Source organism: Solenopsis invicta, chromosome 13 (genome assembly GCF_016802725.1).
Source record: "Solenopsis invicta isolate M01_SB chromosome 13, UNIL_Sinv_3.0, whole genome shotgun sequence".
In the NCBI taxonomy this organism is placed as follows: domain Eukaryota; kingdom Metazoa; phylum Arthropoda; class Insecta; order Hymenoptera; family Formicidae; genus Solenopsis; species Solenopsis invicta.
The window spans coordinates 12,515,310-12,659,488 of NC_052676.1; the positions used below are offsets into that span (position 1 = coordinate 12,515,310).

General features: G+C 36.9%; 2 protein-coding genes across 2 annotated transcripts; one reads left to right on the plus strand and one right to left on the minus strand.

Moving 5' to 3' along the window:
• Window positions 1–2,497: 2,497 nt before the first annotated feature.
• LOC105205874 (estradiol 17-beta-dehydrogenase 11) lies at window positions 2,498–117,599 on the plus strand. Its single transcript, XM_039456552.1, has 8 exons — window positions 2,498–2,769; window positions 69,386–69,634; window positions 97,131–97,255; window positions 101,697–101,807; window positions 101,924–102,085; window positions 105,833–105,915; window positions 114,447–114,563; window positions 117,333–117,599. The coding sequence occupies exons 2-8, from the start codon at window positions 69,394–69,396 to the stop codon at window positions 117,478–117,480; spliced, it is 987 nt and encodes a 328-aa protein (XP_039312486.1). The 5' UTR covers window positions 2,498–2,769; window positions 69,386–69,393; the 3' UTR covers window positions 117,481–117,599.
• A 15,518-nt stretch (window positions 117,600–133,117) lies between these two features.
• LOC120359340 lies at window positions 133,118–134,074 on the minus strand. Its single transcript, XM_039456480.1, has one exon. The coding sequence runs from the start codon at window positions 134,072–134,074 to the stop codon at window positions 133,118–133,120; it is 957 nt and encodes a 318-aa protein (XP_039312414.1).
• Between the last annotated feature and the right edge of the window lie 10,105 nt (window positions 134,075–144,179).

Genomic DNA, 144,179 nt, shown 5'->3' on the forward strand with positions numbered 1-144,179 from the left:
AACAAAAATTTCCGTCCTTCTTTTGTATCCTATGTATATATTAGACACGCTGTTATAAGATGTCGTGTAAAACTTTTCACGGCAATAATATAGTATATCGCCCTTATATTTCTCTTTCCTCTTCATGCATCAAGTCAATTGTTAACGACCCAGTTTGGCAGCGTCATCCTTTCACCAGTTAGCAAGTGGGGAAATGTTTCCACCTTCAATTTACCTACATTTCTCCCAACGGCTGAGAAGACACCGTAGAATTCCGCACATGCGTTCTACTGAAATTCACTTTGATAATCATTCAATTCATTCTGCATATAATGTATGTATCTTCAATAAAAAATTATATATAATATTAAATATTTTAAATAAAAGTAAAGTATGTATATATATTAAAAAGCCAATATAAATTGTATTGGAGTATAATTTGAAAGTAAGACACTTATCATTATTTGGCAATGAAAAACAAAGATATTTACTAATATGCATTTTCGCACAGTTCAAGGCTTTAGTCAAACAACTTTCTATGGAAGAGCTTAGTAACCATGCAATATTTGCTGACATATATTTATAGTCTCTGATTTTACGCAATATACGCATGTCACTTAATGACAAAACTGTTTGGTCGACAAAAACTTTATGTAATGTCCTTAGAGGGTACTAAAATATTAATGTATTATAGTAACATAATTTTAGTTAATGCAACAAAAGTAAATTTAAATGATTAAAAGAATCAAATTATGTAAAAATACATATACATATGTTTTAAAAATTATCGTTGTTAACTTTTGATAGAATAACATATAATACTTAAAATTTGTTTTATCAATTACATGCTGTTTTAAATATAAATTTTTATATTTATTTTTTTAAACTATGCAATTGCTCTGTTATTGTTGAATATTTTCTTTTAAATTTAGTAAATAAAAAATTATTTAATTAGCAGTTCTCATTGTTGGTAATTTATTTCGTGCTTAATTATAATGTTTTGGTTTAAAAGTAAACATTTATCATTTTATATGTTATACGTTCATTATTTTTTAAATAAGGTTTCAAACAAATTTTTCAAATACAAGTTATTTTTTTAAAGATTTAAAAGTATAAATTAATGAATTAAATAATTTTTTTTTTAAAAACTTTTATATTAGAAATATCTTGTTTTTTCATTTAAATTTAAAAATAACACACAAATAACACACAAATAACACAATATAAGTGAAAATGACATTTTATTAAACATTACTCAATTTGTTATGAAATACTTTATTCAATTATAATAAATGTTCCATTTAAAAAGATAAAATTGCTAATAAAAATGTTTATAAACAAATAATTTTAAATTATACTCGCGTTGTTAATTATTATAAGAATTGTAATCTGTATGTATATATTTAATTATTATTTTGGTTATTCTAGTTTAGTTATTTTATGTATGTATAATATAACCAAACACACTGCATAAAAAATATTACATTAATAATATAAATATACGTATGATTTAATAATATAACTTTCTTAAAAATATTGGTGAGAAATGTACGCGTAAAGTGTTGTTGTGTTTTAATTGACTAAAATTACAGAAAAACAATATAAGTTTTCAATTACTATATTTTGTACTTCCAGTAATAAGATGTATAACAATTCAAAGTACAATTTAAAGAATTTGTTACAAAGTAAATTTTGCAACGTGCACTTGCCGTTATCGTGTACATAGTAATCACAGGCTATGTACCGGAACGAAGTTTCACCGCATTCATTTTAGCTACTTTCTTGCATTATCTGTATTGCGATATAAAGCGAGTATATATCTATGCAGTTAGTAGAGAATGAAGAAAATATTAAGAATGTAACAGAAAAAGTTTTTTTTAATCTTTTTCTTTCTCTCTTTCTCTTTAAAAATAGGTCTCTTAATGACTGTCATTGTTATAATTATAAGGAATGTACATAAGGTATTCTGGAAATTTAAAAAGAACTTAAAAAAGATACATTATAGTACTTATGCCATATATATATATATATATATACACACAGAAAATATCTGTTTTGAGAATGTTTTCGTAATGTTAAATGTTGAAATAAGATTGTATAGCGTTAAACATTTTGCATAATTTCATACAAAAATGTATTTTCGTTATTTAATTATAATTTTCATTGAATTGAGAGGAAAAAGGTTTGGATAAAAAATATTAAGTTACTTTTTATACAATACTTTTTTCTTCTACTTTCTTCTAACATAATTTTTTTTAAATCACGAATTAAAATTTATAGTACTATCGGAAATTAATTTTTATATAGGCGATATGTATTTTATAAAAAATTATATAATGTTCATTCAAAGAAATAACCGCAACATCAAATTTATTAGATTATTAGGTTCTTTCTCTTTCTTTCCTTATCAAAAATCTTACGTTCTCGCAATATAGACTCTCTCTAGTTATTTTCTTGTCACCAGATCCTGACGGATCGTCTTGCACTGTAGCTAAGACTTCGCGATCTGACGTTTCCTCACTGCGCTCGGTAATTCGGGCGCACTGGAAGCCGCAGTCAACTTTTGCCGGTCACCTAGCGAACATTACAAAGCATAGAGCCTCTTTATAAAAGATAGCGTAAGAGAAAAATAACTAAAACAAATACGGTGAAATTTCCATACAAAACGTCTATTTTTTGCATCCTCGGTGCTTCTTTGATAAAACTGTTACAACTGTGATTTCTGCAAAACTGCGCAAATTTCTGGGAGATATCGAATATTGAATGTTCAAACGTTCCATCAAACAAAAGGTAATTGATTAAATTATAAATATTTTAAAAAATACTATAAATATATATATTTTTAAGTTTATTTAAAAAATATATAAGCAAAAAGTTAAGAAAATATATTTAAAATATATAAATAAATTTATGAAATAAATATATAAATAAAACATAATATTTAGATAATTGCTACATAATTGTTACTATTATTATTTCGGCACAATTTTATTCGTTCATTGAATTTTTATTGCAAAAGTTTATAAATATACATTGAAATACATTTTAGTAGCATTCACAAAAAGAAGAGAGTTTAAAGCAGAATAAAATAAAAACTAAATCAAAGATATAACATATTATATACATATAAATTAAAGTGTATTTTTTAATACTATATATAAATTTTTAATTAAATAAATTACGTGATTTATAAATAAAAATTTAATGTTTTTTGCTCTGATGGATTACTAGAAGATTTGGATGAAAGGTACAACTTTCCATCGTGTTAGCTGGCTTTCACCAGTCAACAGTTATCGTTGAATTTAAGACGCTATGACTTGGTAATCCTTGAATACATTTTCATAAATTATGGTATATATGAAAATTGGAATAACAGGACACGTTAAAATTTAAATAAAATAAATTGTAAAATATAAACATGTAAATTATATTAATAACGCACATCTTGGGTTTGTAACCCATTATTTGTATGTTAAGGAGCATTACTTGAGAAATACTGTTAATAATAACCATTGTGTCTATAAAGATGGAGAAGATATACCAATTAAAACCCAAAAGTGTATAAAACAAAAGTTTAAAAAAATTTATTTAAAAATTAATTCAAAAATGAATGTGAAAGTAATGCAATTAGCTATAAAATGTGTCATTATAAAAAAGACCTATAAAGCCTTATTTATAAAATATTATTTACAAATAAGACTGTTTAAAAATAAATATATTATCAGCAATTACCTCAAAATTTAATACAACAAAAAATTATCCTATTCAAAAGTGTATGCAACAAAAGTTTAACACATTCAATTATATGTAGAAACAGCTTAATGAATTCAAAAATATTTAAGAAAACTATAACGTTTCCACTGTCTTTTAATAAAAATTCTGAGTCACTATAAAACTAACTATAAGACTAACTAAAAATAAAACAAAATTTTAGTACGCACGATTCGTATTAATTACTATAAATATATTTATAATAACCCGAGTAGAAATTTAATCCGATATGCTAGATTTACTTTACGGCAGATCAAGTTCAAATTCAGATAGTATATATTAAATTTGTCATACCAAATTTTATATTATTTATAATTATTTGAGTCTTTTCCATATGTAGGACAAAAGTAAAAAAAAATGCATAACTTTTATAAAGTATAAAGAAGTTGAATTTTATAAAAATATAAATATAAATAAAAGAAGCAGGCCAAAAAACGCAAATGTAACACATAAAATTATTACGTATTTATTGTGGTAAAAGTGACATAAATGTAAATATAATGTAAACCCAATAAGCAGAAACATTAAATAAACGTTTTGAAACATTGATTTTATATGGCTCATCAATGTTCTCACATAATATTGTGTAAATGTTTTTGAAACATTATCTAATAATATATTGTCAAATGTTTAAAAACCGTTTTAATAATAATATTATTCTCAATTATTTTGTAAATGTTGCTTTACAGTCAAGTTATATAACCACAATCAATAAAATAGATTAATTGCTTGATATAATCGGATAAACTGTGCTGTGTCATAGTAACATGTGTTCCTTTAAATGGATTTCAATTGCCGAATAATTAATCAACAAAATGGTTAAAGTGATTGATAATGATTTAATCCGTTAGTGAAAAGCCATTTCTTTTCTTAAGCAAATAAGTAAATAAATCAAGTGTAAATCAATGATTTCAAAGAACAGCAGTACGAAATCATCAAATTAAGCTTTACAATGTAAACGTATTGTTGTTCTCTGAATTCCTTGAGAAAGACGGACAAATTTCTTAATGAACCACAATAGAGTGCCACGCAAGTATTTCTTTTAATAAATTTCAATCACTAATCTTACACTCGATCTTTTTATTCATTCGAGATACACACATAATAGAAATATTTCATTTCTATTGTAATAACCCAAGCAGGAAAAAAATATTAAACAAATGTTTTTAAAAGCATTGAAAAAATGTTTTGTAAAACGTTAAAATAATGAGTATAGTTCCCCCTTTTCATTAAAAAAACGTTTATTTTAACTTTAAAAGAATTCGAATTATTCTAATTCGTTATTCCAAATGATTATGTAAAATAAATAAAAACTAAAACGATTCTTAAATAGATTTTAAAATAAATAATAATTGAAAAGTAAATAGTTCAAATATTAAATAAACATAACTTTATAGATAAAAAATAAATATAAAAATGAATATTAAATAAATATTAAATAAACATTTACAAAATGTTTACTGAAATAATTTTCTTACATGAATATTTCATGAAAAACAAATATTTATAAAATATAAAATAAATGTTAGAAAAATATTTACTAAAAACCTTTTACCAAATGAATAATTAATGACAAATAAATGTTTACATAATAAGAAATAAACGTTTAAAAAGTGTTAACTGAAATTATTTTGTCAAATGAATGATTAATGAAGACTAAATATTGAAAAAATATTACATAAAAGTTATATATATATATATATATATATATATACATATATATTGTGTATATATATATATATATATATATATATATTGTGTGTATATATATATATATATATATATATATATATATATATATGATACTTTATTCCTTGCAGAGTACACTGCGGACCTCCGCTCCGCTTACAAAATTTAAACATTTTATTCCTTGCATCCTATACAACACATGAGAGAGAGAGAGAAAGATCACTCATCCATCCATATATCCATACTCATTCTCCGGACCTCCGTTTCCGCCGCATTTTCCTCTCTTTCTTCCACACTCTCATTCACACCCAACCACCCTCCTCCCTCCCTCATCTCCTCTAATCTCCTCATCCAAATCTCTCCCTCCTCGTCCTCTCCCAAGATCTCCTCCACCATCTCCTGCCATCCCTTTTCAACCCCCCAATTTGTGCATTCCTCCCATACGTGCTCCCAAGTTTCCATTCCCCCTCCACATATCCTACACTTCCTTTCCTCGTCCCCATCCCAATATCTATTCCCCATCATTCCGTCTCCCAGCCTAAACTTCGCCACTCTCCCATCTTTGCTCCTTCCATCCCTTTTTTAGGTATTTTGGCAGCCCCTTACCTTTCACTCTACTATACCATATGTTAAATCTAGAGCCCCTAATTTTCTCCCATCTTTCCTCTTCCTACCACCTACTCTCTCTTGTCACTACTTCTTCCCCCCTCAGCTCTCCTCCCTCTATCATCTTTTCTATCTCAATTAGGCTCCAGCTCTTCTCCTCATAAAAATCTCTCCTTTCCTCTTCTCATTTACCCATCACTTTTCCTACCTTCGCCCTGTCTCTCATTTCCTCCAAACACAACCTCGCCAGCTCTCCTCCCCTTCCTTCTCCAAGTTTCTTTTCATAGCTCCATGCCCTCAACCCTGCCCTCCCCCTTAACTTTTCCCTCTGCATTTCCTCCCTCACCATGTACCCCGGCGTGTACCTCCCAACCCCCACAATCCACTTCAAGAACCTGTCCTGTATCCTCTCTACCTTCTCTCTTTCTTTCCAGCCCCATATCTCTACTTCATATCCCATTACCGTCCAAACCAATCTATCAAACAACCATATCCTTCTCGACGAATCTTATTCAAACTTCCTCTTTCCTATCCCCCACACTTCTCTCATCACCACTGCTCCCTTGTTAACTCTCTCCTCTATATGTTCTTTCTGACCCCCATTTGCTATCATTACATAGGTATTTGTATTTTCTCACCTTTTCTATCTCTCTTCCTTTTCATTTCCATACCATCTTTTTCTGTCTCCCGCCCCCCTTTTTACACCTCATTATTTTCGTCTTCTCTACATTGACCTCTAATCCCTTCCGTTCTATATAACTTTCCAGTGCCTTAATCATTCCTTTCATCCTTGTCTCCTCTTCTGCAACCACTGCCACATCATCTGCGTACGCTAACGAGTATACTTTCCTTTCCTTTATCCTCACTCCCCCTCTCTCTTTAACTCCTCTTCTAAATCCGCCAGCAACAGCGTAAAGAAGCATGGGCTTAGGGGGCACCCCTGTCTTACCCCTCGCCACGTTCAAAAGTTTTCCCCTAACTTATCCCCCACCCTCACTCTACTACATAAAGGTTACATTATATATGTATAAATATTTAATGAAATCATTTTCTGTAATGTATAATTAATGGCGCATAAATGTTTACATAATAATAAATATACGTTAGAAAAACGTTTTCTAAAATCGTTTTCTGAAATAAATATTTAATGCAAACTAAATATTGAAAAAATGTTAAATAAACGTTATGTAAATATTTAATCAAATCATTTTCTGTAATGTATAATTATTGGCTCATAAATCTTTACATAATGTTAAATACACGTTAGAAAAACGTTTTCTAAAATTGTTTTCTCAAATGACTACTTAATGAAGACTAAATATTTAAAAAATATTAAATAAACGTTATATAAATATTTAATGAAATCATTTTTTGTAATGTATAACACCGGTCGACACAATTTTTGGATCTGGCTTCTGCATGTAAAATTTTCTTCTGTTATAAATAAAGGAAAAAATAATTTTTTTGATCAAAGTTTGCTTTTGTAGAAACTAGAGCAATTTTTCGAATTTTTAAAAAGAATAACTGATTTTTATATTTTTTTAATAATTTTATTTTTAATTACGATTAACAAAGTTTTTACTGAACATCAAAATCTTTTTAATTAAAAAATTGTGATAAACAACAGTATATAAATGTAAAATAACAAAAAATCAAATTCAAAAATGGATATTTTTAGTAATTCTCTTATGTTTGTATGGGCTTTCTCGTATTAAACCCCAAATGTAATCTCCCATCATATTCTCGTTGTACTGCCCTTGGTAACGTCGTTCCAAGTCCATCACATCTTGGTGAAAACGTTTTCCTTGCTCTTCTGAGTAGGCACCCATATTGTCTTTAAATTGATCCAGGTGAGAATGTAGCATATGAAGTTTAAGGGACATTCTGCAGCCCATAATTTTAAAGCTTTGAAGCATAGTTTCAATCAACTCTTCATAATTGTCAGCTCTGTTGTTACCAAGAAAACCATTAACTACTGCTTTAAGACTCTTCCAGGCTTGTTTTTCATGAGCATTGAGGAATTCTGTAAAATCATCACTGCTCATTATTTGTTTTATTTGTGGTCCGACAAAAATACCCGCTTTTACTTTAGCTTCAGATAATTTGGGAAAAAATCCATTCAAATATTCAAAAGCTTCAGAATTTAGATCTAGAGCTTTCACAAATTGCTTTATTAGGCCCAATTTTATATGTAACGGCGGCATCAATATATTCTTAGGCTCTACAATTTGTTCCGAATTGACATTATGTTTTCCTATTTGAAATTCGACTCGATCAGGCCATATACGCCGTTGGTAATGTAATGAATCTGCTCTGCTATCCCATAAGCAAAGATGACAAGGGTATTTAGTATTCTCACCTTGCATTCCCATCAGAAAACCAACCATCTTAAAATCGCTATATTACTGGCCAATTGTATTCTGTAAATTTTAACTTTTCCAGTACCATTTTTACACTATCATAACTCTCCTTAAGCATTGCAGAATATGCTACGGGAAGACTAGGGAATTGATTTCCGTTGTGAAGAAGTACTGCCTTTAAGCTTCTTGAAAAGCTATCAATAAAAAGCCGCCAGTCAGAAGGTATGCATGGTATTCCGATTTCCTTGAATAAATCAGTCACGCTATTACAGTAACAAATTTCGGCTTTTTGGTGAAAAAACATGAAAAAATTGTATGACGCTCTTTTTGATCAGTTATTTTCACATCATCTTCAAGCAAATTCCACTGTTTCAATCGTGAACCTAAAATCTCTGCTTTATTTTTGGATAAGCTTAAGTCTCGTACTAAATCATTGAATTCTGTTGAGCTGATGAAATGTGGTACAAAACTCTGCGACTTTATCATGTATTCACTACCATTGGTGTTAGTAAGCGACGTAAGGGAGACCGAGGCTAAATGCCCCATACTTTAGAATTTTGAAGCTACAACTTCTCAGACAATTAATTGTTATGATTGTCTATGCAGACGTGGTAGAGGCAATCTTCCTCTATATGTTAATGCCTAATATAATCCTGTTGATCATACGTTTTATTTTGTATTAATCAAAATATAAACGTGCAACAACGTGGCCATCTTGGCCATACCAGGGTCAGTTGGCTACTGGCGCGGGCCAAAAAAGCTTCGTATAAAATGCACATAACCAGCACGTAATCTGCACCTTAAACAAATTTTGATAAAGTACAAATGTTTGCAATAAATAAGCTTACCCGTAGTTGTTCTACTTTAAAAGAAAGAGCAAAGATATATGTATTTTCGATAGCCAGAATGTAACGATTTTTATTTTTTGGGTACATTAACGTAAATTGAATTTTATGGTTAGGATATAGTTAGGTTAGATTAGGTTAACATTTCATTACGTACATATATTTACAAATTAGTATAATTACTTTGATAAATAAAGTTGTATTTTATTAAAATACACAATACATTGTTTTAACGGAACGTTTTTTCTATATAAAATAATGTAATGTGCTAGGCTGTCTGGCTACTATGTCGATCTGTATGTTTACAAGTGATTGAACAAATAAATCGGGTACCATATATTTTTTTTACAAGAGAATGTTAAGATATTAATAAAAACATAAGAAACAGAAATAGTACTATGCATATAAAAAAATACGTATATTTGTCAAATCATAAAATATAATTATTGGTAACATACTTTCTCGTCATGGAAGGATCCATGTATTAAACAAAAAGAGGTATAATTATATCATTAAAGATGCACACGCAAAGTGTAGAACAAAAATAAACAATTCATATATCACAATAACCATATCATGGTCGTAACAATCACATATACTCGTATGTATTTTCACATTTTATAGAAAATGTGATTCTATATTTCACATTTTCTATTATCAGAACACTTTGTGCATAAAATATTGCGCATTAAATTTTGCACAAGTTTCGTGTGCCCAGTTTAAACATAATAAACATTTAAAAAATATTTAAAAAATAGTGTCTGCTGCTTGGGAAGTAACATGTATTTTAACATTTTATCAATATATTTTAAATATTGTTAAATGTTTAAATATGTTTAATTTACCATTTATTTACTAATCAAACGTTGTTTACAATTGCAATGAAATATTTCTAACAATTTTAAATAGATTTTAGAATATATCCTATTCTTACATAAGAAAATATTAATATAACATTATTGAAATATTATTTTGCTAATTGAAACAAATATTGCTTTTACATTAAAAAAATAATAATGCAACATTATATACAATGATACATAACACTCATGTCATAGAATCTTTAAAATGTACGTCAAAATTCGTTCATTGCGTACAATGTTACGAACTACATATTCTGAAACATTACATGTTATTAAATGTCGTTCTAGTAACGTTGTTGAAATGTAATTTTGTTTACTGGAAAAAGAGTTTAATATTATTAAAATTTATTCTAAGTATTGATACTCACAAGGCAGGTTTGCCAACCCAGAAATTCAAAAGTTTTGAAATTGGTATATCGTACATATAGACAAGTTCATTCATAACACAAAAATATTTTTTGTTTGTGTCCAATTTTAGTTTAAGGGGGTGAAACACCCCTTTGAAGAAAATCAGTTTTTTTCTTTTGAAGCAAAATTATAAGAGATATAAAAAAATGTTCTAAATGAAAATTGAATAGCTCGATGAGTACTTTATAATAGCAAAAAAATTTTTTTTTATATTTTTTTTATACTTTCTCTCTATTATTTACCTATTTTTTCCAAAACTTTTATTTCTTTTTATAAGCAAAATAAAGCTTATTTTATTACAAATTCAACGGTATATGTAGGAAAATTACTCGAGGAAAAACTCTAAACTGCGGTTGTTATAGTAAAAACTGCTTTATTTCGCTCTACTCGCTTAACACGTGTACACTCGCTTAAAGTTCTCGCAAGAGTAAGAGTTGCGCCACGTGTCCGCGCGTGTTGTTGTTTCAGCCGACGATGCGTCGCCGACGCACCTACTTTCCGTTGGTTAGACGGACGGGTCGGCGTCCGCCGCCTATTGGCTCCTACTCGTCCAATAGTTGCGCGCCTCTTTTGCACGGGCCCATCGTTTGGCGCCAATTCGAATTGTCGGGTCGGAGAATTTCTTACATTCGGCCGTCCTGAAGTTCTGGCCTGTCCTCAGGCACGTCTATAGTTTTCCAATCCCTTCCTGTCATTGCGGCTTCACCCCTGGCTCTGCTCCCTGTAAGTTTCAAAGAATGGCTGCGACCATACGACGGTTTTCGCTCATTCTCGTGCGATGTCTGATTTCCGGCTACAACCGTACTAACGACATCCATTTCCCTCGGCAACAACCGCAGGAGCGGGATAGTGAGTCGTTGTTTAACAACAATCGACCCCTGGCTACAATCGAAAAAGAGCACAGCGAGTCGTCGTCCCATGGCAACTGATTTTCTCCCGGCTACAACCGTGAGAATGACATCCATTCCCTCGGCAACAACCGCAGGAACGGAATAGCGAATCGTTGTTTTACAACAATCGACCGCCGGCTACAACCGTAAGAATGACACAGCGAGTCATCGTCCCATGACAACTGACTCTCTCTCCCGGCTACAACCGTGAGAATGGCATTATTTCCTCCGGCAGCAACCGCGAGGACGGGATGGCGGGTCACTGGTTTACAACAGTTGACCCCCGTAAGCTCCTTCGGCTCTACTGGTCACCAGCCGCGTCCGACACAGGGTCGTTATCCGCCCGAGTGTCCTGGACTGTGATCCACGGTTTGATGTTGTCGGCCGCCGCGACTGTCCGTCTCCGTCGACCTCCCTCCCGTAGATCCTCGACCTCGTACCGATCGTTAGGCAGCACTTTTCGAACCCGGAAAGGACCCTTGAACTTCGGGTGCAGCTTCTTGCTGCTCTCAGTGGCGGGATCGGTCGTAATCCGCACCAGCACCAGCTCGCCATCGGTGTATCTCACCGCAGCACGGCGAGACCGGTCATATCGTTCCTTCTGCTCCAGTTGTTTTGCGTCGATATGTTCCTTGATACCGGCACTCAACTCCTGCAGATCCAGCTGATGCACCACATCTTGGATCTCCGCCAGTAAACGCGCTTCAGTTACGCTCCTCGCCTCACACCCAATGAGCGCCTTCGTCGGGGTAGCGTTAATACTCTTATTGTGCAGCGTAATTAACGCACTCTGCACCTGCTTCACAGCCGAGTCCCACTCGTTGGAATCCAATCCTGCCGTGGTAGTGGCCAACGCCTGCGTGATAGTCTTGTTGTATCGTTCGCATTGCCCGTTAGCTCTAGGGGCAGCGACAGCGTTCAACACATGCTTGATGCCGTAGGTAAGGCAAAACGTCCAGAACGTCTGGGACGTGAACGCAGTTCCCCTGTCACTGACGATCCTGGCCGGGGCTCCGAACAGGTACATCAAATTTGTGAGAGCCTTCACGACGTAGGACGTCTTTTGACTCTTTACCGCTTCGACGATAACGAATTTGGTGAACGCATCAACAATCACCAGTAAGAATTTGTTACCTTTCCGGCTGGTTTCGAAGGGCCCTACGTGGTCGATGTGCACCGTGTGGAATGGCACTGGCACCTTTTCAATGATGTTTAGCTTGCACTGCTTTTTACCAGCTGAGTGCTTATAATAAGCGCAGTGCAAACAAGCACCCACATACTTGGTGACGAATCGTCTCATCCCAGCGAACCAATAATTTCGCTGGATACGCTCCAATGTCTTCTCCACTCCCAAGTGACCAACGTCATCGTGGCACAGCCTGCAAATCTGCATCCGGGCGTCTCGCGGCACCACCCAGGCTTTGCTGTTACCACCTAGACGTCGATAAACCTTACCGTCCTTAATTAAGTACTCATCGAAGTAGTGTTTGATTTCGGGCGTCGGCGTTCCGCCCAACAGGATCGTCCGAATCCGCACCAGTTGCTCATCCTGCAGTTGGGCTGCGAGGACCCAATCGCCTTCGGTGATATCAACTTGGGCGACCTCCAATGCCATTGGAACAGGGTTCCGGCTGAGCGCGTCTGCATGCGCCATTTTAGACCCTGCGCGGTACTCAACCTCGAAGGTATATTCCTGCATCTCCAGCCACCATCGTCCAATGCGGGGTAGCAAGTCTCGTTTTGCGAACGTTGCACGCAGCGCGTTGCAATCTGTCACAACCTTGAAGGGTATCCCCAGGACATATACCCTGAAATGTCGCAGCGCCAGCACAACGGCCATCGTCTCCAGCTCGTAGGAATGGTAGCACCGTTGGTCGGCCGTCGTCTGTTTGCTAAAGTACGCCACTACTTTCATCTGGCCCTCGACTTCCTGCAGACAGTCCTCCAACAGAACAGCACCTACCCCAATCGCGCTCGCGTCGGTATGTAATTCCGTCGACCGGCTTGGATCGAAGATGGTTAGCACCGGTCGAGTCGTGAGCCTGTCCTTGATGGTGGTAAACGCCTCGTTTTGAGCCTTTCCCCACGACCACGGCTCATTCTTCTTAGTGAGTCTCGTGATTGGTTCGACGATCGTTGCAAAATTCGCAATGAATCGTCGGAAGTAGCTTGCCAATCCCAGGAACTGTCGCACTTATTTGACGGACCGTGGAGCCTCCATACTCCTTACAGCTTCGATTTTGTGACGTCCTGGTTGGACTCCCTGCTCGCTAATTTCTCTGCCTAGGTACTCAATGGATTCTTTAAAGAATGAGCACTTTTCCAACCTTAGAGTTAAGTGATGCTTGCGGAACGCATCTAGCACTTGGCGCAACCGGCTCATACCTTCTTCTATCGTTCTTGATGGTATGATAATGTCATCTAAATACGGAAAAGCCATTGAGTTCCTAAGATCGCCCAACACCTGGTCCATCAACCGTTGGAAGACCGCGGGTGCGTTCGTCAGTCCAAATGGCATGCGTAGGAACTCATAGTGACCCTCGGGTGTCACGAAAGCCGTCTTTTCGATTGAATCGGATGCCATCGGTACCTGATAGTATCCCAACGCTAGGTCAAGTCCGGTAAAATACCGATTTCCGCCAAGCTTATCCATCCGATCGTCAATCAGCGGCATCGGGTACTTGTCCTTGACCGTCATTGCATTGAGCTTACGGAAGTCGACGCACATACGATGTTCACCGTTACTTTTTTTCACAAGCACCACGGGACTTGCATATGGCGAACTAGACTTACGGATAATATTGTATACTAACAACTCGTCTATCATACTCCTAAGCACTCGCTTCTCCGATTCGGGTAGCCGATATGGGCGATAAACCACAGGGACGTCGGTTGTACAGCGCAAACTCATCGACGCAGCGTTAGTTTTCCCTAAGTCTTTCATTGAGGATGCAACACAGTCGCCGTACTCCCGAATCAAGTCGATACATCGCTGTTTAGAATCTTCGGGTATCGTCCCGACGCGTATATTAACTTCCGATTCCGCATTTAGAAAGTTAACGTCGATGATGTTCTCGGGATCATTATCGGGCGCCGGTAGTTGCTTCAATGATAACGCGCTACCACGTTTAATCATCACAATGTGTTCCTGTCCGATGAAATCGCGACCAACGATAACATCGTAGACCAAGCATTCGTCCGGTACAAGGATTGCGTTCACTTGCGCTCGCGCGTTCATTATTCGAATCTCGCAGAGGGTCGATCGATCACTTGTCGTAACCTGTCCGGCAAACCCTCGTAACACCACGCTTGGTACGAGTGACACCGTCATGTCATACCTCTCCGCAATCGAGGTTCGTATTAAAGTGCAACTACTGCCGGTATCGATTAAGCCTCTGATTCTTTGGCCGTTGACAAACATCGTACGCTCATATGGATTCGATGCGGATTCCATACTTTTGACCGCGTTCACGTCTTTTCCTTGCGGACACATGGCCGTAATATGCCCTTTGCGCGTGCACTTTTCACACTCAGCTCGCGGCTCGCAGCATTTCCTAGCGAAATGACCCGTTTTTCCGCAATTAAAGCACTTTGTCTGTTTTCGGTTCTCATCGTTGTCCGTCGGATTTGCCGATGTGGCAGTCTCGTCGTTCGCGGTCTGCGATTGGCTGTGCCGTGACTGCTTCGGCTGTCGGTTCTTCCCGTCGCGTCCGTGGCTCGATGTAAACGGTGCCTTCCTTTGTTCGGTTTTTACCGGCAAATCGCCAAGAGCCGTCATATGCGCGTATAATCTACTCGCGGTATCTATTTGTACGGAACGTACCGCCCTTGCAACATTCGGGTCTTTTATCCCGCCGATCACGGCGTCGATAATGTATTCGTCCGGTATGACTATGTTTAGTTTGCGCAACTTATTTAATTTCGTGAAACAATAGTCGCCTAACGATTGACCCGGTGCAGTTTCGTACATCGCGGCGTCTCTGAATAACTTGCTAAATGGAACGGACTTACGAAATTGTTGTATCAACTCGTTCTTTGTTTCCGCCCACGTGACAGCTAACCGAGGCCGCGTGTCGTACCATTGCCGGGCATGGCCTTTCAGTCTGCTTGGTATCAATCTCGTTATGGCGCGATCATCCCAGCCGTATTGTATGGACAGCTCGTCCACGTGCTGGATCCACTTCTCGATGGTCATGTCGTCCTTTGCCGGGTCAAATGGGGGAATCATCAGCTCATCTCCCCGATGGATGCACGAACCGTGTCCGTGCGACGATCGTCGATCCAGACTGTTCACTATCCGCTCGAGTCTCTCGAAACGCTCGAGCCTTTTCCTTTTCTTGTCCGACGACGACGAGGACGACGAAGAAGACGAGGAAGACGAATGTCGCCTTTTCCCTCTCGACGTCTTCTTTTTCGAATCGCGGTGGCACGACTTGTGACGTCCCATCGTCCACGCTTCGATTTTCGTCAACTGTAGAATTTCCTAGCGGTGTTAGGCACGCGACAATCCCACTTCTGATATGTAGGAAAATTACTCGAGGAAAAACTCTAAACTGCGGTTGTTATAGTAAAAACTGCTTTATTTCGCTCTACTCGCTTAACACGTGTACACTCGCTTAAAGTTCTCGCAAGAGTAAGAGTTGCGTCACGTGTCCGCGCGTGTTGTTGTTACAGCCGACGATGCGTCGCCGACGCACCTACTTTCCGTTGGTTAGACGGACGGGTCTGCGTCCGCCGCCTATTGGCTCCTACTCGTCCAATAGTTGCGCGCCTCCTTTGCTCGGGCCCATCGTTTGGCGCCAATTCGAATTGTCGGGTCGGAGAATTTCTTACATATATGAGGATAAAGTTATGATGCGACACTTCCATTTTCCAAAAATAATTAAAAACCACCCCATAACGCATGGTGCGCGCAACTGTCCATGTACTATGTAAGCACAGAACATATATAAAGAGAAGCGAAAGCCCCGTGTTAAATGAAGGAATCAAAGTTGATCGCCGCGCTCCAAGTGGCTAGGCATAGTAACTAGTGCTCTATATGCTATTCGTATAAAAGATGTGAGTTTTTAAATTCATCGATTGATCAATCGCATTAAGCGCAAATGCAATTTTACAGTTCAAAGTTGCATTTGTGCATAATGCGATTGATCAATTGATAAATTAAAAATCTCGCCTACATTAATAATTTTAAAATTATATATTTCTCAGCTATCAACACAACTTGAATTCATTTTTACTAATATTTTCACAAAGCCTAAAAATAGATTTCAATAAATTGTATTGATTTAAACATTGACAAATTATGCTTACAACAGTAACAAATAAATATATATAGAACAAAATAAATTTCTATGTTGTAGATTAGGTATCGCTGAAAATAAAATAGACAATAGATATATGTAATAACTATTAATATTTATTAAAATCTGACAGAGTACAAAGTAACATCGTCAATATATATTTGACTAAATATACTTATTAATAATTATAATTACTGACAATAAAAAAAGAAACATTTTTTATAAAACAATATTAAAAACTGAAAATGTTGTTTTTTTGATATGCATCAAACTTATAATCTAAATAATTTGAAATATTAATTTAAAAAATTAAAAATATATAATACTGTATAAAATGTATAATAAAAAAATAAAATTTGCTTTGGCCCCGTTTTATACAATTAATTCTTAAAATATTTTTTCTCTTTTAACGCTGAGAATATTTCTTACAACTAAATTATAATATTTATAAAAAAATATGTATCATTGAGCATTCAATATAAAAATAAAAAAAGACAAATACAACACTGTATAAAATGTATAACGAAAAAATAAAATTTGTTTTGGCCCAATGTTTTATACAGTTGAGTCTTAAAATTTTTTTTCTCTTTCAACGCTGAGAATATTTCTTACAACTAAATTATAATATTTATAAAAAAATATTTATCATTGAGCATTCAACATAAAAATAAAAAAAGACAAATACAACACTGTATAAAATGTATGATAAAAAAATAAAATTTGCTTTGGCCTCGTATAATTAAGTCTTAAAATATTTTCTTTCTTTTAATGCTGAGAATATTTCTTACAAATTATAATATTTATCAAGAATATTTATCATTGAGCATTTAACATATGCATTTAACCAAAAGCCTTTTAATTTAATTAAAACAACATAGTATCCAATAGTAAATCAATTATAATAAATCAAAATCAGAAATCCGGACAAAGAATACAAGAAATATGAAAATATTAAATTTGAAAATATGTTATGTTTTTTGAAATTTAATTATTTTTTTGTAATGTCCAGAACTTAGTGCCTGTGATTGTTTATGATCTTTAATGTATTTAAATATTAAGAACGTAATAGTTTTATCAATAATTAAGATATCACAACGATGGATATTACAGAAATTACTACTATAATTTGAAAGAAATATCTCTTTAAAAGTCGATTCTAAACAAGATATATTTTCATCCAAAAAATGGTATAATCTATTATGTAGATTTTCGACTAATGTAAGTACCCGATCGCTTGCATACGTTAAAGAGTCATTTTCTCCATCATGTTCTTTAAAAGTTGTAAATAAATGATGTTGACATTGTGTCGAAAACAAATCATCTCGACAATTAGTACAATGTTTGTCTGGCAAATGCAATTTTTTAATAAGATAACCTGATACATATGAAAGGGCAAAACAGTCTTGAACATTCATTTCGTCAAAATTTTTCCATTCTAAAGTTCGTATTTCAACGTTCTTGAATAGTTCAGTTTCTTCTAGTGGTATATTTTGAGAGTCACTATTTAAATAACATCGAAAATTCTCTAAATTTTTAGCATTATCTTCCTCGCAATTTGCAAATTTGGGTACTGGTGCAACCATATCGTTTAGTACTGTTGTTTTTAAAGCGGCAATAAATTGATGGCAGGTGGGATTGGTATTTGATATACCATGTTGTCGTATCATACAAAAAAGGTTTTCAAGTGGATCCTGATTAAGATTTCGTAAATTTAAATATTCAAAACCAAAATTTTCAAGTTGTTTCCATAAATATATTACACTACGAATTGTAATAACCATTGTAATAACCCCCTTTTACGAATTGATATTGCGTTGTAACATCTTTTTCAGTCTTAATGTCTATTAATTTCCAATCAGCTATTTTAGGCAATAATTTGCTCCACAATTCCAAATGAGGTGAGTTGCTTTTCAAAACGCATTTATATTGTTTACCTTCTTTCGCATGTTTGGTCCAACCATTTAACGAATCAAAAAGATTGTCAATTAATTCAGCAAATTCTGCTGTTTCTAATGATTCAACAAGTAATGCTCCACTGGAAGTAAAGGCTTCAATAAACGAAGCGATAGAATGACTCAATTGTCTTGCAGCGATATTAACTTTCATTTTTATAAAACTATCTTGAAATTTGAAATGTCCTGAATTTAATTTGTAAAGTGTCTTAAATTTTTTTGTTTGATCTAAATTAAAAACTTGCTGTATGTATTGAAATTTTGCTGTCTTATTAGACCTAAATCTAATTTTACATCTTAGTAAAGCATTTCAAATACATTTCAATAAATGAGGAACATCAAAAATTGTTACTATTGTCACATTATTGATTACAAATGTGTAAGAAGTTGGAGCAACGGTATTTTCAGCACACAACTCCGAAATTGCTTTTTTCTGAGTAGAACCCTGGTCACAAATAGTCGCTTTCACTATCACGCCAATTTCTTGAAGTTGTAAAATAGCATTTTTTATTATTGACTTCAGATTAAAAGTAGAAATTGTACCAACAATAAAATAATAAGCGACTACTTGCTTTTAGGATTTTCTCAATCCTCTTATCATTAATACCAATGCATGATTTGCTGATTTATTACACCGTCCTAATTCGCCTAAATCTTGAAAACCGATAATAATTTGTTTGTAACGACCCGTCTTTTTCCGCGCACGGGGCGGTGCGTGAGTGCGGACGGACCAGGACGCGGAGGGAGGTCGCCAAGAGAACTAGACTTGGTTGCTTTAGGTGTTGAATATAATAGTACGTTTATTTCGCGTTGGTTATATACAAGGGGAGTGGCTTGGCCACGACGCGCGGACGGACGGATGGCGGTGACGCTCGGACGGACGCAACAAAACTTAAAGACTACGCGCGGACGGACGGCCGAGATAACGGAACGCGCGGACGGAACGAACGGTATTTACAATGGTTGTTTTGCCGCGGTATCTGAATCGCGCTATTGTCGCGGCTGAGTTCGCGGAATTCCGGCCTCGAGTTTTCCGAGAACTCGAAGCCGGTGTTGACGCGCGCAGACCGTGGCCTTGCTGAAGGCCGTGGCCACGGCCGTAAGTGACGCGCGCTCGGTGCGAATGTACGCGGATCGGGGATTCCCGTCGCGAGCGGTTAATACCGCGATGTTCGGCGGTGGTGATCGACTCACGCCAAGAGCCCTTGGTAGAGGCGCGGAACTCCACACCCCAGGTCGTGAGTCGATACCGTAGTGAGGACGGCGGATCGGGAATTGCCGACCAGGATCTCCTGGTGGAGCCCAAGATGTACTTGAGCCCGTTTCTATCGGCGGTATCGGGAGTAGCGGAAGGCTCTTGCCAAGACTGCTTGGCGGAAGCTAAGGCTCTTAACTCCCAAGTGAGCGCTAGGATGGGCTTCTTCTGGATCGGAGAGTGGACGGAGAAGAAGACCGCTCGACTCTCGGAGCGGCGGCGCTTATATACCCGAATCTCGAGAGCAGGGACGGTGCGGGGGTACGGAACGGTACGGAGTCGGTGGGGGTCTCCCCGCTGCTCGAGATCGGTCCGGCGGTCGCCACTCCGGTCGAGCGCGTGCGCGCGGAGATCTGTCACGCAGATCTCACGTGCGGATGCGTCAACGCGCGCTACGCCGGTGTCGGAGTATATTTTCGGCGCTATGCGCCAGGTTTCTGCCGTCCGGCGGTTGTTCGGCCGGCCAGCCCGGAACGATGGACGGTCCGAGGGGGGAGCGGAAAGGCGGTTTGTTACATGTTTATGAGGAAGGTAATGGAAACTTTTATCTAATGATATCTCATCAAAAACTAAAGAACAATATCGGTCCAGTACGTCCATATCATTGATTTTATTTTTAAGTTGTTGCAGCAATTGTTTGTTCATGCCTGTATTAAAAGGAACTTTTGAAAGTACTGTTTTTAAAGTCCGAGGTGACGGCAACTGGAAGAAGTTGGATATATATTATACTTATAAGTACGCGGACTTCGCTTATAAATAGATAACGCAAAAACTTTATCTTCGTCAATCCATTTTTTTCCTGTTGAAGCGCGGTCTATGTTTCGCAACTGCAAATCTATAAAATTTTGAGTTACAGTATTCAACTGATTTTCCATACATTGGAAAACGTTGTCTTTATTCAGCTTTTTCAGTTTCTTTATAGTGTCTTTTTGATTATAAAGTGACTTCTTAACTTTCGATAATTTGTTGATTGTTCTACGATGTATTTTGTACATTCTACGTTTAGTTGGTGTCATTGCTTTCAAAGATACTCCTGCTTCTGTTAAGAAACCAGTTTTTCTTTGTTTCTTTAACAAAATCTCATTACATTCAGTTAAATTATCAGTAATTACTGTATCATTATCATCACTATTATCGTCGCGTTGACAATTTGCATTTTCACAGATGCAGTCTTGTTCATGAGTGTACAAATGATTATTTAAACTGTCGTCGTTAACGCTTTCAGTGTGAGTATTTAAATTTTGTTCTGTATTTAAGTAAGAAAAAACATCTTTAGAGACAACTTGTACTTGTTATCAATTTTACTTGAAATATTATCAACTGTACCTTGATTAACAATAGATGTATTGTTAGTCAAGCTACTGCTGATAATATTTAAATCATTGGAGACAGTAATTAAATTTGTTGAGTTTAATTGTTCACTCTAATTAACAGTTTTGTTTTGGGAAGATATTGAAATTTCTGAAAGTAAATTAGAGTCACTTTGTAATCATGAAGGAACTGCAAAAGGATTCAATGCGTGTTTTGTAAAATTTACAAAATCTTCTTTTTGAAAATGATCTTCACAAACATATTTATTTCGGCAATTTTCAGTTAACTTGATGCAACAAATCTTTTTCCATTTTATATTTACGGCTGATTTAGTGGGAAATCTATAAAAATGTTTATTTTGTACTCTTTCCAAATTATTTTTGCACCAATAGTACCCATTATTGCAATTAGGAAACTGACACGAAAATTTCTTATGAGGGGGCATGATAACAACATAAGCTACTAACAATAATGCTTAATAACCGGCATTCTAAAGATTTAAGAAAGTAATTCAAATTCTGGAAGGTATTCAACAGAAGTGTAAAATTTAATATAACATTATACAACCCCTTCTCGGCTATATGTGAGCTGAAGTAAAATAAATATATACGAGGTGTGTTCAAAAAGTATCGCGAATTTTGTGTTTTTTCAAAAATTATTTATTTATTCATGAATATCTATTTTGTCCCCTTCAAAGTAATCCCCATGAGATATTATACACTTGTGCCAACGGTTTTTCCAATCTTCGAAGCACTTCAAAAAATCATTTTTTTTTATCTTGTTCAGCTCCTCCTTCGATGCCGTCTTTATCTCGTCAAGCGTAGCGTAACGTCGTCCTTTCATGGGCCTCTTCAGTTTAGGGAACAAGAAAAAGTCACAGGGGGCCAGATCTGGGGAATACGGTGGCTGCGGCATCATTAGTGTGTTGTTTTTGGCCAAAAAGTCGCGCACAAGCAACGATGTGTGAGCAGGGGCGTTATCGTGGTGCAAAAGCCAATTTTTGTTCTTCCACAAATCCGGGCGTTTCTGGCGGATTGCTTCGCGCAAATTGCGCATAACTTGCAGGTAATATTCCTTATTGACCGTTCTACCCTGTGGCAAGAACTCATGATGCACCACGCCCCTGCAATCGAAGAAAACTGTCAGCAAAACTTTCACATTCGACCGAACTTGGCGCGCTTTTTTCGGTCTTGGTTCGTGCGGCAGCTTCCATTGAGATGATTGAGCTTTGGTTTCCACGTCATAACCATAAACCCACGATTCGTCACCAGTTATGACCCTCTGGAGCAAATTTGGGTCGTCGCGGACAGAGTCCAACATCTCATTAGCAATGTTCATGCGATGCTGTTTTTGGTCGCAATTGAGCAATTTTGGTACGAATTTCGCGGCGACCCGTCTCATGCCCAAATCATTGATAAAAATCGAATGGCACGAGCCAATCGATATGTTTAGGTCCTCAGCAACTTCTCTAACGGTGATTCGACGATTGGCCAATACCATTTTCTCCACTTCATTAATTTTTTCGTCTGTTGTTGAAGTGCTCGGGCGTCCGGCACGCTCTTCGTTGTTCACATCTTCTCGGCCTTCTGAGAACATTTTGTACCACCGATAAACGTTGCTTCGGTCCAAGGTAGCTTCTCCGTATGCCACAGTCAACATTCGGAATGCATCCGCGCACTTAATTTCGTTTTTCACACAAAATTTGATACAGGTTCTTTGATCCATTTTTTTGAATAGGTAAAAATCAAAGACGATCCAAAACACGTGCAAGCAATGCAGCTGTCAACAATTAAGTGAACATTCAAAATGGCCGAGCTTGTCGGCATAAGTGAGAGACATGAGTACCAACATAACGCCACAAAAAGATCGAAATTCGAATATACGTAACCCGCGAAAATTCAAAATTCGCGATACTTTTTGAACACACCTCGTATATATATATATATATATATATATAACATAACACAAAATTATTACTACTATTTCTACTATTGAATGACTCGTATGTATGCAAGAAATCGGGACATACCTTATACACTAATATATACATATATACATATATACTATATGTTGCATATATCTCTCTTATTTATTTACGCATATCACAGCATTGCATAAATAGTTGACAGACCCGTCCATGGAATAAACCATTCAACACGTACAAATAATCTTGTGCAACTCCTGAAAAAATGTAAAAGCCGTTACAATTTACAATAGAATAAAAATGATAAGATGAGAATAGAAATACATTTGAATAATTATAAGCACTACTGCTCAATTACTAATATGGTAAATATTTAATAAGAAAAGTAATAAATACAGTTGTAAATATAACTGTATTAATAAGAGTTAACCTCCACGACCTAACCTCCAAGATATATACACACATTCCCAACGGTACACAATATTATAGAATATTATACAATATTTATAACGTACGAATATTCTCTCTTCTACATAATAATTACAAATTCATACTTACAAAAGTATATCTGTAATCATGATGAATTATGATGAATTGTATGTACTGTTTGGTCCGGCTTTAGTAATACAATTTTATCTTGAATGATTTGGCTTCCTACAGAGCTCAGCCAGAAGGTCAGTCCAAAGTTTTTTCACTTCGAATAGGAAAAAAAAAACTCGGATAATCAAAGTCTTAATTGTGTAAAATATGTATTTCAAAATATTTCAAACGAAAAATTGCATTAACAATACTAACCACGTACTTTCTACACTTTGCGACTGTTTGCGACTGCATTCAAAATGGCGACTAAAAAAATAGCGTAGTGGAAATAGCCGCGTAGTGGGAATAGTCCCACCGCTGCATGACGTCATGCGCGCGCATGCATTTATCCCCGTTTTTGCTTTCATATAACTGTTTCCACTTTTCATATGTAGGTTTCACTCCCTTGTATGTAAGTACCCCCTTCGATTTTGACGAGCGTTTAATATAATACGTTGTAGTACAGATCAAAATAAGGGACACGTATTTTTAAATACGTGCTTAATCTCACTTTTAAGGGATAAAACACCCTTCTGAAAAAAGTCAGTTATTTGTCTTTTGAAACGTGTATCGTCGAAACTATAACAGATAGAAAAAAATGTTTTTAAAAATTTTCAAATAGTTTAATGTCAGAATTAAAGCTTATTTTTAAACAAATTCAACCAAATATAACAAAGTGTCTTACCAATGTAGCATTTTTGAAAAATAATAACAAACTTCTTGTATGCACGCTATACGTACCTATTTGGGCATTTGATTTTTCGGATTCGTCTCATACGTATCGCTAATCACATATTACGCGAAAGAGCGTTAAAGACAAAGCAATATACTACAATAAATATTAAAATAAAAGTTTTTTAATAATAATAATAATAGTAATAATAATTGAAATAATAAAATAATAACGAGGTTTTTGAACTCGATTGCTAAAATCAGTCAAATATTGTTGGCGATGTCAAAATAGGATTTGGAATGAGCAAAAAATAATTTTGTGAATTATTTTACTTGCACATAATATTTTTAAGTTTACTGAATTTTCGGGTTGCTCAATATTCGTCAATAAAATACATTGACCATTGCAATCAACTGTTTTACAATCAAAATTAAATAAACAATATTTTGCAAAAATAATAATTTATCTATTCATAACTTGTTTTTAATTGTACAAAGTATTAGGTACATACTTTGACCTCAACAATAATATTTGACTGATTTTAGCAGTCGAGTTAAAAAAACTCGTTACTATTTTATTATTTCAATTATTATTACTATTATTATTTTTATTAAAAAACGCTTATTTCAATATTCATTGTACTATACTGATTTGTCTTTAACGCTCTTTCGCGTAATATGCGATTAGCAATGCGTATGAGGCGAAACTGTTCCAGCGCGGAAAAATTGAGCGCCCAAACAAGTACGTATAACGTGTATACATAAGGAGTTTGTTATTATTTTTCAAGAATAGTACACCGGAACAATACTTTGTTATACATGGTTGGATTCGTATAAAAATGAGCTTTAACTCTGTCATTAAAATATTTAAAAATTTTAAAAAACAAATGTAAAATGGTGAGAAAAATATAAAAAATAATTTTAAAAAGTATGTTGTAGTTATTGTTGTAAAGTACTCTTCGAGCCATTCAACTTTACTTCAGAACATTTTTCTCTATCTGTTATAGTTTCGACAATACACGCTTCGAAAGAAAAAAACAGACTTTTTTCAAAGGGGTATTTTACAATTTAGAAATGAGATTAATCACGTATAAGAAAATACGTGTCCCTTATTTTGATCTGTACTACAATATATTAAAATTGAAGAGGGACACTTCCATAGTACACGGACGGGTGCGCCTATCATGCGTTAAGGGTTGATTTTCAATTATTTTTGGAAAATCAAAGTGTCGCAACTTTATAATTTTCATTTACTTATTGTATTTATTTTTTGCAATTTTATGAATTGACACATCATACAATTAATTTATTATTATTATTGTATTTATTTATTTATCTAATTTTTATTCCGGTATATGTTCACGTATATGGATTTTTAATTCTTTTAGATTTTAGTAATTTGCAAAAATGATTGAGACGTCATTCCTAAAATTAAATACACAAAATTAAATCATAAATTATAAAAATAACACCGTTATTTTAGAAACGTTATGTAAAATTGTTACAATAATCTGATTAGCTTGTATACAAATTTATAATAATGAAAGAGGCCAATAAACAAGCAAAAAATTCAGAATGTTTGTATAAAGTGTAGTTTGTATTTAATAATAACTTTTTGTCGCAAACGTTTCAACTCTACGGAGTCTTCTTCAGTGTGTATATGACTTTTACATTAAAATGCTAACGCTTTTTTCGATGCGGCCTAAAATTTAAATATGATACAACAGTTAAAGTCTATGGTTTAATTTCGTTAATTGCTTTGTTATTTCCCAATCCGCGAAAACAAGTCCAGAAGTACGGTGACCATTCGCATCTCGTCATATGACTCATGCAATTTATTGGAATCTCGACCATTGAGATTTTATAACAATTCTATCGACAAATTTTTCGCAGTGATCTATTGACGTTGGCTGCCAAGGCCTTCTCCTTATTACACTTTCTAATAATAATAATAAAATAGTTATCACCAAAAAAATACACGTTAGAGAATGGGGAGGTTTGCATACATTTTTCATAGTAACGTGAATATTTGGATATATTAAAAGTAGCGTTTTTATAAGTATAATGTTGTATGATATTGTTACGTTCAGCGTCCTCAAGTGAGTCTCAACGTTAATTTATGTTACGAGAGACTATGGAGAGGCTTAGAGTAAGACGGAACGAACCGTTGGTCTCGAACACACATGTTACAGGGCGTGTACGTTGAATCGAACGTACCAAGTGAGCTCAATTTAAAGGTCAGTGTCACAACGACCCTATGAAGCTTATTCGAACTCGCACGTTTATCTGGTCCTTATTTTATGTAAACGAATCAAATCGCTTTTACACGAGATCGGACCTAATGCTACCTTTTTTAAGAGCAAAAAATCGGAGGTTTGAGAGTCAAATAAAGGTGAAATATTTGATTAAATTTATACATTTATTTAATAATAAAAATTGTACTTAGACATGAAGTTAAGTTAACATTTAAATTTACTTAGTATTATAATAAAGAAAATTATAACTTAATAGAACTTAAAGTAGTACATATGTATTTAATCGTTGTATAAGTGAGTTTATGAACGTGTGTATACATGTGTGAAGAGAGTGGGGGATTCCGTGGGGGGTTTGGTGGCAAGAGAGAAATAAGCTAGAATATGGGGAGCTTGAATTTTAAAAGCATAACATTAAACGAATTAAATTCTACTTTCCCTCGATGAAAATTTGGTAAGATGGAATCAAAGAGGTCTGCTATTTCTCCTAATACATTTAAATTGGAAGATTGTTAACTAAATTTTTAGCTTCTTTGCGGGTAGGTAGAGGAAATGAAGGTGCTGGTTCGGAAGGAAAATCAAGGGGAGGGGAGTAAGGATCTTCAGACGGTTTTCGGATCGGGGAATCGGGATTTTGGTAGAAGAAGTCAAGAGGCAAAGGTGTTAGAGGGAAAATGGTAGGAAAAGGGGTCGGTTCCTAAGAACGCTCAAAGGGCCTTTCAGGGGAGTCAAAATAGGGAATTTCACATGAGGAAAGTGACCTTGGAAATGGTTCAAGACTGGAACGTGGGTGCGATATAGTGAAGTACAAATGGGAGAGAAAAGGAGGAGAAATAGGTTGTTCAAGAGTGCATTCGGAAGTAATCTTAAAAATCGATCGTTATCATAAAAGATTGTCAATAAATATCTCTAGCATAAGGTAACTCCGGTATTTACGGAAAAATATCACCTCAGCCAGGCTTCGAACTTGGAACTTCCCAAATCTCCAGTACGAGTGTCTTAGCCAACTCGACCACTGAGGTAGTGATAATATTTCTTGCAATAACTGACTATGAGTTAGAACGCATGTGATGGCAGCGTGATTCCAAATTAGAAAGATATTACATCGGTTAAATATTTTTCTACTTTTCTGTAAAACTGATATTTTCCGAGATATTTAGGTGTCTCGATCTTTTTGGGACACCCTGTATATTTATAGAAAAAAAAATATATATATAATGTGTGCGTGCGTGCGTGCGTGTGTGTGCGTGTGCGTGTGTGTGTTTGTGTGTGTATGTATGTATGTACGTATTGTGGCAGTGTTTTTTCGTACCTGACACAAGTTTTGGTCGCCCGCTCATGGCGCGTCTCAGGAACGCGGTATTTACTTCTCTCAAATACTTATTAGCGGACGGAATTGAGCGCCAGGCACGAGAGAGCGTGCCACTCTTTTTGGCTCATTAATTTCGCGACTCTACATTAACGTACTAACCGTGAGCGGTGACGACACGACCATCCGGCAGCTCCCCGCTAAGTCGGTAGAGGCGCGGGGGTGAGTCGGTGCGGGCAGGTGGTGATCGGGGGAGCAAGGGAGAATCGTAAAATAACGAGGCAAGAATTAACAAAGAGAATAATAACGTATATTTGGAGTTTTCGGGTTAGTAAACTACAAAGCCTCGCATGCGGTTTACCAGCGTGCGGAATGCGGTACAGATTCGCGGAATGTTACGCGAAGCGACTCAGTAATCGGACGACATCGTACGGCAATCACAGGCGTAACGATTTAGTCGCTTCGGCAAGGCAGTCGCCGCGGGAGAAGGTGCACACATCAAGGCGGAATTCCGCGAAGCGAGTCATGCACACGCTAGCCGAAAGATCTCGCGTTTTCTCTCACCGCTACTACCGTAACCAAGCTACGTTTAACCCGCGAAATCCGACAAAACTCATACACGTACAATTACATAAACTTACGACACAACGACGGCTTTGCTGTGGCGATACAGGCGCGAATACCAAAACTAAAGAAACTGCATTAATACGGCGAGATCGAGCGAGTAACGTCGCGGCTGTAACAACGACTACGCTTACGATATTACACGCAGATACGAGTGGACTCTACTTAATCCTGTCAGTCGCGACGTCACTCGTCCTCGATCGCGAAATCGGTGACTTTACAATACGTGAGTTACGCTCGTCTCACCCTTCGGCGCGGCACGGAACCTCTTTCTGTGTCCTCTCGTTACTGGGCCTCTGGTGTTCGGCTCTCCGGCTCAGGACACGCTCACAGCACAAGTGAGCATCGATTCTCGATCCTGCGGAAGGCCCGCGGTGTCGCGCCCCACTTATCGCCGCTTCCACATTGGCTGTTATCAGGCGGCTAGATCCTGGCGGTGTGCGCATTATTCTATCGTTCTGCGCTTCTGACATAGATAATGCGCGAAACCCAAATTCGGCAGGTGATTCTCGGCTTCCCCGGGAACTGATATCGGCCTGCTTTATCTCCGGTGGCGGGTGGCCGCCGCTTCAGGCTCGTGATGCCTCCTCTGCACTGTTCTCGATCTCGCCTCGTTCTTGTTTTTGCCAGCTTCGCACAACTTCCGCCTGCGAAATCGTAATTTTGGCGTTCTTGAAAAATTAACTTTTGACAGACAAGATTTTTGTTCAGCAACAAACGAAAGGGACAGTGTGAGCGGTACAACCTGCGAGCCCCCGCGTCTCGGGGTGCTCCGTAAATTCCTCGGCGATGTTCCTGGATCCTTGCTTCCTTCCCGGTGCCTCCGGGTGGACGAGACGTTTTACCAGTACAAAATGATTTTCCGCAGTCACCATCTCTTTCCTCGACGGACTTACCGCTCACTTGAAATTAACAGCGGACGCAGGGACAGCACAGAGACGAACACACAGACTTATACGATCACGCCAACGGAATCGCGCCTGCTCCCGAGCTGGAAGGACGCAGCATCCGTGTCGCGCTTCGCGGTCAGGCCATACGGTCCTTTCGATGGACAACAAACGCAAGTTGCACCGTCACAGTATGTATGTATAGGGTATCTCAGACCGTTGCACAGTGGGCTGGGAGACAAGAAAAGTGGCCAAAAACCAACATTTTATTTTGTATATTTACAAAAAATAGAATGTCTGTATCTAGACAAGTTAAAGTAATTATGATTGAAATTTTACGTCATTACAATCAAGTGGTTTTTATTGGCAGTCAATTAAACATAGAAAATAGAACGGAATTAACAGTTATTTAATTATACGATAAATTGTAATAATTGTCAAAATATTATTAATAATAAACAAACTTTTGTTAGTCTTGCTCGTAAATGAGATACATAGATTATAAATATCACTCAGAAACAAAAAACTGGTGTATATTGTAGGACAAGTAAGTTTTTTGCGTAAAAAATATTGTGTTTTATAACAATGTATGTATTGCCGATTCGTCATTCCGCGACATTCCCCTACATATTTAGAAAAATAAAAAGTGGATGTGTTGCTTATGATCTGTACTTTAGCCCAGACATTTAACTTTTTGCAACTTTCTCGTTCGTTAAAAATACATCAATCACTACGTTTATGTCTACGGGACGGGAAATCCTCTACATATCAAAATTGCGCCGCCGCCGCCGCTTACGCATATATCTCCTGGCCTTCATGCCAAATTAAATTTTGCTTTTTTTGTCTTGTGCTTTTTATAATTGTCTCAATTCTCTCCATTGTTTCTGCCAAATATACATGGTTTGTATAAAAAGTAATAAGCTATTTTTAACTCATTTGTAAAAGTGTTCGAAAACTTCTTTTCTTGACGATTGTTTATTAACTGCCAAAAGACATAGCTTTCGGACAATTTTACAAATTTGTTAACGTGATTTATAATGTTGTCATTAAAATATCTTTATTTAAAAATGGTACATAAAAATTGTTAGCGTCTCAGCGTGTTGCCTCACATTAAAATTCAATTTAATTATAATTTATGAAATCCTGTAATTTTGGATTCAAACGGATTTAACAAGTGAATGCTGGCGCCACCGCTAAGTGGCCGCGAGGAATCTTCTCGTGAGTCGGCTGCGGTTACAGGCGTTATATAATAAGTCTCATTATTTTTTATATAGACCATGTATATTTGCTCAGTTTCTGTCGCTTATGCACACAGCCTACTGTTCTATACAGACACCCTCTGACTGGCTTATTCAGTCAATAGCTGGTTGTTCTGTACAATAATTAAATAGTTTATTCTTTAATATTTATGTAGTGCAGTAAAAATAACAACGGTAACGTTTACAAAAAGAGAAATTTATCAACAAATGTGTAGTACTGGCATTACTGATACGTTTTCAGCCGTACATTACATTTTATCAAAACTAGAGGTACGCCCGGAAGATGTTTGCAATACCGAATGGAATCACTTAAAATCAGCTGTATCGACTCTTAGAACGAAATATAATAATGAATATGCTTCTGAATATGCTTACAGAATTAAGACAAAATTCGTTAAAAAAATATTCTAGTTGGCTGGATTCTTAATTTCATGTTCCAAAAATTACAATCATTAAATATAATATTACTGCATCTTTGAATTCAAGTCCAGGTCGTCCTTCTCTTTCATTTAGTAGTAAGTCAACTCAATCAAAACGGCGAGAGGTTGGAATAGTTAGTACTAGCATCAATCATGATTGACAAACTTTAATTACAGTATGCCGTTATGCAGCCAGGCGTTCTGGCGATAAAGATTTATATGCAATACTTGGAAAAATATCAGATAGTTCAAAAAAACTAAAAAAAATCAGAAAGATACTGGACTTTGTAGGTATATCAGAAAGTCTAATTGTACCAAAGACGTCGCAAAATGCTTTGGACTTTATATTACATTATAGATTACTTTATATCGAAGAACGTTTATACGAATATGCGTTTAGAGTCAAAAGAATGTGGAGCTGATATTTGGCCTCCCTATGATGCCATTAGAGCAGTAAAGGCAGAATGTAGACCGCCGTGATTTTATTTAAGGAAACTGAAGCTAAAGTTCCTTTACAATCATTTTTAAATCTCACTGCAGAAAGAATTGTACAAATGCAGAAAAAAGTCATTATACTCGTATGCAAAAAATTAATGATACAGTCGCAGTCATCGACGCTGTGTTCATAGGGTTTTGATGGGAGTTCTGGCCATTCAATTTACAAGCAGGGTTATTAATTTTTACTAATGACAATGCAGATGTATGCGATAGCGATGGCAATATATTTGTTACAACTCTCATTCCACTGCAATTGCTTACGACTGATTCCAGTGAGGTAGTTTTATGGTTTAATCGAACATCTCAATCAGTAAGATTTTGTCGACCAATTAAACTGCAGAATGTTAAAAAAATCGGAAGCTGTTATTAAAACGCAAAAGCATAATATTGATGAACAAATTGACAAATTAGAGATATTCGAAGTTTTAATAGATAATGTTTACCGTACAAATTCATTATTCTTTATTCTTTACTCTAATAGATAGGAATGTCATAAACATTATTACTGGTGGCACAAAGTCCACGCAAATATGTTCAATTTGCCAAGCAAAACCTCGACAATTCAATGATTTGGCAAATAAGTCAAAAGATACATTTTTCCCAGATTATAAATCTCTATTATTTGGAATAAGACCCACTACATGCATGGATACGTATATTTGAATGCTGTCTTCATATTTCAAGATTAATGTAAAAGTGTGGCAAATTAGAGGTGATAAATGCAAGATTGAATTTGTTGAGTGAAAATGTCAATTTCAAACAATTCTTTTCGAAAAGTTAGGACTGGTAGTTGATAAACTTAAACCTGGGTGTTTCGTAAATACCAATGATGGAAATACCGCACGTCAAGCATTTAAAAATTTTGATTTATTAGCGGAATGTTTTGGACTTAATTCCAAATTACTAAGGAATTTTAAAACAATTTTAACTGCCTTGTCAACTTCTCGTTGATCCATCCATTAAGCTTCGATAAATATTGTTCTCATACTGCTGAAATTTATGTTGCGAATTATCCTTGGTACCCAATACCTGCGACACAAAATACTCATTCACGGTGCGATAAGAACGAGCTTGCTCCTGTAGGAGTGCTTGGTGAGAAAGCAAGTGAAGCTCACAATAAATACTATAAGCAGTACCGAGAATTTCGTAGTTAAAAAAAAGCTGTATAGCAAATCTTGAAGATGTATTTTTACAGATTAATGGATATCCGATCCAATAATATCAACTATAAGACTTAACACACGTCTTCGCCAAAAAGAAAAACTGACAATTTCGAAAGAAGTACAAAATTTACTTGTCATCCCCTCCGTTAAAGTAAAGGTGCAATGCTGGTGATTAACATGGTAGATATATCGAACGCTTCAGAGAATATTGATAAAGATGATGACGATATGCATAACTCTGATTTTCCAAAAACGTTTAAGCGCCTACGTGAAGTAGAGTTGACGGAAGACGAAATAGATTTTGAATCATAAAAATAACTATTAATAATTATGGAACTAAAAAATTATAAAAAAATATGAAAATCAAAACAAAAAAATAAAGACAAAAATAAAATAAAAGAAATAAAAAGAAAAAATAACAAAAAAATAACTACAACTTCGTAGGCTAATCACAGGCGCATTTAATATTTAATTAACATTTAAATTAATTTTTCTGTCATTTTTAAATTCAATTTTTTTTGGACTATTAACGAATGTGATTTCCAAAAGTAATTTTGGCCATTTTTTTGGGTTTCCCAGCCCACTCGCCATTTTGAATATTAAATTTTTGGTGTCAGATTTGTTATAAATGATTTCAGAAACTCTTAACTAGCAAGTTACAAAAAAGTCCAAATTTGCTTAAAACGTTGAAAGTTACGTTTGCCACATTAATTTGCATATTCGAAATTTGGCATGTCAAATTTTATATTTTTAATGTTGCATACGTAATTAGAGACCTCAAATACCTAAATAACAAGTTTCAAGCAAATCCAGCCAATTTTGATAATTTTGTTCACTATTTTATATCTGCAATTTTGAATTTTAATTTTTTGACATCAAATTCAAAATCAGCGACAAATACAAAAACCCACCTATACTAAATTTTACGCAAATTAATAAACATTTTGAATTTTAGCCACTTTTTTGGGACTCCCAGCACACTGTGCAGTGTGTGTGAAGCTGGCGTATCATTTCGTGCAAATTCACGAAATGTTCAGAGTTCTGGCTTGATTTACAATAGTTCTATAATTCCTGATAGATAAAACAAATAGTTGTAACCTTTAAAGCGAAAAAAATATATAGGAAAAAGTGAGACGACAGGTTCATGCAGCGTCTCAGTTTGTACTGCGTCATTTTCAGACCCAATTCTTCTAGGATTTTAAAAGATCTATAGTTCTAGATAAGTTCTAGAAAGAGTTCTAGCGTTTAAAATGATTTATTTAATTTTTTTTTAAATAATCGTAAAAAACAATAATTTTATAATATTATATAATAGAGTTCCGTGTACAAAAAATATTTTTCCTTCAGTTCTAAACGTATCTAAGCGGCTTCCGAAAAGTTCCGATCAATTCCCTTATTTAATAATTAATAAAAAATTATTAACTTCCGCCAAAGACGTATTTTATCATATATGGGTGAGACGCTGGTCTATTTTGTGTACAAAAAATATTTTTCCTTCAGTTCTAAACGTATCTAAGCGGCTTCCGAAAAGTTCCGATCAATTCCCTTATTTAATAATTAATAAAAAATTATTAACTTCCGCCAAAAACGTATTTTATCATATATGGGTGAGACGCTGGTCTATTTTCGAGAGTTCTGTGTACAAAAAAATATTTTTTCTCTAGTTCTGAACTTATCTAAGCGGATTCCGAAAAGTTCCGATCAATTCCGTTATTTAATAATTAATAAAAAATTATTAACTTCCGCGAAAAACGTATATTCTCACATATGGATGAGACGCTGGTCTTTATTCGAGAGTTCCGTGTACAAAAAAGTTATTTTTCCTTTAGTTCTGAACGTATCTAAACGCCTTCCGAAGAGTTTTGATCAATTCCGTTATTAATTAGTTAGTAATAAATTAATACCTTGCGCAAAAGACGTATATTGGTGAGATGCAATACTACTAATACAATTCATTAATCCATTGTTTTAAAAAATAACTTTTCCTCATTCTTAGCATTACCCGGAACCAACAGCGTAGACGTGACGAGATTCTGATTCCTTTTTTTGGTTTTTCTCTTTTTTCTTTATTTGTTTATATTGTTATTTTTTAATTTCTTTTTCTCATTTTTTATCTTTTTATTTTTTAGTTTTTTATTTGTTATATATATTTTATATATTTATTTGTTACATGCGTATATATGTATATTTTATAAGTTTTTATGTGAATATGCAAAATCATATATTATGTTATTTTAGTTTATATTTTCCTGTTGGGCATATAAGAGGACATGTGATACGACGTTAAAGTTTCTATGGGAAACTGCTATTCTTTTCGATTTCAAATCATTGTATTCGTACCAGGAATCATTTGTGTATAATAAAGCGGTGTAGTGACGCATGTTAGCAAAGTAATTTACCACACTTCTAATAATATATTTCTTGTTTCCTAATGTAATACTTTTTGCAATGTTTTCTAAAGTATTATATGCTTTAGGTTCTAGTTTTATATTTTTTATATAGTTATTATCGCTCAAAATGTCTATCATTATTTGTGGTCCGTACTCTTTATTTGTTTCGCACTGATTATCACAGTTTGGACAGATTTCTTTCATTTTTCTTGAATCATTTATTGCTTCTTGTACGTACTGCAATCCTTTATGTAATAGTGTGTCTACATTAATACTTACAGTTGTAAATTTTCGGGTTGTGTTGTAATTGCACAAAGTACACATTTTGTTTCTACGTAGACTGGTTAATAAATTGAATAAATGTTCCCCTAGATGTGCAGCGTTACACATTGTGTCTAACGAATGAAATCGTCTTATATATTGTGCTTTTTCAAAAAGCGACGAGGTGATGAGGCAAGATGCTCTTTCAGTATATTCAGTTCTTTTTATTTTTCCCCGACTTGCAATTTTTATCGCTAATTGTAAGAAGCAGTCGTCGATATTTTGCACAGTATGTTTGTATTCGACGTTCATGCCCATCATATGTACGGTGATATGAAGGAGAGCATCGAAAGCGCATGTATTTTGTGCCATTATGGTTTCTCTTTTTAATTTCACGGGTTGACATAGATTTCCATTTTGTATGACAGGAAGAGCACTTTGTGTTATTCTATACTGTCCCATTCAGGAAAATTGTCCAAATAAGATTTTTTCTTAATATGACCAGATCTTTTGACAGCTTTTGTTGTCAATCCCATCCAGTCTTCTTTAAAGTTTAGAGAACATTGAATATCACTGGAAGAAGAGTAGGATGAATCTGATCTTCTGGATTCCACTTTGTCACGTGAATCATCAATATTTATTATATCACGCGAATGATCAATATTTACTGTATCATTAGTATTTGTTGTATCACGTGAGTCATCAACATTAGTGACAGTAATATCTGAAGTTGTATATGATCTTTTTTTCATTTACAAAGATACTTATATCGAGAAGCGAGTCCAAAAGATCAAAACTATTTTTTTCGTTTTGTCTTGGTGATGTTTTTTTAATGTCCTGCTCTGTAGCATTTGTAGCATAATCGAAACGTAATTTGCTATCGAGATAATCTAAATGATTACGAACAAATTTATCCATCCTCATTAGAATACATCCTTTAAAAAGCCTAGTTTTTTATTCAGCAAAAAGCGATTCTACAGCTGTGGACGTTGCTATTTCTGTACCACTTTTAAAATATGGCCGCATAATACCTGTCCATAATGGTAAACTTTGAATTCAATTTTTTATTTTTTTTTTTGCATCTGCCGGATTATAAAAAGTATTAATCACGTTTCCATTCTGTGACTTTAATGCCAAATCATTAGCTTTAGCATATATATCGTTACTCCACTTCTGCCATAATGACGGTGTTTTTTCAATATCGAAATCATTTGTTGCCTCGTATTTTATATCAAATTCTTTAATGTATTCACCTTTAATGAAATTATTTGCGATTTGCAAGCATTTATCAGCTGGAACTGCCTCATTATCCAATTTCTTCACTTAAGGCTACGACTAATAATGACATTAAAAGGGAATATAACTGATCTAAGGATTGCATTTTCTTTGCCTAAGAGATATATCTAAAATAGAATTGACGTACTTTAATCGTTAAATGTTGTAAGCACTCCCAATTACTTACTATTTTTATAACGTGACTAACATCTAATTTTAAATATAAGGCAGGTAGGACTAAATCTTTGTTTTTTATTACGTCGTAACAACATTGTAAATAATGTTTAAGATCAGCGCAATCTGCAAAAGCACGCATTAAGGCTACTAATGTTGCTTGACTGTAATCAGTTACCGTTACGGATGGCACTGTAGCACCCACTCTACGAATTTCAAGTAAAAAATATGTTAATAATGCTGCATCTTGCTTTGCTAATATCATTTGAAAAATTGGAATGCCACGTTTATTTTCAGGTACAATCACGCATTGGTATAAAAAGAGATGCGCAGATTTAGTTCCATCGGGTAATGTTAAATGTTTTGCTATGCTTCCAGTGGTATCTATAGTAAAGTAAGCATCAGAACAACGATTAATTGCTTTATGCATTGTCATTTGCTCTTTAGACCAATACATAACGTAAAAAGGATCTAAACTTGTATTATGTATGGAATACGGGCCGTTTCGTCTATTTAAAAATTTGCAAATTTTTAATTGCATCATAATGATGCGTACCTAAACGACCATCAATTTCGTTCTGCTTAGCTTTCTGCAAGACGCGTGGAGAATATAAAATTGGCGGATTTTTATCTCCAAATTTCATAATTCTATTTGCCTTTTCAGTACGCCAAATTGTTGCTTGCTTTTTCGTATCTACCAAATGGCCAGCAATTTTTTGACAAAAGAAACTTTTTAGGTGTCTTTTTTTGGTATGAATAATTTGATTGTTAAATCCAGATAAATTACAATCGATTATTGCATCTTGTCCATCACATGATTTTTTGTGCATTTTGCCTTGTAATGTAGATTTGCATTCTTTGCATATAGCACTGAATCGCACAAAACATTTGGTGTTCAAGCTCGGGAATACAATGTCATTTTTGAATGTAAATAGGTAGGTACTTTAATCTGTTCCCATATTTTTGCAGCAAAAACATGGGACCGTACACCAGATTTTAGTTTTAGATACCTACGATTTTTATATTTTCTTGCGACAGGTTTTATATTAGCCCAATTGCTGTCGGAAATAATCAGCTTGAAAATTTTATTATCACCTTCAGAGGAACAGTCAACAAAGGAATTTGTATAATCTAAGTCATCATCAAGGGATTTTCTGATATTTTTTTCTATTCCATATTCTTTTAACACAGAAGTATAGATACCTCATCTATCTGTGTTCAGTATTGTACTATATATATATATGCTTGGGAGTTATGTGCGAATCAAATTCTTTCATCTTTTCACTTATTTTTATATATATATAGCATTTGACGGTGGAAAACATTTTTCAATCCTATCTTAGATATATTTCTCATAATTGCTTTTACAATTAGCGATAAAAATTGCAAGTCGGGAAAAAATAAAAAGAACTGATATACTGAAAGAGCATCTTGCCTCATTACCTCGTCGCTATTTGAAGAAGCACAATATACAAGACGATTTCATTTGTTAGACACAATGTATAACGTTGCACATCTAGGGGAACATTTATTCAATTTATTAACCAGTCTACGTAGAAACAAAATGTGTACTTTGTGCAATAACAACACAATCCGAAAATTTACAACTGTAAGTATTAATGTAGACACACTATTACATAAAGGATTGCAGTACGTACAAGAAGCAATAAATGATACAAGAAAAATGAAAGAAATGTGTCCAAACTGTGATAATCAGTGCGAAACAAATGAAGAGTACGGACCACAAATAATGATAGACATTTTGAGCGATACTAACTATATAAAAAATATAAAACTAGAACCTAAAGCATATAATACTTTAGAAAACATTGCTAAAAGTACTACATTAGGAAACAAGAAATATATTATTAGAAGTGTGGTAAATTACTTTGCTAACATGCGTCACTACACCGCTTTATTATACACAAATGATTCCTGGTACGAATACAATGATTTGAAATCGAAAAGAATAGCAGTTTCCCATAGAAACTTTAACGTGGTACCGTCGTACCACATGTCCTCTTATATGCCCAACAGGAAAATATAAACTAAAATAACATAATATATGATTTTGCATATTCACATAAAAACTTATAAAATATACATATATACGCATGTAACAAATAAATATATAAAATATATATAACAAATAAAAAACTAAAAAATAAAAAGATAAAAAATGAGAAAAAGAAATTAAAAAAAACAAAATAAACAAATAAAGAAAAAAAAAGAAAAACCGAAAAAAGGAATCAGAATCTCGTCATGTCCACGCCGTTGATTCCGGGTAATGCTAAGAATGAGAAAAAGTTACTTTTTGAAACAATGGATTAATGAATTGCATTAGTAGTATTGCATCTCACCAATATACGTCTTTTGTGCAAGATATTAATTTATTACTAACCAATTAATAACGGAATCGATCAAAACTCTTCGGAAGGCGTTTAGATACGTTCAGAACTAAAGAAAAAATAACTTTTTCGTACACGGAACTCTCAAATAAAGACCAGCGTCTCATTCATATGTGAGAATATACCTTTTTCGCAGAAGTTAATAATTTTTTATTAATTATTAAATAACCGAATTGATCGGAAGTCTTTGGAATCCGCTTAGATAAGTTCAGAACTAGAGAAAAAATATTTTTTTGTATACAAAACTCTCGAAAATAGACCAGCGTCTCACCCATATTCGCAAATATCCATTTTTAACTGAAAATATTAATTTTTTCTTAACTAATTAATAAGGAAATCAATCAAAACTCTTCGGAAGCCGCTTAGATACATTTAAAACTAAAGGAAAAATGTTTTTTGTACACGGAACTCTATTATATAATATTATAAAATTATTATTTTTTACGATAATTTAAAAAAAAATTAAATAAACCATTTTAAACGCCAGAACTCTTTCTAGAACTCATCTAGAACTATAGATCTTTTAAAATCCTGCAAGAATTGGGTCTGTAAATGACGCAAGACGAACTGAGACGCTGCGTGAACCTGGCGTCTCACTTTGTTCTATACGTTTTTTTCGCTTTAAAAGCCAGAATTATTTGTTTTATTTATCAGGAATTATAGAACTATTGTGAATAAAGCCAGAACTCTCAACATTTCGTGAGTTTCCACGAAATCATACGCCAGCTTCACATACACCTGTGCGTTGTATGAAACTTGTCACATGAGGTAGAAAGAATCGAAACAAACCAAAAAGTCATATACCATTTTGCAATATTTGCAATAATTTTTGAATAATAAAATATTAAAATCAAACCAATAAGAGCGCGCGAAGAGACAAGCAGTCGCTCGTCTGACTGAGCCGTAGGACCGCCTATCGCGGTCCGACAGTAAGCTAGATGGTGAGTAGCGCACGGCGAGAGGAAAGATAGCTTTGCACCGCCGCGCTGTGCCGCGGCGTCGATCCCTCATGTCCCCGCGTCGTGCCGAGTCTCGCGTCAAGGCCATACACTCGCGATCACAATTATTAAGTATTTTGTTCTTTGTAATATTTCTATCATTTTTTATAGAAAAAAACGAAAAGTTAAATAATATAACTTCGCGAATGTAGCATCACACCTCTCCCTCTAAAGTACATCCATGAAATTTGATTCTGTCCATGGGGAAATTTTTTAAACTAAGTAGTCGCTATTTTTCTACATACTTACAGTTTATGATTAACGTAGCGACCAATAAACTTTAGTCGTTACATTAATCATAAACTGCGAGTATGTAGAAAATGGTGACTTCTCAGTTTAGAAAATTTTCCCATGGACAAAATCAAATTCCATGGGTGTACAAGATCACAGTAAGTATTGTCCCTTTAAACAACATTTCTAATTAATACTATTCAAATCTCACCATTGTAATTGGCCACCACTCATGTGTAATTTCAAAAACAAAATTTTAACTATTTCCATTTCTTTACACTTTTTATATCGAATTCTATAAGATACTCGGATAAATAGCATCGTGCTGATTTTATTAAGTTTATTACAGTTCTAACGACAGATTTCATTAGAAATAGTTACGTAATAATATAGCACATTGTTACTGTAAATGTAAGCAATATCATTAAATGTAATTTAATACATTATTATAAAAAAAATATAAAGTCTAACATTTATAAGTATGTTGCTGTTGTAATTGTGCTTAATTGATAATTGTAGAGCGAAATATACTAGTAAAACTGTGATAAATAATCAGTACCACACTTTCTCCGAATATCGTGCCGTGTTTAACCCTTAAACACGTAAGTGAGTCTGAGAGACCCCATATAAAGTTTTGAACGCTTGCTATGTGAAGACGGAATTAGATAGGAGATTCGGACCAAGATGTAAAAAAAGTTTGAAATCTCCTCTTTCGATTGATATGGTTGATCAACTTTTTTGGTCAACTAGAATTCGAATGGCACGGCAAAGTTTTGTTAGGGTCAATGCGACCCATATAGTGTGTAAGTGAAACTTTTTTTGTGAGTATTTTACATAAAAAAGCTGGACAAAATACGTTTGAACAGGTCGGTTTGCAAATGTTACTCGCATATATTTTGTTTAAAGTTGGAATACTATAAAATGCTGTAGAAAAGGGAGTTTTTCCGAAATATATTATAAAACACATCAATTTCCAATTTTAGACACGATTTAATAAAAAATACCTCATTTACCTTGTTGCATAAGTACATTTTTTAATAGAAATGACAATGATATAATTTTTTTTAAAAGTAGGAATCTTTAGCTTTAAAATGCCGTATTGTAAAGTTCTTCAAAGCTTTTGTTGCAAAGATATGATATTTTTTTTAAAAGTAGATTTTTACATGCCCAAAAATACCTCATATTCTCCATGTTATTAATACATAATGTTAGTGTTGAGGTTTTACATGGACAAGGTTCCGTGGGGTGAGAAAAAAACTTAGACACCGCGGTAGTTTTATGCAAAATATAACAAATGTATTTGAGAACAAAGGATTTTACAGCACTGACAGACTTGTGCAACGTGATATAATAATGATCGTATACCTATACATGCGCTTTTAGTTCGCTAGACTCGCTTTCTCTTTCTCAACCGTTGCCAAACCGATAGCCGCGACTGCTTTAAGGCTTCTGCTGATTTTGTCAGCCGTTTCTTGCGTTGCCGGAAAAGCGCGCACGTCGCGCCACTTGTTTCGGCTTCCGCGCCCCGAGCGCTCTCTTGTTTCAGGCGCTTTGCACCAAGTTTGAATTTGGATTATTTATATATTTAACACTCTCTTTTAATTCAGATTCAAACTTTTACAATGGTGGAGTAGTCTATGCAGAAGATATCAGACTTAAGACAAAATAGCAAAAAAAACTTTATATTAAAAAAAAAACTAATATTACTTATTTCTTTCGTGGCTTTCGCCTTGCTCTATTTCCTTTCTTGCAATACTAAAAAAAATTTATCTATTTTTTGGATTTTACTCGTTTAAGTTTTATTCAATGCACTATGACTAATCTTATCCTACTAAATTATTCCTGTGATTTGCGAATTTTATATAATTCAGCGGTTTCGTTAATGTGTCTGCGGTTTGGTTTTCCGAGCTACAATATTTTATTTCTATATCGTTTTCAGTTATTTTTTCTTTTATAAAGCGAAAGCGGACATCAATATGTTTAGAGCATTTGTTTAATATGCCCGATTTTATTAAGTGTATCGCGCTTTGATTATCTACTTGAATCTCTGCGGTTACATTTCTATTTCTTACTTCCTCCAACGCCTTTTAGATAGAGGAGTTCCTTACAGCACTCGGTCGCCGAAATATACTCTGCCTCCGTAGTCAAGAGTGCGACGACCGGCTGTTTTTTGGAACACCAGCTCACTGGTCTTCCACAGTATTTGATCACGTAGCCCGTGATGCTCTTTCTGGTTTCCGGATCGCCCGCGTAATCCGCGTCACAGTAGGCGACCAGTTTTTCCGTGTCCGTGTCCTCGCCGTATACTAGCCCGAGTCCCCTGGTACCCTGCAAATATCTGAAAGTTCTTTTTACATTCAAATGGTCTTTACTCTTAAAGGACTGAGTGTGCCGGCTGCTGTAACTAACTGCATAACAAATATACGGCCTTGTTTTCATTGTTAAGTATAGAAGACTTCCGATTGCCTGGTATGGAATTGTCTGCCGCACGTTTTCTTTTTTTGTTTCTCCTTTGGGCGATATTGGTGTATTTGCTGGCTTTGCGTTTTCCATGCCATATGTTTACAGGATTTGTTTAGTATACTTCGTCTGACTTAGTTTCAGTCTCTCCTTAGATTTTTTGAATTCCATTCCTAGATACGTCTTCGGATTTTTCTTTTTGATCATCTCTTCTTTAAGCTGTTGCACCAGCTGCTTTATTTTCTTCCTGTTGCTTCCGACGACAATTCCATCATCTATGTAGATTTCCAAGAGTATAGATCCGTCTTTATTTTTAAACAAGCAGTTTTCCGTTGAGAGTTGTACTAAGCCTTGTTTTTTCAATGATTCTGTAAACTTCGTGTTCCATTGTTTTGGTGCTTGCTGCAGGCCGTACAAAGCCTTTTTTAATTTGCAAATATTTTTCTGTTTTTCTTCAAATCCTTCTGGCAGTTTTATGTAGACTTCTTCTCTCTCCGTAGAGGAAAGCGGTTTTCACATCAAACTTCACGATGTAATAATTTTTGGCGGCTGCCAAGGCAATAATTATACGCAATGGTGCGCTGTTTACTACTGGACTGTACAGTTCTTCATAGTCGATTTCTCCCTTCTGCTCGCAGCCTCTGACGACTAGTCTTTTTTTTGTACGATGAGGGAAATGCTCATGGCACACCAGGTTGGCTAGACCTGGTAGTGTTGGAGTCAGGTCGGTGCTAACCCGGCCACGTAATTTTAGCGACGCTAATGCAGGCTCGTCTCCCCCACCTACTAACTAAAAACCTCACCGAGCCACCTCGTCCCAGATGAAGGCAGCAATACGCTATTTCATTAGTAACCTTTCCCCGGGGTCGGAGCGTGAGCCTCCCGACGCGCCAGTTCGTCGAGTTGGGAGAGGACGTGCCAGGGCGGCAGCCGAGTCTGACGACTAGTCTGGTTTTATATTTGCCGCCTTTTTTTATTTTGAAGATTCATTTACTGGTTAGAAATTTGCTGTCCTTGAAATCCTTGTGGGCAAGTAAATCTCAAGTTTTATTGCGTTTTAACGAGAGTTTTTCCTCCTCTATTGCTCTCTTCCAATGTTCTTTATCTCTTCCTTTTACTGCTACCTTGTACGTAAGCAGCGCGTAGTCTGGGTATCGTTTTGGAGGTCTCACTTGTTCGTTCTCCTGGGGATTTCCTTAATCGTCTCGTGTTGTCGAGTGTTTTGCATTTCCGGTTCCAAATCCTCTCCTTGTTCTGAATCCTCGTGTTCTTCTTCCGTTTTTTTCTCTTCTTCGCTCTGTTTCTTGCTCATCCTTTTCTTTGCCGTCTTCTTGTTCTTTGTCGTCCGTTATTTGTATTGCTCTTTTGCTAATTTTTTTTGTTTCCGGTGTCTCATCAAAGACTACGTCTCGTGAAATTTTTATTTTTCCTTTTTCAGGGTCCCACAGTCTGTAGGTGTTTCTTGCGTATCCCATGAACTTGTAGCAGCGGCTTTGTTTGTCCCGTTTCTTGAGCTGGCCCATCTCTTTCGCATAAGCTCTGCAGCTGGAAATCTTGAGCGGTTTCAAATTTGGTTTCTCACCGTTCCACATTTGAAAAGCCGTTTCGCTGTTTGCTTTGGTAGGATTCCTTGTGTATGTAGGCAGCTACTCGAACGGCTTTTCTCCAGAGTTGGTTGTTATTTGGCTGGCTGAATATCATCGCTCTCACCTTCTCGACGAGTGTTCTGTTTAGTCGCTCCGCTTTCCCATTCAGCTGCGGCGAGTAGGGAGCTGTATAATCTATATTTATTCTTTTTCTCTTACACCAGCCTTAAAATTGTTTGTTTGTATATTCCGTGCCGTTGTTACACCGCAAGTTTGCTACTTTCTTATTTTATTTGGTTTCAACAAGAGCCGTGTATTCCTGAAATTTCTCTATGGCTTCCGATTTAGCTTCCATTAAGTAAATTATTTTGGAATTTTAAAATTGTCTAGAGAGGTTATAAAGTACCTTTTATTGTCCCACGTGCTGGGGTTTATCAGTCCGCAGACATCGGAGTGGATCAGCTTTAGCGGACGCTTTGCCCTTTTCCTCTGCTCTCCGAAGGGTGTCCTGGTCTGTTTGGCCTGCTTGCAAATTGCCCACCTCTTTTGGATCTCTTGCAGCTTCGTTTTACTCACTGACGTTTCCTCCAGTGATTGTAACTTGTTCATGTTTTCCGCGCCGAGATGGCCTAATCTTTCATGCCACATTTGTGCTTTGGTTCTTCTTTCAGTTGCGTGTGCCTCTTGATGGAGCTCCGTTTGAGGTTTCACTACGTAGAACCACAGATTGTCCTTTTGTCCTCGCAGTATTACCTTGTCCTTTTTGGTTACAAGTACTCGATCTTCTTTAAATAGCACTTTGTCTCTCTTGTCTGTGACAGCGCTCACCGAGAGTAGGTTCTTTCTTAGGTCGGGCACGTAGAGTACATCGTTTAGTACGCAGCTTCCGAAATCTATTTTTCCCTTTCCATTCGCTTCCATGGGGCGCTTTTTATTTGCCACTCCCACTTTCGTGCGGATTTTTTCCATATTGCTTAGTTTCTTCTGGTCGTTTGTCATGTGAGAAATCGTGCCGGAGTCGATAATCCATTTTTTCGATTTCATTTCTCCGACCAAGAAGAACACCTGATTGCTTTCTTCTTCGTTTTCACTCGCTTTTTTTTGAAGAAACAGCCTTTCTCTTGATGATTTTGTTTTTTACAGATTTCGCATCCTGTTTTTACTTTTACTTTGCAGTCTCTTGCGCTATGTCCTATGTTATGGCATAACGTTTCGTGCTTTTATTTGCGGTTCCACTTTCATTCTCAGTTTTACATGAGCGAGTTAAGTGACCTTTCTTACCACACTTAAAACACTTTCTTTCTTCCGTTTTAAACGCAAGCTGATCTTCTTCGGCTTCTACGTTGTGCCTCGATTTTTCCGCTAGAAGTCTCGCGACGAGATTTGGCAATGTCCTCTTACGTTTGGTCACGGATTCCCAAGCGCTCGCGAAGAATTTGTATCTATCGGGCAAGGTGGTCAATATTTTCGCGATTATCATATCATCCGTTATGTACTCTCCCAGTGCCTTCAGCCTGTAAGCTAAATTCCTCAATTCCGTGACGTGTGCAGCCACACCACCAGATTTGGGTTTCCTTATATCAAAGAATTTTTGCATCAGCGGGCATTTCTTCTGTTCTGAGTCTCTTTCGTATATGCCTTGAAATTTTTGCCACATATCATAACTCGACTAACAGTTTAGAATGTGCACTAATGGTTGCTTACCTACAATAATGACTATTATTTTTTGCGCCTTCGCGTTATTTTTTTCCATTGTTCGTTCCGTTCTGCTTCCGCGGTAAGTGTCGTCACTGTTTCGTAAAGGCCACTGGCTTCTAAAATTATGCCCACCTGAAATTTCTAAATCGGGTAACCTTCTGCATTTTGGAGCTTGTCCACGCTGTCCAGATTTTCGGATCCTGTGCTCGTCGCCATCCTTTTCTTTCTTTTGTTTTTGCACTTTCCCGAACGATTTTTACTGGCTTTACTTCTTTTACTCCACGCAACGCCACGTGTCTGGGCCCATAACTTGTTGGGGTTTTACATGGACAAAGTTCCGTGGGGCGAAAGAAAAACTTAGACACCGCGGTAGTTTTATGCAAAATATAACAAATGTATTTGAGAACGAAGGATTCTACAGCACTGACAGACTTGCGCAGCGTGATTTAATAATGATCGTATATTTATATATGCGTTTTTAGTTCGCTAGACTCGTTTTCTCTTTCTCAACCGTTGCCGGACCAATAGCCGCGACTGCTTCAAGGCTTCTGCTGATTTCGTCAGCCGTTTCTTGCGTTGCCAGAAAAGCGCGCATGTCGCGCCACTGATTTCGGTCTCCGTGCTCCGAACGTTATCTTGTTTTAGGCGCTTCGCGCCAAGTTTGAATTTGGATTACTTATATATTTAACAGTTAGACTTTTTTTTTATAATAATGCACTCAGAAAAAAATTATAGTGATGGCAACTATTAGGGGATAACCATACAAAATTTGTTAATAGAATTATAATATATACATAAGTGAACCATGTTATAGTTGCAAAATTTGTGGGTAAGGGAATTAAACACACTATGTTATAATAACTATATAAGAAGAACAATCAGAATTATTTTTTTTTAATTTGGTGCATTACTTTGTTGTTATTGTAACTAAAATAAATAGTTATTGGAATTAATTAACATTGTTATAATAACTATATAAAAAGAAGAAAGTAGGACTTCCGTTTCCGGTAGCGAGAATGATTGACGTGTGTGTGGAGAGTGCAATTGATAAGCAAGTGTTAGGGGATAAGGTGAGACGTCGTGGAGTGAAAGGAGGTAAAAAAAAAGGGAAGAGGCTGGTGGTAGAGGGTGAGTATGAGTAAAAGGCGGGGGTAAGGGTGTGGAGAGATAAAAGGGAAGTAGGTGGATGGGAGATGGAGATTAGGCAAGCAGGAGGTAGAACAGGCCACAAACGTAGTTAGTGGAGAAAGCACTAAGCAGAAGAAAAGGCAGAGATAGCGCCGTCGTGGCAGAAGTGGGAAGCGCAAGGGAAGAGATCAGGCGGAGACGTGGAAAATTTGAAAAGGGAAAAGATAGTAAGATAGGAGAAAAACGGAATGGAGGAAGGAAAAAAGGGTGGAGAAGAAAGAAGGGAGATAGGAAAGCAAGAAGAGGGGAAAGGGGAGGAGAAGAGTAAGGTGGGACCGAGCAAAGTAGAAGGTTTAATGAGGGATAGAGTATACAGTCCGTCGCTGATAGATGCGTTTAAGAGAGGAAAGAAAAGGAAGGAGATAAATGCATTACAGGTAAATATTTTTAAGAAAAGTTTAAAGGTATTGAAAACGACGGAAAAGCAACAGAAAAAACAACCGAAAAAGCAGCCGGAAAAGCAGGAAGAAGGGGGGTTGAGTGAGATATTAAAGGAGGTGAGGAAGGGTTTTAAGGAAATTAAAGTAGAATTAAGAGAGGTAAAGTAGGAGAAAGCAGAAATGAGGGAGTGGATGAAAGTTATGAAGAAAAAATTAGACAGTTTAGAGAAAAGAGTGGAAAAGATCAAGGAAGGTAGGAAGATGGCAGACAAAGAGGAAGGAGGTGAGGAAAGGAAGGAGGAGGAAAAAGTAAAGCAGATAGAGAGAAAGAGAAAGGGAGAGATGAAGGAATTAGAAGAAAAGATGAAGAGAATAGAGTTAGAGGGGGAAAAGGGTAAAAGGAAAGAGAGGGAGAGAAGTATAATCATAAAAGAAGTGAAAGCAAAGGAGAAAGAGATAGAGGGGGTAAGAAAAGAGATAGAAGAAATAGTAGGGGCGATGGGGGCGACAGCAAGATTGGAAGGGATAAGAAGTATAGGGAAGAAAGATAAGGAGGGAAGCAAAATAGTATAGGTAAGATTAGCGAGTGTAGGGGAGAAAATTGTCGTGATGAAAGGAAAAGCAAAGCTGAGGGAAAGAAGGGAGTGGATAGTAAATAATCTGACAAAAAAGGAGAGAAGCATAGAACGGTCGATAATGACGAAGCAAAAAGGATAAGAAAAAAAGGTAGGAAAGTAAGAGTAGGATATATGAAAATATGGATTAAGGAGAAATTATGGGTATGGGATGAGATTAAGGATGAGTTGAGGGAATGGCACGGAAAAGAAGTAAGAAAATGAAAGGAGGGGATAGAAGAGGGTAGAGGGATGGGAAAAGAAAAAGGGGATTTTTAGTAGGGTTTTGATTGATGGATTGACCTTTATTTAGCTTTTACAGCTATTTCTTGTACACAATATTATATTATATATACATTAACTATATATTAATATTAACTGATATTCTTTTAACAGCCTCTTAAACGCTACTAATTCTCTACATTGCTTAAGGGGGGAAATCCAATTAGAACTTTCAAAAAATCGAATTTTTTTTTTGCATAAAATGTTTATTTAACATTGTAAGAATATGTTCCCAACGTTTTAAATCGAAATTCGCAGCCATTCGGAAGTTATGGCCTCCGAGCGCAACAAATCTCTTGAGCAGCGTCGAAGCTCTAATAGCACGCAGCAGGTATATTCACCCGGAGCGGGGATTTTACCTTTCAGGGCTGCGATCCAAAACGTATAGAGATGTAACTAGAGTTTTACTGTAAGATTTGGAACGCACCCCTGGTAGACGGCTTTTATTTCTGTTGTTACGTTTAGTCGAAACCGTTGGGTCCGTTGGCGCTGGCATCGAGCAGAACCGGTTCTCAGTTTAGCTCCGAAGTTCGGCCTGTACAAAACGACAGTGCAAATTCGAAATGTCCTATCCGAAAGGCACACACGCCGAACCAAAACAATCGAAACCACGCAAAAGAAAGTTCCATGGTAATCAGTTTTCAAATAAAAAGAGTGCAGATGAAGAAGGATGTGAAAGTACGAGTGCAAGAAAACTCTCCAATGCTAGTGCTGAAGATATTCACTGGAATCCATTGCATGGCTATCGTTTGATTGAAATATTCACCGTTTTTACAGCCTTGACAGAGCTCCTTGTTTGTCGTGTTTGTAAACAGAATGTAAAGTTTGAAGAAGCTGAGAATCGAGGCCTCGGTTTCAAGATAGTTTTACTTTGTCGCTGTGGTCAGAGAAACATCAATTCAGGACCACTAATCAACACTGGATACGAAGTGAATCGTCGGATGGTGTTTGTTATGCGACTCTTAGGTGTTGGCAGAGAGGGTATTAATTTATTCTGCAACCTCATGGACATTTGTAAAGGAATGAATGAGAGCACGTATAATAATATTATCACGTATATTCACTCCTGTACAAAATCTGTTTTTGAAAGTCTCTGCAAGAAAACTATCGAAGAAGAAAAAAAATTCAATGAAGAACATGAGAGGTCTATTTTAGATTTGAAAGTCTCTGGAGATGGCTCGTGGAAAAAACGTGGATTCAAATTGCTGTACAGAGTTGTAACGGTCATAGGCTACTATTCGGGCAAAGTCATCGATTTAGTTATCAAAAGTAGCTATTGCCATGCATGCAGATTTTGGAAAAAGAAGGTGAACACTCCAGAATACGAAGAGTGGTATATAAATCACGAGGAAGAGTGTATAAAAAATCACGAGGGCTCAGCCGGAAAAATGGAGGTCGATGCGATTACAGAAATCTTTTTAAGATCAGAGGAAAAGTATGGCGTTAAATATGGTAATTATATTGGAGACGGAGACTCCAAAACTTTCAAGGCCATTCTAGATAAGAATCCTTACGGTGATGAATTTCAAGTTGCAAAAAGCGAATGCATTGGCCACGTAGCGAAAAGAATGGGCACTCGGCTCCGAAATATAAAAAAAACACAAAAACTCGGTGGTAAAGGCAAACTAACGGATGCTTTAATTAAAAAGCTCACAACGTACTACGGTCTGGCAATTAGAAGAAATGCGAATAGTATTGAGGGAATGAGAAAAGGTATTATAGCCACTTATTACCATTTGATCTCTACGGATGAGAAGCCACAGCACGAATACTGCCCGCCCGGCGAAGACAGCTGGTGTAAGTGGCAGAAAGAAAAAGCTATTGGAGCAAATTTGGATTCTTTCGAGCACCCTCCTTCACTCGATCCAACAGTCGCAAAACACATTCTTCCAATTTATGAAGATTTATCTAAGGAAGAATTACTTCAGAGATGCTTGGGCAGTCATACGCAGAATTCAAACGAAAGTTTCAATTCTACGATTTGGCGTTTAGCTCCAAAACATCTTAATTCTGGGCTGAAAATAGTTGAAATTGCATCCTACATCGCTGCTGGAGTCTTCAATGAAGGATATTCTTCCATTCTACAAATTATGATGGAGTTACAAATAATTATTGGGAGCCAGACCAAGAACTATGCTGAGAACGTCGACGGGCGCCGGGTATCTCGACAGGAGCGGCGCAACTCTTTCAACTCTAAAGAAACTCGAAAGGCCCGAAGAGAGCAGTTATTGGAGCAGAACGAGTTCTTCGAGGAAGCAGAAGGATTGTTCTATGGCGCCGGGATTGCTGACTAAGAGGTAAATTATAGATATCTTGTATCTTTTACTTGTCAAAACTTTAAACACGTTTTTCTCAAAACTGTATTTTTCTGCACTGCTGGAACTCTCATTTAAAAACTATTCAACCGATCGCGCTGAACTTTCGCACACAACTTCGTGACATCAGTACAATGTCGGTGAACCTAAATGTTTGTGAAAATTATAATAAAAAATGACTTATTTATTGCAAAAATTGTGCAGAGAAAACGTCAAAAAATGGAAATTTATTTTCATAAGCGTTTCATATTCAAAATTTTTGACTTTTTTCATTTTTTTTAGGTTCAATTACGAATTATGGGTATAAATAATAAGAATTTTTTCGCTGCTTGTTATAGGATCAATATCACGGACGCCATTTGTCCAGCAGCTGAGCAACTCACACGCGGACCTGCCAAATGGGATGCTTCATATGTCCGCCATTTTTAAATATTTTTGGAAAAAAAAAATACGTATGGACAGTCCAAATCATATATAAATAAATGTTTAAGTTCGAAAAATATAGAAAAATTCTTTTTCCTACAAAAAAATTCTTGAAAATAGCTTATTTTTCCTCGTTCTAATTGGATTTCCCCCCTTAATCACAGTGGATAACAAATTATACATTTTTATACCTTCATAAAAAGGCTTTTTTGAGCACTTCTAATTCTACGGATAGTTACTACTAAGTTTCCTGTTTGCCTTGTTTGCCTACCGCATTCTCCTTCCACTATCTCTATTTTATTGTTTAACGCCTCCGAAGCCATGCCATTTAATATTTTAAAGATAAATACATTAACGTTATAACATAGCCGTTGCCTTACAAACATGAACTGTAAGGCTTGTAGCATGTGTTCAATTTTAGTATATCTATTGCACTGTAAAATTACTCTTATGGCACGGTTTTGAGCTATCTGAATTTTATTCAATTGCGTTTCACCCATCCCAACTAATAGAGTGGCACAGTACTCAAAATGAGGTGTTATGATAGACTTGTACACAATACATCTAGTATATGCTGATACAAAGTTACCTATTCTATTTAAAAAACTAGTCTTTTTCCCTATTTTCTTAAATATATAATCGCAGTGGTCCTGAAATCTAAGTCTATCGTCTAGCATTATAACTAAATATTTCATGGTTGATACCCGTTCTATTTCAATTCCATCCAGACACTTCACGACAGTAATACCTCTTAATTCTTTACTAATACTTCTAACTAATCATATATTTTGTTTTATGTGCGTTCATTTTTAACTTATTTATATTCATTCAATGTTCGATTATATTAAACGCCATATTCATTTTTACCTTTACATCCGCACTACTTTCTCTGCTTACATATATAAGCGTGTCATCTGCAAACATTTATATATTGCACCCTTCTGGACAGACTTCAATTATATCATTTTAATATAATATAAATAGCAAAAATCCTAGTACTGAACCTTGTGCACTCCATATTCTGTAGGCAATAATTTAAACCATATCTGATTGAATCGTACCTGTTGTTACCTATTATTTAAGTATGATTTGAACCACTCTAAAGTCATTCCTCTAATTCCGTATTGATACATTTTTTCTAACAATCTTTCTCTATTTATTGCTTCAAACGCTCTCTTAAGATTCATGAAGATAACTCCTACCATTTTTCCCTCGCTCACTATTAATTTCCATTCGTCTATGACGGATTGAATTGCTGTTTCACACGAATAATATTTTCTTAATCCCGCCTGGTGTTCTGATATAATACCGTTTGTTTCCAAATATGTTTCAAGTTGTTCTTTTACTACTAATTCTAGCACTTTTTCATATATTGGTAACATATTAATAGGCCTATATTCGCTTGCTTTTTTGGCTTTATCTATCTTTGGGATCGGTTATAATAGAGGTTTTCCAACCTTCCGGACAGTGACCTTCTCTTAAAGAATTATTTATTAAAATCGCAAATTCTTCTTTTATTACGGGAAAAGCTACCTTCAATATATCACTAGTTATTCCCTCTTCCGTACCATTTTTTTTGTAATCCCATAACTATTTCTTCTAGCTGCTTTAATGTAACAACCTCAAAACTTTTCATAATTCCTTTGTTCTCGATAGTATAAATAGTTTTCTTATTTATATTCATTCAAAATTCAATTATATCACTGCCGGATCTATCTACCTTTACAGAGATTACTATACTATTAATACTTTGTATATAATATAAATTAAATTTATCGGCTATATTGCACTCTTCGGTATTGCCTAAGATCTCAAAATCTATATTTCCTATTTCCTTTATACCTACTGGCTCGCCTCTAATTACTTCTTTCAAGGTTTTCCACATAGTCGTAGGATTTTCTTTATTAAGATCTATCATACTTTCATAATATTCTTTTTTTTTTCACTGATTAATTTTACTACTCCATTTCTTTCAATTTTATACTGTGACCAATTTTGTTCGGTATTGTCATACAATGCTTTTCTATATGCCTTATCCCTCCTATCCGCAGCCTCTTTTATTTCATCTGAGAACCATTTTTTTCCCTCCCATAATTTTGGAATTCTAAATTTTTTCTTCGGTGCTATTACATCTATCGCATTTACTATACTGTTAACAAATTTTTTCGCTCTCTCACTCACACCCATATATTCACATTGCCATCCCTGACTTTCTTGTAATTTGTTTTTTACTAAAATAACAAATTCATCTTCCTCAAACTCTTTGTAATTTCTAGCGCTAAATTCTCTGTATTTACTTTCATTTTTACTCACACTTAACTCTATTTTTAGCCACGCATGGTAATCTTAGGTTCATGAATTACTTGCACTATTTTATTATTATTAAAGAAAATTAAATCTATAATTGTCTGACTGTCTTTCGTAACTCTCGTCGGTTCGTTCACATACTGTTTCATGCCCAAGCTTAACATTGTCTCTTGTAATTTCTTTGCATGAAACGAGTCATAAGTCTATATTAAAATCTCCTATTATCATGCATTCTCCCTTTATTACTAACTCCTTTACTATATCCTCAAATAATCTCATGAAATTTCCGTGCAATGCGCTTGGTGAGTGATATGTTACCATAATCACTTCTTTATAAAGTTTTTCTTTCATTTCTATCGCAGCACACCAGCAATTTGATTCTAACTTTTTTATTAATACTACTTCATATCTAATATCGTCTTTTATATACATAATAACTCCCCCTGTGTTCCTATTTTCGGCATCGCATCTAACTACAGTGTAACCCGGCATATTTATTTCACTGTGTTCTATGTCACTAATCAGCCTGGTCTCTGACATCGCTACCACTACAGAATTTATCCTCTTCATAACTTGATGCTGCAGTTTGTCTATGTGCCCTGGTAAGCTCTACGCATTTGTATACATAATTATTTCTTCTTTTTTCGGTAGTTGCTATTTTGTATCTTCCCAACCTGCTCTCTTCTTCTCTTCCTGTAACGCCCTCTTAAAAGTTGGGCATACTTGATTGATGGCTTCATGTTCATCATTTATTTTTAGATTGTATGTTCTATTTTTGAACATACAATTCAAATATTTGCTCTCCATCGCTGTGCAAACACGCAAGTTATGATTCCCTGCGCATTTGCAACATGTTTCTTCTCTCGTACAATTTTTAGCAATGTGGAAGTATCCCCAGCACTTAGAACATCTTTCGACACTGATGTGATTAAATACAGGACATTTCTTCCATCCTATATTTAGTTTTAATTTCTTCAATATCAGGTTGTGCGTCTCTTTATCTACTTCCACTATTAGTGATCTTTCTTCATTTCCTCTTCTTTGATTGTTACTCTTTTCTTTAACCATTTTCTTCACAATTTGCATATTTACTGTATTTATTTTATTCTGCTTCTCAATTGTATTTATAAGTTCATTATCATCTAAGTTCATCTCTTCTAAATTTATGTTAACAATTTTTAATTTTGGTTTCGATTGAGACAACTCGAGTACTTTATAATTCTCTCCCAACTTAGCTTGTACTGTCTCTTTCAATTTTTTTACCTATTCTCCAGTTTCACAACCCATAATTACAACTCCTTTGCTTCCTTTCTTTAATTTCGTTACTCCCATTGCTATATTTTTTATATCTACCTTCTCTTTTATTACTTCTTTGTGTCTTCAATCTCCTGTTGCAATTTTGGTTTATCTATTATAACGTTTTCTTTCTTCTTTTCTTTAACCGCTTCACTGTAGCGTCTCTGCGGTCCTTCCTTTGATCCATATGCTGTTCCCTGTATCATTTTCTTCAAGTTTTCCAGTTCTTGGTTGACATTTCCTAATTCTTGAACTACTTCTTTAATCATTATTTTAATTTCATTTTTACGTACCGTCTTATCTTTTATTTCTTTTACAGCTCTTATAATCCATTCTATTTTTAAGTTAATGCCTGACCCTTTACTTCCACTGCTCATTGTTGTGACCGCTCCTGTAGACCTTACAGATCCTGTCGATGATGTCTTATCTCTTCCTGTCGGTGTTGGTACTTTCTCAATATCAATGGAAAATTCCTCAAATGGGCTTTTACACGGCACGTACTCTTGGTTTCTGTCGAGAATTCTATGCTTATTTACACATCCTAGATGGTAAGAAAGCTTTGGGCAACTTTTACATTTAACAACTTTGTTATTAATTGCCTTCCTACATGCCGAGCATCGGTATTCTGCATATTCCTTGTCCATGCTGATAATTACCGGCCGAAGCCGTTAATATCAGCATAAGCGATCCGTCACCTGTGATCCACTTACACACGTCAGCACTATTGTTTCCACGTATAATGTCTACTGTCTTGTGAGACTTAGATGTCCCGAATAATAAATTTACTGCTCACACTCACAGATCGCCATATCCCAGCTAGATAACTTTCACAGCTATTCCCGGTCTATGGTGGTGCAAATCAATCAACTTATTTTATGTCTTTTCTCACTTCAAACCACTCAAAAATTATTACATTTACGGAGAGACTCTTGACACGTCTTCTCCTGGCGAGAGAGAGAGAGAGAGAGAGAGAGAAAGAGAGAGAGAGAGAGAGAGAGAGAGAGAAGAGAGAGAGAGAGAGAGAGAGAGAGAGAGAGAAAGAGAGAGAGGAGAGTGGTGGACGGAGGGAGAGGGAGAAGGAGGAAAAAGAAGAAAATATAAAAAATAAGAAGCATAGGAAAAAAGGAGGAATAAGAAAAAAAAGATGGTAAAAAGTATAAAATAGGTTTTTGGAATGTGGCAGGCATGGAAAACGAAGAGAAGGAATTCAGGGATAGACTAAAAAAATGGGATGTGATGTTCCTGAGTGAGACTTTGTTACAAAAGAAGGGATGGGAAAGAGTTCGAAAATGGCTGCCAAAAGGATACGTGTGGGAAGTGCAAGAGGGGGCAAGGAAGAGTAAGAAAAGGAGGGCAATGGGAGGAGTGCTTTTGGGGATAAAGGAAGAGACAGGGAGAGAAAAAAATGATAAGAAAAGAAAAGAGAAGGAATTACAAGCAGTAAAAGTAAATTTACGGGAAAAGTGGTGGAGGCTAATAGGAGTGTATGTGAATGGAGATTTGGAGGGAAAAATGGGGCAGCTGAGAGAGTGGATAGAGGGTAGAGAAGAAGGGGTGCGGTTGTTAATATGGGGAGGGGGGATTTCAATGGGGAAGAAAAGAGGGAATAGTTGGTGAGGATGTAGAAGAAAGGGTAGAACAGGGAAAGAGGAGCTTAAAAGATAAAAAAGTGAATGGAGAAGAAAAGAAACTATGTAGTTATATAGGAGAATTGGGATGGTCGATTTTGAATGGAAGCGTAAAGGGGGATGAGGAGAAGGAATGAACGTATACAGAAGCAAAGAGAGGAACCGTAATAGATTACGTGATCGGGAATGAGAAGACAAAAAGAAAGGTGGAAGAGATGAAGGTGGAGAATCGGGTGGATTCCGACCATCAGCCGATAACGGTATGGGTGGAGGGAGAAGAGTGGAGGAAAGAGAGAACTGGGAAAGGGAAAGGGAGAGGAAAAAATGGGGTTTGGACGGAGAAGGGAAAAAAGAAATTTGAGGAATACTTTGGGAAGAGGGATAGCGATGGTGAGGAGGTAGGGGAGGTTTGGAGGAAAATGAAGAGAAGAGTAGAAGTGGCATTGGAGAGAGTAGAGAAGGAAGAAAAGAAGGTGCGGAGAGGATGGTGGGATGAGGAATATAGAGATAGGAAAAGAGAGGTTATGTAGAATTTAAAGAGGTGGAGGAAGAGAGGGGGAAACGGGAAAAAAATATAAGAAAATGAGAAGGAAGTACAGAGAACATTATGAGAAAAAAAGAAAAGGGAGAGGGAAAGATGGGAGAGAAAAATAGAAGGAAGAAGATCCAAAAAAAAATGTGTGGAAGGTAGTGAATAAAAGAAGGAGGAAGAGAAAGACAGTCACGGAAGGGATTGAAATGGGGGAATGGGATTAACACTTTAGACAGGTACTGGGGGAGTGGAGTGGAGGATAAGAGGGGCACTAATGGGGAACGGGGTAGGAGAGAAAGAAGAGATTAGTAGAGATGAAATTGGTAGGGCGATAATGAAATTGAAGGACAGAAAAGCGGCAGGAGGGGATGGGATTATAAATGAAGTATGGTAATATGGGGAAAAAGAAATAAGAGAATGGCTTTGGGAAATATGCACTAGAGTGTGGAAGGGAGAGGGATGACCGGAAGAATAGAGAGAAAAGATAGTGGTACCGATATTGAAAAGAAGGAGGGAAAAAAGGTAGAAGACTATAGGGGGGTTACGCTTGCGCAAACGGCGTATAAAGTGTACGCAGCGGTTATGACAGAGAGATTGAAGGAGGAAGTGGAAAATAAAAGGATATTACCACCGAGTCAAACGGAGTTCAGGAGAAGGGTAGGAACAATAAACCACATATACGAGTTAAGCTATTTAAGAAATAAGAAAATAGCGGAAACAAAAGGCAAAATAGTTGTTATGTTTATGGATATGAAAGCAGCGTTTGACTCGGTAGATAGGAAAATACTGGTACAGATAATGAGGAGGAAAGAGTAAGAGAGAGTCTGGTTGTGAGGTGTGAGGAAGTTTTGGAGGAAACAATAAGTAGAGTAAGGGTAGGGGAAAAGGAGGGGGGAAACTTTTGGACAGGTAGAGGAATGACACAGGGATGTCCGTTGAGTCCATGCATGTTCACACTACTGCTAGCGGATTTGGATGAGGAGTTAGGAAATGGGAGTTGGGGGGAAGTAAAGGTGAAGAAAAAAATATCTATTCCCTGGCGTATGCGGATGATATGGCGATGGTGACAGAGGACGAAGCAAGGATGAAAGGGTTGATAAAAACATTAGAAGGATATGTAGAACAAAAAAGATTAGAGGTAAATGTGAAGAAAACAAAAGTGATGAGGTGTAGAAAAAAGGGTGGGAGACAAAAAAAGATAATATGGAAATGGAAAAAAAAATGAAATAGAGGAAGTGAAAAGGTATAAATATCTGGGGTACATGATGATGGCAAATGGGGGACAGGAAGAGCATATAGAGGAGAGAGTCAAAAAAGGAGCGGTGGTGATGAGAGAGGTATGGGGAATAGGAAAGAGGTAATTCGGAAAGGACTGGGCTAGAAGAATGTGGTTATTTGTTAGGTTGGTGTAGACGGTAGTTAGCTATGGTGCAGAAATTTGGGGGTGGGAAAAAAGGGAATGGGTAGAGAGGATATAAGACAGGTGTTTAAAATGGATAATAGGGGTGGAAAGGTACACACCGAGGTACATGGTAAGGGAGGAGATGCAGAGGAAAAAATTAAGGGGAAGGGCAGCAATAAGGGCATGGAGTTATAAAAAGAAACTGGGAAAAGGAGGAGTTGGCAAAGTTATGCAGGGAGGAGATAAGAGGTAGAGCGAAGGAGGGAAAGGTGATAGGAAAGTGAGAACAAGAAGGAAGAGGTTTCTATGAAGAAAAGAGCTTTAATATCAAAAAGATAGAAACGTTGTGAGAAGAGGGAAGATTAAGGGAGGAAGAGGTGGTAGCAAGAGAAAGGAAGCGGCAGGAGGAGAAAAGGTGAGAAAGAATTAGGAGCTCGAGGTTCAACAGATGGTATAACAGAGTGAAGGGGGAGGGAGTGCTGGAGTACTTAAAGAGGGATTGGAAGGAGGAAAGACAGAAAATGATTGCGAAGTTTAGGTTTAGGTTAGGAGACGGTATGAGAGGAGGTGGATACTGGAAAAAGAAAGAGGCAAGAAAGTGTAGGATATGTTGATGGAGAGAGGAAACGTGGGAACATATATGGGAGGAATGCACGGAGTGGGGAAGAGAAAAGAGATGGCAGAAAATGGTAGAGGTTTTAGGTGAGAGGGGGGAGGGAGAGGTTTGGATGAAGAGACTGGAGGAGATGAGGGAGGGAGGAGGTTGGTTTGGAATAAATGGTAGTAAGGAAGGAATGAAGGAAGGAAGGAAAATGCGGCGGAAACGGAGGTCCAAGGAATGAGTGTAGAATGATGTATGGATGGATGAGTGTATTTCATTTTCCCTTCTCTCTCGTGTGGAATGAAAAGATGCGAAAAGCATACGTATTTTGTAAGCGGAACGGAGGTCCGCAGTGTATCTCGCAAAGGGAATAAAACACCACTACTATTACTAATACTACTAAGAAGAACAAACTAAATTATATATTTTTTAATATAATTATTTTCCTAACTATGCAATTATAGTCACAAATATCACCTTTTTTCTCTGCATATACTAGTATACAAATCCGTCACTAGATGGCTGTTATGGCGTTTTATTTCTCGTAACAAATGAAACACATAAATGGTATAAACGATGGGTCATTATGTGACTTTAACTGTTGTTGTATTTTAATAAAGTAATTTTTTGATAAATTTCTTTGAAAATAAAATCAAGTAAAAGATGTTTTAATTTACCAATATGATTAAAACTAACTTTTTTAAACTTCCAAGATTGGAACTTTATAAACATAATAAATGTAACTAACTATACATAAGAGGTAGATATTATAATTCTCTTCTCTCAGTGTATAAAAATGTATAGTTTTGGTAATAAATCATGAAACAATTACTGCAACTATTAGGAGTACAAATTGAAAACCGCCGTTTTCCAGTAGATGGCGCTGGCGATAAATGCTGGCGCCAAACGTTAGATCAAAAATTTTAAATGTAAGGTTGGGCATCTGGTATCAATTGCTTATCATTGCAGTTGTGAATTTTTATCGGCGTTATATATTTTTTTGTGATCGAAGATGTCGAAATTTGTTCTCAATAAGCGTCATTTGCGGGAAGTTTTGCTTTTTGCCTTCAATTCGAAAAAATCTGCGGCTGAGGCGCGTCGAATGATTGTAAAAACTTATGGTGAGGCTTCCATTAGTGAAAGAACGTGTCGAGAATGGTTCCAACGCTTCAAAAGTGGTGATTTCGGCGTAGAAGACAAGGAGCGTCCCGGACAGGTGAAAAAGTTTGAAGACGCACAATTGGAAACATTACTGAATGAAGATTCATCTCAAACGCAACAGGAGCTTGCAGATTCATTGGGCGTGACTCAACAAGCTATTTCACATCGTTTGAAAACCATGGGAATGATCCAAAAGCATGGACACTGGGTGCCATACGAATTAAAGCCGAGAGACGTCGAACGGCGTTTTTCGCGTGCGAACAGCTGCTCCAACGGCAAAAACAGAAGGGTTTTCTGCATCGTATTGTAACCGGCGATGAAAAGTGGATCCATTATGATAATCCAAAGCGAAAAAAATCGTGGGGCTACCGCGGACATGCATCTACATCGACGGCCAAGCCAAACATCCATGGCTCGAAGCTCATGCTGTGTATTTGGTGGGACCAGCTCGGCGTGATTTATTATGAGCTGTTGCAACCGGGTGAAACCATCACAGGAGCTCGCTACCGAACACAACTAATGCGTTTGAGCCGAGCATTGCAGGAAAAACGGCCACAATACGAGCAAAGACACGAAAAAGTGATGTTGCTGCACGACAACGCTCGGCCACATGTTGCTCAGGTCGTTAAAACATATCTGGAAACATTGAAATGGGACGTCTTACCTCATCCGCCGTATTCTCCTGACATCGCCCCTTCAGATTACCACTTGTTCCGATCAATGGCGCGTGGCCTGGCTGAGCAGCACTTCCATTATTACGAAGAGGCCAAAAACTGGGTCGATTCGTGGATCGCCGCAAAAGACGAGCAGTTTTTTCGACGCGGGATTCGTATGCTGCCCGAAAGGTGGGAGAAAGTAGTGGCCAGCGATGGACAATACTTTCAAGAATAAATATGTAACCATTTTTCAACAATTAATCCTCAAATTTTGACAAAAAACGGCGGTTTTCAATTTGTACTCCTAATATATATACACATACACACACGCACACGCACACGCACACGCACACGCACGCGCACACGCACGCGCGCGCGCAAGCACACACACACACACACACACAAACAGTTGCACTAATTGTTTGATCTCCGCTATACGCGCCCTATATATATATATGTATATATATATATATATACACACAGGGTAATTCAGAAAAACCTTATATTTTTAAAGAGACATATTTCTGAGATTATTCTGAAACAACTTTTTCTTTGGCAAAAACTTGTCCAAAGCTTAATTTTTGAATTTTAAGAGGAAATAGTTATTCAATAACCGGGCGTGTATAGCGGAGATGCAGGGCCGGCGCATCTCACCTTTCGATACGGGCAATTACGTGAGGCGATCGCAATGATCAGCTGACCGATCGAACACTGCTTTTCTCTCTCCCTCCTCTCTCTCAAAATCATTATCCCATTCTCATTCTTTTCTTATTTATTTATCAACTCATGCATTGACGTCTTATCTTTAATAATTCTTTACGTGTAAAAAAATATCCCTTTTAAGTCAAAACTAGCATATTTCAAATGCGTGATTGAAAAATAAACGTGCAGATAGAAGGAGAGAGAGAGAGAGAGAGACACGTGTCCGATCAAGTTTGAACGTGTATACTCCCTTATCATCTTGCACAGCAATCAGTCTTTATTTTCACAAAGATAAAATGTCTTTATGAAATTTCCGAGTTTCTTCTTTTTTTCTTAAATCACATTACTTGTTACATTTACTACAATCATCTTTTAGTCAAAAAATACTAACGCATACAAATTACTATCGTCACTTTATACAAAGCACTATCGTCAATTACTATTCGTCACTACTAATCACGCGTGAAAATTACTCAAAAAAAGAACCACGTGTTTACACGACTACACAAGACACGTGTTTACAACAAAGAGGTTAGGTTAGGTTAGGTTAGGTTATATCCTCTTTGCTTTAGCGAGCAGTCAATTAGTTTTATTGTTCGTGTAATACTGCATGATTGACGTTTTAAAAATCAAAACGCGGTAATTAAAAATTACAAATATTGTTGCGTCCGTGTGTAGCGCTTGTGATCGTGAACTCGAAGATTTTACGGTCATCATCCCGGACGAGCCCCCAAACGTTGCACTCGCGGCGCGTTCACGGTTCAAGTTTCTAGAGCGACTATCTCTTGTTTCATATCAAAGTCTTCCAGCCGTCAAAAATCAGGATGACCTTGAAATCTTCAAGTTTACAGTCACATACGTGACACGCGGGCAAAACAATATAAATAATTTTTTATCAATACATGTAGTTTATTAAAAAATATTTCAAATGCAACATTTTTAAAAAGTTATGTGTATTAAGAAGTAATAAAAAATTAACATAATTTATTTAAAAATTTTACAAATGTAATATTTTTAAATAAATTATGTTGATTCTTCATTACTCATTTCCCATTAATTTTTGTTGAAAATTGTATAAAACATATCCTACAATTTCCTTGAGTATTTTATTCATTTTTTATAATACCTTGCAAATTGTGTGTAAGAAAATGTTTCACGTATGAAATATTTGGTTGCCCTGAAAAGGGCAGATTAATTGCTTATTTCATTTTTCTTTTCTCAATAGATGTTTGAAGTGGCCACCGTTCATTGCAACACAAGCTCTCATGCGTCTCAATAAATTTCTTTGAGTCTTCTGTAGAATATCGTTGTCGATGTCCTAAATAGCATAATGGAGCCTGTCATTTAAATCTTTTAAATCTTCAGGAAACTTCTTATAAATAACTTCTTTGTAATATCCCCATAGGAAAAAGTCCAATGGATTCAGATCATGGCCCATCTAAACGGCCAGGAAATTGTTCGTTTAAATAGTCTGTAACAACTCTGGCATTATGCGGTCTAGCACCATCTTGTTGAAATATAATTCTGTTATTTTCAGCAAATGGTATTTCTTCTGGAAAATCGGGAATATTTTCTGCCAAGATGTCCTTACACGATGCTCCATTTAGAATCTCTAGCAGAATAATTGGGCGCAGTATATTCGTACCCATAATTCCTGCCCAGACGTTTCCATCGGACTTGAAAACTTCTAAATCGAGTAACTCGAGGATTTTCATCGCTGCACATATGCATGTTGTGAAAATTAACAATTTTTTCTCGTGTGAACAACGATTTATCGTTAAATACGAGAAGGAAATTGCGGATCCTCATTTAATCTGCTTAAAAAATTTTCACAGAATCTTTTTCTTTGTTGATAATCTTCCTCTCGTAAATCTTGCACGCGAGTGTAATGGTAAGCGTGCATTTTTTCTTCTTTTAAAATTCTTTATACTGTGGAGTAAGACAAATTATGCTCTTGTGCAATAACCCGAATACTAGTTTCGGGCTTTTGTTCAACAACATGAAGAACTGTTTCCACAGTACGAACGTTATATATATAGGGGAGACCGGGGCAAATCGGTAGACCTTTTTTTCTTTTGTGTCTCCTGAGTCCTATATCAATAAAAAAAAAAAATTAAAAAAAAATAAAAAAAAAACGAGCCGGTTTGAAAGGTTGAACCTTCCTCTTCACAATGCCGATATAAATAGAACATGCAAATGTACTTGCTTTAAAGCATGGTGAAAGTAATAAGGTGTGCTCGTATTGCGGACACATTTTCGTCTGTTCTGCGCATCGTGACAAAAATCGTCCATTTTGAACTCATACAAACAGATTCTTGTGTCGGTGTGTTTCCGTGAGTTAGTACACAGTCAAAAGTGCGAAACATGGCGGACTTCTGTCACGTTCTGTGATTGGATATTGCAAGAAACGTGCGCATAAGCACACCTCATTACTTCCACCATGCTTTAAAGTACATATAAAAATGTCGACCAATGTCAAGAATTAAGAATAGCCCCAAGCCCGGAGTAATTCGTAACTAGTCCGGGAATATTCCGAAATTTGTATTTTAAGTTGAAAGTCTGTAAAAAAGCTGTTGTTAAGACTTTCTTTTATTTAAAAAAAGACGTAGGTATACAAAAAACAAATGCAAACATACACGTTTGCATGTTCTTTTATGCCATCGATGTGACAGATTTCCTAACCTTACAAGTGTCAACCTTTAACGCTTTATAACTTTTTACCTGCTTAAGAGCGACGATTTTATATTCATATTCATGTTCTATGTATTAAAAGATACAATATTATCATGTTTGAACTAAATCAATAAAGAACTTTACCTCAATGTTTAACTCCGCGTAGCGCAGACGTTTGTAACACAGCCGAAGGGTTAGGATTACCCAACTTAGGTTAGGCCCTGCAATCAGTATTAACGAATCGCCTCGGTGCTCAATATTACGAATAGCCCCAACATCAACTGTGCGCATTATTGCGTATGATCGACAAAAATAGACATCACACAGCAAAAAGTAAACACCAAATGTTTCAAATACGTTCAACTGGACACGATACATTCAAAGTTTTCAAAAAACCTTATTATCTTATTTAAATTTTGAAGAAATGCCGACTATCAGAAATAACTTCGACTGTCGCAAAACACATTTTTCCCTACTACGACATTAATATGACGCCGTTACCAACAAAACTTTGTTAGCAACATCGTTACATTAGGACGTGTTTACAATGATTAAAGTAAATTTTTAATATGTACCCATAAAAAGATATTTCCAATTATCGAATTACCCCGTCTAACGATTTGCCCCGGTCTCCTCTATGTATATATATATATATATATATATATATATATATATATGTATGTATGTATATGTACATGTGTACACACATATACAGCGTGTCCCATTTTAAATGATCCAGCCAAATATCTCGAAAACTAAACCCAGTAGACATAAAAGTTTCAAACAAAAGTTTTATGATTTCGAGGGGGACATAAGATGATTTCATTAATTTGACCTTGAATAGTTGCTTGAAGGTCATGTAAAGTTCATCTTCAATTTTTTTAATGGAACTGCCTATTTTTTATTGCATATTTTTATAGCTTATCTCAAGACCTTTCCAAAACACTATAATTTTTTTTTTTTTGTTAAATATTTTATGAGTTACAAGACTTGAAAGTCATAATACCGTCGGCATTACCGTTATTCGAGATGTACCACATGGAGGTTGCCACGGTCAGATGTTCATCGTGTGTGTGTGTGTGTGTGTGTGTGTGTGTGTGTGTGTGTGCGTACGTGTGCATGTGCGTGTGCGTGCGTGTGTGTGCGTTTGCGCGCGCGCGCGCGCGCGCGTGTGTGTGTGTGTGTATGTGGGTGGGTGGGTGAGTGTGTATATGTGTGTGTGTCGGGACTGATCCGGCCGATTAGAGCAAGATCGGGACTGATCCAAACGCTAACAGCCTGACACTGCTTATTTCTACGTTTTGCGCATGCGCCACCAATTTACATAGATTTCTCATGCTTTTTCGTCAAATGGTTTGGTGGCATACGGTGTCACACTCTACACGTTTCCGAATAAGCTCACCGGAACGCACACCGAGTACTCAGGGGTGTTTCCAAACGGTTAGTGTGCATTAGTGGCTGGTGCACTGTTGTGATCCTATGTCTCAACGAAGGTACACAGATTTATTACGAATTCTTGCTTTATTTAGTGAGAACAATACATGTGCGTCCATGCGCTTTGGTCCGTGCATGAGCGAGCCTAACAACCAAACTGCTGCCATCTCTTGGTTTCATTGACTACGCGCAACATGCACTAGTGTGTGTTTCCGAACACAGTCTAAGATACCGTATTTTAATCCATCCAACTGGGATTGATCTATAATGGCTGATGGAAAAGTTTGATCAGTAAATGCGTAAATTTGCCTTAGTCGTCCAATATCAATCAGGATAATAAATCTATCTGCTCTTACTTTATTTTGTAACTTAATGTACGCAAAATGCAGAATTATACTTTGAAAAAAATTATTGATATTGTTCTGGTACTTGGAGAATGCGATAATTATTATCGACAAACAGCGGTATTGTACTGTAATCGATTTCCCCATAGACGACATCCAAATCATTGTACGATTTTTAGATTTCTATTGCGTCAACGGCAACGTCAACGTTAAAAACGATAAAGACGTCGTATTAATGTACCAGAAGGGATGATCAAACAGGCAAACATATTTGCCGTATTGAGAATGATAGCTATTAATCCAAGCGTGTCAACGAGGCAAATTGAAAGAGAATTAGATATTCCAAAATCAACAAGTCACAGGATCTTGACTACTCACAACTTCCATCCTTACCATATCACTGTGATACAACAATTAACACTCAATGATTTTCAACAAAAATAAAATTTTGTAGATGGGCACAAATAATGTTAATCGTGATCGAATTTTTTTTAGATTTGTTTTATTTGACCGTGACACCATCTTATGACCCACTCGAAATCATACAACTTTTGTCTGAAACATTTTTGTCTACTGGGTTTAGTTTTCGAATTATTTGGCTGGATTGTATAAAAAATGGGACACCCTGTATATATACAGGGTGTCCTAGTATAAGTAGTCACCCTCTTTTATCTCGTAATCTAACAGAAATAGACCCAATAAATACAATATCAAATTAAATGGTTTGAACTAAATTTTACTGTGAGCACAGTGGTTATAGTAATAGCACAGTACTTATAGAAATTATTTATGTTAAAGAACGAAGAGACATGCACAATTTTTGCATGGTAAAGTGAATATTTTTATACGATAAAAGTTGTAATGTTTTTTCTAATGAATACAATAATGTATGATTTATTAAAATTATTTTACAAATTATAGAAGTTATGTCGGTTTAAAATTTTGCGAGCGACTAATACCATTTCAGTTTCGCCCCTGCAGTGTGGCTAACTTCCGACTCCCATTTTGGCAATTGACGTGTAACATGTTGATATCTGATTTAATAATTGTGATAATATTTTTATACTTGCATTAATTATAGTATCATAATTTCTATAACCCATAAAAAGCAGTTGAGGTGTTATGCGTTCACATTTTTATAGTTGTTGCAACTATTTTTTCCTCTGAATATGTGTTAAATTACATTTAATTACATTACTTAAATTTACAGTAACAATGTACTATATTATTACGTAAATATTTCTAATGAAAACTGTTGTTAAAACTGTGATAAATTATAACCAGCATGATGCTATTTATCTAAGTATCTTACAGTGTTTGAAAAGTGTCAAGAAATAGAAATAGTTAAAATTTTGTTTTTAAAATTACACATAATGGTAAGATTTGAATAGTATTAATTAGAACTGTTGTTAAAAGGGATAATATTTACTGTGTTTTTGTACTTTAGAGAGAGAGGTGTGATGCTACATTTGTGAAATTACATTATTTAACTTTTCCTTTTTTTTCCTAAAAGAAATGATAAAAGTATTACAAAAAACAAAATACTTAATAATCGTGATTTGTCGCGGTGCGGGTGCATGAGGGAGCGGTGCGGTGTCAAATTATCCTTCCCCTCGCCGCGCGCCATTTACTGTCACCTACAGTGGGGCCACGGTGGCGGACATACGGCTCAGGCTACCGCGTATCTCTCCGCGCGCTTTTATTCGGGTGACTTTAATATTTTATTACTCGAAAATTATTACAAATATCGCAAAATAGTAATAGACTTTTGGTTTGTCTCGATTCCTTCTACCTCATGTGACAAATTTCATACAACGGTCTGAGACACCCTGTATATACAGGGTGATTCAGAACGACTTATGTGTCCTTGTAAAGACGTGTTCTTGGATAAATTCTGAGACAATTTTTCATGTATGAAAATTTTGTCCGACGCTTACTTTTTGAATAATAAGAGGATAACTGAGCGAATCACGGGCCGTGTACACATGACAGACAAAGGCAGAGCAACTCACCGTCCGACGCAGGCGATTACCCGTGGGTGGTTCTACGGCTCAGGCGAGGGACCGCTTGTCTCTTTGCGCGTTCTTATTTGGCCGGCTTTAATATTTTATTACTCAAAAGTTATTGCAAATATCGCAAAATGGTATTAGATTTTTTGATTTATCTCGATCTCTTCTACCTCATCGTGATAATATGTATACATTGCTCTGGGACACCCTGTATATATACAGGGTGTGCAAAAAATGTGGAAACCCATAAATATTTACGTTCCCTTGCATTTCACAAGAAAATGTTTCAGAAAAAAGTTATAGTGCATCAAAAGATCTATTTACTGATCTTATCAGTTTGACCTTGGGTGGCTTCGCCAAAATCAGATCAAAATCACATTAACTTTTTTAAATAAAACATCTTATTTTTGATTCCAGAATCTAATAATTGGTGTCAAGACCTTTCCAAAACACTACAAGAAAGTTTATTTTTGTTGAGTACTTTCCGAGTTGTGAGGCTTGAAAGCTATGGTGTACTGTAACTTTCAGGCGTCATAACTCGGAAAGTCTTTAATGAAAATAAACTTGTTTATAGTGTTTTGAAATGCTCTCGAAATCGACTACAAGAAAATGCAATAAAAAGTATAGAATGTTAGAGAAGCATTAATACCCTTTAATTAGGGAACTACCGATACTTTAATATTGTATCTTACACACACGCACACGCACACGCACACGCACACGCGCGCGCGCGCACACACACACACACACACACACACACACACACATATATATTTGTGTAATTATATAATCATTACAAATTAATATATAAAGAGCTGTGCTCTCAGGATTTGAAATCAATAATTTATAAAACATAGGCATAAGCTTATTAAAAATAAATTTTACTGTTATTCAGAATATAGTTTGTTATTGGAAAAGACCGTACTGTATGATCAAAACACTTGACATTTATGTTTGTTTTTATTAAATCATTGTTATAATTAGCACTTTGACCTGGCTTACTCATTACCCCATGTTTTATAAATTATTAATTGTATAATCGTTAATTTTGTATTACTTTGAGAAAACATTATATCTATTATGAAATAAAAAATCGATGATAAGAATAATTGGCAACTTTATAATATTTTTGACAATACTAGATCATAAAATGATGACTCTGAGGGAAGGCATGCATATGATCTACGATTCATTACTGTTTATCGGCATGGCGATAGTTTATTTCACTGAAACTATAATATTAACGCTAATTCCTCGTCGATATCGAGCAAAATCGATCAAAGGTGAAATTGCTCTTATTACGGGTGGTGCTAGTGGAATTGGCAAACTTATCGCAATCAAATTAGCTAAACTAGGTGCGCATGTAATTATTTGGGACATCAACAAAAACGGTAAGATATTATCATTTAAATAATTTCTTTTTTCTATAATTTAATGTTACATATTTACAGATCCCAGAAAACAAGCTGACGTTATTTGTCGTTATTTTAATATTAAAATGTTAGTAAAGACGTTATTTTGAAATTAAAATGACGATAAATAACGTCAACTTGCTACTTGAGATATGTTAGAATCATTCTAACACTTCCAGATAACGTTGAATATTCATAAAATATTGAATTTGTATTCTAAATGTTCTGTAATTTCCATATAGCAAAAAAATGTTCACAGAATATTCAAACGTTATTGAAATGTTCAGTATATTTTGTGAGTACATCTTGTACATACGATAAAAATCATTCACCTGTGAACAGTAAGCGCTCCAACAAATAGACACGGCAAAATTGTATCTCAAATAGCATTCGATATTTATAATAAATATTTGTTATTATTTAATTACAAAATATTAGAGAAGAGAGCAACACCGTTATATAGGGAAAACAGAACTTTATTTACGCATCTGTACAGTTGTAGAGTTTGATTATATCTACTCTTTTACATCTTTTACCCGCAATTGTCTAACACATAGCAACGCTTAGCATTTATATCTCGAGATATATTCGAGATCATACCGAAATTGACTAAAGTTCGGTTAGCCTGACATTAGGCCGTTCTCGGCCGTGGTCTCTTTGATCATTACATTGAATTTTACACTAGAAATAACTTAGATTATCGCAACATCTTTTGTACAATTAGAACGTAAATCTTAAATCTATTAAGTCATGAAATCATAGATTTTGAACAAATTTAATTCTTTGCGCTTTTAAAAATTTTCAAAACTTCCTAACCTAAAATTTCCAAAATTTCCAAACGCTTAAACTAAACAACACTCCTCTTTTAACAAAAATATTACATGTTTTCAAATTTTGACCTGTATCAGGATCTTCCGATTCACAAAGCTGAATTATGAAAGGTTATTTAAGTTGGTTTTACTCGAAGATTCTTTTACAGTAAGAAATGAAGGAAAAATTCAAGAAAAATGTTTAAAAATCAAAAATTTTACAAATTTAAACAAATTTAAGAAGTTGCAAATTTTTTGCCGTTCAAATTAACGTAATGTCGAAAATTAAAAAACTTTTTAAAAAAATTTATTCGCAATATTTTTGATTGCATTATGCAAAATTTTTTATTTTGCAAATTTTTGATTTTTTTAAATCTTTCTTGAATTTTTTTCTTCATTTCTTACTGTAAAAGGATCTTCAAGTAAAACCAACTTAAATAATTGAAAGGTTTTGTCCTCTAAAATAAGGCCTGATCATTTTATAATTTGTAATGGTACGACTTTTCTCGCGGTCGCGGATTAGCTCGCCGGTGCCAGGATCGAGAAAAGAAAAAACTCTGACTTGTATAAAAAATAAACAAAATATTTATTTTAAATCAAAAGAATCTCTGTACACTCCGTGTTATATATAAATAAAAATTTATTATAAGTGGAGAAAGGCAATACCTTTAGGACTCGTGTCCTACGTATTTTACTCGCAAAACTAAAACTAAATTATGTCGCACGCGGTGTTATTGAATTCTTAATCAAGAGGCGCGGTCGCGTCTCGCGTCAAGTCCACGCTTTAGCGAGACTGACCGACCCTCTTTTACGCGAGTTAGCGAGTTCAAGCATAACGAGATTATCAGATCTCAGTAACGGCTGAACCGATCAAGTTCTGATTAGTCTCAATCGATAGCTTGGGGTCGAATTGTATAAGAAAAGTGTTTTATTTTTTCTCTCCATGCTCTACGTGCGGAGGTATCGCGACGCAAAGTCCAAATCTTGGCACTTTTTTTTTAAGATACGTCATCATCGCCAAGCGAACCTTGTCTAGTACATCTTTTCGACACGAGTAACGAGTGGCGCTCGTTACTACACTAGCAGCATGAAGGAAGATTAAGGAGAGGGAACTGCATAGGCTGGGGAGAAAAAAGTTGGTCACGAATGTTTCGCGATTTGCTGTGTTTGTCCAATGGAAGAACTAGGCCCATAGCGTCGCCATCTTGGATTGCATGATTTTATCCTTCTTGTTTACCAAGTGTTGGATAAAGATAAAATTGTTGGAGTGGTTGTGATAGTTTCTAGTTAAACGGTTAGAAATACACGTTACAGTGTAAGTGGAAAATTTTTTAATGTAATGTAATAAATAAAAATAATGATATAAATGTTTTAAATGTAACACGTAATGTGTCGATAGCTATGCTAAAGTAATATATAAATAAAAATAAAATAAAAATAAATAAGAATTCTATAAACAATATATAATTGCATAGTGTAATACTGTATTTATATCTTATATCAACTGATATACAAGTATAGAAGTATAGAAATGACTTCTATAATTTTGATAATTTCAAAGATAGTATAGGTAAGTACATTTTATTTGTAATAATTGTATAAAATTTATAAAAATACAGAATTACACTGCAATTATATATTGTTTATTAGACCAAATGCTTATTATTAAATCTGGTTTTGTTTTCCTACCTTCCTCCAATGCGTATCTCATTTCCCAGATCTGTCTCTAAATCATAATTTTTTAACTCTAGCGTTAATGTACTAGTAAATGTATATTTCGAATGAATTGACGTTTGAAACAAGTGTCAAATGATTGAATAAAGATATGAAAATAATTCTAATGCCTGTTGTACATGTAATTTTATAAGTTGAGTTTTAGAAGTATCAACGCTGTGTGTTCTCTCTGGTTTCAGAAATTTGTGACTGAATTAATAAATAAGTATGGTAAGTACATTTTGAATCCTGTTTATTAAAGTTAACAAAATAAATGTAACTTTTACAATGTATATAGAGTTCACTAAACTAGTTAAAATAATACATGATATTAAATATGATTACTTGTGTTACAAAATGAATTATCTTTTATAAGAGAGAATACCTTTCATAAGACGCTTGGCAACATTATTAAACATTATCAGGTAACAGCGAGATTAACAAACACATTATTATATTAATTTACAATTAACATTCACTTTGTAACAGCGAGCATATTTAATATCATGTATTATTTTAACTTGTTCAATGAACTCTATATACATTGTAAAAGCTACACTTAATTTATTTATTAACTTTAATAAACAGGATTCAAAATGTAGCGTGCGTTAAAACCTCCAAAACTTAACTTGTAAAATTACATATACAACAAGCAATAGATTTATTTTTATATTTTCATTCAGTCAGTTGATACTTGTTACAAACGTCAATTTATTCAAAATGTACATGTACATTAATGTTAGAACCAAAAAATTATGACTTAAAGGCAGATCTAAAAAAGCAAAGCACATTTTCCTTGAGGAAAGTAAGAAGATACCCATTAAAGAATAGTAGAAAGACAAAAACAGATTAAATAATGCACATTTGGTCTAATTAGTTTTGTTTTGTTACCATATTCATATGCACTTTGTCAATCATACATTATAACACTTGAAAAATTTGATGCACAGTACTCATAAGAGCATAATACTTTGTCTAGACAAAAAACATATTATTTATTGTGGATGGAACAAAGGATTTGGTAATAAAGACTTTCATTTTTTTCATTTTACACTGGTAAGGAATTGATTTTTGAAAATTTAATTATATTTAAGTAGGTAGTTTTTTAATTTTTATACTTACGTAAGCAGTTTTTGAAATTTTGAACTTCTTGCTTCTGTTAAATGTATATAAAATGTGTGTGTGTGTGTGTGTATGTGCGTGCGTGCGTGCGTGCATGCGCGCGCGCGCGCGCGCGTGTGTGTGTGTGTGTGTGTGTGTGTGTGTGCAGGGTGTCTGGGAACTAAAAAACCTACCGCTTTGAAAATATAGAGAAAATAAAAAGGGACAAAAAAGTCTTATACCATTTTGCGATATTCGCAATAACTATCAAGTTATAAAATAAAACGTCTAAGGCAGAGCTCGGCAAGAAATGCACATTTCGCCCGATTTTCAGTTGACTCCGCCCAGCGCTCTTCCCTTACCTCGATGTCCCGCGCGCAACCAACGAGCCGCGCGAGGCTCAGGACCGTGTCACCTCGCGACTCGCAACCGTATCGTGTCACCGGTCACCGGACCTCGAATACATATTTTTAGGTTGTGTTCGCGTAGCATACTATTAGCGCTATCGTGTCGTTTTATCCTTATTTTACGTCTAATGATCGATAAAGATAGAATGACAGAATAGCGCCGATAGCACGCTTCCCGAACGCAGCCTTAATAGCTTTCCACATCACCCAGGGGGTACTATTATCGACGCGTTTTTTTTTTTTTGGTTTCCCTGTTAGGCCTAATCCACTGATGACTGAGACGACCTTTTAATAGCTTGAATAAATTTAGAAGAAGCAGAATTTTAAATATTAAGTGAAATGAAAAATACTTACATTCAGATTCACGACTTTCGGGTTTTTTTACAAGCGACAGCAGGAACGTCGATCTGCATATTGCACGTAGCAAGACGCATAAGACGCGGTAAAGAATTGTCGCTTAAACAAGAACGTTTTTCATTTTTAATAAACTTCATTTTTGAAAAAGAAGTCTCACATAAATATGTGGATCCGAACATAGAATAAATTCGGAGTCCGAAATCTCGAAGCTTGGGGTAGGTTGATTTTGATAAAACGTTATAAAATTCTGCACCGGTTTCTTTAACCGTTTTTAGAGAAATATCATTTTGTAGGTCACATAATTCATCCCGTAAATTAATCTGCTGTTCTGCGATTGGCGCTGTAAGAGAATTCTCGAAAAGAATTAATTCTGTTCGAAGTTTTTCGAACCAGGTGAAACGCGTATCGAATTCTTCTATAACAGAATCTACGAAATGAATATTTTCTTTGAAATTACAGCTACTGCCGTGTTCTTCGAAAAGAATCTGGCAAGAAGGAAAATAATGAAAAATGTTGTTATTTAAATCAGATTTAAATAACTGTAATTTGCTTCGGAAAGAATCAACATGACTAACTAATTGGGAAATATTTTGAGTTGGTTTTTGCAGCTTTAAATTGAGAAGCCTAAGTTGATTAGTCATGTCAGTAATGAAGGCAAGTTCGGGAAGAAATGTTATATTTTCTAAAAGAGATATATATTTCTGAAATTTTGGATTGTTTTTTTCTTGAATGAAAAGGAGGATCTCTTTTCTTATTGCAAAAAATATTTCCAAACATTTTGCAGCACTAAGCCAACGTACTAGACAATGAAGTGGGACATCTGTGTGGATAGCATTATGTTCATGGAGAAATGATTGAAATTTCCAATGACTAAGGAAGTTCTGTCCACCTTTAATATATTTATGATTTTAGTTATAGTCTCCATAGCTGTTGACAGTTTAATGACTTTGCCACTTAGTGCTTCCTGATGAATTATGCAGTGAATAATAGGGATGTTAATGTTTCGCTGCTTTAATTGACCGGCGAATCCTATCTTCGAACCTGTCATAGCTTTTGCGCCATCGGTTGTAACTGAAGAACATTTACTGAAGTCTATGTCAAATTTTTTAAGCAAGTCATCAACTGCTAAAAAAATATGAAGACCAGTTGTTGTGTCATGTAACGAAACGAAATCTATCAGCTCCTCGACATATGAGAAATCGTCTTGCACGATTCGAATAAAAATACACAGTTGGCTCATATGTCGAATATCGGTGCTCTCATCCAAGCATAAAGAGAAATACGTACAGGACTTTAAAAGATTTTTAATTTCTCTTTTATAGAATTACTAATATCAGTAATTCTCGAAGTAATAGTTTTCGCACTAAGGGGAATACTCAATGCTTCGTTAAGAGTCAAAGAATTACCGAAAGCTTTCACTGCTTCGATGATACAGTTTTTCACAAAAGTACCTTCAGTAAAGAGTTTTGAATTTTGTGCTATAAGCAAAGAAATAGCATTAGAGGCTAATAGGGATTTTTGAGAAGAAGAATTCGAAGAAGGTTGTCGCGTATTGCTGTAGAATACGGCAGTAAATTTCGCTGATGTAGGCAGATCACAAAAAGACGTGTTTCTCTCGCTAACGTTTATTCGCCATATTGGCTAAAATCTCCCTTCGGTCCCGCTGCGTGCGCTCTACACGCCATCTATTGTCTATATGCTATTATTCCAAAGAGCTTGCGCTCGAACATACTCCCGGACTTTGAAGGTTTACATTCAAAACAACTAAATATAATCTTGAAGAAAATAAAATTGACATCATAACTGACTGATACTTAATCTCTAAAATTGTTAATATTTTAAACATGAATTCCGGGAGTACTCAATACTTTAAATAAAAATAATCTAATAATAAATTGCAAATTATTGAGCGTATGGACCATTAGAATTATTTTTGATTTTTACAATCTTCTTGTGGTAACGGACATATCTTTTGTATCGCGATCCGTATGGTTCCTGTCGATGTTTTCACGGTAGCAACCCTTGCAACCTTGTCCTTGCCCGGGTGGACTGCGATGATTCGTCCTAGCTTCCATTTCAGGGGTGGTAGATTCTCATTTTTTATAAGGACTACCGTTCCTTCCTCTAGGTTTGGATATGGTTGCCTCCATTTTGTTCTTTGTTGTAACTCTGTGATATACTCCTTGCTCCACCGGCTCCAAAAATGCTGTTGCATTTTTTGGATCATTTGCCATCTGGACAATCTGGCTTCTGGAAGATGCGTCAATGAAACGTCTGGTATAGCTGTCAACGGTCGACCAATCAGAAAATGAGCTGGTGTTAATGGTGTAAGATCATTAGGATTGTTGGACAGCGGGGTTAAAGGTCTTGAGTTTAGGACGGCTTCTATTTGGGTTAGGAGGGTATAAAATTCTTCAAATGTCATTATTACATTACCCGCCACTCGTTTCAAATGGTGCTTTGTGGATCTCACTCCCGACTCCCAAATCCCTCCAAAATGAGGTGAATACGCCGGTGCAAAATGCCATTCTATGCTCAATTCACCGATTGCTTGACTCAATTTTTTGTTTTCTTTACTTAAAAATTCGCCTAAATCTTTTAATTCGCGATTGGCACCGACAAAACTCGTGCCATTGTCTGAATATATGTGGGCTGGCTTGCCCCTTCTGGATGCAAAACGTCTTAGTGCCGCTATGAACGCCTCGCTCGTCAGATCTGTTATTAGTTCTAAATGCATAGCTTTAGTGGCAAAGCAAGCAAACACACACACATAACTCTTGGTTGTCTTGCAACCTCGACCCTTTCTGTCCTTTATTAGGAAGGGCCCTGCGTAATCTACGCCTGCAGCATGGAACGGAGTCGATATTGTTACTCGTTGACTGGGTAATTCACCCATAATATGTTGCGCTTGTTGCGGCTTGTTGCGGAAACATTGCACACAACTATGTACAACCTTGCGCGCAAGATTTCTGCCACTTACTATCCAAAATTGCTGTCGCATTGTAGCTAACAGGAGTTGTGGTCCCGCATGAAGCAGTCGTACATGTTCTCTTGTAGCAATCATTTTAGCCAACGGATGACTAGCATGCAAAATTATGGGATGTCGTTTTTCATAGAAAAGGCTCGAATTTCGCAATCTCCCTCCCACTCTCATGATTCCTTTTTCATCAATAAATGGATTAAGTGAAACTAAGTTTCCCTTTGTAATTGGTAAGTCAGACTTAATTGCTTGTATTTCGGACGGAAAAGCTTGTTGTTGAGCCAACCTTGCTATTGAATTTAATGTATCATTTAATTCTATGACTGACAGAGCTTCTGTTTTTTGTTCCGATTTATTCCTACAATTATGTATGAAGCGTCTACAATAAGTTAAGATTCGAATAAGACGACTTAAATTTGAAGTAATTTCGAATATAGAACAATCTAATTTTTGCTGAGTCTTTATCGCGTAACATTTCCTTTTTAATTCAGTAACTTTATTTTCTAATGCTGGGCATTTAGGCCATTTATCCTTCGTACTCATTAGAAATGTTGGCCCATGCCACCAAGACTTTGATGATATTAGCCGACTAGGAGTCATGCCACGAGACAAGAAGTCCGCTGGATTTTTCTCCGTTGGAACATGTTTCCAGTCAGCTACGTTTGTAAGACGCTGAATTTCCGCGATTCTATTTGCAACAAATACTTGTAATTTATTTGGTTGTAATTGTAACCAACCGAGCACTATAGTTGAGTCACTCCAATATGTTTTACTGTTATGCCTTATTTTTGCTTCATTAGTAATCTTATGTATTAAACGTGCCAACAGAAGCGCCGCACAAAGTTCCAATCGCGGGATTGATTGTTGTTTAAGAGGAGCAACTCTAGTCTTTGAGCATACCAGTTTTACACTCACATTGTCCTTTGAATCTTGTACACGCATATAAATGCACGCCCCGTAGGCGTTTTGAGACGCGTCTGCAAATCCGTGTATTTCTACATTTATACTATCTTTAATCGAAATGCATTTAGGTATATCGAGTTGTCTTAATTCTATTAATTGTTTACGGAAAGCATCCCAATTATAGTGTAACCCTGACGGTAACGGATCGTCCCAATCTATTTTTAGAAGCCATAGCTTTTGCAATATAATCTTTGCTTGTATGACACACGATCCCAATAAACCTAATGGGTCAAATATTTGCGTTATATCTGACAGTATTTGCCTCTTTGTAAACCTTGCCTCTCGTAGGTCCTTTATATCAAATTTTAAAATGTCTGTACTCGGTTTCCATGTTAAACCTAATGTTTTAAATTGACCGTTCTCTTCAAAATTGACAATAGTTGGATTATGATCGTTTATAGGTATGTTTTTTAGTATGCTAGGTTCATTTGAAGCCCATTTTCTTAGCTTAAAACCCGCCGAATCTAAGACTTTACAAATTAGTTCTATTATTTGTCTGGCCTTCTCGATCGACTCAGTGCCCGTTAACACGTCATCAACATAAAAATCTTCGCGTATAATTTTTGCTATTTCTGGATATTGTTCCTTGACTTCGTCCGCTAAGTGTATCAGGCACCTGGTTGCTAAGAATGGTGCTGAAGCTGTACCATATGTAAGTGTATTTAATTCGTAAGTTTGTATTTGATCTTCTTGCGTGAAGCGCCATAAAATTCTTTGAAGAGAACGTTGTTCCGGGTTAACTAGTACTTGCCTAAACATTTTCTCAATATCTGCTGAGATGATGTAACTGTGCATTTGAAATCTGATTAATATTGTAAATAGATCATTCTGAGTTTTTGGACCTACTAATTGTAAATCATTTAATGAAACTCCACTATCAGTAACCGCGGAAGCATCAAATACTACTCGTGTCTTTGTTGTTAGCTTTTCATTTTTAACTATACAATGGTGAGGAAGATAATATGTGTATTTAACCTTTGTTTCATTTGAAATTTTACTCATGTGGCCTAATTGTTGATATTCTGCCAGAAATGTTTCATAATGTCTTTTAAGTGCCGATTTTTTCTGTAGTCTTTGTTCGAGGTTGACAAATCGATGTTGTGCTATTTTCTTAGAGTCTCCTAATTTACTTAAACTATCCTTGTATGGAACTGTTACTATAAATCTTCCATTCGCATCTCGTTTAACTGTTTTCAAAAAATGTTCCTCGCATCTATTTTCCTCTTCTGACAAATGATTTGTGTTGTTGCACTGTTCAATTTCCAAAAATCGACTTTCGACTTGTTTTTCTATAGTTTGCAGTTTTGCTATATTACATCTTACCGACCGAGATCTAATGTTTTGTAATGGGCCTGCAATTACCCAACCTAGTCTAGTTTCTTGTATTGTAAGTTTTCCTGCCTTGATTTGGCCTACACTCAAAAGATTCCAAAAATAGTCCGCGCCTATTAACATATCTATTTTTCCAGGTGTATGGAAGGACGGATCTGCTAGTTTTATATTCGTAGGAATTGATAATTCGTTTCTATTGATCTTTGTATTCGGCAATTGCTCTGTTATTTCTGGTACGACAAGACATGAGATTTCTAACTGATAGTCATTGTGCTCTGTACTAATCTCTAGTTCACATATATACTTTATTCCTAGTGACATTCCATTGATGCCTTCTACATTTATATTTATTTTTGATTTTTTGAGTTTTAATTTTTCACATAATTCATTTGTAATTGATTGAGATCCTGTATCTAAAATTGCCCGTGCCTTACAAACGTTATCGCTATGATTTTTAGCTGTTATTAAAGCTGTTGCTAGTAGAACATCTTTAACCTCGTTTTTATTATGTGAGCATAAAACTGCTACGCTATTAGTACTTAGTTGATTTGTACCTTGCGCTGATGGCCTTTCTATGTGTATGAGTGTGTTGTGTTTGCCAGAACATTTTTTACATGTGCTTGCTATACAATCTTTTATAAAGTGACCCGTTCTCAAGCAATTTATACATAATTTTGATTTCTTTAAGCATTCTAATCTATCAGTAACGTTAAGAGCTAAGAACTTTGGACAGTTTTGTATTCTATGGGCTTCTTTACATAAGATACAACCTTGAGGTTTGACAAAAAATGTTTTTGTTTTATTAGCTATCTGTTGCTTTTGCTTAAATGTGTCCTTACTATTTAATTCGAGAGTTTCTAATAATTCTGCTCGTGTACACAAAAATTGCTTAAATTCTTCTAGAGTAGGAAGTTCGTTACCTGCTCGCTCCTTTTCCCACTCCTTTGCCGTGACCTTATCTAATTTAGTTTCTATTAGATATATCAATAATGCATCCAAGTGTTCCGTTGATTGATTTAACGCATTCAATGCTCGCAGATGCTTGTTTAGAGTATCAATTGCACTGCGTATTTGTTGTGAGGACTCCTGCTTCATGGTACCTATTCCAAATATTGCTTTGATATGATTGTGTGTTAACAGTCTTTTATTATTGTACCGTTCACATATCGCGTTCCATGCTACATCGTAATTAAGTGCCGTAAATTCTAAAGATTTGATTATCTGTGCAGCGTTCCCATCCAACGACGCTCTCAAATAATGAAACTTTTGAATAGGATCAACCGTTTCATTTCTATGGATGAGCGATTCAAATGTATCACGAAAGCTTAACCATTCTGCTACGTCATCAGTGAATTTAGGCAATTCAATTGTCGGCAATCGAATACCTGGTGTCTTAAAAATGATATTTTGATTTGTTTGTCTTGCGTCGGTTGGAAGAGCTCGCGCCACATAATCCATATTCGTGTGTATTTGCCCTGCTTCTAAATTCGCTTGCTCAGGCTGCTGCCTCGATGAATGCGCACCCCTGGCCGAAGCAGGGTTACGTTTTAAAACATGTTCTGCTTGCGCCACTAAACTAAAATATTCATCTTCGAAACCTTCACGATACTGAGTAGTCTCTGTTTCCTCAGTAGAAAATTCATCGATTTGAATTTGCAACCGATCATAACTCTGATACACCTCTCGTAACCGATCAAGACGTTCACGCAACTCTAACTGTGTTATTTCATCCAATGGCTGCTCACCGTCCGGGTGCGCCGCACGCAAATTTACGAAATACTTTCTGAATGTGGTGACTTTACCCTTTGCAGCGCCTCTCTGTTTAATTAAAGTCTCCATGTTTTAATCTAATTACTGTATCAAACAATCGATGGATCGATTCACGAACTGGCATGCAATTTTATATATTTTTGCTATTCTATGTTTTGAAGAAGGCGCGAGGATAAGAAAGGAGGGGGGGGTAAGGGACGGCTCACTTATCTGACTTTCCTTGTGGAAGTGCTCTTCTTTCTATATAACCGCCACGATGTAGCTCGTTTTGGCCCGTCCGACTTAACCTCCTTGACGATCTTCGACCTCATGCGTGAATGTCGCTGGCAGCCTTCTCTCGGTCGTTTCTCAGCGTGGCGATTCCAATCGTCACTCGCCTTTCAGTCTTCGCTGCTAATTGCTTGCTTGATTGATGAGCCAATTGTATTGCTGCTATCCCAATGTTGCTTGTATTTCTAATATTCTCGTTAGGATGCACTGTGCCTTTGTAGCTGTGGCCCAGTGCGAGTTTTATGCCGTAGCGGTGCCCTTAGTAACAGCCACGCCACGTGCTTACGTCTTCGATCGATCCGACTATCGATTTTATTACTAACTCAGCGATTTTGACTACTTCTTGTTGTTTACTACGTTGCCTCTACACGCCATCTATCGTCTATATGCTATTATTCCAAAGAGCTTGCGCTCGAACAAAGGTATTGCATCTTCTTGATAAACTAATTTTAATCCTTTGATAACACTTAACTTTTCTGAATGTGAGTAATTCGAGTAATCGACTGCATGACGATTTTTGAAATGCCTCTCCATTGCAATTTTTTTTTACTACCGAAGGTTTAAAACCGCAAAGTAAACAAACCGTTCGATCGGAAATGTAACCGAAGAAATAATTAACTTCCTAAGACTGATCAAATTCTTGAACATACCTTTTGTGATCCATCTTTAAGATCGATTTGTTAAAAGAAGAACAAAACCTCTTTTTTAATCGCAAACGTCCGCAACTTCTATCCGCCGATGTACCCACTACGACCGAGAGAGCTGAAATGATTTTTGCCTTCATTACTGACATGACTAATCAACTTAGGCTTCTCAATTTAAAGCTGTAAAAACCAACTCAAAATATTTCCCAATTAGTTAGTCATGTTGATTCTTTCCGAAGCAAATTACAGTTATTTAAATCTGATTTAAATAACAACATTTTTTATTATTTTCCTTCTTGCCAGATTCTTTTCGAAGAACACGGCAGTAGCTGTAATTTCAAAGAAAATATTCATTTCGTAGATTCTGTTATAGAAGAATTCGATACGCGTTTCACCTGGTTCGAAAAACTTGGAACAGAATTAACTCTTTTCGAGAATTCTCTTACAGCACCCATCGCAGAACAGCAGATTAATTTACGGGATGAATTATGTGACCTACAAAATGATATTTCTCTGAAAACGGTTAAAGAAACCGGTGCAGAATTTTATAACGTTTTATCAAAATCAACCTACCCTAAGCTTCGAGATTTTGGACTCCGAATTTATTCTATGTTCGGATCCACATATTTATGTGAGACTTCTTTTTCAAAAATGAAGTTTATTAAAAATGAAAAACGTTCTTGTTTAAGCGACAATTCTTTACCGCGTCTTATGCGTCTTGCTACGTGCAATATGCAGATCGACGTTCCTGCTGTCGCTTGTAAAAAATTCCGAAAGTCGTGAATCTGAATGTGAGTATTTTTCATTTCACTTAATATTTAAAATTCTGCTTCTTTTAAATTAATTCAAGCTATTAAAAGGTCGTCTCAGTCATCAGTGGATTAGGCCTAACGGGGAAACCACTTAAAAAAAACAAACGCGTCGATAATAGTGCCCCCTGGGTGATGTGGAAAGCTATTAAAAATATGTATTCGAGGTCCGGTGACCGGTGACACGATACGGTCGCGAGTCGCGAGGTGACACGGTCCTGAGCCTCGCGCGGCTCGTTGGCTGCGCGCGGGACGTCGAGGTAAGGGAAGAGCGTTGGGCGGAGTCAACTGAAAATCGGGCGAAATGTGCATTTCTTGCCGAGCTCTGGTCTAAGGCAATGTGTTGTGACACCGCGCCATCGCGCCTAGCTCGTAAACAACGGCGCGCGGTGAGACAGGTGACTCGTCGTTGTTTGAATTTGCACGGCGTGACGGCCTGAATCCGCCGCACCGTGTGTATATACACTGCAAAATTCAAATGTGCTATTTATCAAATGTGTAAGGAGAAGCTTCAGCTAAAATAACAAATTTGATTTTTGCAGTGTATGTACACACGGTGAGGCAAATTCAGAACGTCGCGTTGTACAAATTCAGACAACTACGCATCACCTTTCCCGCCGTTGCCTACGAACTAGGCATAATGGCGTAGCATCACCGCATATTGACTTAGTTTTATTTTATAATTCAATAATTATAGCAAATATCGCAAAGTGGTATAAAACTTTTTTGTCTCTTTTAATCTCGTGGTGGTATCTTATGTTTAACTTATAATTTACTTAAACGTTACTTAAACGTTAAAGAAACTAAACTTATTTCGCAAATTGCTTTTATATAACGCATACCTTAAGTGTTACATTTATTGCATTCTTGCTTATGTCTTTTCTACTTTTCCTATCTAGCAGTGCCATGTTTTTGTACATTAAAAATTTTTTATTTCAGTAAAATTTTCTCATTTTTTACTGTTTCCTCTTCAATCTTTTAAATTAAATGTTATATATTCCATTGAAACTTATTAAAACTTAATGGAAATACAAAGATAGTATACTTTGATTATTTAAAAGATTTTTTGGAAAAATGCATTAAGGTTCAATTAAATAAAATAATATTTATTGAAAGAAATACCACTTGGGTTGGAATAACATTTTTCAATGAGAATTAAAGATGCTATCACTTGAATTTTTAAAATAGGAAGATTTTTCAATAAAAATACAAATACTACCACTTAAATTTTGTAGAAAAAGTATATTCTCTTTATAATAGGCGCACTTTAAAGATTTCATACATTTTTTTAAACAAACGCATATCATTTTTATTAGATTACAAGATATTTATTTTATGTAAATACCATTTAGGTTGGAATAAGAAATTTTGTAGAATATATTAATACATATCATTTGGGTTAAAAAAAATATTTTTAGGCGCGCGCACACACACATAAGCGCCTTTTTTACCTTTTTTGAAAAGGTAATTTTGTATTGATAATTACCACATGGGTTAGCATAGAAAAATTTTTTTTTAAATACAAAGATAGTACCACTTGGATTTTGAAGAAAAATAAAGATAAGTTGCGCGCAATACACATAGACGCTTTTTTTATTTTTTTTTTGAAAAGGTAATTTGTACTGATGGATAATAACGAGAAAGAAAGAAAATTGTAAACGAAAAATATATTTAATTTTTAATTCAAATAATTTAATAAATAATACTAAAATGTTCATGCAATTTCATGCAGTTTAATAATCCTATATTAGTTGTATCAATCAATGAATCTACGTGTACTTTATTAATGTTGTAAATGAGGTATCATATATGTATTCGATCTACTGGCGAGCAAGAAACATTCATCATTCTTTTTAAGCAATGCATACGTATGTATTACGCTCTTACGAATGCTGCGCATCAAATTTTTTAAGTGTTATAACATATAATTAACAAAGTGCACATGGTAACCAAGCAAAGCTAATTAGACCAAATGCGCGTTATGAAATCTATTTTTGCTTTCCTACTTTCCTATTATGCATATTTTTCACTTTTTTTTAAAAAAATGTGTTTCGCTTTGTCGGATCTACCTCCAAGTTATTAATGCAATGTATATTTTAAATAACAAATATTAAATGATTGAACGAAAATTATACACGGCATTAATGACTTGGAAACAGATTTGACAAAGCAAAGCACATTTTCGTTGAGAAAAGTGAAAAAATACGCGTTGTAGAAAGGTAAAGACAAAAACAGATTTAATAATGCGCATTCCGTCTAATTATTAATAACTTTGTTTCGTTAATCTAAAATCAGCTCTGTCGTTATCATATTCATGTGCACTTTGTCAATGTCAATCATATATGTGTTAATACTTGGAAAACTTGATATGCAGCACCAAGTGTTATAACACATATGATTGACAATTTATCTAACTGATTAATTATAACTTACCTTCTAGAGTCCCTAGAAGTAGAGAGTCTGGGCATCTCGGGGTTCCACGTGATTGGACTTAAAATGGCAGCACCAATACGGATTTCTGTTTACTCCTCTTTAGCCAATGTGGTAACAGCATACACACGTTCAAGTACTATACAATGCATTCAATGATAAACATACACACACATAAAACTTGCGTACATACACTGATATATTCATCACCGACATTTTAGGGGGAGATGTCCAGACTCTCTACTTCTAGGGACTCTATTACCTTCGATCTTCGATGGGCATCTTGTTCGACGTTTTTATACACAAAAACCGAGAACTCGCTTCTCCTATGTAATCGCGACCGCGCCTCTAGATACAGATTAGAAAACCTGTCACGGCGGCCATGATGATATTATTGTAAAGGGCCTCGAACATGAAATGCATAACATAAGTACAACATAAGACCGATGGATCAATGAGTATCCAGCATAAAGTCGCCATATTGAGATACATAACATAAGATTTCCATTGGTCCAGAGGTCCCTTATGCTATACTTATGCTCTGTTATGCATTTCATGTGCGAGGCCCTTAATACATACATCGCAAGTCGCATACAGCTGATTAATGTATGCCAGCGCCACTCTAAAATGTCAAAAATGTAAAAAGGGAGAATTCCTGAGGTCGACGATGACGACAATGATGACATTTCTTAAATAAAAATGTCGAGGTTTAGACTTTGCGTTGCGATATCTCCGCTCATAGGGTACGGAAAGAAAAAATAAAACTTTTATTATACAAGCTATCGTTTGAGACTACTCAGAGCTTGATCGGTTCAGCCGTTACTGAGATCTGATAATCTCGCGTGCTTGGAACTCATTGACTCGCGTAAATGAAAGAGGGTCGGTCTGCGACTTTCATAACATTTATTCTTTTAACTTATTAGGCTTTAGGCTTTGCATAGGCGCGAGTCGCGACCGCGCCTCTAGATGAATATTATGACAGAAAACTGTGAAACTGCTGTCACATTTTCAGTGACACATTATAAGGATTTTACATTATAAATGGCACACAAATCTGCTTAACCGTATTCATTATATTAAAAAGGTCTTCTTTGGAACCGGGTCTGATTTAACCTCTGATTTAACTCTCCCCTATGCATTATAACGTATAATCAAGATAAGATTAGCCTATGTCAATCACAGCGGTTCTTACAGCCAAATAATAATTTTTACAACCTCCAACTTATTCAAATTGTGCGTTTCATATTCGTCGGACTTAAAACATAATCATGAAGCCGGAATATGTAACATTAATGCTTTAGAAGCACTTGTAAGATCTCCTCGGAAAAACTGGAAGGAATTTTATTGCGAAAAAAATAACAGCTTAGTTAGAGTTTGAATTAATTTTAATTTCATCAGTAGAATATGACTTTTCGGGAAAAAAATGGTCCTCGTGCAAAATTATACATGATCATACATAAACGGTCACATGGATTTTGTCTCTGAATAATCATATCTGTTCATGTATAATTGCATATGATCGTGTGTAATTGTATATCCGATAAAAACATGTACGTGGAATCCACGCTCTTTTTTGTTGATCATCCAAATGAAATCTACGTAAAAAGAACGTGGATTCCACGTACCTTTGAGTTGGAGATGGTAAAGTTAAAAATTATTATTAAGAAGCTGTAAATGACATAGGCTAATCTTATGTTCTAATCCTATGTTTTAATGTCGTTAGTCTGATATAACTTATTATTGTTTATAAAGTATAATATTACAAAGATTGTAATATTATCATAAAGATATTATAAAAATTGTCACTTATTGCTACCCTGCCTGCACCGGACGTAACAGAGACGTAACTAAATAATTTGAATGTTTTAATTAATTAGCTGTTTGTTGAATTTTCTTTTGTATTATAACTTATATTTTAAAGATAAATAACATTTCATTTTTTAAAAATGATGTTTTTTATTTAATGTAATTGTTTGGAATGGCAATAAGACTGGTTTGCTATATTGATGTATGTTTTTTTTATTTTCGACTCGAGCCTGCAATAGTCGCAGCGTAACCGAGTACATAGCTCGGAGACACACACACATGCACGCGTAGCTACGCCAGCGGGAGAGACTCAGGGCGCAGTCGCCATCCGCGCTACTATGCCCAATAGTAGGGCCGTACACACTCATTTCTGAAGTGGCATTAATATAAATGACGCAATTATTGTCCTAATGTAAATGGCTCGGATATTAAATAGATAACGAACGAATATTAATACGAAAGTGTTATATGTGCGTTAACACACCGCCCACCAAGATTAGGCTACTAATCTTTATGTAATATCGTTTATTGGCAGTTTACAAAGTTTACTGATTGCACGTTTAAACACGCCATTGTTCGTACGCACCGTTACTACTCTGACTAGGTTGTCCTTTCCAGCGTGTACGTCCATGACACGACCAGTTTTCCATTTTAATGGTGGAAGATTATCTTCCTTTAGCAGTACTAGATCGTTGATTTGCAGGTTCTTTTGCGTTGCTCTCCATTTAACTCTGCTTTGCAAGTTGGCGATGTACTCCGCCGCCCACCGTTTCCAGAAATCTTGAGTGGTGTGTTGGATCATTTCCCATCTGTCGAGACGGTTTATCTTAACATCGAATGAGTCTCTTTCTGGAAGGCTGACTAGTGGTCCTCCCACCAAGAAGTGCCCTGGTGTCAAAGCTTGCAAATCCAAGACATCCGAAGATAATGGCGATAGAGGTCGTGAGTTGAGACACGCCTCAATTTGTACTAAAACTGTAGACAACTCTTCAAAAGTGAACAAGGTGTTACCCATCACTCGTTTGAGATGATATTTGCAGGATTTAACTCCTGCCTCCCAGAGGCCTCCCATATGGAGCGAGTAAGGAGGAATAAAACTCCATTCTATTCCCCTTTCTTGCAAGTTGTCGCCGACCGCTCCGTCGATAGAAGATCGAACGAATGCGTATAGTTCCTCCAGCTCTCGCTTCGCTCCTACGAAGTTTGTAGCATTGTCACTGCAGATCTTCCTTGGAAGTCCTCGTCGTCCTACGAATCTGCGTAGTGTTGCCATGAAGGCTGCCGTGGTTAGCTCACTCGTTGCCTCTAGGAGGATTGCTCTAGTAGCAAAGCATATGAACAATGCTATATATGATTTGAATGTCTTCCGGCCACGTCCTTTGTTGACGAGTGTAATGATTGGTCCGGCAAAATCGACTCCAGTAATATCGAATGGCTTAGATGGTTTGACTCTGTCGCTCGGTAGCGAACCCATTGCTTGTGTGAGTCCCCTTGGATTATTTTTAAAGTACCAGACGCAAGAACGGCATACTTGTCTCACTATGTTCCTCGCGTTTAATGGCCAATAACTCTGTCGTATAACTGACAGCAATAGTTGCTGACTAGCGTGCAGTAGGGCACGATGCTCTCTTTCAATTAGCAAACGCGTGATTTTGCATTGACCTGACAATAAGATTGGATGCTTTCTCTCGAAAGTCCATGGAGTTTCTTGTAAACGACCGCCCACCCTGAGGACACCATCTTTGTCAAGGAAGGATTGCAATTGGCTCAGTTGACTTGATTGGCGCAGTTCGCCCTTAACTCGTAAATCCTTTATGTCATCTGGAAAATAAATGAGTTGCGAATGTTTGATTAACTCCATATGCGCGGTTGCTATTTCTGACAAAGTTAACCTGGTTAGGATTCTGTTCTCCCCTTTTTTGCGGCAGTTGGAGACAAATCGAATACAATAAGCGAGTGATCGCTCTATTTTTGTTAACGTGGAGCAGCGTTCGATTAGCTTGGCTATTGCTTCGCCATATGAAGATGCCTGTTGTGCATTTACATTGCAGCATCGTACTTCTCCTTTGCTCTCGAATTCAACACTGGCAAGATCTTCTTCGTTGAGCTCCCAATTGGACTCTTCATGGTTTGTAGATTGACGTATACTTAATAGCCACTCAGGGCCACTCCACCACAAGCTGCTGTCCTTTAGTTGAGCAGGAGTGGCACCTCTTGAGATTAAATCGGCAGGGTTTTCGGAACTTTTGACGTGATTCCATTGACTTGCTGGCAGGATTTCCAGTATTTCCGCCACACGATTGTATACAAATGGCTTCCAGCGCGATGTATCACCACGCAACCAGTGCAGTACGACCATGGAGTCTGACCATGCATATATACCATCAATGTTGACTCGAATTGCCTTTTTCACGTTATCAAGTAGTTTAGCTAACAGTAACGCGCTACATAGCTCTAATCTTGGTACGGTTTGTTTCTTTAAAGGGGCTACCCTAGCCTTTGAACAGAGTAATCGACTCGATATCTTGTCCTGACAATTGTTCACTGATTGCACATAGATGCACGCGCCGTATGCGCTTTTGGACGCGTCGCAGAATCCTTGTATGAATAATTGACTTGTTCCCAACGAATTGACAACTAATCTTGGTACGCATAATGTGTATACGTATCCTTTAAACTTTCTTGGAAGTTTACCCATTTATCTAGGAACGATTCTGGGAGTGGATCATCCCAATCTACTTTGATCTCCCATAAACCTTGCATTAGAATCTTGGCCGTCGTTAAAACTGGTCCAATCAAACCTAGAGGATCATACAATTTACTAATTGCTGATAGTATCTTGCGTTTCGTAAATGCTTGCGCCACGATTTGCGCCTTGAAATGAAACTCGTCTGTATCCGAATTCCATTCGATTCCTAGTGTCCTAATGACGTCATTCGCATCAATATTCAAAGTCGAACTAGATTCTCTTAAATGTATTGGCACATTTTCCAGGGCTTCTTCAGAATTCGAGCACCACTTGTGCGCTGTGAATCCGCCTTTTAATAGTAAGCTAGTCAATTGTTCATACAAGATTTGCGCTTCTTCAACGGTGTTCGTACCGGAGATTATATCATCGACGTATGTATCGTACAATAAAGCATTTGCCGCTAATGGATATCGTTCCGCGCTATCTGTAGCTAATTGTCTCAAACATTTAATCGCTAAATATGAGGCACATGCTTGCCCGTAAGTGACGGTATTTAAACGATACTCTTGTATGGGCTCCTCAGTTGAGAATCGCCATAAAATACGTTGTGCGCCACGATCCGAAATGTGAACTAGTATTTGCCGGAACATTTTTTGCAAATCGGCTGTCAAAGCAATTTCAGAGAATCGAAATCTCAACACTATATCGATTAGATTATCTTGTAATACCGGCCCAACAAGAAGAGCATCATTCAAAGACACGCCTCTGTTGTTCTTTGCCGAAGCATCGAATACAACTCGCAACTTTGTGCTACTACTAGACTCCTTTAGCACACCATGGTGAGGTAAATACACCACTCTCTGGGGTTCATTATGTGAATCGGTTACAATCGACATATGTCCTAGTTTAACATAATCATGCATAAAATTGATATAACGATCGCGAAATACCTTGTTGCCTTTAAGCTTTCGTTCCAGATAATTTAATCTTTTAAGTGCTATTTCTTTGTTATTGCCAATAGGTAGGGTTTCATCTCGAAATGGTAGCCTTACAATAAATCTACCGTTAGTATCGCGTATAGTAGTTTGTTCGAAATATCGCTCGCATTTTTTCTCATCGTTTGATAATAATTGTGTCGTTCCCTTGTCATAATTCTCCAATTCCCAGAATTTTTCTAGATTTTCGTTTAAATCGTCGTGAGATTTCAATGAACAGGTTAACGCGTGCACCGTGTTCTGTTTGATACTTGAAACTACCGAAGCAGCCGATATTGGTCCCGCGATTATCCATCCAAATTTAGTATTCCTTAGAGTTAATTGATTTTTTCCAAGCTCTATTTTGCCGTCTTCCATAAAATCGTAAAAGAATTCTCCGCCGATTAACATGTCTATCGGACCGATCTTGTGAAACTCGGAATCAGCTAATTTTAGATTGTTTGGCAATGTTAACTTGTTACGATCTAGTGGATGGCAAATCCTTCGTAACCTTGGGAACAATAAAACACTCGGCGTTAATCTCGAAATTGGAGCATCTAGACTTGATGTGAACATCGCAAATATAATGTATTTTGTTCTCTACTTCGTTTAATCCCGTAACTATTTCTGAGACATAGTTTCGCTTCAAACCTAGCTTATTATGTGCTGCTTGAGAAATAAAATTGACCTCGCTCGCACTATCAAGAAGAACGCGAATCGGAACGCTTCGACCGTTACGTTGAGTAGCTTCTACTATTGCTGTAGCCATAAGTACTTGACGTCTCCTAGTATTGCTTGACGCATGATGAACCGCTACATTACTAACCGATTCATCGGACCTGACTTTATCTTAAACATCGGAACTCTCTGATTTTACAGAAGTCTTGTTATCTGACGATTGGTGTATCAACGTGTTATGCTTCTGCGCGCATTCTTTACAGGGACCCATTCTACAGAATTTTACATAATGGTCGCTTCTCAAGCAGTTGACACATAATTTTACTCTTTGGACCGATCGCTTATTGGCAACGCTAGAAATTTCTCACAGTAGTAAATGAGGTGATCATCCCCACAGAAATTGCATTTGCCTGTACTGACAGAGGTTGTCAAAGAAGTAGATTTTGTACCCTTCGACGAATACGATTTGGAATCTGCCTTGTAAGATTTCTTACCACGCTGCTCGCTTTCTTTGACGAATTTGTCGTTATTGCTTGTTGTTGATCTTGACTCGATGCGTTCCAACGTTTGGCATCGTTTTCTCAAAAAATCCATCATGTCGATTAATTTTGCGTTATCATTGGATTCCACTTCCTCCTCCCACGCTCGGAGAGTACGTATATCGAACCTCGTTTCCATCATATGCATGATGGATGATCATCACAAGATCATCCCATGTATCAGTAGCTAAACCTAGTACCTTTAAAATTCTTAAGTGCCTGGAACAATAATCAAATCTCGAAGAGCCTTTGCGGACTCTTTAACTACCGTCGGCATTGTAAAAAGACATTGAATATGTTTTTTCTTCAACGATCTGGGATCGTCGTAGCGTTGTTGCAACAATTCCCATGCGGCTATGTAATTTTCTCCCGTTAGCTCTATTGACTCGATAACCTTCGCGGCGTCACCCGAAATAGACGAGGATAGATACTGAAATTTTTCGATATTAGATAGATGCGGTTTGTCGTGTATAATCGAGCGGAAGCTATCCGCGAAGCATTTCCATTCCTCGATCTTCCTGTCGAAACGCGGAAGTTTTATAGTCGGTAACTTTACTCTCGTGTCTACATTCGCGGATCCTGTTGCGTTGGCCACGCGATCTAAGATCTCTGTTTGTCTTGCGATAATGCCGCCAGCGCCTTGCTTTCCTTAGCGGGCGTAATGGCTGCCGCGGCATCACCGTTTGTCCCGAGCGTCACGTGTTGCATCAGCTCGGTTTGCCGTTGCAATATTCGAGCGATCGCGTCCATATTTCGCGACTCGACGCCTTCCGATGACTTAATAAAACGTTTTAATATGTCTTTTACCTCGTAATATCTTTGCTCGAAGATTTCCTCTTCCGCTGCATCGTCGTCCGTGAGCTCGCTATCACCTTCCAGCAATTTCCTTTGTGTATCCTCAAATTCTCGTTGTATCTCCTCTAGCCTTTCGAGCCTCGTGGTCGCTTGTTCCTTGTCGAACGCATTGTCCTCGCTCGTCGCTTGCAGGACTTGTCCTCTCAATCTCGTCAATTTAGCTTTTACGTAACCTCGTGTCTTGCGTAGATTCTCGACTGACATCACGAACCGCTAACCTCGTTGCTTGTACTTGCACTGCTTGTGAATAATCTTCCACTGTCGCGGTTCTCTTATCCGCTATTAATACCGGCTTGTTTCATCCGGCTCGAAGGACCAAATGTTTGGAATGGCAATAAGACTGGTTTGCTATATTGATGTATGTTTTCTTTATTTTCGACTCGAGCCTGCAATAGTCGCAGCGTAACCGAGTACATAGCTCGGAGACACACACACACGCACGCGTAGCTACGCCAGCGGGAGAGACTCAGGGCGCAGTCGCCATCCGCGCTACTATGCCCAATAGTAGGGCCGTACACACTCATTTCTGAAGTGGCATTAATATAAATGACGCAATTATTGCCCTAATGTAAATGGCTCGGATATTAAATAGATAACGAACGAATATTAATACGAAAGTGTTATATGTGCGTTAACAGTAATTAAATTTAATACGTGACTGTGAAAACGTTACGTAGAGTAATGTACAGTTGGGAAATACTATCGCAGTATCCGGCTATCCGGTAAATCACTATCCGATGCATCTCTTATAATAATTTCCTTAACCATGCAATTATAGTCACAAATACTTTTTTCTCTGCGTATAGTAGTACACGAAACCGTCACTAGATGGTTCTTATGGCGTTTTCTCCTAAGAAAGACAACACGTAAATGGTATAAAAGGCGGAGCATTATAAGATTTTTCACCGATGTTCTATTAGAGTAGAATAATTTTTCTGATGAATTCCCTTGAAAATGAAATCAAGTGGAAGATGTTTTAATTTACTATGTAATTAAAACTAACCTTTTTACACTTCCAATATTTGGAACCATATAAACATAATAGATGTAACTATACATAAAAAGTAGAATATTATAATTCAGAATTACTATAATTTATAGATCGCACCAAAAACCACTATAAATTACAGTTGAATTATGGTAATTGCAATCATTTTCTTCTCTCAGTGTAAAACTATTATACATTTTATCTAGCAAGTATTTTACGTACATAATGCAGTAAAAACCAATCTTAATTTTTCAAAATTGGTCGATAATTTTCAGGTCGCAATTAGTGCATAAGTCACAAAATACACGTCATTACAACGTCACTGTCACCAGAAATGGGGATGTTAGTTACGTCTCAGCGACGTCTCAATTACGTTTCGAACACCAGTTGAGACGTCGTTGAGACGTAACATGCGACGAGTTAGCACGTCACAGCGACGTGCTTGTTACGTTTGGTGCAGGCAGGGTACCTTATATTTTAGTGTAAATTTAGTGACAATGTTCACGATGTCCAAAATAAGAAATCGATTTGAATTCTCGACCTCTCGAGTTAACACATTTGTCTCCTATCTGAAAAAATTCATGTCAAATCAATAGTTGCATCTCTCGAAGTTTATTCTTGACGCTTTTCCGTAACATTGATTGGTTCTCCTACTATGCTTACTTCGTGTGCTACTGTCATTGCAAGAATTTTAGATTTTGACAATTATATGTATCAAGGATTAATGTATGTATCGAGTAAAGGGCCTAATCGAATAAATATGGTGAAACGGTCCCCACGGCTTTTTGAGTTGGCCTTTTTTTCTAAGATAACTTATATGAAAAAACGCTTACATACCAAATTTTAGATTTTTATATGAAGACGTGACCAAGATAGAGCGAAAAAACGATTTTTTTACATTTTCACGATTTTCTTAGTAACAAATCAAACAAAATTTTGAAAAAAATTCTAAAAATTTAATTACACTTAGACATTAATAAAAATTTTTTATATTTGTTTTTGATGCGAATTTCAATTATAAAAAAATGAAAATAATTTAAAAAAATTTTTTCCAACCTGATTTTGTTGATTTACCACCTTGAAAAAATTACATGTTATCTCAGTTTTCAACTTTTAAAAAGTATATTTTTTTCAGATTTTTTCAAAAAGTCACAATAAAAAAATTAAAATATTATTTCTTTGTTAAGGTTTTTTTAAAAAATAAGCAGGTAAATCGTTCAGCTTTTTAATGTTTTATTTGTCTAAAAATTCCATATTGAAATGTTTTACTGATCACAAGTTGAAAGTTAGTGATAGCTAAATTATTCTTCAATTTTTATAATTCCATATTATAAGGTTTTTACTTCATATTTATGTAGGTAAATCGTTTTTATCAGCTCTTTAACGTTTTATTTGTCTATAAAATTCCATATTGACATATTTTACTGATCGTAAGTTGAAAGTTAGTAATAGCTAAATTATTTTCAATTTTCATAATTTCATAACATAAGGTTTTTAATTCATAAATATGAAATTACACTTAGACATTAATAATATTATACTTGGCTATTAATTTAATATTATACTCATTGTTAGACATCAATAAAAATATTTTTTTACATTTTTTCATTGCGAATTTTGATTATGAAAAAATTACAATAACTTTTAAACATTTTTTTCACCCTGATTTCGTTGATGGACCACCTTAAAAAATTACATGTGAATCTCTATTCCTAACTACTACAAAAAAATATTTTTTACAGATATTTTTAATAGTTGAGCCACAATGAAAAATATTAAAATAACATTTTTTTGTTAATTTTTTTCGCAATATAAGCAGGTAAATTTTTTTTATCAGCTCATTAACATTTTATTTGTCTATAAAATTTTATATTGAAATATTTTGCTGATTACAAGTTGAAAGTTAGTGGTAGCTAAACTATTTTGCAATTCTTATAATTCTATAACATAAAGTTTTTATTTCATAAATATAAAATAAAAACTTTATGTTATGGAATTATAAAAATTGAAAAAAAATTTACCTATCACTAATTTTCAACTTATGATCAGTAAAACATTTCAATATGGAATTTTGTAGACAAATAAATTGTTAAAAGAATGATAAAAACGATTTATCTAATAATTTTTTGAAAAAAATTAACGAAAAAATATTATTTTAATTTTTTTTCATTGTGACGTACATTTAAAAAAATCTGAAAAAAAATATATTTTTTAGAAGTTGGGAACAGAGATTACATGTAATTTTTTCAAGGTGGTAAATCAACGAGAGCAGAGTGGAAAAAATTTTTAAGAGTTATTTTTATTTTTTTATAATCGAAATTCGCATCAAAAACAAATGTAAAAACAATTTTTATTAATGTCTAAGTGTAATTAAATTTTCAGAATTTTTTCAAAATTTTGTTTGATTTGTTATTAAGAAAATCGTGAAAATGTAAAAAAAATCGTGTTTTCACTCTATCTTGGTCACGTCTCCATATAAAAATCTAAAATTTGATATGTAAGCCTCTTTTCATATAAATTATCTTAAAAAAAAGGCCAATTTAAAAAACCGTTTAGGCCGTTTCACAATACTTATTCGGCTGGGCCCTTTGTAATTTGTAAATTACGAAAGCTGTGTAGCGCGCACGTAGCGCATGCCTGTAGTACTTTGTTCAGAGCAAAATCGGTCTTTTATCAATTCCAACACGCGTTATTTAGAATATTGACTCGGAGCATTCCTGCCTGCCGCGTCGCTTCACGAAAACATCACGCGCAAACACGCTCATGTTCGCGTGATCTGCTCCAAACAGAGCCAATCCGCGGGTTCCGCGCGCCACTGCCTGCCGCCAAAATCGCGGATCCTCGCTGCTCGCATTCCGGAGCGCGCCAGTCTTTCGCTATTCGGCTTGCAGACAATCACTCGCTCTCGCTTAATGTAAAAGTCTTTATCTCGCGCATTTCATTACACTGTTGCAAGTACGAAGTTGAATAAAGCCTGTGCTTTACCTCTCTCTCGGCATTGCATGTTTTCTTTCTCCCATCCTTTCTTCCAAAGCTTATCTAAACTTTCTCTGAACATACTTAATAAAATTACCACTTTTTTCATAAAAGTTGCAAATTGATTGACTACACAGTTCCCGATTCGAGAATTTAAATTGATTTCTAGCTTCGTAGACACTAGTCTTATTTAACTTAAGAGGAACATAGTTAATTCGCAAGTTATGGCTAACACTCAAGATAAACATCACACTCACGTTAAGTGTCTGAAATGATACTAAATTGAACGTTAATTTGAGTCTTTTTTAAGATTAAACACTCAAATTTTAAATCTTTTTTTTGTAAGAGAAATATAAACATAAGTATATTTGTATTGTAAACGCAGGTCTTGAAGAAGTTGCAGAAGAGATTAGAAAAATTGGTGGGAAATGTTGGACGTATTGTTGCGATATAGCTGATAAAGAGGCAGTGTATCATACTGCAAAAGCGGTACAAGTTGAAATCGGAAATGTGAGTACAATATTGATTTAACTTGAATTTTGTTATGTACCACTGTTATACATGATACAATCAATAAGTACCCGCAAAATCAATAAAAAATGTCAGAAGTGTCATGGTTTTATATATAATAAAAGTATACCAAATTTTTATGTATAATTGTACTTTGCAATTTCTCTTATTTGAGTTTTTTATATGCATACATACATATATATATATATATATATATATATATATATATATATATATATATATGTTACTGTAAAAACCCGAACTACGGTAAATTCTAAGATTTTCCAGTAAAACGTAAGATTTACCAACTCTTAATGGTAAAAGTCCGAACAATTCTGAGATCATTGTTCATTTCGAACTTTTGCCACCATTCACTTGGTAAATCTTAGGATTTACCTTAAAGGCACGGTAAATGTTAAAAAAGACATGTCATAACGTGTTCGGCGCATCGTCTCGTACTCGTGGGCAGTCTGCAACCCCCCGCTACCCATACTAAAATACGTAAAGATTTGACTGATTAGTAATATACATGATTAATAATTACTCTCATATGATACATAAAAATATGTAAGGTTTTGACTGATAGTTAATTGAAATAAATGATTAGGAAGTGGTACTCATTGTTTTATTCCCAAAATTAACATTTACTAGCCGTCACTAGTAAAACCTAACATGTACTAAATTCTAATGATAAAACCCGAAAAAGTCGTTCTTTTTTTATAAATTCTTACATTTACCAACTCATGTTGGTAAATCCTAAGATTTACCAAGTGAATGGTGGTAAAAGTTCGAAATGAACGATGATCACAGAACTGTTCGGACTTTTACCATTAAGAGTTGGTAAATTTTAGGTTTTACTGGAAAATCTTAGGATTTACCGTAGTTCGGGCTTTTACAGTAACATGTATATATATATATATACAGGGTGATTCAGAAGGACCCATGTGTCCCTGTAAAGACGTGTTCTTGGATAAATTCTGAGACGATTTTTCCTGTACTAAAATTTTGTCCGACGCTTACTTTTTGAATAATAAGAGGATAAAGTTAGCAAATCACGGGCCGTATACACATGGTAGACAAAGGCGGCGCAACTCACCGTCCGACGCGGGCGCTTACCCGTATCGGAGTACGGTGAGTTGCGCCGCCTTTGTCTACCATGTGTACACGGCCCGTGATTTGCTAACTTTATCCTCTTATTATTCAAAAAGTAAGCGTCGGACAAAATTTTAGTACAGGAAAAATCGTCTCAGAATTTATCCAAGAACACGTCTTTACAGGGACACATGGGTCGTTCTGAATCACGCTGTATATATATATATATGAATAATTTTTTTTCTTTAGCGAATAGGTTTAATATTTTATGAATTATAAATTTTGTTAATACTTCAAACCATGTTTCCATTTTTTTGTTATACAATATGATTTAAAAATTGAAAAAATAATCTGAAAATAAAAGCATAATTAATTATTAAATTATCAATTAAATATCAATTATGTAATACATGTATGTAGTTACATTACATTTATTTTACTTAATTGAATTAATTATAAGTAATTCCTCGGGAAAAAGAATTAGATCTGATCATATGAAATCATATTTCGGCAGATCAAATTATATCTGATTAGATATACTCAGATGGGATTTTTCATATCTGCGCAAATCTAATCATATATGACAATACATAATCATATGCGGCATACAGTCTAATCTTTGACGGCTTCATTCGTATATCTTTTCAGATCTGACAATATCTGCGATTTAATTTTTTCTGAGTAAGCCAGATTTGACATATATCTGTTTAGAACTGGCAATATCTATGATTGAATTTCAGTGAAACAGTCCAGATGACTACACCTGTTTAGATATAATCATATTTATCAAATGCGACCCAAAATACATTATATCTGACCATGGTCAGATATGCACATCTCGTCATATTATAAATAGAACTAAGGCTCTATTTGATTGAAAGCTATTCAGATCTGAGCAAATCAAACTGATTTGATATCTGATTATATTTAATTATTATGATTAAATGTTTAATGATATTTGTCTAATTTCATGTTGTTGGAATATGTGTGATCTATGTGTATGTACATACTAGTGCACAAGATTCAGTTGTTAGGGATATTCCCTAGGCCCTAGAGCGATAGTTTACAGAGTAGGTTTATCTTTCTAGTATTATATACTCTACGTTCTTCTTCCGCTTCTTCCGGTTGCTACCGCACACGCTGATGTATCTGCCTGTATTTGCGAGCCTTGTTACGTCGGTTATTTTGTTAACTGCGAGTAGTGCCGTGTTTAATAAACATATTATTTCACGTGAATATTAACCGAACTGAGTGATTTCGTTCCCGATCCTGACAACATTTAACACATATTTAATCCTTATTAGTCATTCGCGTCCAAGTAAAATTTACTTTTTCTATCAACCAAAGATATATCAAGAGAGATATATTATAAGATAATCGCCAAAGCGTTCTTAACAGTAAAGAAAATTTATGGTAATTTATATTATTGTGAAATAAAACGGTTTCTTTTGTTAGAGATATGTTAAATACCTATACATATATAAATATTTAAAAAAATTATTTTATATCGTATATTTACAAAGAAATAAAAACATTATTTATAGCATTTTGCATCCTTTATAACATCCTTTTATAACTTATTCCTTCGTTTTAATTTGTATCTCAGCAGATCTGATATCAGTAAATAATTATATCTGGTCATATCTGATTATATCTATTCAGATCTGACCAGATAGAAACATTTTGCATATTTAGCCACATCTGATGAACCAGATATAGTCATATCTCAGCAGATTTAATTTTTTTTCCCAGGTCACGAATAATAAATTATAATTAATTAAAACAGTGTTCTTGGTCAATTTGCGCGACTGTCGTTTCGTACAAACAGATCGACTACTAATTAAAACATGTCCTAACTAAATAATAATCGTGATAGAATATTAAAATTTGTAGAATTCAAAATTAATATAATATTAGGAGTACAAATTGAAAACCGCCGTTTTTTGTCAAAATTTGAGGATTGATTGTTGAAAAATGGTTAAATACTTATTCTTGAAAGTATTGTCCATCGCTGGCCATTACTTCCTCTCAATTTTCGGACAGCATACGAATCCCGCGTCGAAAAAACTGCTCGTCTTTTGCGGCGAATCGACCCAGTTTTTGGCCTCTTCGTAATAATGGAAGTGCTGCTCAGCCAGGCCATGCGCCATTGATCGGAACAAGTGGTAATCTGAAGGGGCGATGTCAGGAGAATACGGCGGATGAGGTAAGACGTCCCATTTCAATGTTTCCAGATAGGTTTTAACGACCTGAGCAACATATGGCCGAGCGTTGTCGTGCAGCAACATCACTTTTTTGTGTCTTTGCTCGTATTGTGGCCGTTTTTCCTGCAATGCTCGGCTCAAACGCATTAGTTGTGTTCGGTAGCGAGCTCCTGTGATGGTTTCACCCGGTTGCAACAGCTCATAATAAATCACGCCGAGCTGGTCCCACCAAATACACAGCATGAGCTTCGAGCCATGGATGTTTGGCTTGGCCGTCGATGTTGATGCATGGCCGCGGTAGCCCCACGATTTTTTTCGCTTTGGATTATCATAATGGATCCACTTTTCATCGCCGGTTACAATACGATGCAGAAAACCCTTTCGTTTTTGCCGTTGGAGCAGCTGTTCGCACGCGAAAAAACGCCGTTCGACGTCTCGCGGCTTTAATTCGTATGGCACTCAGTGTCCATGCTTTTGGATCATTCCCATGGTTTTCAAACGATGTGAAATAGCTTGTTGAGTCACGCCTAATGAATCTGCAAGCTCCTGTTGCGTTTGAGATGAATCTTCATTCAGTAATGTTTCCAATTGTGCGTCTTCAAACTTTTTCACCTGTCCGGGACGCTCCTTGTCTTCTACGCCGAAATCACCACTTTTGAAGCGTTGGAACCATTCTCGACACGTTCTTTCACTAATGGAAGCCTCACCATAAGTTTTTACAATCATTCGACGCGCCTCAGCCGCAGATTTTTTCGAATTGAAGGCAAAAAGCAAAACTTCCCGCAAATGACGCTTATTGGGCACAAATTTCGACATTTTCGATCACAAAAAAATATATAACGCCGATAAAAATTCACAACTGCAATGATAAGGAATTGTTGCCAGATGCCCAACCTTACATTTAAAATTTTTGATCTAACGTTTGGCGCCAGCATTTACCGCTGGCGCCATCTACTGGAAAACGGCGGTTTTCAATTTGTACTCCTAATATAATTTTTACATTAATTTTGGATTCTACTTGTTAAAAATGCGTTAATGATGTATACGCCTAAAAAATTTTCTGAAAAGATAATTTTTTAAAATTAATAAAATTGCTAAGATTAAAAAGATTGTGAAATTTATCAAATAAACAATTGTGTCCATAGGTGAATCTATTAATAAATAATGCTGGATATGTATACGGGAAGACTTTTATGGAATTGCCCGACCGCGAAATTGAACGAACTTTTAAAGTGAATATTTTATCACATTATTGGGTGCGTATTAATATTGAAAAACTTTACATTTTCATGTTTTTTCTTTATAAAGGTTGTTACATAACTCTTGTTTTGTATAGTATATAGTACTTTATCTAGTATTTCTTTTTAAATAGATTACAAAGTCATTCTTGAAAGATATGATGAAAAATAATCATGGTCATATTGTGACGATAGCAAGCGTCGCTGGACTTTTAGGAATTTACAATTGTACAGATTATTCCGCGACAAAATTTGCCGCCATTGGATGTCATGAGAGTCTCGTCACTGAACTCAAAGTATGAAAGAATGGCAATTATCGAATAAAATGAATAATATCGTTAATTTCAACACTTTATATTACTGTGCAATTATCATTTACAAGGAAGGTTTGTGAACCCAAAAATTCAAAGAATTCTGAAATTTTGTGTACACATAAAGGAGTCCATCCATAACACAAAAATATTTTTTGTTCGTGCCCAATTTTAATTTAAGGGGTGAAACACCCCTTTAAAGAAAATCGGTTATTTTCTTTCGAAGCGTTTACCGTCGAAACTATAAAAGATAGAGAAAAATGTCTTAAATAGAAGTTAAATGGCTCGAAGACTACTTTATAACAGCGAAAAAAAATTTTTTAAAATTTTTTTAATACTTCTTCCCACCACTTACTAATTTTTTCAAAATTTTTATTTTTTTATAAGCAAAATGAAACTTATTTTATTACAAATTTAACGGTATATAATAAAGTTATGATGCGACATTTCCATTTTCAAAAAATAACTAAAAATCACCCTATAACGAATGGTACGCGCACCCGTCTATGTGCTATGTCCCCCTTCAATTTTGACGAGCATTTAATACGTTGTAGTACAGATCAAAATAAGGGACACGTATTTTTTTATCACTCTCACTTTTAGAAGGTAAAACACCTCTTTGAAAAAAATTGGTTTTTTTCCTTTGAAGCTTGTACCGTTGAAATTATAAGACATAGACAAAAATGTTCTGAATAAAAATTGAATGGCTTGAAAAGTACTTTACAACAATATTTATAAAAAACGATAAATAAATAACATTTTTTATACTTTTCCCACCACATCCCATTTGTTTTTAAAAATTTTCAAATATTTTAATGACACAATTAAAGTTTATTTATATATGAATCTGTGACGATGCACCCCGTATAAAACATCGCCACGGCAAACATCAGCCGAAAAGGCCGCCGGGCCATAACCGGGGGTGCCTTGGGCACCCATTTTTAAGAATCCAAGACCGCGATACCGCCTGGCAACAAACATCGCCAAAAGAAACGCGCCGAGCCATCGCATGCGCTGAGTCGGCGCACACGCGCTCTCGGAGGACACGCGATCCTCCCTACCCCGACGACTCCGCCGTCAAGCGCCTAGAATGATAACGGTGGCGAGCGGAGTCGCTCGGTATAAATAGGGCCACCGCGACGAGAGACGACACTCTGCCACCGACCAGCTTCCCGATCACGATTCGCTGCGTCGGCGATATCCTGCTTCCAAAGTCGGAAACCCGGTCGAAGAGTGCTTGGCCGCGGCGAGAGGGTACTCCGCCTCCGACGCAAATCCATTCCACATACACCAGCCTCCGCGAACCAAGGACCACGAGCCGGTTCCCGGCGACCCAGAGGCTGCCCTGCTCTCCTCGCGACACCCACCAAAACCGCGACCGCCGTGTTCGGGGTCTCGGGTCAAGGTATTTGACAGGGTGTCGCGCGTCCAACCTGCCTGCGACGATCCCGTCGCGAAACCGCCATACCGCGCGGGAATCCGACCCGCCCAAGATAATCGCGTCACAACAGCTAGCCCGCGAACCGTACCGTAGGCCACGCCTACCGCGTCGCCGAACACGACACACAGGCCGCGGTGCCGCACCCACACGGGATCGCGCCGATACGCTCCCGTGTAGTCTAGCGCCGGGACGCACCTATACATAAGCACCTGTATATATGTAAATAGCTCAAACGTGTACATATCATTTAGCAAATATATCTATGTAACTGCATTCGAACTCATATCTCGCGTTGAGTAATTCAAACCGCCCCGACGACCTTCCTTTCTCCCGCGTCGAACCATTTTCGCGGTCTTGCACCGGGAGTCCGACGAGCTGATCCGCGCGCGGAAAGTCGGTAAATTACAAATCCAACCATATATAAAGTGTCTTTGCGATGTACCATTCTTGAAAAATAACAAACTCTTTATATATGCACGCTATACGTATCTGTTCGTGCGCTTGATTTTTCCGCGCTGGAACGGATTGGTCTTATACATATCGCTAATCGCGTATTACGCAAAAGAGCATTAAAGACAAATCAATATAGTACAATGAATATTAAAATAAGAGTTTTTTAATAATAATAGTAATAATAATTGAAATAATAAAATAACGAGTTTTTTGAACTCGACTACTAAAATCAGTCAAATATTATTGGCGATGTCAAAGTATGTACCTAATATGTACTTTGTACAATTAAAAACGAGTTATGAATAGACAAATTATTATTTTAGCAAAATATCGTTTATTTAATTTTGACTGTAGAACAGTTGGTTGCAATGGTCAATATATTTTATTGACGAATGTTGGGCAATCCAAAAATTCAGTAAACTTAAAAATATTATGTGCAAGTAGAATAGTTCACAAAATTATTTTCTGCTCCTACTCAATTATATATTTAGGAGATGAAATCACTCCTTCAAAAAAAATGTACATTTTCTTTCCGGTAAAATAATTACCGAGAATTATGACATGTATAAGAAAATGTTTAAACAAAAGTTGCATCTTGTTTTTTTTTTTACTTCACGCAACTGTGCATAGATAAAAATGAAAATATTCGTGTTGTTCAAGCTACTCCTGTAACCGACCTTTAAAATTAAATTTTTATTTTTTGTAAATTTGTATGAGAATCTCCATACTTCTTTTCACACTTTTCATAATCATTTTTTGTGACACTTTTTATAAATTTCAATTATTATTACTATTATTATTATTAAAAAAACTTGTATTTTACTATTCATTGTACTATATTGATTTGTCTTTAACGCTCTTTCGCGTAATATGCGATTAGCAGTACGTATGAGACGAATCCGTTACGGCGCGGAAAAATCGGGCGCACGAACAGGTACGTATAGCGTGCATATATACGGAGTTTGTTATTACTGTTCAAGAATGGTACATCGGAAAGACCCTTTGTTATATATGGTTAGATTTGTATAGAAATAAGCTTCAATTCTGTTATTAAAATATTTGAAAATTTTAAAAACAAATGTGAAATGGTGAGGAAAGTATAAAAAATAATTTTCAAAAATGTTTTTTATTTATTGTTGTAAAATACTCTTCGAGCCATTCAACTTTTATTCAGAACATTTTCCTCTATTTCTTATAGTTTCGATGATAAACGTTTAAAAAAAAAAAATCAATTTTTTTCAAAGAGATTTTTTACCCCTTAAAAAATAGATTTGGCACGCATAACAAAATACGTGTCCCTTATTTTGATCTGTACTACAACGTATTAAACACTCGTCAAAATCGAAGGGGGACTTAGTACACAGACGGTGCGCGTATCATGTGTTATAAGGTAGTTTTTAATTATTTATGGAAAATGGAAATGTCACCTCATAACTTTATCATATACCGTTCGTAACAAATTCGTAATAAAATAAGCTTTATTTTGCTTATAAAAAAAAATAAAAATTTTGAAAAACATAGATAAGTGATGGGGAAAAAGTATAAAAAAAAATTTTTTTTAATTCTTTCTCGCTATTATAAAGTACTCCTCGAGCCATTCAACTTTCATTTAAAACATTTTTCTCTATTTCTTATAGTTTCGCTTCAAAAGAAAAAAAAAACTGATTTTCTTCAAAGGAGTGTTTCACCCTCTTAAACTGAAATTGATTACAAACAAAAAATATTTTTGTGTTATAAATGAACTCCTCTATGTGTACACAAAATTTCAGAATTTTCGGGTCCGACCTTTCTTGTTAGTTTTATATTTTATCGATTAATTACTATTGATATATTTTTAGGTACATGGATATGAAGGAATTCAAATGACTTTAGTTTGTCCTTATCTCATTAATACAGGAATGTTCAATGGAGTGAAACCTAGGTTTGTAAAGATATAACGCTTCGCTAAAAAAATTTTAATAAAATTTTAATAAAATTTTGATGACCTTAACGTTTCATTAAATTTGAAGAAATTTTTTTCAATAAAAATATAATGAAATTTTTAACAAAATATTATTTATGAAAACAAGGAGATGGTGAAATACCATTTTTTTACACACACATATACACACACACATACACACACCCCGTATGAACTATTGAAAACTATTCATGTGTCTAATACTTAGTATTCAATTTCTATAGTAACTTGAATAGTAATGATTGGCAACTATACGTATATACAATAGTAATGTCCCATAATACTATATGACATTTCAATAATTTCGTTCCAGACGGGATACTATAGAGAATTTGAAGTCATTAAATACTATGGACGTGACAAACTGTCGAGTTCTTATCTCTACTGACACGCACACACACGCACGCACACACACACACACACACACACACACACACACACACACACACACACACACACACACACACACACACACACACTCACGCACGCACGCAAAAATACACAGATACACATTACACACCAGAGCAAGTGTGAAGTCATTAAATACTATCGAAGTAATAAACAGTTCCTATTTCTACAAACACACCCGTACACACGTATATTTGACCAAGAGTCACATATTCCGAGTCGAAAACCTATATTTTTACGCGTTGAATTTGGACATTTCAAAGTGCAACGCAAAAACGGCTTATAAGATCAAGTTGTGCTCACTGAGACATTTGTTCAGAATGTTGAGAACGATAGCATATCCAAAAATTAGTAAATTCTACAGAATCATTTTCCGTAAGAATAGTGCAGGTTCCTTTTAGTTGCAACATATGCTTGGTTGCTAAAATTTTCGAAGTACAATTAAATTTAATTACAACAGATATTTTAATGAATAGCTTTGGCAGTACGTGTTGTAACATTAACTGTATTTCACAGGAGACATAAGTTTTAATACTATTAACCCTTAAACACACCGATCCTGTAAAATACGGAAACACATTTTTGAGTCTGGGAAACTTTTTCAACTTTGAGAAGCTATAACTTTGATTACAAGAAATATTTTTCTACAACTTTTAAAAAAAAAAAAAGTTTAAAATCTCAGAAGTGTGACTGCACAATCGCAATTGCCGAAAAATAAATTATTGTGAAATTATAAAAGAAAAACCATTAAGCAAAAATGAGAAATCGGTCAAAAATCCACTTTTCCTTCAAAAAATCATATCTTTGCAACAAAAAACGTTTAAAGACTTACAAATACGGCGTTTTAATGCTAAAGATTCATACTTTCAAAAAAAATTTATATCATTGTTCAAAAATTATATCATTTCTATTAAAAAATGTACTTATGTAACAAAGCAAATATGAGGTATTTTTGATTAAATCATGTCTAAAATTGAAAATTGAAGTGTTTCATGATATATTTCGGAAAAACTCCCTTTTCTACAGCATTTTATAGTATTCCAACTTTAGACAGATTATTTGCGAGTTACATCTACAAACCGATCTGTTCAAACGTATTTTGTCCAGTTTTTTTATGTAAAATACTCACAAAAAATGTTTCACTTACACACTACATGGGTCGCATTGACCCTAACAAAACTTTGCTGCCGTGCCATTCGAATTCTAGTTGACCAAAAAAGTTGATCAACCATATCAATCGAAAGAGGAGATTTCAAACTTTTTTTATGTCTTGGTTTGAACCTTCTATCTCATTCTGTCTTCACATAACAAGCGTTCAAAAGTTCATATGGGGTTTCTCAGACCCACTTACGTGTTTAAAGGTTAAAATTGTTGGAATAGGAACAGCGCTTTAAATGAGTACTCGCGTAAATGTATTTAACTCATTTAATATAAATCGTCGTTACAGTTACAAAAATCAAGACGCAAGAGTAGATATACATAGCAGCGGGAGAGGAAGAACCGCAGCAAGCAAGAAAAAGTTTAGGATAGGCGTCACGCATCATATGCTTTGAGAACCAAGTTAAAATGAACAGTGTGGCACGACAAAATGAAATTAAACATGTCATCGTAAATGCATAGAATGCACTGATCTCTCTAACAAATACTTCTAAAAATATTGTAGGTGTCGTTATAATTGCAAATATCAAGTCCTTGAATTAACTTTTAAGTAGAAATAATCCAAATTGTATTGTCTAATTTTATTTTAGTTTCATCACGGACTTCAATTATGGGGTCTTGATTTCGAAGAATTCCTTTATGGAATGGAATCTTTATGCTTGAGAACATCTTCTTGTTCAAGAAGCAAGAGTAAAAAATTTCATTAGGCTACGTCTTTTATTCTATTTTTTGAGATTCTTATTTACGAGAAATATTCCATCACAAATATTCCATTGATTGCCATTTGCTTGTTGATGAGCGATTTGTTGTGTTTAGGTTCGTCTATTAGCTAGAATATCAGAGTTTATAATCGACGTGATCATCGCACACAAATATAAATATACTTTACTAAGAAATTGTAGTACCAAGGTAGTAGTGACAAAATTTTTTGATGCAGTAATACAGTTTTAGCAAACCACAATTAGCTGCCCCGGTGAAGAATTTTTTTTCCGTGTATACGTCTTTTTCCGTATATACGAACGTAATTTATAATTTACTGAAGAGAAAAAAAGGAATGCATTTATAAAATAGGAAAAATCGTGGCATACTAACAACTAATATCATAGAAAGTACTTTCAATAAAACATCAAAAATTAATAATTTTTCGTAGATCCTATACACTAATAAGTGCCATAAAACAAGATTTTATGAACATTTTATAAAACATATTAAAAAAATTTTTTTTTTATTGCACCAGTAAGTATTATGCAACGTTTACAATGCGGTCATAAATTAGCAAGAGCGATCATAATGAATATGACCCATAATCCTTTCCTGTATATACACATATAGAAAAAGCAATGAGAAAAATTGAATAATTTCTATACAAAACCTAATTGCTACTATCTTCTTCTACTACTTCTCTGTATTGTTATTGAAAAATCTTCTAACCCAAGTATTTAATTAAAAATAAATAACATATTAAAATTTTGTAATCTATTTTAACCTAAATAATTTATATGTTAACAGAAATGAGAACATTTTATTGAAATAAAGAGTTTTTTCATCTTTATTTTTTTAAGATCCAAGTGGTGGTATCTTAATTTGACTTACGATGTTACTTAAATGTTAATGAAACTAAACCTTATTTCATAAATTGCTTTTATAATGCATATTTTACAAGTGTTACATTTATTGCATTCTTTCTTATGTCTTTTCTGCTTTTCCTATCTAGCAGAGCCATGTTTTTGTACATTAAAAATTTTTTATTTCAATAAAATTTTCTCATTTTGTATTGTTTCCTCTTTAATTCTTTGAAATTAAATGTTGAAATACCATTTGAGTTGAAATAAAATTTTTCAATGAGAATTAAAGATGCTATCACTTGAATTTCTACAATAGGAAAATTTTTCAATGACAATACAGAGAAGATATAGTACCACGTGGGTTTTGTATAAAAATTAAAGATACTACCAGTTGGGTTAGAATAGGAATATTTTTCAAAAAAATACAAATACTACCATAGATTTTGTAGAAAAAGTATATTCTCTTCATAATAGGCGCACTTTAAAAGATTTCACGCATTTTTTTGAATAAACGTATATCATGTTTATTAGACGTATATCATGTTTATTAGATTGCACAATTTCAAGATATTTATTTTAAGTAAATACCACTTAGGTTGGAATAAGAGATTTTGTAGAAAATATTAATTAATACATATTATTTGGGTTGAAAAAATAAAGATTTTTAGGTGCGCGCACACACATAGGCGCCTTTCTTTACCTTTTCTTTCGAAAGGTAAATACCACTTAGTTTTATATACATATGTATATATATATATATATATATATATATATATATATATATATATATATACGATTAAATTATGTACGTGATCTTGCTTTAGAATTATGAGTATTATGCATACGAGCATCCACCGTATCGTTTTTATATAATTCACATGACATGTACTCTTCCATAGCTTTCATGAAAAACGGATTGTTCAAAGTTGACAATTGTTATATTATATTTTTTTCAGTATCGGCATCGTGTTCTTGTAATGATATATTATTATCTATTTGCAGCGCAATGTCTGTCTCCTCCACTGACGGACTATTTAAATATTTCTGATTATAATTTATTTTGTAGCTCAATGTTCAATGCAATCTTTATGTCTGCAATAAATTATAATAAAATATATAAATTCACAATAAAAAAGAATAAAACAAAGCTAATCAGAGACTTTTACCAAGATTATTGTTAATAATGACTGATGAATAAAGATCAGGTTAAAGAACCTGTCACGACGGATATGATGATGATGACAAGATGACAAGAAGTACTACACCACAAGTACACCACAAGTCGCATACGGCTGATTGATGTATGCCAGCGCTACTCGTGTCGAAAATATGAAAGGGAGAATTCCTGAGGGCGACGACGACGTTTCTTAAATGAAATGTAGAATATTTAGACTTTGCGTCGCGATATCTCCGCTCGTAGGGCACGGAGAGAAAAAATAGAAACACTTTTATTATACAAGTCGGGGCTAAGCTATCGTTTGAGACTACTCAGAACTTGATCGGTTCAGCCATTACTGAAATCTGATAATCTTGCGTGCTTGGAACTCGCTGACTCGCGTAAAAGAGGGTCGGTCTGCGACTCGCTTTTCCTACATAGGCGCGAGTCGCGACCGCGCCTCTAGATAATAATTAATACAAGGCGTTTTAAAATTACCTAACACTAAATACGCTACGAGATTCCTTACATAAAAGTAAGTAATAAAAGTCCTTAGAAAAAAAGTCGAAACATCAATAGTTTTTGAGTGGTGAGCTGATGAAGTTGACCAATTACGGAGCGGAACCATCAGGCGCTCAAACACGGCGCGCTGCGTACTCGACAGATGCGAGACGCGCCTGCGATAATAATTCAACGAAATATTTAATATTATTATTTTTTATTTGTTTATTAGTTAATACATAAAATTAAAGACATAAAAGACATAAACTAAAGACTTAAAGACTATAAGACTTGAACTAAAAAAATAAACTGAATAATCATGATTTGTCAACGAATGTGAATTAAGGCATATTATAATTAACTTCTGAAATTATGCCTTAATTCACACTCGTTGACAAATTCATGCGTATTAAAGCATTCTTGTGAATGTACATACAGTTATTTGGTTAATATTGAGATATTCCTGACAGTGTTATAATATTACCTTTAAAATATTACATATTTTATTATGGCATATTCGACTCGAGAATATTATGATATGGTTAGTATATTTGGAGAATGTGGAGAATAGGCAGCATTAGCTGCCGAACAATATGCAATTTGTTATCCTAATTGCAGACATCTAAATAGGAATACAATACGCAATGCTTTCATGCGGTTACGAGAAACGGGATGTGTGCTTCCCAATCATTTAAATGCTGATCGTCCGCGTACCACAAGAACAGCAGAGTTCGCAGAAAATGTACTCGATGCAGTGCAAGATGACTCTTCTACAAGTACGTGTGTCATCGCACGATTATTTATTACAAATCGCTGTTTATCGAGTCTTGCAAGAAAAAAATTATCACAATTATCATTTTACATCTGTACAACAATTAGAGAATAAAGATTACAAATCTCGCTGTCGCTATATCCAAAGATTGTTACGCAGTTATGAGTTAAATCAGAGTTATTTGGATCATATTTTGTGGACTGACGAAAGTTTATTCACAAAAATGGGAATGTTTAATTGCCACAATTATCATCAATACGTGCAAGAAAACCTCCATGCAAAATGGACGATAAGTTCGCAATATCGATGAACCATTAATGTTTGGGCTGGAATCATAGGAGATCAATTAGTAAGTATTAATATCTATAAACGTTTCAATAAAATCCAGAATAAAATAAATAATTCATTAATTTTTAAAATGTATTAATTTTTATTTTAAAATAAAAGTATTATTCTAACATTCTCAGTTTTAACGTTTTCAATATTATTATAAATTTTATAAAAAAAACGCATTGACATTTGTTTGATACGCCGTAAAAGTATTGTTGTTATTAACCGTAAAGAAATTAATTAAAATTTCGATAAATATCCGGACTAATACTTATTTTTTTTAACATATATTATAAGTTATAATTACAATTTAAAATTCGAAAAGAATAAAACAAACTTGCGTGTTTGTAGATCGGTCCTTTTATTCTAGCCATGAGAGGAGACAATTATTTGGAATTTCTTCAAAATGATCTGCCGCCGTTGCTAGAAAATGTTTCTTTAGAAACTCAAAGGCAAATGATATGCCAACATGATGGAGCACCACCTCATTAAAACCGCATAGTATTGGAGTTCATGAACGAAAATTATCCGAATCGTTGGATAGGTCGCTTTGGTCTGTGCGCTTGCCGGATTTAACACCTCTGGATTTCTTTTTGTGGGGTTTCATAAAAGAACAAGTGTACCAAACACCTGTACATATGCAAGATGAATTAATGCACAAACTGTTTGATGCATTCGCACTTGTCACTCCGGACATGTTGTCTCGTAACAGAAAGGACATAATTCGCCGCGCGAGATTGTGCATTGAGGCGAGAGGATATCATTTCGAGCATTTATTGTAACAAACTCGATATAATCTCAACCAATGTTTTGTAAATACATACTAACAATTTCAAACAATTTTTTGTAATTAATCTTTTAATAGAATGAATTTATCAACAAGTGTGAATTAAGGCAATTTCAGAAGTTAATTATAATATGCTTTAATTCACACTCGTTGACAAATCATGATTATTCAGTTTATTTTTTTTAGTTCAAGATTTATAGTCTTTAAGTCTTTAGTTTATGTCTTTTATGTCTCAATTTTTATGTATTAACTAAACAAATAAAAAATAATAATATTTAACATTTCGTTGAATTATTACCGCAGGCGCGTCTCGCGTCTGTTCGAGTACGTCGCGCGCTATGCCTGAGCGTCCGATGGTTCCGCTCCGTAATTGCTCAACTTCAACAACTCATTTTTCAAAAACTATTAATGTCTCGACTTTTCTTCTAAGGACTTATATTACTTATTTTTATGTAAGGAATCTCGTAGCGTATTTAGTGTTAGGTAATTTTGAAACACCCTGTATAAATTTCTATGTAGGATCGTACATATACTACGTCATATGTTAAATTCAATTGAATATATTAATTTCAAAACGATATTGCGTCCCATTTTTTTCGAAATGAGGTTTTTTGTATTTTCTTATTCTGCTTGCTCGTTCATTGCTAGCTACGAAAACTTGTCATATTCTGTATTGGAAAAGGGAATAAATAATCTTGAAATGGTTTCATGAGTTTGGAAAAAATGTTATTTACTTAATAAAAAAAACGACCCAAGGAAGATTTTTGATTCTTGGCATTCTACTTTCTAAATTCACCAATCATTTTTTGAAAGTTCACAATATCATATAATATAATTTGCGTTTTCTGTAATTTTTGCTAATTAATTTCAGTATTGATTTTCAGTTTTTTTAATACAGTAAAGAAAATATGCCACTCTGTTGGAAATTTTAAATGTTTTTTACCAAGGACAACACTTTATGAATTTACATCATTAATTTCAAAAAGGAATCATGTCTAACCAAATTTAATCTAGCTAGAAGAATAAACTTCAAAATTGGTTACGTCTACTGATAATTACAGTCATCAATAAAGTGTTTATGCAAATTTTGGTAACGCTGATTCAAGTAATTAGAAAAAGCTTTTTTCGTTTTTTTTTCTAGAAAATTTGGATTTAAAAACATGACATCTTTTTGACATTGACATTTGTATTATTTGAAAACCACATTCAAGGTCTTCAAACTAGATTAAAATAAGAAAATTAATATTTAATATACAAATTACATAAAGAGTATATATCTATAAGTCTTTATTACAAACAAAACTGAAATTCAGCTTTTATTAAGATTGAAATTCAGCTTTTATAAAAATGCAGTAAACTTTAATGTTTCTTAACCTTAAATCTAATAAGTTTAAGTAGATTATAGCAAAGTAATTTTAATGTTGTTACTCTTAGAATTCAACGAGAATTATATATCATGGTATTTCACTATTCTACACCTATCCGACACCACTTCTCAATTAATTAGTAAAAAAATAAAGAAATTTTATTGAAATTATAATAGATATTTTTGAAATTGCCACGAAAAAGCGTAGATATTCTGTAATAACGAATTAATGATACTTATTAAGATTAATAAATTTTTGATAAAAAATGAAATCACAGCTAGATTAAAAAATTCCAAAATAAATGTAAAATTTAATAAAAATGTTATTAAATATTATTAAAATTTTATTAAAAATTATTTAAAGCATATATAAAATTGCTAGAAGGAAAATCATAGAAAGTTACAGAAAATTATTTATATACTGTATTTTACTGTTATATTCCAAACAGATTGATGCCCATGCTTGAACCGGAATATGTTGCCGAAGAAGTGATTGCAGGTGTATTAGTGAATGAGTCATTGATAATATTACCCCACATCTTAAGATATTTACTGCCGTTTAAAAGGTAAATTTGATAATAATAAAATATATATATATATATATATATATATATATATATATATATATATATATATACAGGGTGTTTCAGACCACCCGTACACCCCTTTTCTCTTCGCAGGATTAGGACCAATCAAAAATATGTTCAGACGAAAGTTGTAGGGTTTCAAAAGATCTATTCAATGATCTTATCAGTTTGACCTTGGATGGCGTCGCCAAGGTCAGATCGAAATCACATTAAGTTTTTTAAATGGAACACCCTATTTTTGATTCCAGAATCTAATAGCTGGTGTCAAGACCTTTCCAAAACACTATAAGAATGTTTATTTTCGTTGACTACTTTCCGAGTTGTGCGGCTTGAAAGTTACACTACCGCCAGCATCAGCATTACTCAAGATGTACCATGTGGTGGTTACTTAGTCGGATTTAATCTTGTGTGTGGGTGTGTGCATACGTGCATGCGTATGTGTATGGGGGAGGAAAAGGGGAGTCAAAGTTTTATGTACTCTGCTTTTGTTTATTAACTGGATTGATTATGTTTGATGATCAATCATGTCCAGATTGACTGTATGCATTTTCCCGTGCTTAGCATTATCCAGAATGAACGACGTGGACGTGACGAGAATTTCATCCCATTGGGGTGCTTGATTCACGTGAGTCCTCTTGCCTCTCACGTTTGGGGTGCTTGATTCACGTGAGTCCCCTTGCCTCTCACGTTTGGGATGCTTGATTCACGTGAGTCCCCTTGCCTCTCACGTTTGGGGTGCTTGATTCACGTGAGTCCCCTTGCCTCTCACGTTTGGGGTGCTTGATTCACGTGAGTCCCCTTGCCTCTCACGTTTGGGGTGCTTGATTCACGTGAGTCCCCTTGCCTCTCACGTTCGGGAATGAATGAGTGTATGTTTTGTTAAGCGACTAAATGTTCAAAGTGAGCACCATTCTCTGCGATGCAAGCATCAACTCTATTTTGAAAATCATTGGTTGCTCGAAGAATTTCCTCGGCACGTAAGGATCGAATTGCTTCACTTATTCTACGAATCATATTATCCCTCGTAGTCGGACGTTCATGATAGACCAAGTTTTTTATCCTTCCCCAGAAATAATAATCAAGGACGGTGAGATCTGGTGATCGGGGTGGATAATTGATTGGACCGTATTTGCCTATCCACTTGTCGGGGAACATAGTATTTAATGCCGCACGAGCAACTCTCGATGTATGAGACGGACATGCATCTTGTTGGAACCACATGTTCAGGCGCAATTGCAGAGGAATATTTTCTAGTAAGACAGGAAGATCTGTCATTATCAAGGCGGAATATCTATCACCGTTTAGATTTTCGTCAAAGAAAACAGGACCTATGATTTGACTTCCAATAATTCCACATCAAACATTGACTTTCCAAATGGTTTGATGATCTACTTCTCTCAACCAGTGAGGATTATTTTGTGCCCAATAACGAGAGTTCCAAGTATTAACAGATCCATCACTTTTAAGTGTACATTCGTCAGAAAATAAAATTTTCAAGTGGAAATCAAGTGGTTGCTGTCTTATAAAGTTGCAAAATACAAGTCTCTGTCTAATATCGTTATAATTCAACGCTTGATGAACAGACATTCTGTAAGGGTAAAATTTGTTATTTTTTAGAATGCGCCAAACACTGATTTTACTAACACCAGAATCTTGTTCTCGTCGTCTTAAAGAATCATAAGGGTTCAATTCTGTCGATGCAAGAATTTCCACTGTTCTTTCATCCATAATCGGACGACGAATTTGTGTACCTTTGTTATGTTGAGGCTGAACGACATCTTTAATTTTGATTCGTTTAGCCAAACGTGAAAAAACATTTCGCGAGTGAGGAGTCCGATCAGGATAACGTTCCCGCCACAATCTTTCCGCTGCAATGAATGTACCTCGACACTCACCTAAAATTAGCAGCATATCATATGCTTCTTCATTGGAATAGGACATGGCTAAATAAACCTAGACTAATAAAGAGGGTCGGATTTTTGTTGCGCGATTGATACTAATATGACGGTTATTGAAGGCGTAGGTGACAAGTTTGAGAGAGTTATTGTCACTCGTGTTGAGTTGAGTCACAATAGCGTTGTGGTGAATACATCTCTACTACATCCTATGCAAATAACAATATGTATAAAATCACGAGTTAGACATCGTTACGCAGAAAGCCGCGCTCGTTATTGCTCGTGTGCTACCGTTAAAGTAATAATGTAATTACATAATATTATGACATACATATGTATGTGACTATCTACGGTCGCGACAGCTAACTTTCACGGTTTTTCATGATCTGTTTTTGTTGGCCCGGCTCGCGTGTTTACTTTCTTTGTGTCGGCTGCACGGCTTTCTGCGTAACGCGTGATTTTATATTGTTATTTACATGGTGTTGGCGGTAGTGTAACTTTCAAGCCGCACAACTCGGAAAGTAGTCAACGAAAATAAACTTTCTTGTAGTGTTTTGGAAAGGTCTTGACACCAGCTATTAGATTCTGGAATCAAATAGGGTGTTTCATTTAAAAAACTTAATGTGATTTCGATCTGACCTTGGCGACGCCATCCAAGGTCAAACTGATAAGATCGTTGAATAGATCTTTTGAAACCCTACAACTTTCGTCTGAACATATTTTTGATTGGTCCTAATCCTGCGAAGAGAAAAGGGGTGTACGGGTGGTCTGAAACACCCTGTATATATATATATATATATATAATTGTTTAAACATATACATAAATATTTCACTTAATATTGTTATTTATTAGCTTATTACCGATGAAGATGAATTGGGCATTAATGTATCATATTTTGAAAGGACCACAAATCATGATGACATTTAAAGGTCGTGAATCAAATGATACAGTCAGTGATGATTATGGTACAACAAATTATAAAGATATACGCAAGCATTAGAATTATGTGTGACAAGATGTATTAGAACCTTAATTTAGTTTTCACCCAAAAAAGGGCGAGAAAAAACATTTATTGGAAAAAATTTGTACAAATTATTTTAATAAAAGTATTTTCCATCACTTTCTACAACTTTTTTCCATCTTTCTGCCAACTGGGCGATACCATCTCGATAAAACAATGTCGGTTTCGAAACAATCCATTCGTCTATCCATTCTCGCACTTCTTCAACATTTCGGAAGCGTGTACCATTCAAGCCATGCTGCATCGATTTGAACAAGTGGTAATCAGAAGACACTATATCTGGTAAGTACACTGGACGAGGAAGAGTTTCTCATTCAAGCTGCGTCAGTGTTTCCTTGACGGTTTTTCTAGCGTGTGGCCGAGCGTTATCGAGAAAGAGACATCAAAATCATTACTTTTCGTCTATATCACTCTTTATATGTTGTATGCGATGGAGCTTGATCACTATAACCTTCTTCAAGTAATCGATGAACTTCTATTACACTTTTTTCCAAATTAAAATAGTTCAAAAGCACATGTCAAAACACTTTATCGCGTTCCATTTTTCACAAAGCAAAAGATTGTTGTTTACGCAAATAATTGTGTATGCTGACTGAATGTCATCGAGAAAAATCAAAACTAAGAAAAAGAGTACCAAATGCGTTAGTACTGACTACTAGTATGGCGACTGGTTGGTTTCCCCTCTATCCGCCTAGTGAGTTAGAGTCTAGGGAAGCCAGGCACGTTCGTTGCCTGCTTACGCCGTCGCTCACTTGTCTGAGTTAGTCGTGGTTACACACACTCTCTCTCTTCAGCTCTCGTTGAGCCTTCGCGTCTTCGCGTTAAGTAGTGTTAAGTTGCGTCATTATATATTTTGGTTCTCATTAATAAACTTGTGTTGTTATTTAACAATCAACGTACTCATTAAGCAAATGCCTTAACAAATATTAAAATTATTGTGGCTAGTCCCCACAATTGGTGACCCCGACGTGATGTTAGCGTTCGCGTAGTGCGTGAAAGAGAACATTCTCGCGAGGTCCGTTGAGTGCCTTCCTCACAGAGGCGGGAGATACGCGACGGCTTTTCGTCTGTTTCAGATGAAATTGCGACCTGTGCATGATGGTGACAAATAATTAGTAGTCCGGTTAAGACTTTTGTGCCATTTTTCAAGACCACGCGCCGGCCAGCATAACCATTTATGCGGCACGCCATTGGGCGAGGCCATCAGAGACGATTCTCTATTTGATGAGGCCGTTACCGCCATAGTGTTTCTACGAACGTCCTGTGCAACGGATTTTCTTCCCTGGCAAGGTCGTTCCCAACTCATCGTCTGGTCTCATTCAATTCAGCAGCTCATCGTGGCTTACTACAGCCCATCGCAGCTCATTGCAGCCGTCATAGCTTGTCGCGGACGGCAAGATCTTCGAAATCTTCCTTGGTAACAGGCGTCCCTCACCATTCGGCGAGATCGTAAGAAACGACGCGCCATTGGCTGAGATCATTCCTGCTACTTCGATGCAGAGGCAGCTCGTCCACCGGGAAATCGTCCCCAGCGAGGTTGTTTCCTGTTCATCGGCGAGCCTCACCCGGTTTAGCGACTCATTGTAGACCTTTACAAACAGCCAGACATTCGTACTGTAACGTACTGTCTCATTTTTCATATCAGGCGTGCGACAGCGCGTCTCCTGTAGCCGGCATTTTAAATCAACCCGCACGCGAAGTGATCGCATTGCAACATCACTACATCGTTGCATTCATAGTGGGCATATTAAATGCAAGACATTGCGTGTGTTTTTCGCGATGCTTCCGGTCATAAAATTTTATGTGGAACAGCGAACCACATACACATCACATTTGAAAAGAACAAGAGCAAATTTTGTCTCAAGGTTATTACAATTAATTCCCAAAAGTTTCACCGAAGTGCGATTTAGAAAAACAATCGCGGTGGCGCCTAGATATAATGCTTGTGACCGCACTCGACTCATGAGAAAATCCTCTGCGGCGTGGCCACCTAGTGGAAGCCGCGCAAGCCGCAAAGACTGGCGTCGCGAAAAAGCTTTGAGACCATAGACATAGTACAAAGTCTATGTTTGAGACTCAAAACCAAAGCAAATCGCTCGATTTTTGAGAGCACCGTAATATGTTTTTACGTGTAAAATAACTATTAATAATTGAATGTCTTGGATTTTAACCATATTCGATATTTCTGAAATGATTTATAAATGTTTTTCATTTCATAAATAAGGTTTTCAATAAACCTTTAATTAGCTATACCGAATGTGTATAAAATACGTATATTAATCGTTTAAATATTGCTGCAATGAAAACATATAAATCTAATTTACGTTTAAACTTTTATTAACATATTTAAAAAGTATATTATACCTGGATATTAAATTTTATTTTTGATAGGTTATTTAAAGGGACAACTTTTACAAATCATAAACGTATTTAAGAAATGTTTATTTAATTACTGTATAATTGTATTTTATAGTATTTTTATACTATAAAAATTGTTATAAACATTTCTCGCATTTTATAAACCATTTTTCAACCTATAAAATACGTTTTGTATTATACAGGGTGTCCGGGAACTAGGGAACTTACCGCTTTGACAACTTAAAGGAGATAAAAAGTGACAAAAAAGTCTTATACCATTTTGCGATATTCGCTATAATTATCAAATTATAAAATAAAACGTATGAGCCAATATGTGGTGACGCCGCGCCATCGCGTCTAGCTCGTAGGCAAGAGCGCGCGGCGGGACAGATGACGCGTCGTTGTTTGAATTTGCACGGCGCGACGATCTGAATTTACCGCAGCGCGTGTACATACGTTCCAAAAATCAAATGTGTTATTTATCAAATGTGTAAGAAGACGTTTTAGCTAAAATAACACATTTGTTTTTTGCAATCTGTGTACACGAGGTGCGGCGAATTCAGACCGTCGCGCCGTGCAAATTCAAACAACAACGCGTCATCTGTCCCGCCGTGTGCTCTTGCTCGTCCCGCGTAGGACTATGCCGAGGACGTCGCCAAGGCTCCCGCCGACTAATACTTAATCGATAGGCGGGACTGCCGCTTCACGGAGTTTCGCCGGCAGGATCCTTCGAGCATTGCGTCTGTTTCGTCAACTTGACGAGGCGGACGAAATGTTCGCATTCTTATTGCCTACACTGTAAATCTAGACTAGATGGCTGTACCTGGCCGAGTTCCCGTTGCCCGGTGGATTGAGCAGCTGGAGCGGGGATTCGGCTGGCAGGGGTAAGGGAGACGCGCGGCTTACCGGCTTGGGGAGCGCGCGCCTACCCGCTTTTGTATTCGTTGCGAGAGAATCGAGTGCGCATTAAACGAAACTGTGATTTCCAAACCGAGAGTTTTTTTTTTCTGTTCGCCTACTCCGACCACTGACACCGTGGAAAGGCTCTAAGTTTCTTAAAATTAAGGCAACCAAGTTGAAGAAACGAACATTTGGTCCTTCGAGCCGGATCTTTCCGATCCTTAAAGTTACGGAGCAACGTGAGTTCGCCAGTGATTCGCGATCATTGTACGAACCGCGTGGCCGCTATCGTTGGAGCTGTGGCGATCTTGGTCGCATCGCGCTTGGCGGCGTGATTTTTTAATACACAGAGGTCAGCTCTCAGTCGCCTCCGACTCCTGACGAGATTTGGGCGGAGCAACAATTTCGCGAGACGCATTCTAGAGATCTAGACGGATGCTACATCGTCCGCCTACCAAGAAGAAGAGAAGGAGAAGTCAAACTCGGCGAGCTGTGATGACCATATTTTTGAATTCCGAGCGCAGACTAGGCACGAAAACGGAGCTCCGTAAACGCTACGCCAACTTTATGGTCGAGCACTTGGCCACATAAACTTGATAAGTCCTGAAGCTCTCACCGCACGGGAGTCGTATTATCTGCCGCACCACGCGGCATTTAAGACGGGAGACTCTTCCAATAAGATTCGGGTTGTTTTTAACGGGTCGTTTTGCACTACGTCGGGCTATTTGTTAAACGACGCACTCCTGCCAGGGCCACGTCTTCAGTCGGATCTGTGGACCGTCTTGACGAGATGGCGACTTTTCCGCGTCGGATTCATGGCCGACATCGTTAAGATGTTTCGGCAGATCCGAATCCATCCAGATGACGCTGACCTCCAGCGTATCTTATGGCGGGCGGACCCGTCTGAAGAAGTCCGCGATTATCGTCTTACCACCGTCACCTATGGGACGGTTTCGGCGCCATTCTTGGCCTTGCGGACACTACGGCAGCTGGCTCAGGACGAATCATCCCGGTTTCCGAAGGGATCGGAAGCTCTCGGTCGCCACTCCTATGTGGATGACATTCTTGCAGGTGGTGACTCTCCTGATGAGGCCAGGGACGTCCAGGAGCAACTGGCTGCGCTCTTGCGCGCAGGGGGGTTCGTCTTGAGCAAGTGGGCCTCCAATTGGAGGGATCTGTGCCCTCGCTCGGATCAAGAGGAGAAATTGTTTTCTACTGAAGAGGCGGTGGGCGCCCTGAGCGTCATCTAGAACACTCTCGCCTTGAGAGTGTCACCGCTTGAGGACTCACGCTCTGAGGTACCATTGGCCATGACCAAATGAGGAGCACTTTCGGCCAAGCTCTTTGACCCTCTTGGATGGGCGGTCCTCGTGTTTGCCAAGATTTTTCTTCAGGACTTATGGCTGACCGGATGTGGCTGGGATGATCCACTGCCCACGGAGCTGACACAGTCGTGGCAGACCTTCCGAGCGTCTCTGCAACAATTGGAGGACGTGCGCTTGCCTCGTTGGGTCAAGCGCGGCTCAGACACGGTCACCCTCGAACTTCATGTTTTCCGATGCTTCGGAGCGAGCCTATGCCGCTGCCATCTATTTGCGAGCAGTACAGAAGTCGGGCGAAGTTGCGACACACCTATTGGTGGCGCGAACTAAGGTCACCCCGATAAAAACTCAGAGCATCCTACGCCTTGAGTTGTGCCGGGCTCTACTGCTGGCGAGACTACTCGCTCGTATCGCCGGGGATCTCAGTCTCTCGGTAACGTCGATCTATGCCTGGACAGACGTGCAAGTGGTCCTCAGCTGGCTGAAATCCCACGCTTCAAGGTGGAAGCCATTTGTAGCCAACCGAGTGGCTAAAGTTCAGAGCCTTCTGCCGATCGAGCAATGGAACTACATCCCAACGTCGCTCAATCCAGCGGATGCCGCGACGAGAGGCGTCTGCCCAGTGGAATTGCTGGCTATGACCTTGTGGTGGCATGGGCCGCCCTGGCTCAGCCAGCCCCGTAACAGCTGGCCCGTCCAAGACGAGCCCGTCGGCGCTGCCTTCCGTGACAAAGAACGGCGGGTAGCTGTACACGAGGCTCACACTCTCCCGGAGAAGACCTTTGTGGAGAGATTTTTATCTCTAACTGAGCTTCGAGTAACTGCTTATTGTTTTAGATTCTATCACCATGCGTCAGGACGAAAATCTTCCCGAAATGGTTATCTCACTGCTGACGAGCTGCACTTAAGCCGCTGTGCATTGGTGAGAATAGTCCAGGAACGGGCGTTCGAGAGTGAGCTTACTGAGAGGCGACCGCCCTGTAGCGCGTCGCTCTCCATTGCGCGGCCTTCACCCTGTCCTTGATGAGACGGGGCTGCTGCGCGTGGGAGGAAGGCTTCAAGCAGCTCTAATAGACGGAGCGGCATCCGTTACTTCTCCCAAGGTCCGGACATTTCACGATGCTGGTGATCAGTCGCGCTCATTTGGCCACCCTTCATGGAGGCCCTCAGCTGATGAGAGGCTACTTGATGCGCCACTTCTGTATCTTGGGCGGCACCTCGAGAATCCGGATGATCGCACGGCAGTACGTACGCTGTGCGCGCTATAGAGCCGTAACAGGTCAATAGCGCATGGGGCAGTTACCGATGGAGAGAGTGCGTCCGTCGCGTCCTTTCCTCTCGTCTGGCGTGGATTATGCTGGACCACTTCGTATACGAACCTCCAAGGGGCGAGGTCACAAGGCAACAAAGGGCTACATATGCCTTTTTATTTGCCTTGTCACGAAGGCTATCCACTTGGAGGTGGTAACGGATCTTACAACCCATGCATTTATTGCGGCTTTCCGCCGCTTTATCTGTCGACGAGGTCGATGTACCTCGCTCCTCAGCGACAACGGCACCAACTTCCATGGCGCGGATGCGGAACTGAGAGGGATGTTCCGTAAGGCCTCAAAATTTTATCGCAAGGTCGGTGCCTGTCTCACGAATGACGGGACGAACTGGACATTTATTGATCCTCGCGCCCCCCACTTTGGCGGTCTGTGGGAGGCTGGCGTGCGCTCCACCAAGTACCATCTACGTTGCCTCATAGGGGATCAGGCCCTTACTTTTGAAGAGCTGGCCACTTTGCTGTGCCAAATTGAGGCTTGCCTCAATTCGAGGCCACTAAGCCCGCTGAGTTCCAATCCACAGGATCTCGCGGCTGTTACGCCGGGGCATTTTTTGGTTGGCGACCCGCTTACCAACCTGCACGAGCTGACTCCACCCGAAGCTGCATCCAGCTTGTTAAATCGTTGGCGGTTGGTTTAAGCTTTACGGACTCATTTTTGGCAGAGATGGGCCAAGGAGTATCTCCATCATCTGCAGCAGACAACCAAATGGCACACTGGCTGACGCAACTTTGCCATCGGAGACCTTGTTCTGATTAAAGACGAATTGTTGCCCCCGGCTAAGGAGCCCCTGGGACGTGTCACAGCGGTGAGCCTGGGACCGGATGGACTTGTACGAGTGATCATCGTAAGGACAGCCTCCTCCACGCTGACGCGCCCGGTCACCAAACTGTGCCTGTTACGCCCTGAGGCGACGGAGGATCCACGTCCCGCGCAGGACTACGTCGAGGACGTCGCCGACTAATACTTAATCGATAGGCGGGACTGCCGCTTCACGGAGTTCCACCGGCAGGTCCTTCGAGCATTGCGTCCGTTTCGTCAACTTGACGAGGCGGACGGAATGTTCGCATTCTTATTGCCTACACTGTAAATCTTGACTAGATGGCTGTACCTGCCGGCCGAGTTCCCGTTGCCCAGTGGATCGAGCAGCTGAAGCGGGGATTCGGCCGGCAGGGGTAAGGGAGACGCCCGGCTTGCCGGCTTGGGGAGCGCGCGCCTACCCGCTTTTGTATTCGTCGCGAGAGAATCGAATGCGCATTAAACGAAACTGTGATTTCCAAACCGAGAATTTTCTTGTTCTGTTCGCCTACTCCGACCACTGACACCGCGGAAAGGCTCTAAGTTTCTCAAAATTAAGGCAATCGAGCTAAGGAAACGAACACCATGTACATACGCAATAAGAACGATTATTATAAACGTATATTGCACTAAGGTATAAAAACCGTTTTACCTATACACATATCTGACACATATCTATATCTGTTTTATACGATACTTGCATTTAATAAACATATATAAAACGATCCAGTTCTTATTAGGTTTATTATGAATAGTCGATTAATAATCATTTATATATTAGGAGTACAAATTGAAAACCGCCGTTTTCCAGTAGATGGCGCCAGCGGTAAATGCTGGCGCCAAACGTTAGATCAAAAATTTTAAATGTAAGGTTGGGCATCTGGCAACAATTCCTTATCATTGCAGTTGTGAATTTTTATCGGCGTTATATATCTTTTTGTGATCGAAAATGTCGAAATTTGTGCCCAATAAGCGTCATTTGCGGGAAGTTTTGCTTTTTGCCTTCAATTCGAAAAAATCTGCGGCTGAGGCGCGTCGAATGATTGTAAAAGCTTATGGTGAGGCTTCCATTAATGAAAGAACGTGTCGAGAATGGTTCCAACGCTTCAAAAGTGATGATTGCGGCGTAGAAGACAAAGAGCGTCCCGGACAGGTGAAAAAGTTTGAAGACGCACAATTGGAAACATTACTGAATGAAGATTTATCTCAAACGCAACAGGAGCTTGCAGATTCATTGGGCGTGACTCAACAAGCTATTTCACATCGTTTGAAAACCATGGGAATGATCCAAAAGCATGGACACTGGGTGCCATACGAATTAAAGCCGAGAGACGTCGAACGGCGTTTTTTCGCGTGCGAACAGCTTCTCCAACGGCAAAAATGGAAGGGTTTTCTGCATCGTATTGTAACCGGCGATGAAAAGTGGATCCATTATGATAATCCAAAGCAAAAAAAATCGTGGGGCTACCGCGGCCATGCATCAACATCGACGGCCAAGCCAAACATCCATGGCTCGAAGCTCATGCTGTGTATTTGGTGGGACCAGCTCGGCGTGATTTATTATGAGCTGTTACAACCGGGTGAAACCATCACAGGAGCTCGCTACCGAACACAACTAATGCGTTCGAGCCGCGCATTGCAGGAAAAACGGCCACAATACGAGCAAAGACACGAAAAAGTGATGTTGCTGCACGACAACGCTCGGCCACATGTTGCTCAGGTCGTTAAAACCTATCTGGAAACATTGAAATGGGACGTCTTACCTCATCCGCCGTATTCTCCTGACATCGCCCCTCCAGATTACCACTTGTTCCGATCAATGGCGCATGGCCTGGCTGAGCAGCACTTCCATTATTACGAAGAGGCCAAAAACTGGGTCGATTCGCCGCAAAAGACGAGCAGTTTTTTCGACGCGGGATTCGTATGCTGCCCGAAAGGTGGGAGAAAGTAATGGCCAGCGATGGACAATACTTTCAAGAATAAGTATTTAACCATTTTTCAACAATCAATCCTCAAATTTTGACAAAAAACGGCGGTTTTCAATTTGTACTCCTAATAATAACTATTAAAAGTAGTGTGCTGGTGATTATTGCAAATAACCTGTTTATAAAATCAATAATCATTTCATAAAAGAACTATTGAGGAATGATTATTGCAAATAATCTCATTATGAAATCAATAATCACTCATTCAAAAACTATTAGGAAATGATTATTGCGAATAACCCAATTATTAGATGCTACATAATCACTATTAAAGAATGAATAATCACTATTGTAAGTCAATAGTGATTATTGGCTTTCCAATAGTTTATTTCCGTAAGGGACGCTAACGAGCTGCAAGCAAATTAAAACTAAGATTTCTTTTTATGTTAATTGTCTTTTCGGCAAGATAAAATATATCTATAATTTATATCTTTTCGTTTTGTCGAAAAGATATAAATAACTTAAAGAATATAAGATCTTTTGTCATAAAAAGAACAAAGTTTTCGTCGACTTTGAGTCATATTTCAGTCAACTATTTACTAACCACTTGTCGACTTTCAAAAATCGACAAATAGTCAACAAATAGTCAATTGCTGTCGAGTTATAGTCGACTGTTGAAAGTCGCCTTTAAATCAACTGAGAAAAGTCGGCTACCAGTCGACTAACAGTCACGCGTGTCTTGTGGGTAACCGCCCCGTGAAAATAGCGCCTAGCAACGTCTCTGTCATTTACGTTTGTACCTAACCAGCATTTTCAACGCAATTTCGTGCGGGCTTTATGATAATGCTCCCTGTCATATCCACGCTTCCGCGTAATACATCATTGCGCTCATTGTGTTGTGCCATCGTAGTGCTCTTTTGCCAATTCGCGTTTGGCGTCACATTCGTTCTCGGCGTCCTAAGTGCCATTTTTATCGCCATGTCTGATCCGCCGCGAGTGGAAACATATCGCGTTCCCAAAATTCCGCCATTTTGGAAGAGCGAGCCGGAAACATGGTTTTTATAAGTCGAAACATCCTTACGCGTGGCAGGAATTACTGTAGATCGGACCGGAAGCGGATTATTTATTAACCGGTGTAAGCACCGAAGTTGTTGCACATATTGCCGATTTGCTAAAGACAGAACCGTCGCCCGACAATTTATTTGAGCGCCTCAAAGAGCGTATCCTCTCGGTGTATGCAACGTCGTCCAAATCTCGTTTGCGCAGCCTCCTTAAAGGCCAAATACTTGGTGATCAGAAGCCGTCACATCTTCTGAATCACATGAAAAATCTTAATAATGGACAGTGCAGTCCAGCGGTTCTCAAATCTTTATTCATTGCCTGATTCTCATAAAGCGATTTTAGCCGCGATTAATGAGCCAGACTTGCAAAAGCTTGTGGAAATCGCTGATAGAATTTCAGAAACTAGTAGTCCTAGTACGTCAATAGCACCATTGGTCGCTTCAGTTAATGATAAAACGGAGAACACCACACCTTCGTCCGGCGTAGAAAAACAATTAAAACTGATAATGAAATAGCTCGCGGCCCTTAATAAAGAAATTTTCAAGTCGCGGCGTAACCGATCTTCGTCTCGAGGTCGTTCTCCCGCGCGTGCGTCAGACACAAAAAAGTCAGGCCTTTGTTTTATTCATAAGAAATACGGTGCGAAAACGACATCCGTCGCAAGCCATGTACGTGGCAAGATAAACGGAAAAGCCGGAAAACTAAAGCCCTCTCCTGGCATGGAGACGGTCGCAGGAGACGGGGCAAACGAAAACCGTCTCAATGTTTATGATCGCGTTACAAGTCGTCAATTTCTTATTGACACAAGCGCGGAAATATCGCTTCTTCCTGCGTCGCTTTCCGATAGAAAAAAACCCGTTGGATCTTAAATTATTTGCGGGTAATAATTCCTTTATAAACACTTACGGCAAACGTCGCCTTACGTTAAATCTTGATCTTCGACGACCCATCACATGGAATTTTTGCATCGCCGCGGTACCTCGATGCGATCATCGGTGCGGATTGTTTTAAACATTACCAACTCCTGCTAGATTTACACAAGCGCCGACTTATTGATACGAGCACCAAGCTCTTTTCTACAGGCAAAATATGTTCCGTTCCGGTTATTAGAATCTCTCCAGTTAACCGTGACTCTGCATACGCAAGCATCCTTCTGGAATTTCCAGAAATTACGAGAGTTAGTCAATTAGTTCCTTCCGGAATTCGCGATGTGGAACACCACATTCTGACTACTGGTCCTCCCGTCGCAGAACATCTTCGACGTTTGGCGCCTGATAAACTGGCAGCGGCAAAAGCGGAATTCAAGCGCCTTGTAGAGCTAGGCATTTGTAGGCCTTCCAATAGCCCTTGGGCTTCACCAATTCATTTAGTCCGTAAAAAAAAAACGGGGAATGGCGCATTTGTGGCGATTATCGCAGGTTAAATTCTATAACCGTGCCCAATAAATATCCGATCCCCCACCTCCATGATTTCTTCACAAACCTAGCAGGTAAAACGGTCTTTTTGGTCCTTGACCTTTTTAAAGCATACCACCAAATACCGGTGGCTAAAGAAGACGTGCCTAAGACGGCCGTCATTACCCCATTCAAGTTATTCAAATTTGTCTTCATGATATTTGGCTTGCGTAACGCAGCCCAGTCTTTCCAGCGTTATATTAATTGCGCTCTTAAAGACTTAGATTTTGTTTACGTGTATATCGATGATATTCTTATTGCTTCTTCATCCGAGGAAGAGCATAAGAATCATCTTCGCACGGTGTTTCAAAGGTTAAAAGAATACAAGGTATTTTTAAATCCTTCTAAATGTATTCTAGGCGCGCATCAAGTAACTTTCCTAGGACACACGGTTAGCCGCGATGGCATTAAGCCGATACCTGAAAAAGTAGCCGCCATTCAAAACCTATCGAAACCACGTACCATAGTCGAACTTCGGCGATATTTAGGTGCGTTAAATTTTTATAGACGTAGCTTACCTCAAGCAGCGCGCGTTCAAGCTCCACTTCACGTTTACCTTGAAGATTCGCGTAAGAATGATAAACGCGAGATAACATGGACTCCTGATGCTGAAAATGCGTTTGTTTCAGCTAAATCACAACTGGCTAACGCAGCTTTCCTAGCGCATCCGTCCGCTAATTCCGAGACTCGATTAGTGACCGACGCCTCAGACTTCGCGATGGGAGCGGTCCTCGAGCAAAAATGTAATAACACGTGGAAACATTTATCCTTTTTCTCTAAAAAGTTCACTAAGCCTCAACTTAGTTACAGTGCATATGATCGCGAACTTACTGCAATTTATGAATCGATTAAGTTCTTTCGACACTTCCTTGAAGGTCGAGATTTTAAGATTTTAACAGATCACAAACCTTTAATCTATACTTTTAAGCAACGCTCGAATAAAGCCTCCCCGAGGCAACTACGACAGTTATCGTTCATTGCTCAATTTTCCACTAACATTGATTACCTTCATGGTCCCGATAATGTGGTAGCAGACAGTTTGTCGCGTATCGAAGCCCTTCGATTACCCACCGAGTTTGAATTAATTGATCTTGCCGCACGGCAAAAAGAGGATAACGAGCTTAAAAATTTATTAGCCTCTGATACGTCTTCCCTCAAACTAAAAAAATTTATCTGGGATGATCCTAACACAGAGCTCTACTGCAAACTGACCGGAGATTCCATTCGTCCGTACATTTCCGAACCTCTTAGAAGACAAGTTTTTGAACTCTTCCACAATCTTGCCCATCCGAATGCTAAGGTCACAAACCGCATTATATGTCAGCGATACATCTAGCCTAACCTACGTCGTGACGTCACTAAGTAGACACATGAATGCGTAGACTGTCAAAAGTCTAAAATTTCGCGTCATGTCAAACAAATTTCTGCTCTTTCCATCGCTCCTGATGCTTTGAGCATATTCATTTAGATATCATTGATCCTTTACCTCTGGTTAATGGCTATAGATATTGTCTTACCCTTATAGATAGATTTTCTCGTTGGCCCAAAGCTATTCCAATTAGCGATATCACGGCCGATACAATTGCCAAAACTTTTTATGATCATTGGATCGTTCGGTTCTTCGGTTCTTCAAAAATTCTAACTACCGACCAAGGAGCTCAATTTGAGTCTCAGCTTTTTACAGCGTTATTATCTTTTATTAGTTGCAAACGCATTCGTACGATCACATACCACCCGCAATCAAATGGTATGATTGAGCGATGGCATCGCTCTTTGAAAGCAGCGTTAATGTGTCATAATTCGGAAAATTGGGTTAACACTCTTCTAACCATTCTTCTTGGTCTGCAAACTCACATTCGATTAGATACTCAGGCTCATCCAACCGAATTTTTATACGGCACCACGCTTAGAGTGCTCGGAGAATTTTTCCTCCAGGAAGATTTTACTCCAGATCCTCAGATCTTTATCAACGATTTTAGGGAATATATGCGTCAGGTCAAACCAGTTCCAGTAACTCACCATTATAAAAGACGCCCTTTCTTCTTTAAAGAACTTAGCTCTTGCTCTCACGTTTTTCTCCGCCACGATGCGGTTAAGAAACCTTTGGAACGGCCGTATTCTGGTCCTTTCAAGGTTATCCAACGGAATACCGACAAAGTTTATACGATTGAAATTAATAATCGACCCGTAAGCGTCTCGGTGGAACGGTTAAAACCCGCACACTTCTTATTAGATAACAGTAGTATAGTAAGGCGGATTCTAACTCAGGGATCTGAGGGGGGTGCGGGGGCAGGGGGGAAATTTCACGACGCGTCTTTGCCGTACTTACCATGATGATGTCACGTGGGGGGAGCGGGAGGAACATTTCACGGCATGTATTTGTCGTGCTAACCACGCCTTGAAGGGAGGGGGTGATGCCACATGCCTACTCGCTCGCACGCCAATGTTCTTTTTGCCGTGCTAACTGCGTTTTGGAGGGGGAAGGCGTTGTCACCTCGATTTGTGCGGGGGCAGGGGGAATTTCACGGCACGCGTCTTTGCCGTACTGACCGTAATGATGTCACGTGGGGGGAGCGGGAGGAACATTTCACGGCATGTATTTTGTCGTGCTAACCACGCCTTGAAGGGAGGGGGAGATACCATCTCGCGGCGTTAGCATAGATGATATCACTTAAGCACTGCGCTCTCACTCCTTCCCTGTATGCCTTCTTGCTCGCACGCCAACGCTCTCAATCATCGTCTTGGAGGTGGGATAATGTCACCTCGCGAAGCTAATCATAGCATAGGTGATAGAAGCGCACATGCGTTTTCTTTCTCACTCCCTCCCATATATTGCGCTCATCTTTGGTACAGCGGTGATGGAAGCGCACATGCGTTTTCTTTCCGGTGTGGCGATGCATCATCCTTCTTCCCCCCATACGCACGTTTTATCCTCGCTAGCTTGCTCATGCTCTCCCACGGCTTATTTTATACTTCGCACGCGTTCTTATTTCTAAGGTGTTCTCAGGAATGGAAGAGAATATGGGGGAAAATAATAATAATTTGTTTGAATGTAATATATTTATTTTTTATTTTATTTATTTTAAAAGGAATATATAAAAATATCTATTTTTAACATACACAAATAATTTTATTTGTCTTTATTGGATAAATTTTGCTTCTTATTTATTTTTAATAAGTATACAAATAATTTTGCTCTCCCACGGCTTATCTTATACTTCGCACGCGTTCTTATTTCTAAGATGTTTTCAGGAATGGAAGAGAATAGGGAAAATAATATTATTCATATAACTTTTAACGTAACTAAATTAATTTTATGTGCCATCAACTTTAACTTAATTTAGTTAAAAATTTATTAACTTACCCAACCCTGTTTGTTCATTTCTCCCGAGCAAATGGTTGCGTTCTCTCGCCCAATGAAAACGCATACATGTACCAAGTGACCGTTGCATATTAAACACTTTTTATAACACGATCGCACTATTGAACGTGCATCATACGTCTATTGAACCGATATCAAACATCTATTAGACGTCTACGTCTACGTCTACCATACGTCTGTCGTACGTCTACCGTACGTCTATCGTACATCGACCATACGTCTACCATACGTCTATTGTACATCGTACGTCTATCTACATCGTACGTCTATCTACAGACGTTCGAGTGTAGTACGTTAGACGTTTGATAATAGTATGGTTGACGATCATACTACTACATTGTACTACTGACGTTCGAGTGTAGTACGTTAGACGTTTCATAATAGTATGGTTGACGGTTCAACCATACTATTATCAAACGTCTAACGTCTACGAATTACTTATGTATTACAGGGAAAGATAAAAAAATAAACCATAAATACGTTTATACATTTTTTATTTTAAAGCATCTTTTTGACATTGTAACCAATAATTGTATAATTTAAATACATTCTGCATAGCACAATTCTTAATATGTTTTGCACATCGTATAGTGTTCGCTGTATCCAAATTATTTAAAGATTCAATGTCTTCGTAATCAGCATCCACGGTCTCGATGATAACATTATTTCTTACATTGACATCAAGTATATTCTTCAACCATTCTCGTTTTTCATGGCCTTTAACGTATACGATAGCTTCATCATCGTTTTTATCATATACAGCTGTTGAAATCAGGTGCTTCGCTTTCGGGTACTGAACTATTCCATCTTCCCATTGTAATCCATGGTGATAAGCAGTCAACCAAGAAACGCAATATCTTTCGGATTTTGTCAATGTATTCCATGGCATGGAATTCGTAAAAATGTAATGCCTGAGAACGTTACCTTGTTTCAATACCGCTACTTCCTTTACAATAAATTTTTTTCCAATGGTGAATCCTTGCAGATCCACAAATGTTGGCACAACCATGATAAGTAATTTTTTGAGACTGTACCATATCACAAAATATCTCGGTATTTTATTAAAGATATTTGCTAACGCTGCATTTTACATGATTTTACGCACAACGTTAGACAATGGACAGTATTCAATTACACGATCATGTAAGATAAGGCAATAGGCGGTAGTGCTCGCTGGCACATTTTCTTTGCAATCAAATTCAATGCGCACGTCCACAGTAGCACTTTTGATGGACTCGTTTTGCGGCGAGCAATCAATCACTGTAAAAGGTCCTCTTTGCAGAAATGTGACCACGTTAAGCAGCGTATCGTAGCAATCACGTCCATAATAAGATTTACGAAAACGTTGGTACATGTCAAACAGGATGGAGTATCTAGATTTACGAAAGTCTAGATTCAAGTCATCGTACGGATAAAATTCAGAGTTGAGATAAAGTTTCACATTGATCAAATTACAATCGTCAAAAATAGTAGCATCTTGAGACATGATATTCTTGCGACCGGTCTGTAGTGCAAAGATAACGAATCGAGGCTTTTCTAATTGTGTTGCAGTTTTAACAGCCCACGAATGTTTGGTTGTGCTCTGCAACAAGGGGTACTCATACAGATCCCAGGAACGAAAACTCATACTTAGATATCGCCCGCTTTCCAAAGCTCGTAGTATGGACAATTTATTGACTTCATTTAACGTAACATGTGGCATTCGCCACTGTACTTTGAACAATTCAATTTCCGGTTCCGTCGTTCTATTCGTTCCCACAATAGAATTGTTATCATTGCGCGCTCGTATCAAAATTAATTCATGGCGTGCGTTAACAACCATGCGTTTGTAATCCTCGCAAAAGCCCAGCAGTAAATTTAGCGGCACGCAAAAATTGAAATAATTTTCCCACAGAGTGGACGACATGTCCCATCCGGCATTCTGCATTATCATTCCTTTGTCAAACGTAAGAGATACATAGTTCTTTAGAGTACTAGTGATTCCAACGTTTCTGTTGCGATCAATTTCCACACCGTTGATTTCATATCGAATTTCATCAAACATGAACGCTACACAATTATTTCCAAGTTTTATTTCTGATGCATCATCGTCATCATCATCATTTTTTTTTTCTTCACTAATCTTCCTTCGACATAGAGAAAACTTTCGCACGGCAATGTGTATAAATCCTGTTGTTGTATAGGTATCCTTATTTCATCACTATGTCCAAACGTAGTGTTAGCGTATGGATTATACGAGTGAGTTTCAATCTTGACAATGCTATCGTCAAAGATCGGGTCACCTCCAATGTTTAGAATATCAGACATCTCAGAAATTTTGTACGGTGAATCCCAGTGATCTCAAATATGCAACGTTTGATGGAGTAAGTTTCTTTTTACCAAGCAATTGGATATTCTTGATTGCTGTCTTTTTGATTGTTGTGATCTTCTTGTTGCAAATTGTGTCTCGCTCTTGCTCATTCAGCACGAGCATCTCACGTTATCGTCTTCGTACGTGCAATCTAACAGTAATCTCCTCTCCGCGGAAATCAATTAATCGACCGTTTTGATCCACAATGCGAATAGTCAAGTCAGTAATGCTCCGTACGACGATCGGAAGGTAAATGATCTGTGCAGGCGTTTCCGAGATTTTATACCCGGGAGGAACACTCGGTGAAAATTCATGTATCGTATGCACGCACTTGTCGTTGCTATACGCACCAGCGGTCAGGTTACATTCTATGCGAATAATGTTTACATTGATTATATTTATAGGTAAGTCTGATTCGTGCCATTGTCGAGGTTCAAGCATACGATTTGAGGAAAATCCCAACAGCGATCCAATGTTGTCGGATTTGCTAAAATTTATTCGATAAGAGCACTTGATCTTGCTCTTCATAGTATTATTGTTGGCGCGAATCATAATCTCGTTATCCTCGTCTTCATCGATCTCTTTATGAAGCAACTTCTTCCTAGTAACATCGTTTGAGACATGAGATATAGCATGTCTCAGATACTTGTCAATGTCACGCAGTTCGTACGATCCTTCGGGAATGATAACTTCCTTGTCGTCTTTGTCATAGTAAAATTTGTTATTTGAGGAATTTATATTAGGTATCGTATTGTAGGTTTCAAAGTCTGTCAGACCGAGCTCGTAATCACCATCGCTTAAATCTACAGCTGGAAAGTAGCTTACCGTGAGGACGTTACTTTTGCTGGTTAACGTAAACGTCAGTGACATGTTGTATACTGAGTTAAATAGCGAAATGTTGATCTTTAAATTGATTGTCAACCGATTGTAGAAAACGTAGGCATAGTTGACCACAGTTGCTTTGATTGTAACGTTGATAACGCGCGTTATTGTACTCGATACGTGTCACATCACTGTTAAAGTATCGCACCAATTCTTGTGGTCGAAGATTACCAAAACTGTCGAAATATATAGCACGATTCCCCCTCTTTATGTACGCCACCCAATGAGTACCCGGTCCTTCGACACTGTCCAAATTCATGATACCGCTCTCGTTTCGGCGTGCTCCCCCCGTTGGTAATGAAGTACGCATAAAAATTCCTCGGAAATGTGGAATGCGCATACGTTTTGCTAGTTGAAGTAATTCAAGGTTTGTAGTAACACCTTTTGGCATTTTTAATGTTTCATCGACATTTTTTTTTTTTCTTCTTGATACTCCTCGGCCGCGCTTATACGGAGCGAGATAAACTCCATGACCTTCCATGACACGATTATGACGTTTTAATTCCTCCAGTTGACGCTGTGCCGCTTTGTTATTATTTACGGCCTTTGCTACTCCAGCCGCTCCTCCGACCAATGACCCGAGAACTCCCAACAATGGCAGGACGGGTAGGATACCACCACGTTTTGCTACCGGAAGTATCCGCTTGCGCGTTGTCTTCTTCTTTTTCTTCTTTGATTTCAGACCCATACCGATTTTCATCTTGGTTTTCATAGCCGCCCAAACTGCTGTCGCAGCAGCTTTCTCTCCGAGACTTGAATCTCTCGCTGTAATGCGTTTCCGTGCTTTCGAGGCGAGTATATTATCAGCCACGTGTCTTTTCGCGAGATCGTTGCTGTGCGAATAGGCTATATCATGCTCACGACAGGCCGCATCCAATGGATTGATGCCTCGGTCACCTCGAGCCAATCGCTCTTCTAAACGTGTTCCTGGATCGCAATACTGATAACCAGGGATATGTAATTCGAAAGGAAGTGCATTAATCGCGCGATTTAACAAACCGCAGCCTTTCGCAGGCATTCGCAGCAATTCTTTCTCAACGGTGCCGGACCGTCTATATGCGTATGCTGAGACGGTAAATTATAATGTTTGAAACACCGACGGTACTGTTGAACCTCCGAATCTGTTTTTATATGTTTGGGCAATTTGTCCCATAAATGATCGATGTAATTGTGAAACTTTTGTAGCAAAACAACTTTTGGTATATATTTTAACTGTTCGCTAGTCAAACTGTGTACATCACAGATATCTGACACGATAAGAAACATTTTGCATACTGAGCGATTTCACTCTACGCGCCTCTATAAATAGAAGCTACCCGCAATAGAAATTTTTCAGTTTATTGTTACCGTAGAGGGAAAGAAAATATGCGGTTTGTGCGGCAACCGCAGGCAATTAGAGTAATTAATTTTGATGATAAGGTAACACCCGAAATAAAAACACGCAGACATGGAAATATGCTACCGATTTCTATACGTGGCATCATTTGCGGTCCGTCAAATTGTGGCAAGACAAACGTGTTGATAAGCATGCTGGAAAGCCCGCACGGTGTACGTTTCGAGAACGTGTATGTGTACTCGAAATCGCTTCAGCAGCCGAAATATCGATATCTGGAAAACTTATTAACACCGATTGAAGAAGTTGGGTATTTTGCATTCTCCAACAACAGCAACGTCATTCCTCCGAGCGAAGCGCTTCCGAATTCCATCTTTATCTTTGATGATGTAGCATGCGACAAGCAAGATACGATAAGAGAGTACTTTGCAATGGGTCGGCATGCTAACGTTGACTGCTTCTATCTCTGTCAGACGTATGCCAAGATACCGAAGCATCTTATACGTGACAACGCGAATTTGTTAATTATGTTCAAACAGGATGGCACCAATCTGAAGCATGTATACAACGATCATGTAAACACTGACATGTCTTACAAGGATTTCTGCGATTTATGCCAGATTTGTTGGCAACAAAAATATGGATTTCTAGTAATAGACAAGGACAGCGCGCTTGTCGATGGAAGATATAGAAAAGGATTTAACGACTTTGCAATACCGTAGAATGATTAGTTGTTGTCGATACGTTGAATGTTCAACATGGATAGTAACATAGATCGCGAGAAGATAGCTAAACAGATTGTAAAAACAAGTAACACAATTCGCAAAAAATATCGCGCATTAAAAACGGGTAAAATGGAAGAAGATATTGCATTGGAAAGACATTTTAAGCCAATCATTGAACCTCTAAAACAGATTGTTGAAAATACCGTTGGAGTTGAAAATACCATTGAAAATGGGTCTAAACAGGCTGAGAGTGAAGCATTCTTTTCGGGAGATGAAGAATACGTGGAACCAAAACGAAAACGGTCGAACATTTCGTTTAATAATTCAATAATGACTTCTACTCCAATTAAATTGCAAACTGTACCAATTAATTTTAATAAAGCATCACAAATGTTACAAGATAGCGATTTATTGCAGAATCATGCACCCTCCGTTGAAGAGGTTTTCGAAATCACCGATGAGCCGCTTGTGATGTCCGTTCGACAACAGTTAGAAACGTCTGAGGGGCAACAAAAATTACAAATACATTATGGTCCATTGGGACAAAAATATATGGGAGCTGTTTTGAGCGGTAAAAAAACGGTCAACGTAGATAATGTTTACGGAGTTTACTTCAACAATACCGGAACGATGCTTGGTAACAAACGTATCGACTTGCACAAGAACGATGATATATCCATAGACGGTAAAAAATACAAGGGTACTCAAGGTCTGTACGAGTTAATTTTCATGAAAATACCCAACGCTGATATCTACACGAATGACGATGTAGAGAAGTATAAGGATATCATATTAACTACAAACGCACATAGGCGAGACCATGGTGAATATAATCCAATACTAGGTAACAAAGGACACAAGTATAAAAATATAATCTCCCCCATGTTAGCACTGGATAAAGTTGGACGAGGTATACCGAACAACGTTACGTTAAACGACAACAAGATTGATTACGTTCACTGGAACGATCCGAACGAACTCGTCGATCGTCTTCGATTGCTCGAGGCCTCACGCCAAGCCGGACACAACGCTCACGATAACGAGATCCTGTCGATTATCGAGGAACTTCGCGAAGCTAGTTTAATTATAAATTGAGTCGTGCTATTCATATTATTTTAGTCAACATTGAAATGTCAATCAATAAGTTTGGAATATCGCTCGGAAGTAGCGGAACGGAATCGTATTACAAATGGAACGGATTAATAAGAAGTTACGTCCGCGATAATGCTCTTTGCAAGGTCAACGCCAATTTTGATGCAAAGTCATGCAAGATTCGTCACGTAGCGTTACCTGTAGATGATAGCGATGCTGCTAATAAACGATATGTACAACAGAGCATACAAATTTTGAAAGATCACCAGGACGAAATCGAGAGGAAGATTGTTACTCTCCAAAATAAGGTGGAGATTATGCTTAACAAAATTCAAAGACAACTCGATACAGTGACTCATAGCGCAGAGTAGAAAAAACGATGCATTAGATCTCTCCATCATTTGTGAATCAAACATGAACAATTCCGAAAAGCAGCTGTTAGTGGAGGAACTTCATGCTCCAGCGAGAAGAAATTTTCCGAGAAGGCATGTCGTTGTTCGCGGATACGATGACCTGTGGCAAGCGGATGTGGTTGAGATGCGACCTTACATGAGATTTAACCGAGGTTACCATTACATACTCACCGTTATCGATGTATTGAGCAAGTATGCATAGGCTGTGCCTCTCAAGGCCAAGAGTGGCAATGAAGTGGCTAATGCGATTGCAAAGATAATACGAGACGATGAAAGATGTCCAAAAAATTTGCAGACTGACAGAGGAAAAGAATTTTACAACGCCACGGTACAGAAACTATTGAAAAAACATGATCTCAATCATTATTCAACATATTCCGTAATGAAGGCATCAGTCGTTGAACGGTTCAACCGTTCATTAAAGAACGACATGTGGAAGCAGTTTACGCTTAATGGAAATTATAAATGGATCGATTTGTTACCACGTCTCGTATTAGAATATAACTCGCGAAGGCATCATACTATTGGTATGCGACCTATCAATGTTACCCCTGCGATTGCCGAAAAACTCTTATCCACTGTGTATAGTCGCATAAAAATTGCTGCACCCGCGCGGTTCAAAGTGGGTGAATCGGTACGCGTAAGCAAATTTAAGACCATTTTTGATAAAGGTTATACACCGAATTGGACTACGGAGATATTTAAAATTGCCAAAGTGCAGAGAACTAATCCCGTGACGTATTTATTGAAGGATTCCTGTGGAAAACATATCAGCGGTGGATTTTACGAATATGAGCTTCAGCGAGTCGGTAATTCTAACTTGTATCTCGTTGAAAAAATTTTACGCAAAAGAGGGGATGAGGTTTATGTGAAATGGCTGGGATTTGATAATTCACACAATTCGTGGATACACAAGGATAATGTATTGTAAAAAACATGTATTACTTATTTACAAGATATTTGTAATTTTTATTACAATTACACAAATATACATATACAGGGTGTTTCAGACCACCCGGACACCCCTTTTCTCTTCGCAGGATTAGGACCAATCAAAAATATGTTCAGACGAAAGTTGTAGGGTTTCAAAAGATCTATTCAATGATCTTATCAGTTTGACCTTGGATGGCGTCGCCAAGGTCAGATCGAAATCACATTAAGTTTTTTAAATGAAACACCCTATTTTTGATTCCAGAATCTAATAGCTGGTGTTAAGACCTTTCCAAAACACTACAAGAAAGTTTATTTTCGTTGACTACTTTCCGAGTTGTGCGGCTTGAAAGTTACACTACCGCCAACACCATGTAAATAACAATATAAAATCACGCGTTACGCAGAAAGCCGTGCAGCCGACACAAAGAAAGTAAACACGCGAGCCGGGCCAACAAAAACAGATCATGAAAAATCGTGAAAGTTAGCTGTCGCGACCGTAGATAGTCACATACATATGTATGTCATAATATTATGTAATTACATTATTACTTTAACGGTAGCACACGAGCAATAACGAGCGCGGCTTTCTGCGTAACGATGTCTAACTCGTGATTTTATACATATTGTTATTTGCATAGGATGTAGTAGAGATATCACCACAACGTTATTGTGACTCAACTCAACACGAGTGACAATAACTCTCTCAAACTTGTCACCTACGTCTTCAATAACCGTCATATCAGTATCAATCGCGCAACAAAAATCCGACCCTCTTTATTAGTCTAGGTTTATTTAGCCATGTCCTATTCCAATGAAGAAGCATATGATATGCTGCTAATTTTAGGTGAGTGTCGAGGTACATTCATTGCAGCGGAAAGATTGTGGCGGGAACGTTATCCTGATCGGACTCCTCACTCGCGAAATGTTTTTTCACGTTTGGCTAAACGAATCAAAATTAAAGGTGTCGTTCAGCCTCAATATAACAAAGGTACACAAATTCGTCGTCCGATTATGGATGAAAGAACAGTGGAAATTCTTGCATCGACAGAATTGAACCCTTATGATTCTTTAAGACGACGAGAACAAGATTCTGGTGTTAGTAAAATCAGTGTTTGGCGCATTCTAAAAAATAACAAATTTCACCCTTACAGAATGTCTGTTCATCAAGCGTTGAATTATAACGATATTAGACAGAGACTTGTATTTTGCAACTTTATAAGACAGCAACCACTTGATTTCCACTTGAAAATTTTATTTTCTGACGAATGTACACTTAAAAGTGATGGAACTGTTAATACTTGGAACTCTCGTTATTGGGCACAAAATAATCCTCACTGGTTGAGAGAAGTAGATCATCAAACCATTTGGAAAGTCAATGTTTGGTGTGGAATTATTGGAAGTCAAATCATAGGTCCTGTTTTCTTTGACGAAAATCTAAACGGTGATAGATATTCCGCCTTGATAATGACAGATCTTCCTGTCTTACTAGAAAATATTCCTCTGCAATTGCGCCTGAACATGTGGTTCCAACAAGATGCATGTCCGTCTCATACATCGAGAGTTGCTCGTGCGGCATTAAATACTATGTTCCCCGACAAGTGGATAGGCAAATACGGTCCAATCAATTATCCACCCCGATCACCAGATCTCACCGTCCTTGATTATTATTTCTGAGGAAGGATAAAAAACTTGGTCTATCATGAACGTCCGACTACGAGGGATAATATGATTCGTAGAATAAGTGAAGCAATTCGATCCTTACGTGCCGAGGAAATTCTTCGAGCAACCAATGATTTTCAAAATAGAGTTGATGCTTGCATCGCAGAGAATGGTGCTCACTTTGAACATTTAGTCGCTTAACAAAACATACACTCATTCATTCCCGAACGTGAGAGGCAAGGGGACTCACGTGAATCAAGCACCCCAAACGTGAGAGGCAAGGGGACTCACGTGAATCAAGCACCCCAAACGTGAGAGGCAAGGGGACTCACGTGAATCAAGCACCCCAAACGTGAGAGGCAAGGGGACTCACGTGAATCAAGCACCCCAAACGTGAGAGGCAAGGGGACTCACGTGAATCAAGCACCCCAATGGGATGAAATTCTCGTCACGTCCACGTCGTTCATTCTGGATAATGCTAAGCACGGGAAAATGCATACAGTCAATCTGGACATGATTGATCATCAAACATAATCAATCCAGTTAATAAACAAAAGCAGAGTACATAAAACTTTGACTCCCCTTTTCCTCCCCCATACACATACGCATGCACGTATGCACACACCCACACACAAGATTAAATCCGACTAAGTAACCACCACATGGTACATCTTGAGTAATGCTGATGCTGGCGGTAGTGTAACTTTCAAGCCGCACAACTCGGAAAGTAGTCAACGAAAATAAACATTCTTATAGTGTTTTGGAAAGGTCTTGACACCAGCTATTAGATTCTGGAATCAAAAATAGGGTGTTTCATTTAAAAAACTTAATGTGATTTCGATCTGACCTTGGCGACGCCATCCAAGGTCAAACTGATAAGATCATTGAATTGATCTTTTGAAACCCTACAACTTTCGTCTGAACATAATTTTGATTGGTCCTAATCCTGCGAAGAGAAAAGGGGTGTACGGGTGGTCTGAAACACCCTGTATTATACAAATTAAGTGTTTTATTTACATTGGTATTTTATAATGTCCCCAAGGCAACGTGTCAATAGAATCTGACATAATATATCGCTTATCGTCATACGGACTAAGAGCAATTTTCGTTTCGGATATAGTATAAACCTCATGCAATTTCGATCTAATACTTGACTGCTGTCGTGTCATTTCAATCTCATCATGTAAACATCGCGTTTAATCATCGAAAGTTATCGATTTTGCCACAACGTTGCTCTTGATTCCTTTGACTTTCTTCGTGTCGTTTTTACCATCAACGCGCAAGGCATACATCTTTGCTCTAAGCCCTATGAATTCGGTCATGATCGCACCATTGTTTTCATCCTTCATTAAACCTGGCACTTTTTTATTAGCAAGCGGAATACCGTATGCATTATCAACCGCGTAATCACTCGTGTCAAATTTATTAATATCGCGCTTTATAATTTCGTATACGTCATCACAATCAATGTTATATATTAAACTATCCGTATCAGTATACATAATTTTACATTTCTCGCGAAACATCGGCGCCATGTATTCATGATGAAATTCATACAAACATGTCTTAGATATGTCAAGGCTGCACATACCCACATAGATTGGTTTGTTAAATTTCACCTCAAGCTTATGCATTTCGATTGCAACCAAATTCTCTGAAAAGACACTACGACTGTGGAAATTTGGCATAGCGATCATTGCCTCCGCGCCGTATCTGCCTTTCCATTTTGTCACAAGTCGCACATCGACGTGATTGCGCACGTTCTCCATGGTTTTGCCAAATACCGCGTTGTTCATTAATTTGTATAAATTTTTTTCGAAATTGTTTTTGGCGCATGTTCTGAAATCTGTATTTAACTGAATATAATCGCGAAGCCATGGTGATTGTGCAAACTGTAATATGCGATGTATTTTTGTCACTCGAAGGCCGTGACGAGTACACTGCTGCAGGTTACGATAATGTATGACGTAACGTTTCTTATCGTATAAGGTTGCGAGGAGCTTGTCTTGCCGCTTGCCGGGCGGTTTATCACGCATTGGACAGAACGGTAGGTCAATGTGCGCATCATGTAAATGTTGTGGATATTCTAAGTCTATTTCAAGAATGTAACCTGTTGGAGAATCTAGCGCGATGTCCATAAAATTAAAATTTGTTACGTCATCTACCCATCGAAAATCTTTGTATGGTAATGGCTGACACATTGCCCAACCATAAAAGTTATTTACATCAAAGTACATCAGGTACGATGATGATTTCGATGGATCGTATGACTTCATGTACTTGTTGTTGGCCTGTGCGTACCTGTTTGAACATTGACTCAGACCACCACGTGTGCCACGTTCGATGAACATGATCATGTCAATGTCTGTTAGCAGTTCGAAATTTACATGTGTATATTTCAACATTGCATCCCACGTAAAACCGGGTAAAGTATAATAATATGCGGGATCGAGTCCATAACTCGCGATGTAACTATCGCGAAAATTCTCAAAGATATCAGCCAACAACAGTACGTCAGTTTTCAAGTATAAATCGCTATAATCTCCGAGCGTTCGGATGGAGAACCGCTGCCACACGTTGACAGCATGCGCGTAATCGCTCTCGGATACTGTGTCACCCGTCAATGAACTGTAAAATAATTCGCGCGGTGGCAAACATGACTCTTCCAATTTTTCTACACAGTCAACATACTCGTATGGGAAGACACCTTTTCGTGTTAACAGATCGAAATTTTCTGTTGATAAATTACTATATTCCCGTTG

Bases quoted from the DNA above. Each gene is read 5' to 3' on its own strand.
- LOC120359340 (XM_039456480.1), bottom strand. From the start codon at position 134,074: ATGTTTGATGAAATTCGATATGAAATCAACGGTGTGGAAATTGATCGC.
- LOC105205874 (XM_039456552.1), top strand. From the start codon at position 69,394: ATGATGACTCTGAGGGAAGGCATGCATATGATCTACGATTCATTACTG. The intron at 102,086-105,832 runs GTATGAAAGAAT...ATATATTTTTAG, and splicing joins GTCTCGTCACTGAACTCAAA to GTACATGGATATGAAGGAAT. The intron at 114,564-117,332 runs GTAAATTTGATA...GTTATTTATTAG, and splicing joins TATTTACTGCCGTTTAAAAG to CTTATTACCGATGAAGATGA.